Source organism: Phodopus roborovskii, unplaced genomic scaffold (assembly GCF_943737965.1).
Source record: "Phodopus roborovskii unplaced genomic scaffold, PHOROB, whole genome shotgun sequence".
Lineage (NCBI taxonomy): Eukaryota > Metazoa > Chordata > Mammalia > Rodentia > Cricetidae > Phodopus > Phodopus roborovskii.
In genome coordinates this window covers 8,598,958-8,743,136 of record NW_026126433.1, presented here as the reverse complement: position 1 = coordinate 8,743,136, position 144,179 = coordinate 8,598,958, and the positions used below count along the sequence as shown (strand labels likewise).

Genomic DNA, 144,179 nt, shown 5'->3' with positions numbered 1-144,179 from the left:
AAATCCTCAGAATCAGCTGGCTTGAGCTAGTGAAAGATCACTGACTCAGGTCTGACAAATGGGGAACCTGCATAAGACCAAACTAGACTCCCTTAATATAGGTGACAATGGTGTGACTGGGACAATATATGAGGCCACTCACTGGCAGTGAGTCCAAGATCTAACTCTAAGGCACAACCTGACTTAGTGGAGCCCATTCTATATGGAGAGATACCTTGCTCAGCCTAGACACAGGGATGTGGGGGGTAAAGAGGTGCCTTGGTAAACTTAGTAGACTTCCTAGGAGAGGCCTTACCCTCTCTGAGGAACAGATGGGGAGGTGGGGTGAGCAGGAGAAGAGGAAGGAGGGGGAACTGGGATTAGAATGTAAAAAATAAATTTTAAAAAAGAATGCTGCTACTCTTTCTTTAAAAATGTTTGAGTCAGCCAGGCGGTGATGCACACCTTTAATCCCAACACTTGGGAGGCAAAGGCAGACGATCTCTGTGAGTTCCAGGCCAGCCTGGTCTACAGGGCAAGTTCCAGGATAGGCTCCAAAGCTGCACAAAGAAACCCTATCTCAAAACAAACAAACAAAAAGTTTATGTGTCAACCTGACCCCACGATGCAACCCTTTGTAGTCATTTCTTTCATATTCACCCCTCAACCTGTTCCCTCATGTTCCCATCCCTCCCTCCCCCAGTCCACCCCTTCCCAGAGAGAGCCATGCAATCCCCTCCTTGGCCCCTGTTACCTAGCCTTTCTGAATCTGTGGATTGTAGCATGGTAATCCTTTACTTAACAGCTAATGCCCCCTTATGAGTCAGTACATGCCATGTTTGTCTTTGTAGGTCTGGGTTACCTCTCTCAGGATGTTCTGTACATTTACCTTCAAATCTTCTGATGTCACTGTTGTTGACAGATGAGTAATACTCTATTATGTAAATGTACCACATTTTCTTTATCCATTCTTCAGTTGAGGGGCATCTAGGTGGTTTCCAAATGCTGACTTGCAAATAAAGCTGCTATGAACATAGTTGAGCAAGTGTCCTGTGGTATGAGTGGGTTAGGGGGAGGGGAAGAGGTTGGGGGAGAGAATGGGAGGAGGAAGAAAAAACTGCAGTTGGGATGTAAAATAAGTTAAAGAATTCAAAAACTATATGTGTGAGTTCTCATGTATGTATGTATGTGTGTATGTATGTATGTATGTATGTATGTATGTAGTTCCTGGGGTTGCCAGAACACTGGGAACTGGAGTTACAATTGGTTGTGAGATGCTATGGATATGGAGGTGCTGGGACTTGAAGCCAGGTCCTCTGTAAGAGTAGCAAGTGTTCTGAAGAGATGCACAGTCATCTCTCCAGCCCCCATGAATACTTGCTGTTCTTGCAATAGACCAGAGTTCAGTTGTCAGCACACACATTGGTTGGCTAAAACATCTTGTATTCTAGTTCCAGAAGTTCTAACCCACCTTCCCTCTGATACCTGCACTCTTCTCCCTCCCTCCCTCCCTCCCTCTCCCCCTCCCTCCCTCTCTCTCTCTCTCTCCCACACACACAATCTTTTTAAAAGAGGTAGTGTATCTCAATGGATAGTGCCTACTTATTTTGCCTTTAAAGACACAGACTAAAAATTTTAAGGATGACTAAGGGAGTTAGTTGCTCAATAGTAGACAGAGCATGTGTATAGCATGGCAACCTGGTTCAGTCCATAAGGCACATATGAACGGATATGTACACAAGGAAAGAGATAAATGGGGGAAGGAAAACAAAATTCCATGCATCCGAAAACCAAAATGCAAAAACAATCTTTTCTGATCACAATTTTGTAAAACTAGAATCAGTAACTGGAGGAATTTCAAAAATTTCCCAGTTTGTAGAAACTAAATATAGTTCCTAAAATAAAAACTAAACAAACAAGATTCCAGTGAGTCAAAAAAAAAATTTAAAAATTTGAGACAGAAGAAAACAGAAACATAATGCCAAGACTCATAGCATGTATGCAGCCAAAGTGATGCTAAGAAGGGAAGTTTATGGTGACACAGTCCAACATTTTTTTTTTAAATGGTTCCTAAGGTTCAGGCAGCAGGAGGCCCAACAGGTATGAAGAGCACTTGTCTGGAGCCTGACAGCCCCAGCTGGATCCTCAGAACCCAGAAAAAAAAAACAGGGAAGGAGAGAACCAGCAAACTTCAAACAAGCATCATGACATGCACACACACATGATAATAAGTGTTTTTAATCTTAAAGATCCCAAACAACCTAACATTTGTAGATATTTGATATCTACAAAGAGAGGCTAAGAGAAGCCTGAAGTTTGTAGAAAAAAAAACAAGGCAATACAGAGAAGGAAGGATTAAAACAGAGACCAGAAAAGCAACAGAAGTTTTGGATATCCTCAAGGCTGAAGAAATGGCTCAGAGGTTTGGAGTGTAGGCTGTTCTTCCAGAGGACCAAGGTTCAATTCCCAGCACCTACATGGCAGCTCACAACTGTCTATAACTCCAGTTCCAAAGGGTCCAGCACCCTTACACAGACATATATGCAGGCAAAACATAAATGCATATGAAATAAAAATAAATAAATATTTTAAAAAAAGATTTGGTACCCTCAAAAGTAATTCCTTGTTAAAGGAGGAAAAAAAAAATCAGTGAAACTTAAGATAGATTGAGAAAAATAGGAAGAAACAAAATGAAAAATACATTCATTGCAGTCAATACAATAAAAAACAAAGGGCTAAGTACAAGCATTCCATGGTAATAAATTAGACAGCCAAGAGAAAATTTATGTATTTTTGGACACACTTATTCACCAAGATGAAATCATGAATAGAAAAGTTTGAACAGACCAGTGACAAGAAGACTCAATCATTAAAGTCTGTCATCATCAAGAATGATCAAGGGCTGGGTGGTAGTGGTGCATGCCTTTAATCCCAGCACTTGGGAGACAGAGGCAGGTGGATCTCAGTGAGTTTGAGGCCAGACTGTTCTACAAATTGAGTTCTAGGACAACCAGGACTTGTTACACAGAGAAACCCTGTCTCAAAAAAACCTTCCCCCCCAAAAAAAAAAGAATGATCAAGGACCTCAGACAGACAGACACACACACACAATACATACACCACACACACCACACATACACACACCACAGACAGTACACACTCACACACTACATACTCATACACCACACATACACAGAGAAAGAGAGAGAGAAAGCTAATAAATCCACTCAGCAAACTATCAGGCTACAAAATAAACATATTAAAACTTAGTTGCATTCCTATGCCCTAAAAAGAATGGAATCCTACATGGAAATTAATTTATTCTATGCAGCAAAAAGAATTGTTTAGGGATAACTTTAACCAAGAAAGAGAATGATTTGCAGTCTGAAAACTATAACAAAGCTGGATGAAATTAAAGACCTAAGTGGAAAGACATCTTAAGTTCACAATCCCTAGATTAGTGCAATCCTATTAAAATCGCAATCATTATGAAACCAATATGAACCCAAAGCACATCAAATTATCAAATCAGCAAGAATGAAGAAATCTGGGACCAGGCATTGTGGCACATATCTTAGCACTGGAGAGGCTGGGGTAGGTGGATCTCTGTGAGTTCCAGGCCAGTCTGGTCTACACAGTGAGTTCCAGGCCAGCCAGGCCATACGGTGAAACCATCAGGAAAAGAAAGGAAAAGAAATTTAGGAGACTCACAAGTCTGACTTCAAAGCTCCATGTCAGAACAGGTTATTTCTGGTGTGAGGACAGATACAACAGAGCCCAGAAATACACTTTCATGATATGGTTAAGTGATTTTTCAAATAAGGGTACCAAGACTATCTGATAGGAAAAGAGGTTGGATTTTGTGGTTTGTTTTTTGTTTGTTGTTTTCAACAACATGGCTAGGAAAACTGGCTATCTACATGTAAAGAGGGAGAGGAGGAGAAAGGAGGTATTTTTGCATCATGTACAAAAGTTAAGTGAAAATTGATCCAAGACCAAGACTCATGACACTGAATTTAAGGACAATTATTATGACACCAAAAACACAAGTAACAAAAGAGAAAACAAACTGGGCTATTAAGTTTCAAAATTTACTCATCGAAGGTATGATGATTCATTGGGTCACTCTAAGACATAGGATGACCCTGGAGACAAGTATCTGGACTTGTCTATGATGGTATTTCCAGAGAGGATTAATTGAAGAGGACAGACCCTGAATACAGGCAGCACCAGCCCAAGGGCTGAAGCCTCAGACTAAATGCAAAGGAGCAAGCAAGCTGAGCCACAGTATTCACCTATTTCCAGATGGCAGACACAACGTAACTAGCGGCCTCAAGTTCCTGCCACCACTCAGCTGATGGACTGTATCCCCTATAAGTGTAAAATCAGCCTTAAGTGGCTTTTGTCTGGCATTTTGTCATGGCACTGAGAAAGGAAAGACTACAAAGTAAAAGACAAATCAGAATGGTAGAAAATATATGGAAGTCACATTCTGACAACTAATCAAGATAAAGAAAGAATAATGTATGCACGGTGTGCAAGAGGCCTTGGGTTCAGCCTTCAGCACAGGAAAGAAACCTCAACTGAGACAAAGGACTCATACAATTCAACACACAACAAACAGAAGCCAATTTTTAAAAATTAATCAAGGGCTTGTGGGCTTGATGTTGTCTCCAAAAATATACAAGTGGCTAATAAGTACATGAAAGGGGGCTCAGCATCATTATCCACTATAGGAAGGCAGGTCAAACCACGATGAAACCACATTTCTTATGCCTGTGGGTAACTATTGATAAAATGAAAAGTTTTATTTTTCAATCTCAAAAGGATGTAGAGAAGCCGGCAGGGTTACACTGCCTTTCTGGACATGCAAGTTACATCTGTGGACATTTGCCAGCTCCCTGGACAGTTGTAAATTAACAGTTGAAGCACGACCTTAAGAAATACCACTTGTAAATCAATAGTCAGCATTATTTTCAAGAGCTGTAAGGAAGAAACAACCCAATTCCCATCAGCACACAATAAACATGTAAAGGAGTATTATTCAGTGATAAAAGAAGTAACACTTGCATGTGTGTGTGACATGTAGATACAGAAAGCACACCAACTGGTGTAAGCCAGACACAAAGGGCAAATGTTTTCACTCCATGTATCAGAAGCAGCAAATTAAATACAAAGGAAAGCAGAGGGAGTTGCCACTCAGTGGGACTGATAACCTGGAAATAATGACCGCACAACCCTGCAAGTGCTCTGCGGCACTGAATTACACCCTTAAAGTGGCTGGCTGTACGTCTACGTATGCCACAGAAAGTAAATTGTGCAGATTATTACAGCCACTCCACCCTGACCTCTGGTGGCTGCTCTTTTGGTATGTGTCTTTGTATAAAAACCCCTTCTGTTGAGTATGAGCTGGACTCAGTGACCTATTTTTTCTTTTTGGTTTTTCTGTGTAGGCCTGGCTGTCCTGGAACTCACTCTGTCCACCAGGATGGCCTCAAGCTTAGAGCTCCACCTGTCACTGCCTCCCTAGTACTGGGAAAAAAGAAAGCTTGTGCCACCACCACTTGACCCCATTTCTAACACACAAGGCAAGGACTTAGAATCTTGGTCACAAGGAAACAGCAGTGTTGCTTTCTTCCCAGTCATTATTTGGGTAAGTCAGATTCCACATTGCCATGCCATCAAGAGCCACAAACACATCCACGTGCCTGTCAACACCCACCTGAGCTCACTCACCTAAAGCAGGTCCTCCAGACCAGGCAAGTTCTGACGACATCACCCTTCTGGACCCCAAGTCAAAACACCCAGTCTACATACTCCTGGCTTTGACTCAGAAACTGGCAATTTGCCAAAGGTATGAAATGTGTAGTGATAATAACTAACTTGGGGGGAATGTTTAATCAAGGGTTCCAAGGGCCACAACAATCACAAAATGCTGGCATTTTCAACCCCTGGGTTATTATGTAAGTTTATCATTTATAATAAAACAAATGTTCCATTTAATCTGTACATTATGAGTAAGGACAAAGAAAAAATGGGGCTGGAATGATAGTTGGGCAGTTAGGTACACTGTTTATTTAAGATTAAAGGAAAATGTCCATCTTAGGGGGACAAGAAAGTTAGCAGTTGATATGAGACACCCTCAACCAAATCTCACTGGCATTAAAAGCTTTTATTGGGAATATCATCCACAATCTATACAAGTTATATACAAGGCATGAAAATGGAAAACAGCACAAAATACAATTGAGGTATAAGCTAAGAGCACAGTATGTTTCAATAAATATAATCCAAAATTTGTAAACTAAGTAACCAGATAGATGAATCTTATTTTTTTTTTTTTAGTAAAACCATATAAAATATTTATTTCACGTGAGGTAGAGGACAGTTTTGTGTGTCATGTAATGCAACCAACCACAGCAATTTTAATCATAAAACTATACACATTGGCAAAATTACCAGTTGAATTATGTTCAATATAGTCAATTTGCTTCAGTAGTTGCAGAAGGGACCGTTCACTTACTGCCTTCACAGGTTAGGAACTGAGGAATAATTGAAGACTATTACACTGCCTTAAAATTGCCAATATAAGTACTTCCAGCAGAAAAGCTAATGGCAACTATATTTATCACAAACTCTAACAACTCAAACAATGTCCTAGGTTTAACAATTATTTTAGGAGGGTGTTTTCATGAGAATTAAGTGTGCTGTGCTTTCTTTTATTTTCAAGTGAGGTATCTATATTGAAGAAAAAAAATCTTATAAATTTCTTTTATACTAAACTAACTTTAAACACTATTTTGTTTTCTGGGCTTAATTTTAAAATGTTTTATATTTGATCACTTCCTAATTCCAAAACAGTAACACTATATATATGACAGTTAATTCTACTTCTAAACAAGCTTCAAATTGTATTATGCATTTTTAAAAGCCATCTAAGTGGGAAGATTAAAAAAGACTGTCCTTTTAAACAAGATACAATACAAAATACCCATATATGTTTTTTTCCAATAGTGGAAATGTTTAAGTATCTTACACTAGAAAAAGAAAAAATTAAGTTCTGTTTAAATATCTCAATTACACAAGGATAATATATAATGCAGCAGTTCATATCACGTATTGCTGATTGCGTCTATGGAACTGTTAACAAGTACATCCAAGTGCGGGAGCAGATGTACAAGTGTGCACACAATTTGTCATCAGTTGTAATGCCCTGCCCTAAGAATTAAATGCACAATGGACAAATCAAAACATTCTTCCCTACCTACTCAGAGCATAACATACTGAGCACACCTTCCAGAATCAGATCAAAACCCTTCAAGGAACAGCTCTGCAGCTGTCGGTAGGGAAAGACCTCCGCACATTTCTTACTACTTGTGTTTCCTTTGCATTTTGCTTTTCTGCAGACAAGCCACAGACACACAAAGAAACGGGTTGTTCTGGTGTAACTTTCAAAGGCTACAGGAGCCTGCGAGCAAAGTGGTACTCACTGTTTCACCTACTTCAGTCTGCTTTATAATTCACTATGTACAAGTGAGTTTTTTCATTACTCCTTCCCACCCCACCCCTGTACAAAAGATTTTACATATAAACAGGTTATATATTAAATGTTATAAAATTAGCTCAAGAAGCATAAAACATCCTTATCCTCAAAAGCACAATTCAAGCAAAAGAATATATTTCAAAAATATTAAAGCCCAAGCCAAACCTAAATTGTTGGTCGAATCTTTTGGTGTTCAAAGCCTTGGTTGTGACTGGCAGGCGGTTTAAGAGTCTCCTTGACAGCAGCAGGAGCTCCCACACTTGGACCACAGAGAGACTATCACCACCAGAGCACGCATCACTCAGTATAAAAGCCAACACCATCTTTCCTCCACTTGCAAACTCTACAGTCCACTCCTAAATACACTTTTCAGTGCAAATGGTCTCATTTTTTCCTTAAAATGAAGTCTGAGGAGATATCGGCTTGCCTAGTGAACTTAGCACAACACAAGACCTAACACCAAAACAAACTTTAAGATAGCAACCAGCACACAAAAAAGCATGCATAAAATAAGTTTCATATGGAAATTTAAGCAGAGGTCACTTTGGGATTATTACAGAATTTCAATTGTTTTCAAGCTACTTGGTGCAATGTAACTTAAAGTTACTCTCAACAGTAGTAGGTATAATATTTACAGTTGATTAAAAATTATTTTAAGAAAGTTCAAACAGAAAACTATGGCACATCCTTTCATCTTCTGGAAAGCAGACTATGCTAAACTTTGTCATGAGGCAAGTTTCACTGAAAGACTAGAAAAATTTACATTTGCTATAGTAGCACAGAAGTACAAGTTTTGAGGAAGTCAGAAGAATAAACCATGTAAGTTTGCCTCCCACATAGCCAAGCTGTGCTATAACTGACAACTGACTTTACAAATGTCTGTCGTTTTTCTCTCTCCAGAACTAAATAAAATGACATATATGGCCCCTGTGCAATTTAATGTGTTTTCTCTCGAGAGGTTACAAAAAGTCGACACATTAAATTTAAAGCTAGCATGGTAAATCCACATTTAGGTCACAATAAATTTAGAAACCAAACTCCCTTTTAGAAAGCAGAAGAGTTGCTTTTAGATGTATCATAAACAAAATATGACCATAAGCAGGTACATGATAATACCACTGGGTGGGGCAATGACAGCCATAACTCTAAGTTATTCCTAAGCACAGATACCAAGTCACTTCACGTAGTGACATAAGACAGCTTGGGAAACATAAAACATGGTGATGATGCTAATGTCACTTTCAGGAAACCTCCCTAAAACACACACACACACACACACACACACACACACACACACACACACACACAGACAGCCAGGTGTGACTGGGCCCACACCTGTAAACCCAACACTTGGGAGGCAGAGACAGGAAGAACCCTGCAATTTGGAGGGTAAAGAAAACATACAATGCTCACTGAGAATTTTCTCTAGTGAATTTCAAGCCGAGCATCAACTAAGATGAAATACGCTGATAAAAATGTCAGACTTTAATGTGCAAAAACAAAATAAAAACAAAAGTGCAGAGGCTGCCCTTCCCCAAATCATGGAATTCATTTGTCATCTAAAAATTATCTAAAATTCCTGCTAGTAGCAGATACTTTAATTGTGGATTAGTAACCTATCAGATATTATTAGCTGACTGTAAATTCCTGATTTCAAGATTAAAGAGTCATAATGGTCCATTCGTGCAAGTTTTAAGATAACGTTTAAACATATAAAAGTTCAAAATAACCTTCAAGATATTTAATATTTTATAATTTAAAAGAAAAAAATCCATTATAAATTTCAGTAAGACCTTTATAAGACTACATACAAAAACTGTACAGGAGGGTTATGAATTACATAAGAACCAATGTACATCAGTGGAGTCCATTTTACTCATGAAGATTTCGCACCACTATTAACAGAAGTTCAGAAATAATTTTAACTTTCTGAAATCGTACACACATATCTAGTTATAGCCACTCTTGACTGAAAGACAAATGGCAGCTGCTTCTTGTGTGCGGCATCGGGGCACAGCAAAGTGCACTCCCCGCCACTGCATGTTGGGGTGGTGGTACCATCATTCCATTAGCAAAACACTCCACAACCTGAACAAAATAAAAACAGGTGTGTTATATAAAAATGAGAAGATTCAGCTGGGCGGTGGCGGTGCATGCCTTTAATCCCAGCACTTGGGAGGCAGAGGCAGGTGGATCTGAGTTTGAGGCCAGTTTGGTCTACAGAGTGAGTGCCAGGAAAGCCAGGGCTACACAGAGAAACCCTATTTCAAAAAACAAAAAACAAAAAAAAAACAAAAAAAAAACAAAAAAAAAAACAAGGGAGGGAGGGGAAAAAAGGAGATTTCGTAATAACATATCCTGTAATGAGAAGGACGATACAGGGTTGAGGAGCTCTGTATCATAAATATCAGCACTGTATCAAAACAGGGCCTAAAATATGCATAACAAAAATCGACACAGCAATTTTCTACCACGTACTACAGCTTTGAAAAGGATGTAACTGTTAGGCTTGCCTTAAAAATACAGATAGGTGTCTACAGGTTGAAATTACATGGGTTATCATTACCAAGCTAACTGCAGAAAGTACAAAAAAGCATCCATTTTCACTCATTTGGAAAGTGGAAATATTTATGTACTAATATGTAATCTTTTCACTTTGCTGCCCTGCAAATGAACAGAATGTCTTGTTATCTTCATGCAGATATGGCAAGATGACAGAATTCAATTTCCAAAGTAAGTGACAAACATAAATCCCTGTCAACCAAACACAGATCCATCTCTTCGGCTCCTATTCCTTGGTGGTCTTTGATGATTTCACAATCTGCAACTTTAGCTCTTTTATCATCATCTCTAACTTCTGTCTTGCCTCCCGTTCCTGTCTGAGTTCATCTTGGAGTTCTTGCCTGTCCGCCTCAGCATGGTCTAGTCTTTGCCTCAATTCTGCCAACTGTAAAATTTAAAGGCTATTAGTTTTTCATCACTTTGATTTTTCCCCCATTTAATCACCTTACCATGGTTATAAAACAAATTGCCATTTGCTTTTTACAAAATGAACTATTTTCATGCATCTCTCAGAACACCCACTATGTCTGACATGATAGTGAATTGCAGGTATAGGAGTGTCAAGAGGGATGAAGATGTATTGTAGCATCCTCTCACAAAGGTTGATAGCAGCACTGTGACTCTCTCCACAGCTGCTATGTTAACCTGCTCATCTTCTCCATATTTGTGATAATAGTAACAGAGTTACTCATGGGTGATAGCTTGGAACAAAAGCTCATCTTATTATACCAAAGTAACTAAAAACTGCATGGTGCTAGAGATTGAACCCGGGTCCTATGCATGAAGCAGGTATTTTAATACTTAACTAGATCTCTAGCCCAAAAAGATGGAAAATTTTATGCAGAGAGCACTAAACATTAGTAAATGAGATAACCAAATTACAGAATCCCAACTAAAACTGAAAATAATAAAGGTTAAAAAAAAAAAAAAAATCTTACTGAGCTGGGCAGTGGTGGTTCACTTTCCTTTAATCCCAGCACTGAGGAGACAGAGGCAGGTGGATCTCTGTGAGTTCAGGGTCAGCCTGGTTTACAGAGCTACCCAGAAAAACTCTGTCTCAAAAAACACCCAAAAGAAGAAAATCTTATTGGAGCCACCTCTCCCCAAAACCCCACCAAACAAGGGCAGGGAGGAGGAAGGACAAGGGAGAGCAAGCAAGAGAGCTGTCTTGGTAAAGCACATAGGGCTTGCTTTAAACAAGTCTGCACTCTCAGAAGCAAGTGTCCACCCATGCCATGCTCACAGCTGCCTGTGCACTCTCACCTGGGCCGCATACTCAGCCTCTTTGTCCTTCTCTAGATGTGAGTCGCAGGTGCACTTCTGCTCCATCACCTGCTCCAGCTTCTTTTCCAAGTCTCTCTGCTCCACATAGAACTCCTCCATCCTCTGAGCATGCTCGCTCTGCAGTGACTCGAGCTCTCTCTGCAGATTCTGCTGCTCCTCAGTGAGCTCCTTCATTGCCTTAGAGCTGCTCAACATCTCCACTTCCTGTAACACAGCAACAGTTCTTTATTTCCATCTCCTCAGGAAAACCTAAATCAGCAAGTATCTAAAGTTCAGCTATGGTAGCACATCTATACTGAAGAACTGCTTCTTAGTATAAACAGAACCACCCTGAGTCTGTCTGTGCCATCTCATTCTGACTTTCTTATCATGAAAAGCTATCACAACAATGACTATTTCTTAAGGCAATTTACCATCTGAAGCTGTTGCTTCTTCTGCAGAATTGAATTCAGCTTCTCCTGCTGTTTTACATAAGTTCTCATCACTTCTTCCATAATCCTTCCCTTATCATCCTCACATGTAACATCTCTGACCAGAAATGGAGAGGAAGCTTCAGCATCATGCTTGCTTATGTCTCTCACCAAGTTGCCAACAGTAGACTCAGATTTCTTTTTAGTCATAGAATTATTTGAGATCAATGGATCTTGGGGAAGAAATAGAAGGGGAAAAAAAGTATTAATACCACTGGCAAAAAGTTACTGAAACAATACACAAGTGAAATTAAGAAAACAATTCAATCAATAATTCAACTATAAAAACAATAAAATACCTTTTTGAGACTACAGACTTAATCTACTCAGTGTAATCCACATAAAAACCCCAGCTCCTATTTTCACAGCAACTAACCAGCTAATTCTAAGACTCACATCGAAACGTGAGAAATTCAAAATTGCTGTTACTATTGTTCAAAGACAATTCAATCAAGAAAAGAAAAATCTTTTCAACAAATGAGAAGCAATTCTAATATGTAAACAAACAACAAAAAAGAAGTAGGACTCCCCACAGTGTATAAATATTAACTCAAGGCCAGGCAGCAGTGAAGCACACCTTTAATCCCAGCACTTGGGAGGCAAAGGCAGGGCAGATCTCTGTGAGTTTGAGGCCAGCTAGATCTACAGAGTTCCAAAACAGCCAGGGCTACAGAGAAACCCTGTCTCAAAACCCATCCCCCAAAATGGTATATTAATTCTAAACCATGAAAATATGAGATCAAAGAATTAATAATTAATAAGAGCTGAAATCATTTAGTACAAACCTTCCTGGCCTTGGACTAGGCAATGCTTTCTTAGGTACGACACTTGAGGTAAGAAAGCAAACTGAACTGCATAAAAATTGCAACCTCATATGCTTTAAGTATCACTAATTAGATAGTAAAAGGGAATTGTCAAAATGGCAAATCATTATGTCTAATAAGACCAAAATGTAAAATGAGCTCCTGGAACTCAATTTAAAGACAACCCAATTTAAAAACAAGCAAAATTAATGAATTAACTTTTTTTTTTCAAATAAAATAGCCAATGTCCAGAAAATCATAAAAAGATAATGATTAATCATTAGGAAATTACAAACCAAAACCACATAAGACACTATTACCATAACCACTGCAATGACTGAATTCAGAACAGATAGTAACAAGTGTTGACACAGATGTAAAGGCACTGAAACTTTCAAAAACTACTGAGAAATCCAGCATAGTGCAGCTACTATGGAAAGATCTAATAGTACTTGCATGTAAGTTGTCAGTATTCTTCATAATAACTACAGAGACACAATGGAAAACATCCACCAACTCATGAGGGGATAAACAAAACATGGCATATCCATAGTAAAATACTAAAACACTGCTCCTACCAACAACACAAGATGAGAACATATCTAATAAAACATGCAGACCTCAAAACTGCACATTGCCCTTCTTTTTGTCTAAAATGTCCATAATAAGCACATCCACAAGACAAAACACAGACAATGAGCTAAAAGAAAGGAGAATAAAGGTGACCACCAACAGGTGCCAGGGACTCTTACAGAAGTCATGAAAATGCTCTGGCATCAAACAGATGGGAAAAAAAGAAGCTACCTGACTTGGTTTTTTTGGATTTAGTTCTTATATGCATGAGTGTTTTGCCTGCATGTATATATGTATATCATGTGTTTATATGTATGGTGTCTGCAGCACAGATTAAATCTCCTGGAACTAAAGTTACAGGTAAGATATGAGCCACCACATGGGTGATAAGAATCAAACAAACCCAGGGCCTCACAAAGATCAACAGGTGCTCTTAATCTCTGAGACATCTAATTAATTGGGCAGCCAAACAATGCAAATATAATGATACATGAATTATTACCATCACAGTTCAATTCAGAGGAAATTGAGTCACAGCGGTAACAGCTCAAATCCAGGAAGCTGTCAATCTTTATGAAGGTAGTATAACAGCAAGACTGCCTGACAACCCAAAGATGCTAAATGACTTCAAACGCAGGACACTGAGCAAAGCCGCAATACTCAACAGACCCAGGCAGCATCAACATGTACACCTCTCCTGTGGTCCATGGCATTTTTAAAGTTATAGGAAACACAAAGATTTTCTTTGCAATACTGGTCAGCATGTTCATCAACACCATCTGTCTGCCCCAATCTTTCTTTACTGTGTAATGAGCCCCAGTTGTGTACCTCCTGAACCACACAAGTTCAATGTTAAATACACTTAACAGGTAAAGCATCTCAATTCATAGAAAGAAATCAGAAAAGACAAAGAACTGTGAAGAATTCTACCAACAAGAGGAAGGAAGGAAGAAAGGGCAAGCGACAGAGTCATGTGCACTGAAGCTATGCACCTTCCCCTCTCATCAGCCTCCATAGGCTGCCACCATTCTAGAAAACTCACAACTGAGGTGCAAAGAAATCACCCTGAGTTTTCAAAGTCAGAACTGTTCTAAAGTAAAAGTTGTGATTATATGGGGGGGGGGTACCTTAAATAGAAAAGACTTTTAAAATACTGAGTAAAAGAGTTCTTAACTAGCTGATTTTTAAAATATAACTTCTAAATACTTACCTAAACGACTGTATAATTCTCTACTTGTTTTTAAATCCATTTTCTCCTGTTCCTCAAGTGAGACGTCTGGGTAAGACACTGTTTTTTGATGTTTACTACTACCGTGAGGCTTTTCTGACTGTTTGGAGATGAACTTACTTGTCTCTGTCTTGGTGACCTCTTTAGACTGGGATACAGCAGATGTGAGTGACACATTCGGTGCAACCACTTTATCACACATGTACAAATAGTAGCTGAAAACAGACAGGCAAAACAAAACACACATTACATATCATGCGTAATATAAATTAAGATGTGGTATCTTTCTATAAACTCCATTTTCTAGTTAGTACTAGAACAACCAATGTAAAAATACAAAGAAAAAGTCAGAACTTAAGGACAGCAAAACTCCGAGGGATTTTTGTTATTTTGAGAGCAATTTCAAAACAACTAAAGTGATACTGAAGAGAAAAGGTGAGTCTCTGCTTTGTCCCTCAAAAGCCCCTGAGAACTAGAACCATGAAATACCATGTATGGTACCTCACATTTATAATCCCAAGACCTGGAAGCCAAAATAGGAGGACTGCCATGAGTTACTTAGTCTAGACCTGCTTCCCTGGGCTGTACAGAGAGAGCCTTCCTCAAGACACAAGTAACTGTAGCAAGAGCTTCTTCTCATTCAGGGACGCTTGCTGCAGGGAGAGAACAGGATTGTCAGCTGCTGGGGCGGGGCGGGGGGCTATTTTCCTTCCCACAGGTAAGCAGTGTTGGAAAGTGAGACTGAGTCAAAGAGGTGCTCCCAGGGACCTGCCTGTTTGTCTCAAGAGAGAGAACATATTCTTAGAATATTGCCCAGCTACCAGGCAATGCTTCCATCAAAATCTATTGCTGAGATGAAACACCATGAACAAAAATCAAGTTGGGGAAGGAACTTGGCTTACTTTTCCACATCACAGACCATCACCAAAGGACGTCAGGACAAAAGCTCAAGAGGGCAGGAACTGGGAGGCAAGAGCTGATAGAGGCCATGATGGAGGAGTGCTGCTTACCAGCTTGCCCCCCATGGCTCACTCAGCCTGCTTTCCTATAGAACCCAGTACCACAAGGCCACGGAGGGCTCCACCACCATGAACTGGGCCCTCTCCTGTTGATCACTAATTGAGAAAACACCTTGCAGCTGGATCTCATGGAGGCAGAGGCATTTGCTCAACTGAGACTCCTTCCTTTATGATGACTCTAGCTGTGTCAAGATGACAAAAAAACAACCAGCACAAAACCCATACAGCAATCTCTTAAAATTCTTAATGCAGCAGCAGCAGGAAACAATACAAAATTAAAACTGAAAGAACAATTACTGACTTTTCTCAAAACATGAAAATGCTCAGTAGGTTATCTGAAAGGCTTACATCACACATTTGAGATACCTAACACTGAAAAGATATGGCCCTACACTTTAATTTCCTTTTACATCTCTCTTTGTGCAGGATACCTATGTTACTACTCTTTTTCTCTGGTTCTGAATACTGGGCATTCTGCTTTAAAATTAAGCAAACAGACCCTTTCATGGGTTTAACAGTGCCCTGGAGACTTATTTGGAAACTGTATGATGGTGACCATGTGCATGTTGTGAACCATAAAGCTAAGACTGACAACTGGGATGTACTTTTATTGAAATATAAACACTGGATTGTAAAGGATATGGTTATTATAAGATCTCCAAGTTTCAAAAAACATTTGTTTTAAAAATTATCAAAGTAAGGAGGGGTGCAGGGGTGCACACTCTAATCTCAGCACTAATGAGGCAGAGGTAGGTAGATTTCCCTGAGTTCAAGTCCAAGCTGGACTACATATGGAGGCCAGCCATGGCTATCTAGTAAGAACCTGTCTCAAAAAAACAACAATAACAACAAAACAAAAAAGCAAAGTAACACACTCTTGAATAGTCAGTTCACCTCTTAAAGGTAAATAAAAGAAACTGATTCCTTCAATTTCTATTTCAAATTAGAAATTTTTTATTTCTAGAAAAACAAACATCTAATAAAGGTTACTGCAAATATTAAATAAATTTGCAGTCCACTTCTCTTTAGAATCTTTGACTTTTTTCTAATAAAATAGCTAAACAACTTCCCTATAATAAAAACAAGCAAAAAAAAGTGTGTTCAATCCTAATGTACTTGCCTAAAACAATTCTGAATCTTCAGAGAAACAAGGAAAACCTAAAGGGAAGGTAACTTATATTTTAATTCCTGGAATTGTCCCTAACAGATAGCTGCTGGTAAAAGAATCACAAACAAGCAAACAAACAAATGAAAACTCACTTACCTGGGGTGTAAAAATGAATGCGTTTGAGAAACATGTTCCCCTTCCTGTTTTATAACAGGATACCAGGATGGCAATTCCATTCCTGATGGTGCATCTGTCTGTAAGAGTATGAGGAAAGAAAGTTACTGAGGGAAAGATGACTTCTCTTTGATTCAGTGAGTGTGCTTTAAGGGATAGAACCCAGAAATTAAACCCAGGGCCCTGGCCATGGTATGAAAGCAATCTGACCACTAGGCTCACAGCCATTCCCTAAAGCTAATCTTATGCCCACTTGACAGGGCTGCAGAACAAGTGTCACAATTTTAAGACTCATCTTAAACTAAGTGCTCTCCCACAGTGCTATCTTTCTCTCATTCCTTAAAACTTAGTGACTGCTCCTATCTGGTCCCAAGTTAAAAAAAAAAAAAAAATGGATATTCAAATGACTCAGCCCAACAAAAACAATTTCATACTTTAGGAATCAATTTCAAAGAAGTTAACAGGATCCTGAAAGCACATAGCATTGAGAACCTCTGATTCTCACTCTTGCTCACAATCAATCAACCCGTCCGCCACAGCACTTCCTACAATTTTAACTAGATGATATTCTACTACAGCAGTAAGTACTCTCTGGCCAATTAAATCTAAAACTGCTTGCTAATAAGAATCAGTACACTATATTCCTTGTAACTATTTAAAGCTTCCATGTATTTCTGCATGCCAGAAGAGGGCACCAAATCTCATTATAAATGATTGTGAGCCACCATGTGGTTGCTGGGAATTGAACTCAGGACCTCTGAAAGAGCAGTCAGGGCTCTTAACCTCTGAGCCATCTCTCCAGTCCATATTTAAAGCTTTTTTTTTTTTTTAAGCACACAGGAACTTGAAGCAGAAACTGAAACAGACACCACAGAAGGTGGCTGTTTAGTGTCTTGCTCCATGACCTCAGCTCAGCAAGCTTTGTTGTATCGAAAGAGACCTCCTGCCTATGGCTGATGCTGCCTACAGTGGGGTGAGCCCTTTTACATCAATTAGCCATCAAGAAAATGCCCCACAGATAAGTCCCACACAGGCCAATCTGATCTGGGCAATGACCCAACTGAGGTCCTCTCAGATAACCGTGGACAGTGTCAAGCAGACAATGGAAGCTAACTAGAACACTCCCTTCAATGATTATCTAGTATTGTCCCTAGCCAATGTCTAAATTCCCAATACAACTCTAGAAAGTGGCCATCCAGACTCTGAACAGTAACTTAAAGTCCAAGGATAGTTTTGCTTTTGTATTTTCAGTACCTAGCACCATGCCTACCATGCAGTATTTATTGAGTGATTTTGAATGATGGGGTAGCTCAGTAATTCCAGGGTAGCATTTTAAGGTTATTGTGGCAAGGGTTCCATGGCAGAGTGTCTGCCTAGGATATGTGAGGCAGTGAATTTAATCTCCAGCACCAACAAAGAGGAGAGGACCACAAGACAAAGGAGGAAGCAATGGTACAAAGTTACTGGCCATCATGAAACGCAAAAGACATTTGGCATCTTTCTCCTCCATGAAGCACAAGGGAAGTTGAACATATTTGGCTGCATTTTCTCATATGCACAAATTAAATAACACAAATCCTAAGAAAATGTGCAATGCCAACAGTGATAAAGTTGTACAAGTTAATTCTGAATGCTGTGGTAAGCCACAAACACATTTAACAAATTATCCTAACTACATGTTAAAAACAATTAAGCACATATTACAAAATGGAACATTCACAGACACGCCAGATTTTCTCTCCTAAGCTAACATTTGTGTCAACATACAAATTAGGTTTTCAGAAAAAAGAATATAATTAAACAGAACAGCAGTAATATTCCTGATCAGAAATACAAATTAGTTATCAGAATGGGAGCCTTTTATCTTAACACTCAATGTGGGACAATTTACTCCTTTCTGTACCTAAACATTAAAACAATATGCATCCTATCACTTGGCAGATGCAGATAGAGAAACACATCATTTAGTAGTTTAAGGCAGCCTTCCTATTTTAAAATGCTTCTACTGTTCGACTGTCCCATCATCTACCTCAAAAAGAACAGCTAGCACCTCACAAACACACACACACACACACACACACACGCACGCACGCACGCACGCACACACACACACACGCAAAGTTTCAGATACATTATTTTCAATCCAAAGCTTCATTCTCTACTAGACACCAAAGTAACACCTATAAAAGCAAATTCTAAGGGATCCCAAAATATACATTAAGTTCATTTTTAATAAATAAGGCTTAGGAAAGAATTTCAAAGTCTCCCTAGCATATTAACTGACACTTCATATACACAGCCCATGCATAATCAGATAGCCTAACAAATGATGCATGCTTATTAGTTTCACAATGACACATTTTGGGAAAAACTAACTTTGTTTTTTACAAGTAATTTTTGGTGCCACTTTTAATACAAAGCACGTGCACCTGCTCAAAACCCTAAGGTCCTTGAATCCTAGACTTACATTCAAGAATAAACGTCTTCTAAGAGGTATACTCAGTTTTAATTATAACACTGATTTTTAAAAAATGGGTCAATGCTTTAAAATGCTTGTGAAACTTCCAAAATCCCAATAAAAACTAAGACACTTTTAAAGTTTTTAATGTTTTTTCATTTAGAGTGTGAGAATATGTGTTTGTATGAGTTGAATGTGAGTGTGTGTATGTGTATGTGTGTTTTCAAAAGATAATTTTCATGAGACAGTGCTCTCCTCCTAATATGTTTAACCTGGGGACTGAACTCAGGTCATCAGGTATGATGGCAAATGCCCTTACCCACTGTCATTTTGTTGGTACCCCCCAAAAAAAAATCTTTGAAAAGCAGAATTTTTAAAAATGCTACAAATATGGCAGGCATCATTGGTGGTACATGCCTTTAATCCCAGCACTGGGGAGGGAGGGAAGCAAATCTCTGAGTTCAAAGCCAGCTGGGTATACAGAACTAGTTCCAGGACATCCAAGGCTGCTGTTACACAGTGAAACCCTGCCTCCAAAAACCAAAAACCAAACAAACAAAAAGCTACAAATGGGGCTGGAAAGATGGCTCAGTGGTTAAGAGAACCCAGGCTCAATTTCCAGCACCCACATGGTAATCCACAAGTATCTGTAACAATCTCAAGGGTCTGACACCTTCTACTGATCTCTCCATAGGCATAGGCATGCAAGTGATGTAGACAAACATTCAAACAACACACACACACACACACACACACACAAAATATACAGGCTAAAGATGCTACAAGTAATAATCATTTTTTAAATTCTTATGTTCAAAGACAGCATACCAACTGGTAAGTTTAGTAGATTTTTGGTTTTTTTTTTTTTGGGGGGGGGGATTGGTTTTTTTGAGATAGGCTTTCTCTGTGCAACAGTCCTGGCTGTCCTGGAACTAGTTCTGTAGACCAGGCTGGTCTTGAACTCACAGAGATTCACCCGCCTCTAATTCCTGAGTGCTGGGATTAAATGTGTGTGCCACCACTGGACAGTTTAACAGTCTTAAGACAAACACTTATATAAAAAAATACACTACAATGCACATTAAATGCATATTGTTATATAATATGTTCAACATAAACTGTCGGCAACCTTGCCAAGGACATTACTAGATAGCCTAGACACTATTGCTTAAGAAATACCTCCTCTGGTATGAAGTAATACCCCTGGCCCTGGGTCTTTATATCATATATAACAAAGACATTCAAGTGGTTAATACATGATTTCAGAAGTATACAAAGCACCTTTTACCAGATAGCTGCCAACAACTTTTACTAAAAGAAACCCAATCCCTCAGATGGTATCCAGTTTCCTCAGTGTGCCGAGCATTTGAATGAGCATGTCAACAACTGAAATAAAACTGTTAGGAGGTAGCAAACAGCTACTTTGGAGCTTTTCAGGCTTAGATTTATGCCTCACTTGACTGAGAATTAACCTAATGCAAAACTGAAACACTAGGATCTAAGCACCTGTATTAACTTATCAAGGGCTGATCCCATGGATCACTGGGAGTCACATCAGTGCCTGTTGCTCACAATGAAAGATCAAACTCCCCACACACCTGACAAAGCCCAGGTGGAAAGCAAAGGTTCTTATAATAAATACGTAGTCATCTTAAACTTCATGTGAGTTGGTAGCACAGCTCTCCCATTGCAACTTGAACTGATAAAACTCTTGTCAAGGAAATAACAAAAATACTAAGAAAATAAAATGTTATGCTGTAATTATTGCATAATTATTGCTCTTAACTTTGTATATTAAACTATAAACATCAATATGCTGCACCCCCATGGCCCCCTCCCCCCCAGGTGCTTGGGATCACCAGTCAAGCATCCCGCCATTGAGCCACATCCTCAGGTAGTTAAGCAGGGTTCTAGTTTGTTTTTAGTCACTGTGACAAACACTGACCAAAAGCAACTTGCAGATAAAAAAAAAAAGGGTTTATATAACTCTCACTTCTAAGTCAGTCCATCACTGAGGAAAGTCAGGACAGCAACTCAGGCAGGAATCAAATGAAGCAGGAAAGCTGGCTTGCTCAGCTTTCTTGCTTCTACAAGCCAGGTATACCTGCCCAGGGGTTGGCCATCCCACAAAAGACCAATCTGATTGAGGTAGCATCCCAATTCAGACTCCTTCAGGTAACCCTGGCAGCTGGAAGCAACTGGGAAAAGCATCCTCAATGCTATAGCCATATTCTCACTGGAGCATGTCAAAATGTTTAATATGTATAAACCTAAGGCTTTCTGCATGTATGGATGGGTACCAGATGGGCAAAAGGGTAAGGATTCCTCTGGAATTGGCTATAAATCACCATCTGTGGGAAATCACACCTAAATCCTCTGCAAGAACAGTAAATGGTCTAACCACTGAGCCAGCTCTCCAGAACCAATTTTTTTTAAGATTTCAGAGGTGTCATCTTTTTCATGCTCCAACTTAATTTTAACTTCAATGATTCTATATCTGAAATGTCTTTTTTATTATTATTTTGTGTACATTGGTATTTTGCCTGCAGGTATGTCTGTGTGAGGGTATTCAGTCCTCTGGAACTAGAGTTACAGACAGTTGTGAGCTGCCATGTGGGTGCTGGGAAATTGAACCCCGGGTCCTCTGAAAGAGCAGCCAGTGCTCTTAACTGCTGAGCCATCTCTTCAGCCCCTGAAATGGTTTTCTTTCAGGCAGCACATAATTATGCTATTTTTAGGTAATCTAGTCAATCTGGCCATTAACTGGAGGTGTTTAGATCATTTACATTTGCTGCTATTATTAATATCATTGAATTCCATCTATTTTCTTTTTATTAGTATTCCATTTGTCCCCCAAAGTCTTTTATAATTAAAAATAAATGTACAGCTTTATTTTCCTTAGTTGGAAACACATATGGTCTGATTTTGGCTTTCAAATAATGTTCACTATAAAAAAAAAATTGGCTTTACTGTGTATATCGTCAATTTTCTATTTTATTTTCTATTTTATTGTTTTGTGTTGGCTTTTTATATGCTAATGACCTACTAAAATGATTTCATACTCCTTCCTTCTGACCTTCTTGACCTGGTTATGTAGAGTTAAAAAAAAAAGCCAAGACACTCACTGTATGTGGTAAACTAACCCTTTCCAGCACACTGGAATGGTACACTCTGCACATCTCTTGGGAGAATTGACAAAACTGTCTCCCTAGACATTTTCTGTGGGGCTTGCTTCTCTCATGGAGCCCCACATGAGAAAAAAGTACACAGACGAAAAGCTGTTGTAAAAGGGAACTTAGGACAAAAAAAAATCAATATCTAACATTTTTTAAAGTCATGTCTTTTAAAAACAGCACTAACAATCCATTGTATTAAAAAAATTTAATACATCCTATATTTATTAAAACATGGGAATACTATTCCCAAAGCATTCTAAAACTTTACAATAAAATCAGGGAACTCCTATACTATTAAAAGACTAGGGCCACAGGGAGGGGAAGTGGGTAAAAAAACTCTGAAAACTCAATCACTATAAACTCTTTATCAAGACTCACTAAAGAAAATGGTGAACAGAACAAACTTTGACCCAATCCAAACAAGTCTGTGATGGGCTCCATTATCCAAAAGGTGATCTCAACCAGACTTTGAATGGGCACCATTTCCAATGGAACCAATTCACATACCTATTTGAGTTGCAGTCTCCTAGTATAATTTTTAAATATTTGTTTCTTATGACAGACCTGTTTCACATGTTCAATAAATGAAGATGTTTGGGAGGAATTCCCATGTACATATTAATATTTCAGTTATCATTCAATACCATCTGATATTTCTAAACAAAAGGCTTTCAACTTCCAAAATGCTTTCACATTTGATAAGTTATACTAAGTTGTATGTATAAACTATATACATTTTAAAAGATCAAGCCATTATTTAAAAAACTATCCTGCTGGGTGGTGGTGCACACCCTTAATCCCAGCACTCTGGGGACAGAGGCAGGCAGATCTGAGTTCGAGGTCAGCCTGGTCTACAGAGGGAGTTCCAAGACAGCCAGGACTACCTAGAGAAACCCTGTCTTGGGGGGAATCCATGGGCCAGGGAAGTTTCCTACCTCAGTAGTAGAACACATGCCTAGCAAGGGGAAAGCCTTGGGTCTGACCTCAGAACTAGAAAAATTTTAATACCAAATATTAAAAAATTTACTTGCTTACATCATTAGGGTTATAACAAGAAGCATGTTTCCTAAAATATCCAGCATCCTGGAAGAGAGGAAAAATATGTTCCAGATCACTGCAGAAACAAAAATGCAAAACTAAAGGGAGTGGAAGGATTAATGCTTTCTTCAGGAAGGAATGAACTGAAGCTCAACCCAGGGCTAACACAAGCTAAGCGCTTTCTCTACCAACGAGGAAAAAAATATTTTTAAGTTGTTTATCTTTAGGACATCTGTCTGCATCACAGATAACCTAAAAACCAATATACTCCCTTAGCTACAGAAAGTAAAAACTACACTATCATACTAGAGTAAACCAGTTTGACTTTGAAATCTTAGTTGTAATAAACTTTAAGGGCATATACCATATCACCCTTTTTAAAAGAATTTGTATGTGTCGTGTGTGAATGTTTGTTTGAATATATTTATATGCCTGTTGCTTTCAAAGGCCAGAAGAGGGCTTCAGATCCCCCTGGGACTGGAGTTACATATGGTTGTGTGCTGGGACCAAAGCTGTTTCCTCAGCAAGAGCCTCCAGTGCTCTTCTCTCAGAGATGCTCAGTCTGGTGCTGGGTGAAGAATCACCTACAGCTCTGTTACCAGCTAACTAAAACTGACCTCTTCCTAGCTACTTGAAAATAATCTTAAGCAACACCCTTCAGGTTTATCTGTGAATGATAAACTTGCTTAAGCCTTGTTCTAAAAGCAGAAACTCAATGAGTCTGATTCTTATCTATCTGAATACCAACTTAAGACATGAAAAAAAAATTAGGAGAAAATAGCATTTTTGCATATTAGTTGTACAGTCTAAAACCCAAAAACCTTTTATAATAAAAAGCACACCAAAAACCTACCATCAGAATCTGGAAATACCCATTCTACAGCACCACCCAAGCATTATCTAAAATTATATGCACATTTTTGAGACAAGATCTCATCATGTAGCCCTCAATCTCCCTATGTAGCCAAGGATGACCCTCCTACTTGCACTTCCCAAATACAGAAATGCAGGTACACCACCCCCCAGGCTTACATAGTGCTAGGGATCAAACCCATAGCTTTGTGCAGGTCAGGCAAGCTCTCTACCAACTGAACTATGTACCCAGACCCATCATGCATTTTTCTGATAGAATCCAAAATAGTTTAGTTTCTACAAAGAATAAACAGTTCTCCTCTAAGAAGTTAACCTTACCCCACTTACTCCTAGAATCTAAATAGACTTAACTATGCAAATTAAACATTAGTTATGCAAATAAGCAGCTTCTTGGACATTACTAATATAATTTCTGTTCCTTAAAATTAGTCACAACATTTCTAACAAGTCCCTACATTTTCAGGTTTCTTTTTATTTTAATCCAAAACCAGTATTTTGACTACATAAACCTTATCAAATTACAATGGTCTCAGTAAATATAATTTCCTTCACATAGCAGGTTAAGGTGCTCACCAGTCTTCAGGGTAAACAAAAGACTGATTTGATTTTGGGGGTGGGGTTCTGTGTAGCTTTGTAGACCAGGCTGGCCTCAAACTGACAGAGATGTACCTGCCTCTGCCTCCTGAGTGCTGGGATCAAAGGCGTACACCACTACCAATGCCCGACCCGATTTGATTTTTTTTAAATGGAGTTTCCTCATTAATTTGGTTTGTCTGACAATCAACAACTAAAATCCCTGGACTAGCAGAATACTTTCCTGTGTAAGTATTTAGTTTTGTGCAGTAGAAAATTGAAGAGCCTGTGCTAAACGAAGCTCTAATACCTCAAATGCAGCTTCGGCTGCTTCAGGGAAATCTACTTTCAACTCCTTCTACAGCATCCAGGTACATACCTGACACACCTGACAGGAAGAAACAGTCCAAGTCACTTCCCTCACAGATCCTTAAAAACTACCTTTCCATGTTTAAAGGAGGAAATTTTAAAACATGCAGTTAGCGGCATTCTAAAAACTGCTTAAGCATGTGTTAAATATAGACCCATTTTTTTCCTAAAACCTTTGATGAGATTTTCTTAAATTCCCCTAATGTCCTTCAATTCACCCAAAACTGGAAACAACGTGGCAGCAAACTGAGAAAAACAGAAAAGAACTAAAATAAGGAGAGGGGCTCTTAGATCCTCCCCCAAAAATATATCTGTATTACTGTATTCCAAATGAAGGACAGATTCAATTGTTTCAGTAAATTTATCTTTTCAAAACAAACTCAGCCATATTTCCCAGATGGGTTTTCATCCAAGCACAGAACAGGTGGTTCTAAGATTGCTTGTCAAGAGGAGTGACGAGCAAAGCAAAGGTCCGTCAATAATGCAGCCTTGGCCAGACATGCAGGGTAGTGGCCCTAATTAGCTAAGGCTAGACAGAGCATCAAAAGAATCATTCTGCATTTTCAAATCTAGATCCCGAGCAGGAACTCCAACACCACACAAGCAGAGCTATAGGCAAGTTTCACACTTTGAAGTAATGGCATCAAGCCAATCCTGCTTTAAACCAGTTAACACTGCACCTGAAGAATAAAACTTATCTAGTGGCCACTGCTGAGGAGTTTCAGTGATAACTGGAAAAGTCTGAACTGAATTCTCTCCATGTTGAGCTTCAGAAGCAAACCACTACCTTAGAGGACACTGATGTTCCTTCAAAGGCTGAAGCACAGAACACCCAATATTAAACTATAATTTATACCTAACTCTGCTGTGAACAACCTTGAGTAACTTAATAAACTTTCTTCCAATTAACAGAAAGAAAGTGGTATTTCAAAGGGAAAAAAACTAAATAATGGAAAACTTTAAAGTTGATAAAATGTGGCCAATCTTCTGTCAAGAATTAATTAAATAAAATACATGAAAAATAGCTCCAGACTAATGCTTAATACATTTTAAACTGTGCTAGGTATATTACATGCTAATTTTAAAAAGTAGAAAAAAATATAAAAAATAACCACATCAAGGTTTAACACTTCACACCTGTCTTTCACCCATGCATTCAGATCTTAATTGGTTATCTTAAACTACCAAATAATGCAGTGGAAAGAGTGATGCTAAAATCTCTTTTGCTGATAGCTCAATCAGTAATATTTTGTTAATTTGAAATAGCCTTTATTCTGCTTCTGTCATTATTTTTTAAAAGCATTCCTTTCTTTTGTATTAAAAACAAAATCCTGAGCCAGACAATGGTGGCACACGCCTTTGATCCCAACACTCAGAAAACAGAGGCAGGCAGATCTCTGTGAGTTCAAAACCAGCCTGGTATACAGAGTGAGTTCCAGAATAGCCAGGACTACACAGAGAAACCTTGTCTTCAAAGCCAAAACCCAAAATCCTGGTTACTAGTACAAATTACTAGTACAAAGGGTCTCCATCTGACTTGTGTACAGCTCAATCCTCTATCCCCAAGAACAGAAACATCAAAAACCACTGATGTAGCTCTGAAAAGCAGTTGTGAGCCACCACCAAACCTGTATCATTTGCAAATGGAGATAACAACACCAAAGTGCAAACTATCTTGACTCCTAGGCAACAGATTTAGTCAAGAACCAGGATGTGTGAAAGATTGACCAAGAGAAGACTGAGGCTCATTCTCTTACCTGAAAAATGGGAATGACCCTGCTTCTCTCAGGTGGGGATAGACAGGAAAAAAAAAAAAAAAAAAAAAACACATTACGGGCAAATTTGAAAACAGGACATTGATGGTTTTTTGTTGTTACATGAGTAAGCTGAGCTTTATAAGACAAAGCTATAGACACAGAATTAAGAAACCATTACCACTATTCAAAACCACTACTTAAAACAGCAAACTTGCCTTTGACTGGGTTCTCTTTCCATTTCTCATGCTAAACTTCTCTTTCATTTCTTCTAAAATTATCTTCAGTTTCTTTTCTTCAGGTGTTCCTAGGTATTTTTGGTTCACATGAAGGTAACAGTGCCACTTGGCTGATTCAAAGCCCCAGTGGCAAGTTCTTTTGTCAGGTGATCTGTGAGAATGCATGACAAATGTCTGGGGTGCAAACATTCCACAACACTCCAGACACTGGATACAAGGAGCATCAGGCTGAACATAAAACTGAGGTGCAAAGAGACCCTGACATTTGCCCAAGCATTCATGTTCTACTTCAAAGGCACTGCCAGTTTCCTTTAACTGGGCCAATGAGTTCTTAGCAGGAAGTATGCTACCATTTTGAGGAAAAGTCCGAGGCCGCAGTAGAGCATTACAGAGTCTCTGGGCATCAGTCAATGTGATCAACCCACAGGATGGAGCATTAAACGGAAGTATTCCTAGGACCTTTAAGATATGAAGCTGGTCTGAAGTACACCTTGAACAATATATGTATAGCTCATCACACACTGTGTTTATTTGCTGGAGTGAAAATTCTCGGAGAACAGAATTTAAGACTTGGGGCAAACAGAGTCTCTTTTCTCCTCCAACTTGAAAACAAGAAATAGACTCCCCTTCCAAAACAGTCTGCGTGAGCTCTGTGGAGCTATCAGAAGGAATGAGAAGAGGGCCGGGAAGAACCTGAGGAGATGGAAGAGGCAAGAATACAGTCGGTGACATGCTTTCTTGGGAGTATCGGGCAGAAAATGCTGCTGGCCCACCCAAAGAACTCTGGCTACTTAAATGGAATTGTGCCAGTGTGTGTTTCAGGCTGGGGTTTAAATTTAAAGTTTCAGGGATGGAAGTACAGTTTCGCTTAGCATGCTCTCCATCTGACTCCACTGATGCATCTCCATAGTCGTCCAAATGTTCCTTCTTCACCTTGGTCAGCGTTTTTCCATTGGCATGAATGTCTGTCATCATTTTCTTCAAAGGAGGGCTGCCATCATCCTCCATTCCATTCAGTTTTTTATTTGAACCCTGAACTAAGGAAAAACTTGACTGTAGGTTTTCCATGGCTACACTGGTGTTTTAAATAATTAAATCTGCAATGGGCATGTTGTACTCAGTTGCTAATTTGAAGAGAAAGGGGTAATGTATACAAATATGGCCCCCTTAGAAAATCTTAGTTTGCAAAGATGAATTTTCTTAATAGATTTGTGCAAATTTTTTTTTTTTTAGTTATACCTTAGGGTATAACCGAAAATACTACAAAACTTCTCATTTTGCTTCTAATAATAAAGAATATAATCAGAAGCAGACTTCTGAGGAAAATCTTGTTTTCTTGACTTCTTCAGATATTTGTATTAAAAAGAAAAAAAAAAGGCTAATTTCTCAATTCAAGATGTCCAAGGTTTGGTGTAATGGTTGAGTTTGGTGGTTTTGCCTTTTAAGCAAAGCATTGGCAACTACACCCAAACATGAGTTACAATGATGCAACAGATTTAATCTTTGCCAAGGAAACCAAAGGGGGTAGAGTATCGTCACTGAAAATGGTGGTCTGCCTCTGTGTCCACAAACTGAAGACTTGAGACTTGTCTAAACCACCACCAGTAACAGCCTGACTCCACCTGAACTTCTGTTAAAAAAAAAAAAAAAACTAAAAAAACTGCTCAGTTATCTTCAAGGGTTACAGTTCATTCTTCTTTCAAATGACCTGGAAGGAGAAAGGGGTGGGGAAGAGTTACAACTGAATTTGCTCCAGAGGCCAAAGGGTCACTTTAAAACCAGTTTCTTAATCGTAAACTCAGTTCACTTTACCAAAGGTAACACTTCAGTGATCTCCTTCAATCAAACATGAGAGTTATCTAAAAGAAGCAACCCAGAAGGTGGATATCAGGAACATTAAATATCCCTCCCAACGAGGAAGAGCACAAATTTAGAATACAAATAAATAACTACCAGAGGCTTTCTCAACTATGCCATCTTAAATAAAAAATTATCTTCTTTTATCTCATAAACCCTGTAGTTTCAGCTCTCCAAAAGGCCCAGATACATGTTAATACACCTACCATATGTAACAAGTTAGTTTCAAGTGGATTAATTCATCTAGTCAATATAAACTATCTTTCTGAAATTAAGGAGAAAAATTAAACTTTCCCTTTAAAAGGTTAGCGAATTCGCTTAATAGTAGTCAAAAGCTGTAAGACTCCATGCCTGGAAATCTCCATCCTTGAGCAAGACTAATCCGGGACAAAAAAGCACAAGGCAGACAGACCTCACAAAGAATGCAAATGGAGGCAGAGTGGAGGGGGGAGAATCTTTTTCCACTCCCCTCCGGGGAGAAAACCCAATGAAAGCGGATAAATAAAAACCTTTGCTTTCTAAACTCCCTGCGACTTAACATTATCACAAAACCCAAAGGATGACCGCCGAAAACCATCTAGCCGCCGTACTGACTTTCGCCACTTCAGGGACACCTCAGCCAAGGCGATCGAAGGAAAAGGGCAGGAGGCATGACCTAGCCCAGGGGCGCCCCACAGACCTGCGCCCACGCAGACACCCACCCACCTTCAACCGACGGAGGTAGGACAGGAAAGCAGGGGACTCCGGACGTCTGGCGAGGTGAGAGGGGGCAGAAGGAAGTAGAGGGAGGAGTCCTCCCAACCCCCACCCGAGACTGGGATCACCCCAAGTGCCCTCCCCACATCGCCCCACTGCGGGGGCCGCCGATGGAAATCCCCACGCAGCCGGCCCGCGGGAAGTTCTCTGCGGTTACCTCGGCACCCCAGGGCTGCGCCACCCCCCTTCACCTACCCCGAGCCGTGGCACCCAGAGGGGCGCGGGCAGGCTGGGCGCCAAGCCCGGAAGCCCGCAAGCCCGCGTCGCCGGACACTCAGACCAGGGACCAGCCCGGGGCATCCCCGCCGAGCGCAGACGGCCGGGGGCTGGCGACGATGACCGGCGTCCCAGTCTCCCGGGTCCCGGCCGCTCGGGTCAAGTGCAGCGCTATCCCCCCCCCAGCCAGCCGACCAGTCCCAGGACCCGCGAGGCCTGTACACCCGTGGGACCCCCGCCGCGCGCCCCGTGCCCGCGACCCCGCCCGGGACCCCACGCATCCCGGACGCCCCACTCGGGCCCTCCGCACCCCGGGGAGCTCCATGGGGTCTGCGGCCTCCCCATCACCCCCGCTGCCGCCTCAGCGTCCCCAGAGGCCGCACGCCCCTCTCGTCCCCTCGCGACCTGCGGCCGCACCTGTGCCCGCCGTGGCCGTCGCCGCCGCCGCCGCTCGCCCGCCGCCTTCGCTGTGCCTTCGCAGTGCCGGCGCCGCTCCGAACCCCACACACATCGCTACACACAGCCTCTGACGTCACCCGGCCCTCGGCCCGCCCACGTCACTGCGGAGACACGGCTTCCCGCAGACGCCGCCGCCGTCTCCGGCCGCCCGGGGGGACAGCGAGGGCGGCGGGCGGAGGAGGGGAGGGAACGAAGCCAGCGGCGCCGCGCGGCCCCGCGCCAGCCAGCCCGTCGGGCGCGCGCGCCGTCTGGCCTATTGTGGCTGCTCGCGGGCTGCGCGCTCGCGTCCCTCCAGCCCCACCGGGGGGCGCGCGCCTGGCGCCTCAGCCGCGCACGCGCGTGCGCCTGTCCTCCTCCCCTCCCCCCCCTGCCGCGCGCGTGCCCCGCGCTGCTGCTGGCCCGGCGCGCCGTCTGGGCGGCTGGCGCACGGCGCTGTCTGCGGTGCCCGGCGCAGACAGGATGTTCCCTCGGCCCCACCCCCGCCGCCCTCCTTCCTTCCTCGAGTCGCCCAGCCGGCTGTCTGGGGCCGCCCCCGCCACGCCCGCTGCCGTGTGGAGACGGGCCAGACCCGGGGGCGCCCCGGCCGCTGTGCCGCCGCGCGGCGGGGGAGGAGCGGGGGGGAGAACGAAGGGGGAAGGGGCAGGGCGCGGCGGGATGCACTGAGCGCGACCCCGGCAGCTGGCCGCGCCCGGGGTCAGGCTCGGCCACCCCCCCCCCACCCCGCGGCCGCAGCTGGCCGCCCGGCCCCGCCCCGGAGGTCGCCTGCGGGCGGCTCCCCGCCGCGACCCCTGGGGTGAGCCCGCCGCGCAGACGCCCCCGCCCGGAGGCGGCGGCCCCCCTTCCCCCCCAGCCGGCGTGCAGACGTCGCGGGGCCCCTCGCCCCTGTGGGGCCTCCCGCCGCCACCACCGCCGCCGCCCTGCCAGCTGCCGGCTCTGAGCCCCGCCTGGCCGCGCTGGGGTGGCCTCGCCCGGCCGCCATCGTGAGGGAGGCCGCGGTTTCCACCCCGCCGGGACAGACCTGGCCGCCCCAGCTGCTCTCGCCCTCCATAAGTGACCCGTTCTAATTCACTGAGCGCTTTCGTTTGGGGTTTTCGGGTTTTTCTTTTCTTTTCCTCCAGAGACGAGAGGAGGTGGAGAAAGATAACCACTTTAGAGCTGTCGGCTGCCACCTCGGGCGGGCGGCAGGGGGTGGGTGGGGGGGAGTTCCTGGCCAACGTACCCAGGAGAGTCAGTTCGAATATTCAGCTCTGTGGAGCTGATCCGTCACATTTCGAAACACCAAGAAATCCCCTGCTCTCCACCCCACCGCAGGATCAGGAACTGAAATAGCGCAGCGAGTAACACTGCGCAGACTTAGGGAACTTAAGCTTCGGGCGGCCGTGCAACCCCCTCCACCACCACCCCGGCCCCCCCCCCGCCCTTTTTCTTTTCGCCCAGTTACTCATTTTACCGCTTCGGGGTTACTCATGTTTGGGTCCACAATTGCAGCTGTCCAATTGGGAGTACTTTTGTGCTCGAAGGTTTTTCTCTCTTTTCCTCCACAATAGGTCTAACAAACCTCCTCACCGCCCCCCACCCAGCTCCTGTCGGCCCCCATCTCCGTGCTCCCAGGTCATGCCCCTCTCCCACCTCCTACCCTCCACTCCTTGACTGCTTGCCTGTGTGAACATGAATAATTCCACAGCACTTCCCATCTGTTATTGCCATAGAGACAGAAGCTCAGCAAAGATAATGATGTTCTGTGCAGAGCCAGTGGGGGGAGAGCAGCATCTGCGAGTCTGGGGGAATAGATGTTCTAACCGCCAGAACATTCAGAGGCCTGCCTGGAAAGCGGAGGTGAAAGCCAGGACAGTCCTGAGACTAAGCACCTGGTCACCTTGCACCTGGCTCTGAATGTAGCCAGAAGAAACAAATTTAGAAAACAAGATAACACTCTGTGTATGTGTGTGTGTTCTGTGTGTGTGTGTGTATGTGTGTGTGTGTGTTTAAGCGGTTCTGAAACTTTAATTAGTGCTAAATATTTAGTAGTCCTCTTAACACCCATAAAAGTAATTACTTGTTAGCATGGCCAAAGGCCTAAGAAACAAAATTGGACAATAGACAGACTTTTTAGAAAAATCAAATACATTTTCCTTCTGTACTTTTGTTCCCTCCAGGAATCTGTATTTGAGGGAAGGATCTTTTGTGTCTGTGATGGCACTTGAAAACATAATCACAGCCATGTGGCTAGAACCAAGCTTTGGGGGCATTTTCAGCATTATTCTCAATTACAAAGTAAAATGCTTGTTGCCCTTGAATTCCCAAGTTCTCGGCCTAAAGATACAGCTTGGAATAAAAGGGATCCTAAGCAGAGCCACCTGCAGAGCTTTGCTGCTCTAATCCACATCTTTGAAGACTACTTCAGGGTTTTCAGTATTATCAGTAAAATGTATAAATGTAAAATTGGGGCTACGGCTGCAGCCTAGTTGAGAGTGCTTGCTGGCACACGTGTCTTGGATTGACCATAGTACTGCATAAACAGGTAATCCTAGCATTCAGGAGGTAGAGGCAAGAGGATCAGAAGGTTACAGCCATCGTCAGCTAAATAGTAAGAGGCTAGCCTGCACTACAAATCTATCTCAAGGGGAAAAAAAAATTTTTTTTCAATTAAAGACACTGAAAGCAAATGATGGATCATGATTCCAGAAACAGATCTGAGCAGAGAAAATACAGGCCTTAGAAAAAATTGTGGGAGTTGGGCTTAGTTCATCTGCCAAGTATCTACTATACAAGCATGAAACCTACCTAACATCCAGACACAGGAATGCTCATCTGTAACCCCAGCTAAGGGGAAACAGATTCATGGAGCTCAACCACCACCCTAACTGCATCCATAAGCTCCAGGCTCAGTAAGAAATCCTGTTTCCAAAAGTAAGGTGGAGGGGCTTGGAGAGATGACTCATCAGCGCCATCTTGTTCTTTTAAAGTACCCACACAGTGGCTCACAATGGTGTGTAAGTCCAAGGCATATGGATGTACTCTTCTGACCTCCTGGAGCACCTAGCATGCATACATACATACATACATACATACATACATACACATGCCAAACTCTCCTAAAGTGAAATAATGTGGAAAATAATCAAGGAAGATGTCTTAGTCACTGTTTGCTGTGAAGAGACATCATGACCAAGGCAACTGTTAAGAAAGTAATTGTGGGCTTGCTTATAGTTTCAGGGGCTGAGTCCATTATCATCATGGCAGGAAGGAAGCATGGCCAGGCATGGCAGGTAGGCGGGGTGCTGGGGAAGTAGTTGAGAACTACATCCTGATCCATAGACAGAATGAAAAAAAAAAAAAAAAAAAACTGGGCCTGGCTTGGGTTTTTAAAACATTAAAGCCCACCTCCCAGTGACATACTTCCTCTAACAAGATCACACTTCCTAATCCTTCTAATCATTTCCAACAGTTCTGGTCCCTCGTGACTAAGCATTCAAATATATGAGCCTATGAGGGCCATTCCTATTTAAACCACCATGGAGGAATACACCCATGTGCAGGTGTGCACGGGCAATGCACCTGTACACAAGGGAACATGTCCACACACAAAAGAAGAAAATAAGTACCATGAGGTAGCAAGCATTATGGTTACATTTATCGGTAGTCTTTTATCAGTGCTGAAAAGTTAAGTACTGGTCAGTAAATAACCATTAGATAGATTACACTTACCTTCCTGGCTGCCAGCTGGAGCTGAGCAAGACCACTGTGACAGCATGCAGTGTTTTTCTAAGAATTCCAAACGGTGGAGTGGGCCCTTGCCTGGAGATTGGTTCTCTCCCATTAGATAGTAAATAGAAGCAAGTACAGAAAAGACCCAAAAGGTCTGGGACTAGATACCTTAGAGCCCTTCAATAGTAGTCGTAGCTGTCTGGTAATAGTGCAAACCAAGAATCTAGAAGCTACAACTGTAAAAGCAAATTCTGTCCTGTTGTATGGCAAAAAAGAACAGTTTAGGGTTAAAAGGTGAGATTGCACCCCTGAAAACAGAAACTCTCCTTCACAGTTGAGGACAGCCCTTCTCCCTGCTTCAATAAGACCTAATACTTTGGGACAAATGCTTACCCTTTGTCTTAATCTACTGATTATTGCTTTTCTTGGCCTTTTATTAAAGATCAAGTGTGCTGATCTACCAATGCTATAGATGAGGCTCTAAATCCACAGGGGCTTCCAAGATCTGGTGTCCAAGAACAAAAAGAGTGGATCAGTGACACACCTGGGTATAGATATAAATAGAAACATTTCTATTAAGTAAGGGAAAAATATCTCTCCAAAATGGAAGTGGGCCAGAGAGGATGGAAGGGTCTTTCTAGATCGTTTACATAGCACCAGCCTTCTCCAGATCCCAAAGGCTCTTGAATACCCTGTTATATGTAGCCAGAGACCTGTGGTTGACACTCCTACTCTGTCGTTCTCACATAAGAATCTTGATGCCTCTCCCCCTCCCCCACTCTCTCACCCTTGTGATAATGACCTAGTAATATTAGTTACAAGGAATATGAAGGTAAGAAAGGATAGGGAAAAGTGTGACATAAGTCATTTTTATTTTTATAATGGTGGGGGAAGAGAAGTCAAACATTAAAAACAGTGATGAGTGATTTGGCTTTTAAAAATGTGTTTTCTAGTGCTGGGTAGTGGTGGTGCACAGCTTTGATCCCAATAATCAGGAGGCAGAGACAAGCAAATCTCTGTCAATTCAAGGCCAGCCAGGTCTACAGAGAGAGTCCTACACAGAGAAACCTGTCTAGAAAAAAAAAAACTCTCTCTCTCTCTCTCTCTCTCTCTCTCTCTCTCTGTGTGTGTGTGTGTGTGTGTGTGTGTGTGTGTGTGTGTGTGTGTGTGTGTATGTGTGTGTGTTCTGCTCTTTTCTGAAGAGAAGTCATCTGTAGCCTGGAATCCTTCTTCCTCTTTTTGATTGCTCCCCCAAAGACAGCAAAATTTATTGCAAAGACTGGTTTGCAGCAGCGCCAGTGCTGGGAGGTCCTCCACCATCTTCTCTTCCATCTGGTTCATTTTTCCTATAGCTTTTCACTTACCGATTTGTTAAGATGGTTTGTGAGAACGATGCACTTCGCCTTCCTCTCAGCATTCCCTCCACTTCCCATCTTTCTCCTTGAACAATCTTCTCTTTCATATTTGTCCAGTGCTGCAGTCCTCAGCAGTGAGATTCCTTCCTATCCCTGCCAGGCTCTCTTCCCTGCACGGCCTCTTCCTCCTATCTGCCAAGTCAGTACTGGATTAACAAGGCGCCAGTTCTTAACTGTCATGCCTTAAAAACAAACAAATGATGAAAAAGTTAGCCTCTTCTCCCTGAATACTGCACAATATGCTTTTTATTTTTTCTAAACACTATAAAAACTAGAATGGAAGGAGGAAACAGACAAGGAGTAGCTAAAAAGAGAAAGTATTGCTAGATGTTAGGCTTTTCAATTTTTAAAAATTTTATTATTTTATGTGTATGAGTGTTTTGCCTACATGTGTATCTGTGCATCAGCGTGTAAGCCTGGTGCCTGAGGAGGCCAGAAGAGTGCCTCAGTCCCCTGGAACTAGATTTACAGATGGCTGTAAGCAGCCTGTAGGGCTGGGAATCAAACCTAGGTTCTCTTAGAAAGAACAGCTGGTGCTCCTGACATTTCTCAAGCCTCCAACTCTCAATTTTTAAATTGAAAAAAATTATAAAATCAGTGTAATAGTCACATTAAATGTATGTTATTGTTAATCCAGGGATTGTATAACAAAGTGTGTGTGTGTGTGTGTGTGTGTGTGTGTGTGTGCACGCACAAGTGTTCATGAGTGTGCATAGAAACCTGAAAACCTCAAGTGTCCTTCATCAGATGCCATTCACCTTGTTTTGTTTTTGCTTTTTTTATTTGTATTTTTTGGTTTTTGAGACAGGATTTCTCTGTATTGCTTTGGAGCCTGTCCTGGAACTAGCTCTGTAGATCAGGCTGGCCTGGAACTCACAGAGATCGGTCTGCCTCTGCCTCCAATGTGCTGGGATTACAGGCATGCGCCACCAATGCCCAGCTCACCTTGTTTTTTGAAACAGGATTACTTCATTGTCCTTTGGCTCACTGCTTAGATGAGGCTACCCCAGGGACCCTGTGACCTAGACCTTCCAGGTGTTAGGATCACAAGCACACATCACCGTACCAGTGTTTGGGGGGGGGTTGTTGTTATTTGTTTTTAGATGGGTTGTGGAGATCAAACTCAGGTCTTCATGTTTGTAAGGATAGTATTTTACCAACCTATCTCCCCACCAGAGGGGGAATCATAATCGGCCCTATTATCTATTACCACATTATCTATGCCACATTAGAGAGATGCTTTCTTTTTTTTCTTTCTTTTCTTTTTCTTCCTTCCTTTCTTTCTTTTTTAACATATATCTTTTTTTTTTTTTTTTCTTTTTCTTTTTCCAAGATAAGGTTTCTCTGTTACCCTGGCTGTCCTGGAACTTGTTCCATAGACAAGGCTGGCCTCAAACTCACAGAAATCCACCTGCTTCTGCCTACCAAGTGCTGAGATTAAAGGCAGAGAGATACTTTCTAATTAATGGAGCTGGACTCAATAAGTAGCTCAAAACACTTCTCATATTTTTCTAAGAAACGTACTGGAAGTTTACTCCTTAAACCGAAAGGAAGTTGAGGGACAATTTAGGTTGTCTCCTGAAACTCATCACTCATTGGTGGCAAAACAGGAGTTAGAACCATATGCACTTGACCAACACCAGGGCAAGTTCTGGTTTTCATTCCTTCTCTTATTGATGAGAATGCAAATAAGTGATCAGGGCTGATTCATGTTAGGAAAAAAGACAAATACTGACACTCAGGGGTTGGACACATGTTTCATACCTGTCTTAGTAGGTTTTCTGTTGCTGTGAAGAGACACCATGACCACAGCAACTCTTATAAAGAAAAACATTAAGTTAGGGCTGACTTATAGTTCAGAGGTTTACTCCATTATTGTCATGGCAGGTATCATTGCAGCATGCAGGCAGACATGGTGCTGGAGGAGCCGAGAGTGCTACATCTTGATCCATAGGCAGCAGAAGCAACTGTGTGCCACACTAAGTGTCGCTTGAGCATATGAGACCTCAAGCCCCACCCCCACAATGACACACTTCCTCCAACAAAGCCGCACCCCCTGATGGTGCACTCACTCCCTATGAGGGCCATTTTCTTTCAAACCACCACAATAGCCTACAGCGATATGCACCCTTATTATGTACAATGCAATTGTTTGTGTTTCTTTCTGCATTTTTTCTCACTATAAAGATGTTCACTAGGATGTATAGGTCTTGGGTTAGAGTGAATGTTTGTTTGAAGGGCTAAGTGTGATGTTTATTTGAAAGTTTTTTTTTTTACACTGAAGTGATTTTTATTAAAAATTATAATGGGGGTTCTGAGGTTAAGAGTACTGGCTGCTCTTCCAGAGGACCCGGGTTCAATTCCCAGTACCCACATGGCAGCTCACAACTGTCCATAACTCCAATTCCAAAGGATCCAACATCCTCACATAGGCATGCCTGTAGGAAAAACATTAATGCACATAAAACAAAAGTAAATAAATCAATTTTTAAAAATTTTAAGGTTGAAATGAAAGACATTGTCTGACTGTTGTACACCAGCTGAAAGACACCTTGCTATGTAGACCAGGTTGGCCTAGAGTTTGCAATAATCTTCCTGTCTCTGACTCCCAAGAACTGGAGTTACAAGTGTAAACCGTCATGCCTGACTTGTTAAAAGCTTTGTGGGGTTTGTTTTTGGTTTTGTTTTATTTTGGTTGCTTTTCATTCTGCATGTGCACATCTCTATTCACTAATGAAGTTTAAGAGGCCACAGTTTAAAAAATAATATTAGTGGTTAACACTTATGTGGTGTTTCCTTCTGCTAGGCTGTTCTGAGTACTTCACATATAGAAAGGAATTTAACTGCCATGACAATCCTATGAAGCTGCAGCTATTAGTTTTTTGTTTTTGTTTTTTTCTTTTTGATTTGTTTTGGTTTTTTTTACAGATCAAAAAATTGGCACAGAGCTGTACTCAAAATCATGCATTTTGATAATTTTTTAATTTAATGTATTTATTTTACATCCTGACCAAAGTTTCCCCTCCCTCCTCTCCTCCCATCCTGTCATCATTCCAGTGCCCCCTCCCCCAGCCACTCTTTCTTGGTTTCTGTTGGGAACCGGGCACCACTCCTGTAGGTATGAACAAAACATGGCATATCAAGTTACAGTAAGACTAAGCACATCCCCTTGTATTAAGGCTGGGCAAGAAAACCCAATATGAGGAATAGGGTCCAAGAACCAGCCAAAGTGTTAAGAATAGTTTCTGCTCCCACTGTTAGGAATCCCACAAATAGATCAAGCTACACAACATTGTGTGTGTGTGTGTGTGTGTGTGTGTGTGTGTGTGTGTGTGTGAGTATGTGTGTGTGTGTTTGTGTGTGTATAGGGGGAGGACCTTGGGTCAGTCCCCTGCAGGCTCCCTGGTTGTTGCTTCAGATTCTGTGAGCCCCTGTGAGCCCAGGTTAGTTGATTCTGTGGGTTTCTCATATGATGTCCTTGACTCTTCTGCCTCCTACAAGCCTTGCTCTCTTCCCCAGGACTGTCCAAGTTTGGGCTCCATGAGTCTCTGTGGGTTCTCCATGGGTCTCTGTGGTCTCTGCAATTTGATAGATTCTTACCCTTGAATATGAAAATATGAAAATATGAAAATGGTTTACCCTTGTTACCAAATATGAATTATAGGCAGGATAAATTTGGTGATGTTTTTAAAGATGATACAGGGCTAGTGAGATGACTCAGAGGATACACGCTTGCCATGCAAGCCCATTCCCTGGAACCCATGTGAAGCTTGAAGGAGGACCAGCTCCACAAGGCTGTCCTCTGACCTCTACGTGTGTGCTGAGACACACACACACACACACACACACACACACACACACACACACTACATTCACTTAATCATATATTTGAAAGGATATGGAACTCTGTTCTGTGATCTGAGGGTCACTAATTGTCTATGTCTCACTGCATTTTGACACATGACCCAGAAGCCATGTCAATGTCATTGATATACAGATTAAACTGAAAATGTGCTAATTAGAGGGAAATAAGTGTTATTGATATTGATTTTTATTACTAGTCTTTAATCCCCACTTCCAGCTAGGCCTTTTTTGTTTTTTGTTTTTGTTTTTCGAGACAGGGTTTCTTTGTGTAATAACTGTGGTTGTCCCAGAACTTGCTGTATAGACCAAGCTGGCCTCAAAAATCACAGTAATCTGCCTCCCTTTGCCTCCCAAGTACTGGGATTAAAGGTGCATGCCACCACCCCCGACTCAAATCGGCCATTTTATCCTTACTTGTTTAGTGAGGAAACTGATGTTCTCAGCTCCTGAGCTGAGTTCTTTGCTATAGTTTGTTGCCTCTATCAGATTAATTAGTCACCTAATGGCAGAGTCCTATTGTAATGGAATGCAAGATAAGGATGCCCCCATCAAAGGAGGCTAGAGAGACAGACACACTATACAATTCAGGGAAGAACAGGGTCACCTAGTGACAAAGCCAGTACTGTGGTCACCTCCCAAGGGGTTCTCTACCCAAGCCCCATTTCTTACCTTGTCCTTTCCCTCCCTCTTGAGCCACATAGACATAACAACAGAGCTTCATAGAGCTAACATTGACTGCTGTTGGTTGTTCTTTACTCTTTGCCTCTTTGGGGGACCGCCACTCAACTCCCAAATAATCACACATGGAGTCTTATTGCTACTTATGAATGCCCGGTCTCTGCTTGGTTTACTTCGAGCCAGCTTTCTTAATTTGAGAGCTGTGTTGCCCAAATGGAGCTGCTTAAATTTAAATGAATTAACATAAAAATGCATTATCTTCATCACACAGTTCAAGTATTCCATACCACACACACAGGGGCAAGTGAGTCTGCTGCACAGTGCAAGGACACACCATTAGAGCAAGAAGCTCTAATGGTGAATTTTCTTTTGGAGATGTCTACATTTAAGAAACATAAGGATTGGAGAGAGAGCTTGAATCTACAAGCACTTCCTGCTCTCTTAGAGGACTGAGTTAGGGTCTCGCAACTGCCTACAACTCCACAACTCCAGCTCTGATGGCCTTTTTTGGCCTCCACAGTCACTTGCATGTATGTGCACACAGATATACAAATACACACACACACACACACACACACACACACACACAACCTCTTAAAAACAAAAGAAACATGGATATCCTGAGATATTTTACAAGCTATGCCAAAGGCAAAAGAAATGGGGTGTTGTGTTTTATTTGATCTTCTTTTGGTTTTCTTTGACAAGTGGGTGTTACAGAACCCCTATGAGATAACTGTACACTAACTGACCCAGTACCCCAAACTGTGTTCCTACGTCTGACTCCATGCAGTAACCTAGAGAAATGAATGATGTGACAGTACTGGTGTGCCCTCTGAAACCCATGGTGGATTGGTAAACCCATTGGGAGGTGCTAAAAACACTGCAATGTCTATGGCAGCTTTGGGAGGGGATTATGTTTATGTTCAGCACAAGGATGAGGACTCATAAGAAGAGAGGGAGAAACCAGGGAACACAAATATATGTCCTCTTGTTTCTTCCCATCTGGTACACCTCATTGCTTGAGAGTTCTGCCATCAAGAAGTCCATCTTCTCAAGCTGGGCGGTGATGGCGCATGTCTGTAATCCCAGCACTTGGGAGGCAGAAGCAGGTGGATCTCTGTGAGTTCCAGGCCAGCCTGATCTATAGAGCGAGTTCCAGGACAGTCTCCAAAGCCACAGAGAAACCCTGTCTCAACCCCCCTCCAAGAAAAGAAACAGGTGAGAAAAGAAAAGGCTAGTTTTTCAAACAGATGTCCTTGACTAAACATGAGACAAAATAGACATATTGCCTTCCCCTGTATTTTACCTCCCCTGGCAGAGAATTTGCTATGTGGACCAGACTGGCCTCAAGAGTGCTGGGATTAGGTGTGTGCCACCACGTTCAGCTAAAACCCTTCGCTTTAGTATGTGCCCAGCCTGCAGTATTGTGTTATTAGCGGCCAAGAATGGGTTAATAGAGATGGCTTCCTAAGGATTACTAGTAAAAGAAACAAAAAGGAAAGGGGAGAAGGAACAGCCAGAAAAGTAGGGGTGGGTGGAGGGAGAGAAAGAAGGTGTGGGGTGGGGTGGTCACTTTTCTGTTTGTGGGTACGCCTGTGTGCACAGGTGTGGAGGCCAGAGGTCATCCTTGGGTGTGGTTCCTGCTTTTAGAGACAGGGTCCCAAGCGGATCTGAAACTTGCCGAGTCAGCTAGCCTGGCTGGAGGGTGGGGTGTGGGGACTAGTGATTGCCTCTCTCCCTCTCCCCAGCACTGGTGTGACAAGGAGCAAACACTGCCACACCCAGCTTTTTAACGTGTGTCCTAGGGTTCAAATGCCAGTCCTCACACTCGTGTGTGTATATATAGCAGGCACTCTCTCCAGGGCCCCGCGAAATCACTTTAAAGAAAGAAAAGTATTTTCTTCTACAGTGGAATGTAACTCATTGCTTTAACAAATTCACAAGATGAATGTAAGGCTCAGAAGGCATAAGTCAGTCTGCAAGGTCAGGAATGTTATCTCAGTCGTAGAAATTCGTGAAGCAGGCCCAGTCTCCTCAGAAAGCAAGTTACATATTTAACTTCCCTTATTTTAACTTCTTGCCCACAAAGCAGCTTTCTGATTGTAATGGGGCTTCCCAAACCACTTGTGCAAGGGGGAGATTCCACATTAATGCAAATGTTCTAGTTCCTTCGCTAACTGTAAACAAGCCTGTGACGTGAGGCTTGTGTGTTCACGGTGCTATGAGTTCGGTTAATGTGAACCTTGTCACAGACAGTCTTGTTTGCTGACAAAAGTCAGTTGTCTGAACCTACAAGGCAATAAGCCAGGTTCTAATTAACCCATATAATGCTGGCTTGGTCAGGCCCCTGGCAGATGGCCAAAGATCTCCCCACCAACTCCCTGACCAGTCTCAGGCACATACCCTCAAATCAGTGTTTCCTAATATAGCAGAAGGGGAAACTGGAGGCTCCAGAGGTATTCTGGAAGGTCCTGTAATAAGAACATAACCACAGGGAGGGACTATCAGATCCATGAGTTAACCAAAATGGATGGCACATTATGCATCCCAGCTACTTTGGAGGTTAAGGCCAGAGGTTTCCTGAGCCCAGAAATGTGTGGCCAGCTGGAATAACAGCTTTAACAAGAAGGAGAAGGAGGAAGGAGAAAGGGAAGGAACCTTCCTGGCTCAGCAACAGTGTTCTTGTCTGAAAGTGCTGGGGGAGGAGGCTCCTCAACCTTTGTAAAGAAGGTGTTTGCTGAGACCTGATCTGTTGATAGAGCTGGATAGCCCCAAGTTTTAAGTCTGTGTGTGTGTGCATATGTGGAGGCTAAAGGACAATCTCAGGAGCAGTCCACCTTGAATTTCAGAGACAGGTTTCTCACTGGCTTTGAACTTACCAAGTAGTTAGTGAGGCCCAAGGACCACCTTTGCCTCTCCCTTCGGGGCTAGGTTTCTAGGATTTCCAGTCCGTGCCACTACACCCATCTTTAGAAAAAAAGCCCCAAAAACAAAACAGCAAAAACAACAAACAAACAAACCCAACTGGAGTCTGGGGAAAGAACTCACACCCTCATGCTTGCAAGGCAAATACTCTACCGGCTGAACAAACTCACCAGGCCCATTTTAAATATTTTGAGACTCACTTGTTGCCCAGGCTGTGCACAAACTCCCAAGCTTGTCTCCCAGACCTCAGTTTCCTGAGTAGCAGAGAGAACAGGTGTGCACAGCCACACCCAGGTGAAACCCGATGTTTTTAAATAGAGTCTTTCATCTGGATGTCCTCTCACCCCACCCCACTCTACCCCCCCCAAAAAAAAACCACCTATTGAGTTTCCAATGCAGCATCTTTCTAAATGAGATTTTCCCAGAATCCTCTAAGGAACACATTAAAAATATGAATTCATAGAATGCCAGAACTTCCAGATTTGAACCTCTGAGGTCAGGATGCAGGAATCTACACGTTCTGTTTGCTCTAGGTGCTTTTCTGTCCTCTACGCTTGAGAGACCCAGCACCAAGTGAAGGGTAAAGGAAAGGCAGAAGGAGTTCTCAGCCTACAGTCAGAGGAGGCCACATGCCCACTCAGACTGGACACTGGGGCTGCCAGAACTGAAGCAGAGACACAGACTGACCTGACAGTAGGAACAGCAAGCCATTACACTTGTTCACATACTGAAAAGTTAAGTACAAAAAGTCCCTGGAATAGTCATTCTCCCCCACTACACTGGATTCCTCACTGTAGTCAAGCTGCCGTTGGAACAGAAAACCATCTAGAGATATGGCTATTTCCCCAAATAATATTGAAACTCTTTCATAAATAAGTCCATAGAAAAACAAAGAACAAATCAGGCGGTGGTGGTGCATGCTTTTAACCCCAGTACTTGGGAAGCAAAAGTAGGAGGATCTCTTGAATGCAAGGCCAGCTTGGCCTACAGAGTGAGTTCCAGGACAGCCAGGGCTACACAGAGAGACACCCTGCCTCGAAAAAACAAAACAAAACAAAAAACAAACAAACAAAAAAAAGTGTTCAACCTAAGCTAAATATAAAAAGAAAAGAATAGAACAAGGTTGTAAGGTTCAACCACATATGTAAAGTTGATAACTAAAGTGATACTTTTGGGCTGTGGTTTATTTGCCTAGCATATGTGACACCCTGGGTTTTATTCTAATATAGAAAGGAGGAGAAAGGAAAAGGTAAAACTTTATATTTCCTACATGTTTTCTCTCGTGGAAAAAAAGGAACATCATATTCATGGTGTTGTTTGGTAAGTAAAATGTGGGGCAGAAAAATATAAGGGATGGACAAATATCTCAGTGGATAAGAGTGCTCTCTGTGCACATAATAAGAATCTGAATTCCGATCTCAGCACCATCTGAAAATTCAGATGTGGTCACTCAGATCCCTGTAAATCCAGTGTTGGAGCATGGGGCAGGGGGATCAGTGGGGCTCGCTGGCCTCCTCCAGGTTCACTGAAAGGCCCTGACTCCAAGGAATGAAATGGAGAGTGATCAAGCACGATACAGAATCTTCCTCTGGCATCTATATCTACACACACAAGTGTATACACCATATGCACATATAATCAATTAATATGATAAATATAATAATAGCAAAAGTCTGGCAGGATAGGCACCAAAATTAGCATTTTCCCATACACTTTGAAAAACTCAGCAGTTGCACTTCAAGAATTCTTCCTAACAAAGTTAGTGGGGGAGCAGCCACACTGGAGTCGTTTCCCAGAGAGAAAATCAGAGATGCATTCATTTGGAACATATCACTCTCAATGCTCCAAACTCCTCCTCTAATGGAAACCACCCTGGCCACAGTCCCTTGCTGAGTGAAGAATGGCATTGAAAGGATCAAGGAAAGGGTCCTGAACCAACCTGGACTTTACCTGTCCCAGAGAGCCCAGCTAAACGGTTGGTACTGGTTTGTTCAGGCAACGAGACATTCTCTTCATGATCTACTCAGAAAAGACAGTCAGCTGGAATTGATCTCTCCTTTCTTTGTCTAGGTGGATGTGTGTTCATCTGAGTCTGTACTCTTGTGGATACACGTGTGAGCGTATGCATATAGAGGCCAGAGGTCAACTTCAACATCGTTTTTCAGGAGCTGTCCACCAGCTCTCACTGGACCCTGGCTACCCAACTAGACAGGGCTGGTGCCCAGGGAGCCCAAAGGACCCACCTGTCTCCAGCTTTCCAGTGGGAAGATTCCAAGCCCTGACATTTTTACATGGGTGCTGGGAGTTGATCTCAGTCCTCCAGCTTGTGTAACAAGCACTTTACCCACAAAGCCATCTCCGTAGCCTGAAATATACATTAAATAAATAAATAGCTTGCATATTTAATAATATACAAATAAAACAATTACCCAGGCAGTAAAATAGTTACTTGTAAATGTGCCTAATATAAGTGTAAAATTTACCGAGGAAGGTATTAACAGTACTGTGTATTTACCTATCAACCTCTCCATCTCTTATTAGCAGTGATGAGTGTTCAGCATATTTTTTTGGTGGACAGTATGGGAAATATGTGTGGGACAATGAGGCCTTCTACTCATGAAATTAACTGTCTTGAATTTTCACACTCACTCAAATTGGCCTCTGTAGGAAGTGAACATTGGTTCTGTTCTCAGATCAAATGCTCAGTTTCTAATGAATAGACTTCCTAAAATAGGTAATGTAGATTTTTTAAAGCCATGTAGGCTCATTAAAAGTTAATACAAATGTGAAATTAATACCCCAAATTTCCCTCAGCCTCTTTGTTGATTTTGAAATAAATCAGTCTGTCAAATAAAGCTCTGTATAATGTTTACCTTATGTGCTTTGGTCCCCATCTCTTGAAGACATAAGAGACAGGCATTCAGTATTCAATATTTAAATATATAACATGTTTAAAATAGATAGAATAAACACTACACTGCCATAATTTTAAAAATGTGGAAAACTTGTTAATAGATGTTAACATTTATTTAGCTGCAAACAGTTGTCTGTACTGAGACACACTCGCAGGGCCATCCATGAAATATACACAGTAGATATCACACCCAGCCAAAGTAAATAGAAGAAGTGTCCAGTCTACAACAAGCCTCAGTGACCTCACCAGCAGTGACACACCTGCTTAGTGTCCCTTGGGACCTCTTCCTTAACTCTTCAAGTTTTGCTTCCAGAAAATACCAACTACTGGAAATATGCCACTGCCATTGGTCAGCTATGTCAAACTTCTGCACTTCAGAATTTGTGTGTGTGTGTGTGTGTGTGTGTGTGTGTGTGTGTGTGTGTGTGTGTGCTTGTGACCCTCTGGATCGAGCATGCAGAGTGAGGTGGGACCAAAATCAATATCAAATATTTCCCTCAATCACTTCTCCAAGATTTGTTTGTTGTTTTTCACGTAGGTCTCATTATATAGCCCTTGCTGGGAGAATTCTCTCTGCAGACCAGGCTAGCTTCCAATGCACTGAGATCCTCTTGCCTCTGCCTCCTTGTAGAGTAAAAAGTCCAAGCCCACTCCTTGGTTTGAAAATCTACCAAAACCCACCAATCCCTGAGCACAAAATCCCACCAGTCTCCAGATTTGGCTTGAAACCTCACCAATCCCACCCTGGAAAACTCCCCCACAAGAATCCCTATGGAAGCCCACCTCCTGCTCAGTCCTCTGATGGCTTCTCCGAAGCAGAGGCAGCCACCACCCTCTTGTGTCTCTGCCAATAAATCTCTTGTGTGAGGTTGGGTATGCAGTGTGAATTTGTGGTATTCCTTGATCCCCACTGCCAGGATACATTTCCCCTCAGAGCTGTAACACATGCTTTGGAATTTTGCCCTCAGAGCTGCAACACTTACACTTCTGAGTGCTGGGATTAAAGGTGTGCACTACCATGCAGGCTTCACCTCACTACTCCCTCACCTCTCTTCCCTTTATTTCCCTCCTCCCCCCCACCCTGTTTCCCAGAGACAGGGCTTCTATGTGTAGCACTGGCTGTCCTGGAACTAGCTTTGTAAACCAGGCTGGCCTAGAACTCACAAAGTTCTGCCTGCGTCTGCCTCCGAGTGCTGGGACTAAAGGCATGTGTGCCATCACACCAGGCTCCTCCTTACTTTGAAGCAGTTTCTCACTGAACCTTGAGCTCACTGGCCAGTTTGATTGACTGACCAGCAAGCCCCAGGAATCCTGTTTCTGTCTTCCAATGTTGGTGCCCAACTTTTATACATGTGTTCCTGGGATCTGATTTGGGGGCCTCATACTTTTGTGACAGGAACTTTACCCACTGAGCCGTTTCCCCAGCCCTTGCTTGTGAGATCTTAGCATGCACATCTGTGGGGAAGCACTATTTGATTCATCAAGGATGTCCTGAAGAAAGGCGAGCCATTCCTACAGGCATATTAGTTTCCTTGCTGGAGTCTTTTCTAAGACCTTCCAAGAGAGAGCTCCTGCCCGGAGAGGGTTCTCAGTCTGGGGAGGGGCTTTCTAAGGAAAAGCTGTGTACAATTGGTTGGTTGAGAGTTCTCAGTATTCCATCATTGGGGCTTGTGGGAATGTTTTCTTTGGGTTTTCAGTTCATTTGTTTCTGTCCTACAGGTTCCCAAAAGATGAAGATTAAGCATTTTTCTGCAAAGTTCCCTCCCAGCAACAGTTAAAAGTTCTATGCAGGGGTGGTCGTATTTCCTACAAGTAAATTTTCATTGCTCATTTCATCCACAATGAGTAAAGAGGGCAACAGGGTAGAGGAGAGAAGTCCAAGGCAGAAGAAAGGCTGGGAATGCTGGTTAATGTATTATTTGTTGGTTCCTCTTGCATGTAAATGTAAGGACAATGTCCACCTTGTAAACACTAAGATGGCTTTTTGGGGTGAGAGGTGGGTATTTCTTGAGACTGTCAAAGGAAGACTTGTAGCATAAAGGTCTCAGAAACAAACAAACAAACAAACAAAACATTGTATTACTATTCCCATTCATGCTCTCCATATAATGTAATGACACAATCTGGTCAAAGTCACTTCAGGGCGGGGGATCATAAAGAGACTTGTAACTGGAACCGGAAAGTCTGCAGGCTCTCAGTGGCCTAGTGCAACCTTCTTTTCATTTTATGTGGTACTGGACCTGAACTATGTCTGTATCCCTACATTTAAGCCGTCAAAGAGACTGATGGGATCTGAGTGTAACTCGCTATATCAGACCATTGCTATGTCAGAGATCCCTAGACGTTGGGTGACTTCTTGCCTAACCTACTGGATTAACAGGGTATGGTAGGCAGGCACTTGAGTGTGGAGTTGAGAGTGTCATTCAGCAGTGGGGCTGAAACTTGCACAAAGCCCTGCTTTTGACCCCCAGCATGGCGAGGAAACTTTTTTTAAAGGAGTTTCTCTGGTGGGAATATACCGGACACATCCATTTGCTGTGAAGGAATTAGACTGAAAAAAGAATTCCTCCAGTTTAAATCATCAGGCTGCCTTGCAGGGCTAGAGACAGCTCTCAGCTCTGCTAAGCCTCAGACCGACCACAGGGCATCAAGACCCTGTGTAAAAGGAGAATGTATGTGTATTTTTAGTTGTTTTGTGTAGTTCTTCAGGCTGCTCTGCTATTAAAAAAAAAAAAATCTTTCGGAACAAATCTTCCAGAACCATGTCCTCCATGGGGCTTGGTCTGGTTCCTTTACATGGTACGCTCAATAGGATATTTGGTCTTGATAATACCAAATTTGATAGTCAGCCTCTCTGCAAATAGTTCCTCTCTGGTAAAACCACAAAACCCCTAAAACCTGAATTTGTTTGCAGTAGTTTCAACCCACATTTTGCAATTTCTCTAGGATTTTTGGAGGACTCTCAGGATTGTCATTCTGATTCTGCTTTTTTTTTTTTTTTTCCCCCAAGTGTGACAGGTAGAAGACAACTTGCTAGATAAGTTCTCTCCTTCCACTGTGTAGCTTTGAGTGATCGAATTCAGGTTGTCAGGCTTGCCAGCATGTACTTTTACCTGCCAAGCCATCTTACAGGCCCAAAATTGTCTTAAATGAAATGAAAACAATCCACTCATAGGTGTGAAGAAGCAGGGTTCCAGCCTCTTTCTTCCGTTTAGTCCTTGCCCTTTGCTCCCATTCAGAATCCGGGAAGGCCTTCTGTGACCCAGAAATCTAGATATGGTGCCCTTTGCCTGTGTCTAAGAGACGCCCTTTGGAGCCAATCAGTGTGGCCTGAGGCCATCAGTCCTGACTGCGAAGCCTGCTCTCCACCAGGAGAAATTTCCTGTGCTGGCGGACAACCTTAGTGTACAGATCCTTATCATTAAACCAACACAGTCAGGCTCCCCAAGGGACAGCTTTTTTCCTGGTAGAGCATTTCCTGCCCGTTCTTACTTTGTCACTGTGATAAGTGTACTAATTTTTTTATTCCACTTTGACTAGGCCCTGGCGTTTTCTAGTGACTATCGAAGAGATGAATGTGGCTCAACAACTGTACTTCCAAGAAAAATATGGATTTAATTCAAGTATAACTTTATGCGTAAGCATGATCATGAATTTAGCCAGAAGACATAGCCTTGGGCTGTGCTGTCTCCAACCTGTTTCTGTCTCTTTCTCTTTTCTTTTCTTCCTTTTTCTTTTTGTTTCCACCCCCTCACACTGTCCCCCAACCCCTCCTCCCATTTCCTTCTTCCTCCATTAAACCTGAATGCTTTCATATAGAGCTTGCTCTTTGATTTGCCATGGCCCCACCAATCGATCCCTGTCACTGGCCCAGGCAGACATTTTCATACCCAGCAATTAGTACCAACCACAATAGCTAGCCACCCTGGGTCTTCTTGGCTCTGCATATCTAGGCTGTGCCCCTGTTTCTGACAGATCAGAGAGGCCTGGGCACCCATGACAGCTTTTGTGACAAGAGCCCACCCTAGGGGCAACACTTGATGGAACCAGAGTGCTAGGCCACACTAGCTTCCTGTATGCTGTAACTAGATAGCAAGAGATCTCCACAAACGTGCACAGTACCCATGCTACTTTCAGTGGTTAACATGGATTCAATGATATCTTCTTGTTTCTTGTCAGTGTTCAGTTTTCTAGCTATCTCCTCAAAACTTGTTTGTGTGGTTTGTGTGTTGTTTCTTGCTAGTGTTTCTTGAGGCTCTTTATCTACTTACCTTTTTATCCTTACATTTCATTTACTGAAGGAGCTATCGTCTTGTAGAAGTTCCGACATTTTGAGTCTGAATAGTTCTGCAGGCTGCATCTTTGTGGTATCAGATACCATGTTCCAGCCCCCTCTTACTTTCCAGAATAGTGATGGCAAAAATTTAGACTTACACTTGTAAGACCCTGGGTGGTCTGTGTACAGCCTATGGATGTACACAAAGACCCTGGGTGGTCTGTGTACAGCCTATGGGTGTACATGGAGACCCTGGGGCAGGTAGGGAGAGATAAGGCCTAGTTATATATTTTCTCTCATTCTTATTTTTGATTACAGGTTTTCTAATGTATGTAAAATATATTTCCAAACATAAAATTATATATTTGGGAGGGTGTTTCCAGACTTCTAAAAGTAATACTTGGAGATACTCAAAGGCAATACTTGTCAGCTTTCTATGTGAAGTCCTTATGTGACTTTAACCTCCCATAAACACACATTCACGGAGGCGGTGTGCACCCTATCTAAGCATGTGCTTTACCAAGTGAGCTCCAGCCATCACTTCTGAAATTTAAATTACAGGAAGAGTACACTTAGAAGTATGCGTTTAAATTTAGTGTGTTCACTTTTGTTTCCATGCGTGTGTGTTTTCATGTTTCTCCATATGTGTTAGTGCATGTTGAGGCTGGAAGGCAACCTCATATGTCATCCCCAAGGAAATGTCCATCATGGGCTTGGAGACAGGATCTCTCCTTTCCTGGAGGTTATCTATGAGGTCAAACTGGTTGGCCAGCTAGCCCCAGGGATCTCCTGTCTGTCTCCCCAGAGCTGGGTTTACAGATGTAGATGACAGTGCCCTGGGGATTGAACTTGGTTTTTGAGCCTGAGTGAAAGCACTTTCCTGATGAAGCTCTCTCCCAACCCTCTTCTCATTTTGTTTCCCCTTAGCAACTATGCCTTGATCTCCCATGAAAACCAACACCAGACACACATGGCCAGCTCTTTATTTCTTTGCTAACGGAGATCCCCCCCACCCAAATTGATGACCTTGAAATATGAAATAAGAACACTGTATCTTAAACATGTACTTCCTTTAGTGCAGTCTGCTATGTTCTCTTCCTCCTTCTGGAAGCTGCTGGATTCCGTCCACTGGCCACTGTGCTGTGCCTGTTAGGTGCGCCTTTAGAGAACGGGCCAAACAAGTCTGTGCAGTCAGATACCAGGAAGCTCACCATGTCCTCTGTCTCCTGGCCTCCTAGGACAAAAAAAAAAAAGGTTAGCCCTGCAGTCCTTTGCCTTCGAATACTGCTCGCTCACCTGTGCCCTGTCTGGTTTCTCAGCACGACTTTTCTACTCTACGAAGTCCATCTGTAGTCAATTAATTAAACCCTGCATTGATTTAGCACTTCTGAAAGGGTTGTATCCCTGAAGCCTCTAATGTCAGTCAGTAGAACATTTCCCCCTTGCAAATGTGAAGCCTGGAATCCTCCCCGGTCCTCTCAGGCATCTCCATGCATATACACATATACACCCCTTGACCTAAAATGTAACTTCCTGACTTACCCTCAAGACGTTACAGCAAGAGAAGAGAATGGAGCCCTGCCGCCTTAGGTCATGTCTGTCGCTTTAACAGTGCACCGTTCATGCACCCCGGCTGTCTTGCTTGTAGATTTTCATTTTTGCATCCCGCTAAGTACCTTGAAGCAGTGTTGTTCTTCTTAATTAATCCATGTTTATAAGACAGCACTCTGATCACAGTGCTGTGTCAGGGCTAAATGTGAGCAAGTGGGAATCCTCGAACTGTCCTTCATCTGCATGGATACAACACAAATCCTGAGAGATTCAGATTTGGAGGAAGGCCAGCATTCCCCCACTGGGCTGCTGACACACATGTCCTTGAGGATGAAGAGCAGAGTTAGTGTGGTTTTCTAAGCCAGGTGAGGCAGGGCATCCTCTGGGAAGGGAGCTGTGTCCTTACCCTTCTTGAGACACAGCAAATAATATCTAGCTGAGCTTCCTGTTGTGGATTGTGTTTCTGTATGGTGAGTACAGTGTAGCTACATTCACAGCGTGTCTGAGAAGGAAAAAAAAAGATTCATTTTAATTATAGTATGTTCGATTAGATGTTGAATAGTGCTTTCCCAAGAAACATTTTAAATACCAGTTTCATTTGCTTCTGCTAGCAAAAAAAAATTTATTAAATTTTCCAATGTGTGAAGAATTGTGTTACACATCCTTATTGAGATATCTAAGTTCATAGCTTAGATGTAGTCATTAAACATGGCTTTTTTTTTTTTTAAAGAAGGCTTTTTGTTCTTTCTTATTTTCATTATTTTAATAAACTTTGGAAACTATGTTGACACAGTAATGAAGCAGAGGACCTGAAAATTTTATTTTACTTACCAATGAGGATTTATAGAAAATGTGAATATTTCCTTTTTAAAAATATATTAAATTTAAGCTAAAAAGCCATTCGATATTTCCTGTCAAATTCACAAAATGACTATTACCTACAAATAATTTACAATGATGTCAATGTTATTTTGACCGATTCATATCTCATTCTAAGACTATAGCAAATTATACTTTGTCTTCTAACTTCTTTTAGTGTAAGAAAATCCTCAGTTTATTTTGATAACCAAGACTGCTGAATGTTCCAGCAGGATCCTCAGTCAATGTAAATTTACATAATTCATCTTCCACTTGCTTTTCTATAATTAGTGCAGCTGTCACCAGGGAGCCACAGTCTTGTGGGCAGGTAGCTATGGGTACAGCAGGCAAGCGTTAGTCAAACATTTCCTTTTAAACCATTCTATCAGCTTTACCTTTCATTTCAAATGAGTCAGGCCTTGTGAAGAAGCTTTCTCTTGTCAAATTGATGCTCCTTGCCAACTTACAATTTCTTATCCAGGTCCCATTTTCTAGATGACATTAATAAGGCTCTGAAGGATTTCTTCATCGGATCAATGTTTATGATGTATTATGACATGTCTCCTTACAGCATGGTGAGCCACACCTTTAATCCCAGCACTTGGGAAGCAGAGGCAGGCAGATCTCTGTGAGTTCAAGGCCATCCTGGTCTACAGAACTAGTTCCAGGACAGCCAGAGCTACATAGAGAAACCCTGATTTGAACAACAACAATAAAAAGTGTTCACGTTTTAAGCCAGTCAGGTTATCATTATAGTTAGTTAAGGGCCGCAGGATGTGGCTCAGTGGATAGAGTACTTGCCTAGGGTTCCATCCCTACCACCACATAAGCTGGGTATGATGACAAACACCTATAATCCCAGCATTTAGGAAGTAGAAGCCAAAAGCTCACAAATTCGAGGTCACCTTCAGCTATGACACAAGGATTTAAGGCCACTCTGGGTTACATGAGACCCTATCTCAGAAGATGAACAACAACAAAGTATTTGCTAAAAATACAGCAAAGCAATAAATACAGTAACAAGGGCTGGGATACAGCTTAGTAATAGAGTGTTTATCTAGCCTTTGTAAGGCCCTGGGATCCATATCCTGCAGTGAGGGATCTTCAGAATAGGAGAGTAAACATCTAGCTTTCTCTTTTTCTTCTATACCTAGTGCTTAAATTGTCTTAAAGCATTTGATATCACATTTAAAAGAAGAAAAACCAAGGTAGACTTGATGGTGCAAGCCTTTGATACCAGCATTCAGGAGGCAGAGGCAGGAGGATCTCTGAGTTCACTCTGGTTTACGTAGTGAGGTCCAGGACAGCCAGGGTAAACAGTGAGACCCTATTTCAAAATAAATGAATAAATTAAAGGAAAGGAAAAGGAGAAAAAGAAACATTTTTTCCCCATACTCTTACACACAGGTAATACGGTACTCAACACAGTTCACTCCTCTTTGGGCACCAAGTGTGGACCTTGCCAGTAAGTAACAGTCAGTTCTTCACACACCCGCTGGGTTCCTTACAGTTTATTTCAATCTTGAGAGGATCTGTGTGGGATTAGGGCTCAGTCCCACAGGATTAAAGCTCAGTCTCACAAGTCTGGTTCCATTTCAAATACCAGTAACAAACTCCAATTTGTGAACCAGGCTTCTGATAGACTGGATATAAACTGACTGTTCTGTTCCCATTAGTTTGCTAGGATCAGCCTGATGTTACTATTCAAAGCCCAGGCTAACACTGGTGCTTCCTTATTTATCAGAAGGGACGTTATAGGTGCACATACAAAGCTTTGCGTTCCAACCCAGCACTGCACACAACCCAGAGAAGTGGGACAGAAATCTAGACACTCCAGAAGTAGGAAACGAAGTTCAGAGTTCTTTTTGGCTACATACAAGCTTATATGAAATCCTGTCTCAAATCGATAAATATATAGAAAAATAAATAAGAACGGCTATCACAAGAAATACAGGTAAATAGCCAGGACAGAGTGGTACATGGGGTAAGGCCTCTCTTGTGAGCTGGGGAGTATGGGAAAGTAGGGTGTGTTGCTGATGATGTCCTAGATACCTTCCAGCACTCAGCTCCTTAGAAACCCTCTGAACCATCAGGTTTTCTTGGAGCCTCCATTATCCTCAGCGGGATTGGTTTCCTCCTTGGACATTGGTGACCAACTCAAGGCTGAGGGCTAGGCTGAAAATCCAGCCTTCTGACATGCTACAGGAGTCTATGCCATGACATATCATAGCAGGGGTAGTTTACAATGAACAGAAACTTGTTCCATGCAGTTCATTTCCCAAAGTCCAGACTTCCAAGATCTCAGGTGGACTCAGGTAAAGTGGCCTTGTTGCATCATTCTGTCAAGGAAGGGTGAAGAGAGGCCAAGAGGGCTATATGTGTCCCGTGAAAAGGAACTTGATGTAGTTCTCCCTCTATAATGTCAAGAATTCAGTCCCTATTGCACTGGACCAACGCCTGCCCTTTGGGTGGATGCATTCAAACCATATAGCACACATCTTGGTCTTTTTGTCAGCCAGCCCCAAATCTCTGTCATGTCATTAGCATCTGTTAAGTTTCAGAACTGAAATGACTGGCAAAGGCCATGTGTTGAAAACTTGGTCACCAGCCTGTATTACTACTGCAGGTACTGGATGGTGCCTGTCAGAAGTGGGGTCTAATGGAAGGAAGGACTTTGGGGGAGTGCCTTTGAAGAGAATACTGGGACTCTGTCCCCAATGTCTCCTTCCCAGGTGGCCAGACCTCCTCTTCATAGCCACCACATGATATTTTGTTTTGCCACAGACCCAAAGGCAGAAGAGCTCTCTGTGTGGGGAGTAAGACCTGTAATTATAAACCAAATAAATCTCTCCTTCTTAAATTGATTATCTGAGGCATTTCATCATCAAGAGGGCCTGGGAAGATGGCTCAGGGGTGAAATGCTTGCCAAGCAACTGTGAGAACTCGAGTTTGGATCCCCAGATGCCTCAAAATACCAGGTGGGCATAGAGACCTGTCTCTAGCTTAAGAAGTCATGGATGGGAGATCCCCAGAGTAAGGTGGGTAGCCAGACTAGCCAGTCATAGCTGGAAGGTCTGGGTTTACTGGAGAGGCCCTGCCTCAGTGAACACCGTAGCGGGTCAACAAAAACTGATTACTGACACCAACTTCAGGCTGCCATTTGCATGCACACATGTCACCCTTCATTTATGCTGCCACACACACAAGCATGGGTGCACTCTCTCTCTCTCTCTCTCTCTCTCTCTCTCTCTCAATCTCTCTCTCTCAGTCTCTCTCTCTCTCTCTCTCTCTCTCTCTCTCTCTTACACACACACACACACACACACACACACACAAATTGATTGGGGAGAAAAGAAGGCTCATGGATGTAGCTCAATGGTAGACAGCTTGCCCAGCATTCACATGCCCTGAGTTCAATCCTCAGCATTCTAAAACTTAAATTAAAAAAAAAAATTAAAGGCAAATCAAATGCCAGGTAGAAAGAAGGTCAGATGGAGGTGTGGAAACAGATAATATTCTAGGGGAGTGTCTAAAGAGGCACATCCTGGGTATGGACAGCAGGGTAAGAGCCCAGACTCTGAGAGTTGCAGTCAGAAGTCAGGCGTGTGAGCCAAGAGTCAAGGAGGCCGGTGGTGGCTGAATCAGAGGCCTGGAGATGTTTGGTGAGGTAAGGCCATGCTCAATATCCTGGCAAAGGAAGGGGCTGAAGAAAGAAGTCACAGGGACCTGAAGTGTGGTGCTGGTGGCCCTCTGGGTTGTGACACCACTGCCCTTCCCTGGTCAGTGCAGGGTTCTCCCTGACTCTGCTCAGTTGGGTGACTCTGCTAGGGTGTGCTGCAGCTACAGGACACCAAATCTATGTGCCTTTCCCTCCAGGGCACAGACCTAGCTGACACTCTTTGGTCTCGCTGGCTTAGGAGAAGCCAAAACCTAGGTGAAGCCAGTTAGTTCCAGGCCCAGACTTTAAAGCCTTCTTTGGGTGTGCGTTCCAGCCTTTCCACTTCCCGGAACCCATAAGCCAAGAGCCACTACCCTGGACTGTGAGGCTAGGAAGAAGCAAGCCTCCATCCCTTACAGGTCTACGTGTCAGCCTGAGAGTACTGCCACCCACCCCAGGTCACTCTCAGAGTGCCTACAGGCTTTCCAGGGCTACAAGAGGGTTGCCATACAGAAAAAAATGCCTTCATGGACACACAGAGGCTGTTTCTATGGTAATATTGTTGGTCTTTTTTGTTTCTGTGTGGTTTTGGAGGCTGTCCTGGAACTTGCTCGTGTAGACCAACTCACAGAGATTTGCCTGCTTCTGCCTCCCGAGTGCTAGGTTTAAAGGAGTGTGCCACCGCTAGGCCTTGTCTTTTATTTATTAAATGTCATTATTGTACAGGGAGGGAGGATGATGCACAGTTGCCATGATGCAAATATGCAGGCCAGAGATGAACAGGACGGAGTCGGTTCTCTTCGTCTACCGTATAGGTCCAGGATCTGCTCAAGGCTGGAGTGACAGAAAACTTTTACTCATTAGTCTGGCTGGCCTATTGTTTGTCATTTGTTTGGAACATTCGGAAGACCCTTGCCGTTGCAGATGGGGTTTGAAATGGCAGTGGCCTCCACACTCCTGGTTCTCTGCCACAGACAGCAGCTCAACGCTGCCTCCTGTGCCTGTGTGCACCCCTGCTCCTTATAAGGACATAAAGAAAACAGGGAAGTGGGAAGGGACAATCAGGAGTGACTTCTGTCAAGTCACAAATAACACAGGGCATTTTGTAATATTTCTCCATGCTTAAAAGGACGCAACAGGTCCTTTAAGTCCCAGAGCCCATGAACCAAAGTGTGGAGAATTTAAATGGTAAATACAGCCATGGGGTGACCTAGCATAGGATGTTAGTTCCAATGATGCACGGTGGTTTTTAAAGGAATTCAGGGGTGACAAAATTAAAAGAAAATCCACAAATAAACCTAAGGCAATTCCATCCCCCCCCCAACCTGACAGTTTATCCTGCCTGTCATGGCAGCAGAGGTGTGGGTTGTGGGAGATTGGACAAGTTTGTAATGCCAGAACTCTAGGAGACTGAGGGTTGGGAGCGGAATAAAATACTAGGGGGATCCTGAAAAGGGGGTAGGTAGGGAAAGAACAGTAAAGGCAAACAATGAGAAGGGAGGCAGGGTGTGTGTGTGGGGGGGCGTTCTGGGTTGGATGGTCTAGGCTATATTAGATGGCACCCATGTGAGAACTCCTAAGACCTGGAATGAAACCTATTGTTCACTTTGCTTATAGAAACAAGGACACTGAACCAAGCTACAAAGCCGCCATTTCCAACCCTATGACCAGCCCTGGAGTAGGTGAGTACTTTTCTGGCTGTGTGAACGTTGGTCTGGAAGAACTGTACCCTCCCTACCATCCTCCTGTGGAGACGTGTCCAGTGGGCGGACAGTAGAGGCAAAGGCACTGCTTTTGAGAATAGCTGTTGGAGGAAACAATGTCTTCTGGGTCAGCATCTCTTCTTCTCTGAGCAGAAACGAAGTATGTTGTGTCTTGTGTGCCTCTGGAACTTCTCAAGAAGTCACTGGAGGGTGGAGGCAGACAGATGGCTCAGTGGTTAGGAGCACTGGCTGCTCTTCTAGAGGACCCAGGTTCAATCCTGGCACCTACATGGCAGCTCACCCTTGTCTGTAACTTTAGTTCTAGAGATCTGACACCTTCTTCTGCCCTCTACGGGCTCCGTACAACGATTGTGCTCAGAAAGACTTGCAGGCAAAATGCCATGCCAAAATAAAATGAGAATTAAAAAATGAAGATTTATTTTCAAAAGAAGGCACACAGATGGGAATGCCTGGAAGGAGGGGGACTCAAATGCAGATCCCAAGAGCCAGCACTCCCCAGATGTGCTATCCACACCAGGTCCCAGTCTAAGACCCTGAGCCAGTATTCCACAGATGTTCTACCCATATCAGGTCCTAGTACAAAACGCTGAGCCAGCACTCCCCAGATGTGCTATCCACACCAGGTCCCAGCATTTCTGAGAACCGTATCTCATGCTGATGTAGGAAACATCTGCCATTGAGGGGTTTCAAGTGCATTGATCTGGTTGATGCAGCAAAGGCAATCTACATCCTGACATAGCTCTGCTCCAAGACTCAAAAACAAAACAAAACTAACAGCTCTTAAGGTCACAGCACAAGGCAAAAGAAAACACTAATAAGGAGTGAAAATCGGGCTATAGTTTTTCAGGCATCCCCTTTCCCTTGATTTCTATGAGTTCACCTGCACCCTTGGCTGAAATATACATTTGCTTCAGTACTGGGGAATGCCACAGAAACCCACAATGACTCATTTTCCTGGCAGAGGCAGGTCTAGCCTAGGTCAGCATTTCATGTGTGGGTGAAGCCCTTTCCTTTGTGTGTTATGTGTGTGTTTTCCCCAAGCATTATCAAAATATCCAAGCCATCTGGGTGGTCTGCAGAAACTGCTGCTTCCTCAGCCACAGCCCTGCTGGAGCAGTGGAAAGTTCCCTGCCTCTCTCTGTTCATGGTGGCAGCATGAGACAGTAGGATCTCTTTCCAAACCCAGCAAAGATATTTATCATTCACTCATTTGTTTATTCATGTATAGGTATTTCTGGAGTGTCTCTGTGCCAAACATTATTCTAGGTTCTGTATCTGTAAGAGCAAATAAAATAGATGGAGACCATGAGATGGTTCAGCAGGTAAAGATATCTGCAGCCAAGCTGGATGGCTTGAGTTTGATCCCTGGAATCCCACATGGTGGAAGGAAAAAGCCAGCCCCTCACAACTGTCCTGCAACCACAAGCACGCGTGCGCGTACACACACACACACACACACACACACACACACACACACACACACACTAAATAAATAAGATAGAAAAGAAAGTTTTAAGTACACAAGTAAAGAAGAGGACATAACTGCTGTTCTGTGGTGACAGTGACAGTTAAGACAATACAGAATTACACACCAAGAGATGCTGTGAAGAAAAGATATGTTGACCATACAATGACAGAAAATGGTGGAGGACTGGGGCTGGAGAGATGGCTCAGTGGTTAAGAGCACTGGCTGCTCTTCTGCAGGTCCTGAGTTCAATTCCCAGCAACTGCATGGTGGCTTACAACCATCTGTCAAGAAAGAAAGGAAGAAAGATGGAGGGAACTCTAAGGAATATGGCCAGGTAGGTTTCCCGGGGATGTGACTCACCTGAAGGCTAGAAGTTATGTTCCTGAGGAAGGGTAAAAAGGGCACTGTGCCTAGCATGGTGATGGTGTTAGGGTACTTCAGTGTAAATGAATGCAGCTAGAGGGGATGCAGTTTGGTGTTCGGATGTTTTGTGTCCATCCTGTTTAGTCACTGAAGTTGTCAGGGGTGATAGGCCTTAGGGAAGAGCAGTGTGAGTTATGTATCAAATCTTCCTCAAATGAGATGAAACAGACAAGAGTCAGGTGTAGGAAAGGGCAGAACCATGTAGTAGGTGACTTGAAGGATGTTTCCACACAGGTGTGCGTGGGGGTAACAAACAGTGTGCTGGGGGGAAGCATGTGAACACTAGGAAACATCCTGAAGAGAAACAGCCTCTCTGAGACACTCAGGGACCAAAAAAAGGGCAATGGAAAGGTTGGGGATGCAGGCCCCAATTTTCCCCAAAGAGGGGCCTATTGGCTATAGGAGAAATGCTAGAAGAGTAGGAAGTTAAGCTTGGGAAGGCCTGGGCAGAAAAGAGAGGCTGCAGGCAGTCTGGGCTACTGAGGGTACAACTAGGATGGACTGATGGACAACACAGATAATCTGAAGGTGGGCATGACTTCTCCAAGCACTCACCCACAGGGCACCCTAGTTTCACAGAGGCCAGTAGCTGTCTCAGTTCCTCTAGCCAAGGGAGTCTGGGTCAGGTGGACACAGAGGGCAGCAGGACTGTTTCCTTGGATACGCTCATGCCTGGTGTGGGACAAGAAAACGGGGCTGTCCAAGAGGTATTTTGTGGGAATAGACACAGGAGGCTCACACTACCTCCAGATCCAGCGTGGGACAAGACTTGTAGGACTGAGGCAATTCAGCTCCAGAGAAGGGTTGCTGTCTGAACAGACCCACAGGAATGGACATCGAGGAGTAAACAACGACAAAACTGTGGTCCAGTTGTCCCATTGTGTGTGTGTACATGTGAAGAGAAAGACATAAGCTTAGAGGAAATTTGAGATGCTCTTTTGAGAGTTAATGGGCATAACTGGCACCATATTGACCATGAGTCAGTTACAACTTCATGCTTCTCCATGTGTACAAGGAGGACAACAATATATATTAATGCCCGAGATACTACACCTAGTACTCACTCTAAGGCTCAGTATTCTGGGGCCAATGTTACTTGTCAGGGTCTTAGGGATTAAATGAGACGTGTGCAGAATGTTTGAGAAGTCATCCGGCACTGCAATTGCACCTGGGCTAGCCCGCTCCCTGGTTAGTACTTGGATGGGAGGAAGAATTACAAGGAATGGAATGAAATGCAAGTTGCAGTGTCTGTAATGATGAGGGCAAAATAATTCTACTAGAACCAGACTTCTTGATGAGGTATAGTAAAGTCCTTCTGAAGGGCATTTCACATGGCATCTTGATCTGAAATATTCATTTTTAACATATCTCAGCATCCTGGTCATTATTGTAGCTCACAAAGCTCATAGATCTCCCTGCCCCAGTAAGCTGCAAAACACCGTTCAATACCTGGAGAGTTGGCCAGCAGAGAGGACGTTTCCTGGTCAGTCCCAACTTGATCTCCTTATGTCCTGTGACCAAAGTGTGTGGTGTTCAGCAGTGGGATCTTGCCTTTACTGTCGAGTTTAGTGCACAGCCAATACCAGTGGCAACAGTGTGTATTGTTTGGGGGTCTCCAGGACACCTTTAACTAACAACTCAAGGAGGAGTATAGCCACACCTTTTCATTTGGCAACCATGACTTCTGGGAGGGGCATAATCCTGTGTGGGGTAATTCCATGTTAACTCTCTTGTATGAATAGGTCCTTAGTGTTAGTTAGCACCCCTAACCCCTCTTCTGCCTACCTGTCATCACTCTTATGTGAACCTGAGTGTACAATCTTCAGATCTGTGTCTTTAACTTTAAGTAGTTGTAGAATGCAGAATCCTAGAGAGGGACCCTGAGGGGAGGAGAGGAAAGATCATGGGGGGGGGGGCACTAAAACACAGGTGACATAAGGGGGACAGAGGACAATGGGGAAGGAGGTTTAGGCGGTATTAAATTCTCATTATAGTGGGTTACACAGGCCATTTTTTCTGTGCCTGGCTCACACTGGTTTTGAACGGTTCTATAGATTGTTTACAAATGTTTAACATGTGCCAGGCCTGGGTCAACTGTAATCATCTGTAGTAACATTTATTTCTACTTGGGTGGTCCTAATGTATGTCCTTTGGGAAAGTCATGTATCTGTAGCAGCTCTGAAAGTCAAATGTAAGTCAAAAAACAGCAGGCCTGGTTAATAAAATACAAGTGCTGCTCTCCCCCTTTTTAAATTTTATTATTTTTTTGAGACAGGGTTTCTCTGTGTAGCTTTGTAGATCAGGCTGGCTTTGAACTCAGAGAGATCCACTTGCCTCTGCCTCTGCCTCTGCCTCCTGAGTGCTGGGATTAAAGGCATGTACCACCACTGCCCTCTATTTTAAGAGAGAAAATCTTTAATACTTCAAGAATCCTCATAAGTGTAAGTAGTTCATATTTCACACTCATTCTTTTCACAAAGTGCAGATCATAGTGGTGTCAACAACACAACAAACCTAAACATTTGTTGATGGAAAACCTGTGAAGGAGAAGTTGGGAAGATGTTTAAAGCAATCTATGGTACATTTTACAGTTATTTGAAGTAAATAACCACTTTGAATTGAGGAGTGGCGAGACTGTCAACAGGGTTAGAAAGGAAAATACCATTTCTTGGCAGCTGGATTAAACTATTTACTTCCACCCACCACACAAGCATCTCACATTTACAAACTATTAACATGGGGGGGGCAGCATGGTAGCCCAATCAGTAAGGCACCAGCATTCAAAAACCCGGGCAACACTTCTGCAATCATGTGGGGCTTTTGAAGGCTTTTTGTTTTGTTTTTATGTGTATGGGTGTTTTGCTTGCATATACATATGTTCACCCCATGAGTGCCTGGTGCAGAAGTGAGAAGAAATCAGACCCCTTGGAATTGTAAATGGTTGTGAGCCACCAGGTGGGTGCTGGAAACTGAACCCAGGTCCTTGACTGTAGGAGCAGTGAGTGCTTTTAATACTGTGTCCTTTCTCCAGTTCAAATCGCATTGTTTATTGTTTGGTTGGGTTTTTTTTTTTTTTCCTGCTAGGCCCAGGGATTAAAACTAGGGTTTCATGCAATCTATAGCCCCAGCTAAAATCATGTTTATAACTGACAATCTGAGTGTCTGAATTCATGGGTTAAATCTGTAAGGGACACCACTTTAATGTCATGTAACATTTGATACAGAAACTTCACAATACAGTTCCTTGGATTGTTTTAAAGTGAATTACTGTGTACATCAATAATCAAAGTCAGCTCTACTTTTATATTTATTTAGTTAGTTAGTTAGTTACTTGAGACAGGCTCTCATGTGACCCAGGCAGGCATTAAAGGTAAGCTGCCATGGCTGCCTTAGACCTCCCCAGTTTTATTATCAATTAGAAGTATTCTTCATAGGAGAAACATGGCATAATTAAACCCTCATATATTTCCTCATTGCCTGACACAGAAGACGTTTCAGTTCAGTGAATTATGATAATACAGAAATGACAATACCTAGATCAAAGAAGGCAAAGAATCCTATTAAAGCCGAACTCCCAAATAACATAGATTTCACTCTGAAGAGTAATTTGACTAGTATGTTGACTTTCAGTAAGATCAAGACACAGATAAACACTAATAAATCCTGAACTTCTTGGTCACTGGCCTGCCTTTGGGTTATGAAGCTCTTCGCAGGGTAAATTCAGACCATCATTAGGCAAAAGACTGACCCCTAGTGGTGGTATGCTGCTCCCATTTTCTATCTCCCGCAGGCCCCAAACCTAGGGGGAAAAAAAAATTAATCCAGGAAATATCTCCTACATAAACACATGAGTATGCTTTAAAAAAAAAAAAGCTTTAAGCCAACTTTTTTTTTCAGCACAATTGTTCATAATATCAAACAAACAAACAAACAAACAAACAAACAAAAATCCCTTCAGATTGCACTTTTCCTATCCCGTAGAACAAGTATGGTGCCTCCAATCAGACCTGCAGGACCACGGTGGAGTGCCAGGTCGGAGGGAACTGCCAGATAAGGATTTAGACACCCGTCCTCCCACACACACCAGAACCCCAGGAAACCTGCGGCTGCAGAGGAAAACACGTCACTCAGCAGCACCACGAGGTACCTGCTAGACAGAGCCTTGGGATCCGAGAGACCTCACCTTTCCACTCAGAGCAGCGGCGCCGGTAATTCTTTCCATAAATTTATCCTGCTCTCCACCTTGACTGGGAGCCTTCTTTGCAGGGGCATCAGCTAATGTGAGCTCAAAATCCGGAGTGCTAAGACTAGATGATAGGTGGCTCAGCCACAAAAACTTGACATGGTTATCAATACCACGATTTCTACCCCAAAGCTCAGCAAGCACCTTAGAAGAGGAGATGGAAAGAATGTCAAGGCCGGAGGATGGGGAGGAGGAGAATATACAGCCACATGCAGATGGGAAGTACTAAAATGGGTTAGGAAGGAGAAGGAAGGCGAGCAGGAAGCGGTGCCTGCTGGGTGCCTGTTGCGGGGAGGGGTCTAGGTGGAGGTACAATGGCGAGTGCAGGACAGATGATCGAAATGCATTATACATGTGCATGAAATTCTCTAACAATATCTTAAAAACCTCCCAACCGATGCATAGGTTATATTTTAAGCTTAAAGTAAGGGAAGTTTGGAAAAACATGAAAGCTGACATAATGACCCCCAACTTGAGTACTGTTTCTCAGCACTTGCCTAGTATGTATGAAGCTGTGGGTCAAGCCTTAACAATATAAACAAAATTCAAAACAGTAAAACTGAGTCAAATTACTTACAAATACATATCCTTCTGTACACTGAAACATCTGCTTTAAGTTAAACTCCAGTGACAAGAAAACATTTTGCTTAAGATTTCTCCAGGAGAGGATACAGCTCAGAGTTAAGAGTGCTTGCCTGAAGAAAAGGGTCAACAAGACATACCAGCTCCCTACAGAATAGGAAAAGATCTTCACCAACCCCACATCTGACAGAGGGCTGGTTTCCAAAATATACAAAGAACTCAAGAAACTAGACATCAAACTACCAAATAATCCAATTAAAAAATGGGGGTACAGATCTAAATAGAGAATTCTCAACAGAATAATCTCAAATGGCAGAAAGACACTTAAGGAAATGCTCAACATCCTTAATCATCAGGGGAATGCAAATGAAAACCACTGAAATTCCATCCTACACGGGCCAGGATCAAAAAGACTAATGACAGCTTATGCTGGAGAGGATGTGGAGAAAGGGAAACACTCCTCCATTGCGGGTGGGAGTGCAAACTTGTATAGCCACTGAGGAAATCAGTATGGTGATTTCTCGGAAAATTAGGGATCAACCTACCTCAAGACCCTGCAATACAACTTTTGGGCATATACCCGAAGGAGGCACATTCATACCACAAGGACATTTGCTCAACTATGTTCCGAGCAACATTGTAATAGTCAGATCTTGGAAACAGCCTAGATGTCCTTCAACCAAAGAATGGATAAAGGAAATGTGGTACACAATGGAGTACTACTCTGTGGTAAGAAACAATGACATCCTAAAATTCACAGGCAAATGAACAGAACTAGGGAAAAAAAAAATCCTAAGTGAGGTAACCCAAAACCAGAAAGAAAATATAGTATGTACTCACTCATAAGTAGATATTAGACATAAAATAAAAGATACCCAGCCTACACTCCATAACCCCAGAGAAGCTAGAATCCTCTTCCAGAAACAGAAGCAGATGTAGAAATCCACAACTAACTGTAAGGAGTAAGGTTTTTCCTCCCACCACTGGTCTTGTCCCGCCGCCGCGCCAGCCCCAAATAACACACAGAGACTCTGTATTTGATATAATGCTGTTGGCCAGGTACTAGTTTCTTATCGGCTAACTCTGTCTTAAGTATTAACTCATTTCTGTTAATCTACATATTTCCCCGTGCTTTCATTTTACTGGGGAATGGGCTGGCGTTGTGCTCTCCCTGGTCTCTCCATCTTGACTCCTCTTTACTACTTCCTCTTTCCTCCTTGTCCCCAGAGAAGATAGAGCCCTCTTCCAGAAACAGAAGCAGATGTAGAAATCCACAACTAACCAATGGACCAAGCTCCTGGAGTACAATCAAAGAGAGGGAAGAGTGATAATATGAACAAAGGAGTCAAGACCATGATGGGGAAACCCACAGAATCAGCTGGCCTGAGCTAGTGAGATCACTGACTCAGGTCTGACAAATGGGTAACCTGCATAAGACCAAACTAGACTCCCTTAATATAGGTGACAATGGTGTGACTGGGACAATATATGAAGCCACTAGCAGTGGGTTTAAGATCTAATACTAATGCATAGACTGACTTAGTGGAGCCCATTCTATATGGATACCTTGCCCAGCCTAGACACAGGGGTGTGGGAGTGGAGAGGTGCCTTGGTCCTGCCTCAACTAGATGATGGGACAGATTTAGTAGACTTCCTAGGGGAGATCTTACCCTGTCCAAGGAGCAGATGGGAAGAGGGGGAAGTGGGGGAGTGGAGGAGTGGGAGTAAAGGAGAGAGGGGGAACTGGGATTGGGATGAATGAATGAATAAATAAAAGAGTGCTTGCCTAACATTATCAAAGCCCTGGGTTTGAGCCCCAGACAACCCCCCCATCTACGAATTTATTAAAATGTGAAGCTGGGGAGGTTAGGTTAGGGATCTGGGGAAGGTAGCCATAGTGATTGCCTTACAAACAGGAGTACTTGAGTCTGATGCCCTGAACCACATAAAAAGATGAGAGAGGGTGCTAGAGCAATGACTCATGGTTAAGAGCACTGGCTGCTCTTCCAGAGGCTGGGTTCAATTCCCAGCACCTACATGGCAGCTCACAAATGTCTGTAACTCTAGTTCCAGGGGATCCAACAGCTTCACAACAATGCACACAAAATAAATTATTTTTAAATGCAAGAGGAGGTATATGTTTGTAATCCCAACACAGGGACACAGGAGGATCCATGGGGCTCACTGGCCAGCTACACTAGCCTACTTGGTCAAACTCTAGGCCAGTGAGAAACTCTAGCTTAAAAACAAAAAACAACAAAGAAATAGATCTGAGGCACACTTGAGGCTGTCTATGTATATTTCTGTAACATCCATTTTATTCCTAGCCAATAAAGTTATACAACTACTCATGAACACAAAGTTCCTATAAGATTTTCAAATTTGGAGGCTGGAGAGATGGCTCAGCGGTTAAGAGCATTGACTGCTCTTCCAGAGGACCTGGGTTCAATTCCCAGCACCCAAAGGCAGCTCACAGCTCCAGTTCCAATGCACATGAAATAAAATAAATTAAAAAAAAAAGATTTTCAAATTTGTATTGATCAGGAGAGGACAATGATGCACAGTACTTGTATGGAGGTCAAATGACAACTTTCAGGAATAGGTTCCTGCTTCCACCACACGGATCCCAGGGAACCAATTTCTGTTGTCAGGCTTGTTGACAAAGGCCTGAACCATCTCACCTCCAGTGGTTTTTCAAAACAAGGTCTTCTAGAACTCTCAATATAGTCAAGAAGGATGCTCTTGCTTCCAACTCCTGAACGATGAGATTACAGGTGTTAGCCACCATGCCCAGCTGGTGTTAACGTTTTAAATCTAGCCATGTGGTTCTAATTCTAGAAACCCATCACTTTCCTTTTTTATTTTAAACTATGTTATAGAAAACACTGCAAATAAAAATACATTATACCCTGAGATTAACCAGACTCAGACCCCGTAACTCCAATGAACTTCTATATTTAGAACAGCCATCTGGAACAGGAATAGTGGTGCTTCAAAGTTGGATTTTGTTCACTATCGAGTATATTTTTATGCACTTATCCACCACCAAAAATGAAAAATCCATGACAAGATGAAGAATTAGAAAGCCAGATTTATATCCACACATAACTTGTTTTCACTCCCTCCAGTCCTTTACCCCCTAATATTTAGCCTCTCTTGTTCTCTTCATATACGCTACACTCTACCCAAACATATGCTTGCTTGCAAAAATATATGTCATACTGGCTAGATTCCACCCCTGAAAGAAAAGATTGTTTTTTTTTTCCCCCTGAGATTGTAACTGCACTAAACATTATATAGTCTATGCATTCTCCTACAAATGTTGTGACTTTATTTTTCTTTGGAGCTGAACAGAACTCACCACTACTCCCAAATTTTCATTATCCCTTCATCTGTTGACGGACAAATAGGCTGACTCCAGTTCTTTGTTACAGTGAAAAAGGCAGAAATGAACATAGGAATGCAAGTATCTCTATGGTAGGGTTTGGTGTTCTCTGAGTATATACCCAAGAGTGAAATAGTGGGGTCATATGGTAATTCTATTTTTAATTACTTGAGGCACTTGGGAGGCTGAGGCAGGTGGATCTCTGTGAGTTCGAGACCAGCCTGGTCTACAAGAGCTGGTTCCTTCAAAACCACAGAGAAACCTTGTCTCAAAAAAACAAAACAAAACAAAACAAAAACAAAAAACAAAAAAAACTAGTGTCAGCAGAGCTTGAATTGCCATGTGAAGGTGTCACATTTCACATCCTTCACATCCCCAAATCTCTCATTCTGAACTGAAAGAAAACAAATGATTCAATCAGAAGCACCTGGCAGCTTGCCTTCCCTCCCATCTCATTGGTGAAAGCCAACTGCCATTTGTTAGCACGGAGTGCAAAACCAATCGTAAAGTGCAAAACCAATCTTAGTGTGGAAGAGAGCACCCACAACCTGAGTCTGAGTGTCTTTTTTTTCCGTGATACCCAAAACACAGGAAAGCTCTGTGGAGACTAGTCTAAGTCTAAAAAGTGTCTGCCTTAGAGCAGTAAGAAATAAAGTCAACTCATGAGCTTTGTTACGTTGTGTGATCGCAAAGGTGGCACCATGGGTATTCACTACATTCCTTGGTCTTTCTCACTGGGCTAGAAGCCAACACTGCACGTTTGTATGTCTCCTATCTGTGTTAATGACAGAGGTTCAGCTCTATTAACCTCACTTAGCTATGTACTGCAGTAGGCTGTGGTTCTGCCTACTGAGACTACATAGTCTCATGTCTCTGATTCCATTCTTTCTAGAACAAGTCTAGGAAAGATCCCACCTTTACCATGTGCCACACCTGCTTGTTGTTCAGAAACAAGCTGTCAAAGTTTGAAGGGCTTAAAAACCTGTTTTACCTCTCAGGGGAAAGCTAACTGTCCTAGTGACTCAACATCTCATGCAAAATTCCCCTAAAACTCCCAGGTGCTAGTTGGACTGCCTGGAAATCTCATGGACTCAGTGTTAGTGATGAGGTGATACAGGGAAATGCCTGGTGCCACATCCCTAGTACTGCCTCTAACTCTATTCTAAATAAGGATGAACACAAGGGAAGGGGTTTTGGTAGAGTTACTCAATTTCTACCAATAAAGGCATTGAAGATGTAATTCCACATGAGAATGGAGAGTTATAGTGAGGACTGCACTCATGGGACAACAGCTGTTACTCAGAGAGAGGAAGTTGCAGCCTTTTGAAACACAACAGGTCAGCATGAACGTGAAGTCTAAAACAGGAATGGCCTGCTCTGAATGTTTGCATAAGCTTCAGTTCTGTGTTCAGTTGACTTCTCATTTTTTCACATAAAAAGACCTACTGAGGAACGGGATTAAAATGTACTAGAATCTTCTAATCACCACGGCCAGAAGGCTGTCTGAATTATAGAAATTCTGGAACTAATGTTGATAGTCTAGTTCTGGAACATTTTTTTTTTTTTTTTAAAATGTGGCACTTATTAAAAATGATCCACTCCTCATAGGTATTAAACATTTTATTTAAAGATTTTAATGTAATGTAAAAAATTATACAAATACAGATTACATTATAGTGAACAAGGAAGATATTCTACATGACAAAAATTAAGACAAATTTCTAAACTAAATGTACCAGCACTGAGGACGTATGGAACTAGACAACCAGTTCAGCCGCATGTGATAAAATGATCTGACCACAGCTTATGCAAAATAAATGATTTCTAAGACACCAGATGCCAATCACTCCACCCACCCACACCGATATTCCCCTGATGAGTATTCTTTTTCTTTTTGGTTTTTCAACACAGGGTTTTTTTGTGTAACACCTCTGGCTGTACTAGAACTCCCCCTGTAGACCAGACTGGCCTTGAACTCACAGAGATCCCTCTGCCTCTGCCACCCAAGTGCTGGGATTAGAGGTGTGTTGCCACCACTGCCCAGCCCTAGATGAGTATTTGAGAGAACTTTTACATAACATACAAAGAATTGGCGTGACACTTAAGGACTGAAAACTAGAACTCAATTAAAAACATTTGCAATAATTCTGTATAAAATACACATAGTAAATCTTATTAAAAAAGATTTAAAAACAAAAAACACCATTAATAATGGCTAGAAGCTCCTCATAGAAAACTGCTCATCATTTGTACAGTATTGGCAGAAAACAGATTTTACTGAGGGTGCAGGTAGAGATGATATGTAACTTGAATTTATTCATTTAAGTTTGTTGGCAAATGCACACAATTCACTCATTACCTCTTCTTAAACTGTTTCACCACAAAAAGCAGACTCAGCCTCCAATAAGAAATATGGTCACACACACAAAAAGAAATGAAATACAATATCCCCAAAGAGCCCTAAGGTAGCCCAATGACATGCATTTTTAAACAAATTCTCAGTGATTACTCTATATTCCAAAATGCCCCAATGGAAACAGCACCACTTAAAAGGTCATAAACATACTGACACTTCAGAATTCTCTACAAGTTTATCAAGCGAACACTGTCTTTTGACTTTAAAAAAAAAAAGTTGTATTTTGGGAAATATATTCCTTAAACATGAAAATGTAATAAACAATTGCTTTCTGATGTGCATTTTTTGGCTGATACCCAACACATACATTTATTTCAGGGAGGGTGTGTGTGTGTGTGTGCCATGGTGTACTAACTTGTGGGAGCTGGTTCTTTCCTTTCACCAAGTGGGTTTCAGCATCAAATCCAGGTCACCAGGCTTGGCCTCGAGTGCCTTTACCTGCTGAGCCACCTGGCTGGTCCCTTATTTGGTTCTGATCAATGGAGGTTTTATTGCTCTCAGCCTAAAGTTATTTGAAGAAAAGAAAATACATGACACAAACCTGGGGAAACTTACACTTCCAATGAAATGTAGCATCCCTCAAAAGATACTTTTTAAAATCATTGTAAGCTCAGCACTAGATAGCATCCCTAAAATTAAATTTTACTGATTTGACAACTGTAGTTTATTTAGATGCTTATTTTAAAGTTCTTTATATAAAAATATTTAAAATAAACAGCGAAATAAGGCTACAATGGTACTTCTTTAAATAAATGTTGCTAAATATTAATAAAAATATTGCAGAGAACTGAAATGCATTCTCTTATGTATTACATCTGTTACCTAAGACACGGACACTTAGTAGGAGCTAGAACTGCGATGTGAGCACACATGTGATATGTAGTTACTCATGTATGTTTTCTGTTGTTCTTCAACTTCACTGTAGACTGTATTAACAGGTCTCAAAAATACAAAAAAAAAAAAATGCACTTGGGGGAAGGAATCAAAAGTAGTTAGGATATTCTACTTAGAAGATAAATTATTTTTCTGTATACTAAATAATAAAATATATATATGTACATTCTGCTTCCCCTGGATGAATGGAATGCTTTAAGTTCAGTAAGGAGTAGAGGACCTCCTCACTATTCAACTGTAGGATTCTTTCCTAGTAAGAAAACATGACCACTGTTCTTTCTGCTGCTACTTTAAACTTCTACTTTTCCCTTTATATGTACTGAAACTGTCCATTCATGTGCATTCTGGGCCTTTGAACTACATGTATTAGCATGCTGGTTTTCACTGAAAAGGCAAGCTCAGATGCTAACCCCTTATTCTAAAAAAAACAAAAATTTAAAAACAAAACAAATCACTGTGCCAGTTTTTCAAACACAGGTACTAATTTAGACTCCAGTTCTTAATAAAAGGAGTCAATTGTCTATCAATTTGGTAACTGAAAATTTATAGGATTCTTAAACTCAGGAACTCTGAAACTTGTAATAGAAGATGCACTGTGAATTACACTCCGCTACATGACTGAGCCTTCAATTGACTCAACACAAAATGACAACAACTGTGGGAGACAGATGATGTAATCCCACCGTGTGTCACAAGGTAACAGAGGCTCTCTCTGAGAAGCTGTGTTATTTCCTTTAACACAAAAGACAACTTCCTTACTCATTACTAGGCCTCTGGAGAGCAAGCATAACTAAAGTTTGACATGATTGTCAGGAAGCTAGTTTTAATTTCTTAGCTCTACTTAGCTATATGATTCCTATCATCTATAACAGGATACTGAGAGATTCCTGTAGGTGACAACACCAAACGTTAACTATGACCAGGCTAGCAGGTATCCATGCACTAAATGACAGTAAGCAATGCATAGCTGGAAAGTGAGGGTCAGACACATTCTTCTGCGGACATCAAAAGAGGGTTGATATACTCAAAGCCTTCAAATTCAGACTGGTCAATCTTCCTCACGATGTCACTGTTGAAAGAAAAATCAATGTTTTCATTATAATCAAGATTCTTTCAGCCTTTAAACAGTGAAATACAACTAAAAAAAAAATAGGGCTAAATGATATAATTATGAAGGGAAAACAAATTCTTAGATAAATCATAAAGTGAGTTCTAGAAGAACGGGGAGAGGGGAGGAGGGAGGGGCAACCAGGAAAACTAATAACCCCACAAGCAGCCTTAGAGCCAAGAGGGCTCAGAATCAGACTGAGGATTTTTAAAAATACAGAAAATAAACAATCCCAGTCATTTTTAACTTTTACCCTAAACAGTACTCTTAATTAAGGTAACAGCCAGATCTAAATGAACATCCAGTTCAGCAATCACTTCAACAGCCAGGCAGATGGTGAAGAGAAAGGGGAGGAAGTTATCTAAAGGGCAGGGCAAGAGAAACAAGTACACCAAGAGACCTGGGACAGGGGAGGGGGTGGCACCACGTCACACTGGACACCTAGCTTAATACACAGCAAGAATACCTAAAGTGACAAGACACAGTGCCAAGCACAAAGCAGAGCTCCATCCTCAAAGGAGAATCACACACTGGAAAGCCCTAAGAGAAAGCAGTATCTGCCAAATTTCATGTGTGTGCATGTGCGTGTGCGTATGTGTGTGCGCGCGCGCACATGTGCACGCTCCCATGTACATGTATCAACAGCAGGTGGCTTCCTCAGTCACCCACCTTACTTTTTTGAGCAGAGTCTCACTGATCTGGGTGGATGGGGTAACAAAATCTGGTTCCCCAGCATCTGTGCATCCTGAGTACTAGGATTACAGACATGTGCCATCACACTTGGCTCTTTATATGGGTGCTGGAGATTTCAACTCAGCTCCACCTACTTGCATGGCAAGCACTTTACCAACTGAGTCATCTTCTAAACCCCACTGTCTGCTGAATTTCCTATAGTATAATCAAAGCCCTGTTCTAACCACACCTAAAAAAGGAGGGCGACATCAAGCTGGAGAAATCAAGGCAGCCAGCGTTCATTATACAAGCACGTGGAATTGGAAAGACTGGTTGGTAGGTCTGGAGAAATGAAGAAACTATCAGGGTTGGACTCAGAATAGAAGGGTGCTAAAATGGGAGGTGTTACAGGAATGACAGTGATGCTACATTTAAGACTCTAATGATGTTTATTTACACAAAGGGATTTCACCTCCATTAATCAAAGATCTAGTGGCATTTCAGGTGTTTTTGAAAAAAGTGAGAAGATTTCAATGGTAAAATGACAGAGGAAATTAGAGACATAAGCCAGGAGAGATAGAGCAGGACACCCACTATTAGGGAGTGGTAAATGACAGACTGCTCAAAACACCTTTTGTGTTTAAGTGATATGGCTAAACGCAAAGCAGGAACTAAGGGGAGGTGAGGGTGTGGATAGCTGTGACCTGGGAGATTTCTGATTAGGGTTGAAGAACTACAACAGTCCTTTATGAAGGGCACTGAATAGCATGCACAGTAAAGGGATGAAGGCATCAACTAGTAGGCTGGTACTATACTCTTGGCATAATGTGAATGAGACTGCATCTAGGATTAAGACAACAGGATAAGAAAAGAAAGCTCAGATCTAAGTGCTAAAGGTAAACACACAAAGGCACCTCAGCAGTGGGTATTGTAGAATCTGGTGGACAGGAATAGGTGTTGGTGCAACAGGCAGACATAAGGCATGACATAAACCAAGGGACAAAACAGAAAAATGGATAAAGGTCCAGTTATCTGAGGTCAGGCGGATGTTAAACAGATGGAAATGCTCAGGAGCATCACAGAGAGGCAGCGGCATGCTCAGAAACCACCCTCACTTATTCTTCACAGGAGCCTTGTGAGGTAGACATGAGGAGGAACAGGACCAGAGAGGTTATGCAATTCTATAGAAGGCTGCACAGCTGGTGAAAATGGTGAAAATGACATGGACTTAAGGGTCTCTCTTCTGCTGAACTCCTGTTCTCTCTAACACAGTTCTGTCAGGAACGATTGGTACAGCTCTCCCCTAGTAGACAGTGAGTTTCGTGTGAAACCAGGCTATTTTGATCCTCCCTGAACGTCTAGCACTCAGCATAATGCCTTTTGCTCCATAGCCATTTGCCTACTTAGTAGTCACTTAAATAGCTCCATCCACCATACAGGACCAGCTGACATCTCCAAGGTACAGATGAATACAGCAACAGAAGGTTGCCATGCACAGAACCCCAGAGCATCCTGGTCTCAGGGGATGGGGAAAAAGATGACAGACAATTGTTTATACAGACATACTGAACTAGGATGGCACTGTTCTGAATGCCATCCCTTTCACAGATGTCAGGGAAGATGAGGACTAAACAAATAATGCCTTGAAACTTTGACATTAATAAGTCAACCTTACCTGCCAAAGTTTAAGAATCAAGTTAATCTACAAATGTCTGTGGTAAGAAAACACAAGGCAGGTAGTCACTGCTGACTACCCTGACAAGAGTCTGGTGGACACTGCCTACTCCTCTTTTACTAAGAACAATTTCTTTAAATGTCTGAAGATGAAAGGAATGAAGTGGCAAAAAAAAAAAAAAAAAAAAAAAAAAGTCGTGCCTCAAAGAAGCGCTAAGATACTGTGTAACATACTGTGCAAAAGCAAAACTAAGTGTACCTTCAGGTGGGAGAGGTTTGCAAAAATGAAGGCCGAGAAGCAATGAGATAGCTGGGAGGGGTGGCCTCCAGGTGGGGGCCTTTCCCAGCAGGAGGCAAGGAAAAGGCCCAGAGGAGTGAGGCCCAGTCCTGAGACACAAGGCCTGAGGTCACAGTCCTGAGACACAGGGCCTGAGGTCACAGTCCTGAGACACAGGGCCTGAGGTCACAGTCCTGAGACACAGGGCCTGAGGCCACAGTCCTGAGACACAGGGCCTGAGGCCACAGTCCTGAGACACAGGGCCTGAGGTCACAGTCCTGAGACACAGGGCCTGAGGTCACAGTCCTGAGACACAGGGCCTGAGGTCACAGTCCTGAGACACAGGGCCTGAGGTCACAGTCCTGAGACACAGGGCCTGAGGCCACAGAGTTGAGAAAAGAAGGTCACTTTGAAAGGCTGTTGTGAGAATTAGAACAATGCATACAAAGCAACAGTGCATATAAGCACTGTTAGAGTTTTAAACATCATAACAGACCCAAATACCGAGCAACAGAATGGTTACATATAAATTATATAATATTTTCATAAATAATTAAATAGCCTTATTCCAAAAGAAGTTTAAAAACACCTTGGTGTGTGGAATTACTTACTCATCATCTGGAGTGAGCTGGACTGGTTCATTAGTAAACTGGGAATCAAAATTATCCAAACCAAATTCTCCAGAAATGTTTGGCTTAAAGGGTGGCACCACCTGCTTTTGCTCCATCTAAAAGGACACACAAATGAAAGCTCAGAAACGCTGCGGCTCTACACTTACTTGGCTCTCCAAGTCTCACCAGGCATGCTGCTATACAATCTCAATAGCCATGGCCACATATTAATCTGAACATTGGTATCAGCCTCAATAATATTACAAAATGCTCCAGTACATTAATATTCTGTTTCTCTCTAAAGCTTTTCTTTGCTTGCTTTTTGGTTTTTCAAAACAGGGTTTCTCTGTGTATAGCCTGGCTGTCTTAGAACTCGCTCTGTAGACAGGGCTGGCCCCTCCCTCCGAAGTGATGGAATTAAAGGCATGCACCACCACACTCAGCTCTCTAAGGCTTTTTATAAGTACTATACTGTATTCAATTATTTAAACTATAAACCTTAGCTTTTCAGTAACTTATTAACATAATAAAAGTTGGCCCTTGGTTACAATAAAACCCAAGCAAGGAAAACAAAATTTACTTACCATGTCCCAGTCCACATTTCGGAAGAATGGGTGTCCTTGGATGTCAGCAAATCCAGTTTGAGGGTGACAACCCAATCGTTCCTTTGGGTCCTATGGCAGAAGCAGCATTAAGAGCTAAATGAGTGAGATTCCCATATGATGCCTTTGTTTAAGAAGTTGCAATATCTAGCTATTCTTAAAAGCCTATCACCAGACCCAAGTGAGTCATCCAGAGCTCACAAGAAGAAAGCTTTCTTCCTGGCTCATCAACATATCGTGGCAGTAAGTGGAGAACAGGGCACCAGACATGTGCTTGCCTCTAAGCCCAGCATTGGAGAGGTGGAGGCAAGAATATCAGGAGTTCAAAACCACCCTCTGTTATACAGAATGCAAGGTCAGCCTGGGCTACATGAGACCCTGCTTTTAAAAAGGTAGCACACTATCACCACTCTTTGCCAAAGAAAGAAAGTGAGGGGAAATAAGGGGAGCATTTAGCTATTTCTTTCTCATGGACCAGAATTCTGTCATTAAGAAACTTCTGAACGTTATCACACTTAGGTTTAGTTCAGTCAGTGTCATAGCCCTATGCTTGACTACAGCAACAAACCCTAATTTGTCTAAGACAATGAGAGCAATTATCTGATCACTGGACTGAGTTGGAGGCTGGACCTCATAAAGCCATGGCTTTTATTCTTACTGTGAAATAGAATGTTTCCTTTCTCATAAAGGCATTTTATTTTATAAATTAGCATCTCTCCGCTTCATTTCTTATTGTATGAAACATAAGCTTTCCAGTTTAAATCTTCCCTCACATAAAATGGCCATCCAGGGGCCAGAGAGATGGCTCAGTGATTAAGAACATACTAGCTGCTCTTCCAGAGGATTTGGGTTAGATTCCTAACACCCACATAGCAGCTCACAACCAACTCTAACTCCAGTTCCAGGAGATGTGATGCCCTCTTCTGGCTTCTTGTACACCAGTAATGCATGTGGTACACAGATATACATGCAGGCAAAACACCCGGACACATAAAATAATAGCCATCTAAACTAAGTGCCAATTTCCAATTTTATTAAAATTTATCCTTATCTGCTCATGGAGGTAAATATAACCCATTTTCCGCCTTCATTTATTTGAAATAAAATTTATGAATCATAAGTTCACAATCTTAGATCCTAAACTCTCCTGGTGTACCAACTACCACAAGCAATTAAGATGCTATTCCATTCCCTCTGAATTTTATCTAAATATGGGTTAATATGAAATGGATAGAGAATACTACTGACCACATGTTCAAAAAATTAAATGGTGGTAAATGGTTTTATGGATAAAAATACATAAAAACAGAACTGAAAATGCAGGTATAGCTGATCCTAAAGACTCCATTTTTCCTCCACTGATATATGTATCACATTAAAAGCAACAAATCCAATATCTAGCTGAGGGTAAATTATATTGGCCATGTGGCAAGGATAATCAGGTCAGGATTTGATCATGTCTCTGGTTATAAAATAAAATTCCATCCTAACTGAAAAGTTACATAATCACCAGGCCAACTTACCCAGGTAAATAAATCACACAGGATTTCACAGTTCTTACCTTGTTGAGAAAACTCTTCAGCACACTTGCTGCTTTTACAGACAGAGACCGTGGTATGCGAATTTGCTTTTCCAAAATAACTAAAAGATAAGAATGACAGTATAATTTTCAATGTTTTACGTGGCTTGAAGTTTTTTTCTCTACATTCAAAGATATTTTAGGCACTCAAGCAGAAAACACATTAGGCACATACCTGAAACACTTCATGCATTTTCCTAATCTCTTGAACCTCCTCAGATTTGGCCCCTTGCCTGAACAATGCGTTTACTATTTACAAACATGCTTTTTATTTTTCTTTTTACTACCTTCCTATGTAAATAGAAATAAAAACAATACCTGCTTCACAGGGTTCTTACAAGGTATAAAAGGTAGTAATATAAAGTGCTTTCATATGGAATTTTCACATGGAATTATACCAAGAAATTCGAAATTACTCTCCAAAGCTACTGTCAACTTCCACCCCCAGCAATAGCCCTGAAGAGTTCCCACTGCGCCACACCTTCATGAGCACTAACCAGTTATCATCAAACTAAAGTCAAATGCATAGGCATGAAACTAAAGCTCATTAACACTTAGTGAGGTTCTTCCAATTATCGGTCTGAGGGGCTTTTCATATTCTTCATGACACTGGTTTCCTATAGCATTAAATACTTCCTCGAATTCTGTGAGGGTTTTAACTACTAAATGCAAAATTTTGTGGCCACTGTCACACTTTGTGGTAGAGGTCCTTGTGCCTGGCCTCCTGCTTCTGTTCTACTTTTAGCAGTCCTCACTGTGGGCACCCCAAGTCCTTAACACCACTCTGAGCTCTCTGTTATCTTCACATTCTACTTTTCTTGAACTTAGGCACTAAACCAGGGGCTTGTGTGAAAGATCAGTCTCTCTAGGCAGTGGATTCCCTGATGCAAAATCTGTGACGGACAAGCCAAGCTGCTTTGTTATGAGTTTAAGTGTGGGAAGGAAACTGCAAATGCAACTACAGATAGAGAAGTGGGAAGGGAATATTTAAAAATTATCCAAATTATCATTAAGTCAGGATGTCCAATTTATTCTTTTCCTTACTGAGAATAGTAATTTGAAAGCCCCAATTTTTTCTCTAGGTTATTCACGGAGAATCTCAACAAAATACTGCAAATTACCTTGGAATAGATAATCTTCTGTATTCTGATCAGGATTATCGGAGCTCCCAACAATATCAAATGGAGACCTTCCTGCCATCATCTCAAACATGAGCACTCCAAGAGCCCACCAGTCAACACTGAAGCCTTTGGGAAGAAATTTCAAATAATAAATCTTCTCTGTATTCATGAACAGCCAGTAATCAGAAATTTATATTATGTGATGAAAATGTAAACATAATGAAAAAGTAAATTCTAAGCAGATTATAAATAGTATGGTAGGCACTAAGAACTGCAGAAATATTTGGTCCAACCCTAAGAGGAACATCTATATAATAATCCCTTCTCCCAAGCAGAGGATCGTTGTGGAAGACGGGGAAGACTATAAATGTAAGAGTGCTGGACCAGACACAGCAGGGCAGCTGCACAAATAAACACAGTAGCTGGGACAGCATGCACAAGCCCCATGTAAACTCAAGTCAGACCAAATGCCAGCATGGTAAGGGAGGCAAATATAAGGAGCTATGGCAAGGGACAGCTGCTGGGGGAGGAGTTTTCTCTAAGAAAGTTGCTACTTGTAAGCTGACCGTGCCCCCATGGGCAGCAAACTAGACATGATGAGTAAAAAAGAAAATGACACAAAGTTGGATGAGTAAGGAAGTTGGGAGTGCATTTGGGAGGAATGGGAAGCTGGTAGATATGATCAAAACATGTTGTATGAAATTCTCAAAGAACTAATAAAAATAAATATAAATGTACAAAAATTTAATGGAAGCTAGATGTGGTGGTGTACAATTTAATCCCAGCACTTGGGAGGTAGAGGCAGTCAGACCTCTGTGAGTTTGAGGCCAGCCTGGTCTACATGGCCAGTTCCAGGACAGCCAGAGTTATGGAGAGACCCGGACAGCCAGAGTTATGGAGAGACCCAGACTCAGGAAAAAAAGTTTTATCTGATACCCAATGAGCACCTTTAGCATCTTTTAGACTTCTAGAAGAAATATTCCAGAAGGTCTGAATAATCTTCTAGAAGTTCATGACACTGGCTTCACATAGCTGACGGTTTAAAACCTAGTGGTCACTGTGAACAAGGTATATTATTTAAAATTTTCTGTGCATCAGTTCCCTCATTTGTAAAACGAGTCAATATCACCTCAGACTTATAAGGCAGCGTAGAGTTAATTGTTTATAATAGTTCTTGCCATTGCTCAGTGTTTGTTAATAGTTAAATATTATTTAAATATATATTCCACAAAATACTGAACTCTTTTTGGCTCATGTTTCAGAATATGAGGGTCTCTATGTATGTTAACAGAACCAATAAAAGTATTAAAATGATATAGCATATTATATTATAATTGGTACCACATTAAACTACCAACACAGCAATAGCATACCACCTATTTATTTATTACCATAATCTTCTCCTCTTAAAATCTCAGGAGCAATGTAATTGGGAGTTCCACAGAAAGTGCTGGTTGTATCGCCAGGCCGTAATCCTTCCTTTCATAGGGGGAAAAAATAGAGAAGATAAGATACAAAACTATTTAAAGGTCACTTTTCCATTTCATCTACTATCTAAATTCAGCATGTATATGCAATACATCACGCCTAGACAACATCACTAGGAGCAATTCCCTTACTATGAAAATTGTGATTGCTACTAAATAGCATAAAGAAAACTCACTCTGATTAGATGTTGCTAAAGTTAGTTTAGCAAGAGGCAGGTAGATCTCTGTGAATTAGAGATCAGCCTGTTCTACAGAGTGAATTCCAGGACAGTCAGGACTATCTGAGAAGCTCTGCTTCAACAAAACAAAATACTAAAACAAAAACTTAAAAAAAAAAAAAAATATATATATATATATATATATATATATATATATATATCTGTTGGGCTGGAGAGATGGCTCAGTGGTTAAAAGCACTGGCTGTTCTTCCAGAGGTCTGGATTTCAATTCCCAGCAACCACATGGTGACTCACAACCATTTATAATGAGATATGGTGCCCTCTTCTGGCATGCAGACAGAACACTGTATATATAATAAATAAAATTTAATACAAAATCAAGAACATGACTAAAATGAACCATCTAACATGACTGTTGACATTACAAGGCTTTGTGTTGGGTCACTTTTCCTGTGGAGCATGTCTTCTGTTTTTATGAACAATTAAGGCACAATGCACAAACAAGCTACACAGAGATATAATAAATGGAACACCAATTAAGAACTGTAACAAATATAAATTTCTGTATACCTATTATTAACATTTTTAAGAAAGAATAAAAATGAACATATTAGGAAAATTTCATGGTTTTAATCATGAGATTCTAACATTCCCATATCAGAAAATATATCTTACATAGCAATAACAAATAAACAGAGAGAAGAAAAAGATAAGTAAGGTGGTTCACACGAGATCCCAGAACTTGGAAGATTGAAGCAGGAGGACTGTTAATTCAGGTAAAACCTCACCTACAGAGGTTTTAAGACCTTGTCTCAAAAAACCAAAACGGAGGCAAAACCACAAAACAAAACCCACCCAAATAACCACAAAATAAAACCAATCCAACAATCAAATATGTTACATAAACCCATATACACAGTATAAATATGGTCAAATATGTTTGGGGAAAAGGAAGGACAGAAAGTCATAGATCCCTCGCAGGGCTGGGGTGACAGCTCAGGGGTAATTCTTGCCATACAGTCCAGGCTGAACTTGAGTGCCTGACCATCTTGCTTCAGCTGTGCAGAGCTCAAACCCCAAGCCTCTGCCTCCTTGTGCTATTGGTAATTTTAACTAATATTCAAACCACAACTCAAAAAGGGAAAAAGAAACCCTGATAATTTATAGCTCTTCATATTTTATATACTCTTCAAAGCCATAAAAATCCACTATAATTATAATTGTGTGTGTGTTTTTTTTTTTTTTAAACCCTGGCTGTCCTGGAATTCAACTCTGTAGACAGGCTGGCCTTGAACTCAGAGATCTGCCTGAGTGGACTAAATAGGCTATGGCCAGCTTGTTTTTTTTTTTTTTTTTTTTTTTTTTTAAACCAGAGAGAGAAAAACACTCTAGGGAGAAGAAATGGCAGAGCAAAAAGGACACAATGAGAATAATTTAAGATATGTATATATACACATATAACATACATACATGCATACACACACACATATATATCACAGGAAAAATGGTCTTCAGTTTTATACACTGTGAAAACTTTATTTTCTAATGTAATGTGCAGGTGTAACATTAATCCTCAATACCACTTGCGTGTTTTATTAATGTAAGAATTTGGAATTCTGGTCTGATGGTACTTCCTCCAGGTGGATGAGAACACAGTGCATATACTCAAACACCCAGGGATGTTTCACTGGAGTAGGGTTAATAAGTAGAATAGTTCTCTAGAAATTTTGTGGGAAAAGATCAGACCTTTAAATAAAACATCAATAAATAGACATATTCTGAAACAAAGTATGATTTTTATCATACTTTATGTCAGAGATTTGAAATTTAAATATAAAAACAGACTTCTAAGAAAAAATTGCAAGTAGGTTCAGGGTATACTAAATAGTAAATGATTGGAAGCTGATATGCAAATACTATGTTAACATAAGGACTAGAGAGAGAGAGAGAGAGAGAGAGAGAGAGAACATAAAAGAGGCAGCCATTATAGGATTGAAGAGAAAACTGAACCTAAAGAAATGTCCAGAGACCTACAAGACTGACTCCACCTAACAATTTGAGCAATGGTGGAAAGGCTACCATAAATGCCCTTCCCTGATAATGAGATCAACGACTAACTTATCCACCATCATGAAGTACCTGGTGGAAACAGAAGCAAACACCCATAACTAAACACTGATTCGAACTGGAATCCAGATGCAGAGGAAGAGGACAAGACCAGGTTGCAGAAACACATAGAGACAGCTGACCTGAACAAGGAGGAGCTAACGGGCCCCCAGACTGATAGCTGGGAATCCAGCATGGGACTGACTCAGATTCCTGAACATGGGTATCAGCTAGAAGGCCTGAGCAGTCTAAGGGACCTCTGACATTGGAACCAGGATGTATTCCTGGTGCACAAAAGGACCTTGCGGACACATCCCCCATGGAGGGATACTGCCTTAACCTAGAGACAGGAGAGAAGTCCTAGTCCCTACTTCAAATGACTTGACAGATTTAGATGACCCCTCCTAGAGGGCATCACCCTACATGTGGAGTGGGGGGAGGGTGGTCGGGATGCATGTGAGGTGGGGAGAGAGGGAAAGAGGGAAGGAGGGAGGGGGAACTGTAATGTATTATGTATTGTATAATGTATATACAATGCATTGTATAATGTATAATGTATATAATTGTATAATTGTATAATGTATTATGACAAAAAAGAGTAATAAATTCAAAAGACAACTTAAAAAAAAACATAGTAAGGACTATAGGTAATTTTTATTCCCAAATTTTCTTCAAAAGCCTAATAGTTTTCAAAACAAAAGTTACAATCAATTAAAAGAAATTAACCCTATATAACACATGTCACAGAAGACATGGAATTCTGCAAATAGCCAGGGAGTACACTCACCTTCGGTTAGAATTCCAAAACATCCTAAACAAAGCAGTGATAATTTCCCATCTAAACATGAAGTTCCTGAACTGACAGGGCACGAGCTGCCTGGAGGTTCTCACCTTACACATGCCATAGTCAGTGAGTTTAATGTGTCCTTCTGAGTCCAGCAGTACATTGTCCAACTTCAAATCTCTATAAATGATCCCCCGTTCGTGAAGATAATTCAGTGCTAGACTGATCTCTGCTGAGTAAAACCTTGAAATGAAAAAAATGACTTTGTTATGAATAGTCACCATTTGAAAAACCCTAAATATATAATGAACACAAATAGTAGATTACAACTGATATGTGATAGGCACTCTATAATCTATTATGCAAATTAACCTAGTTCAGCCTCCTCATGACTTACAAAGAATAAACCAGCTACAAGATAACTTGATTATGTACTATTTTCAACTAGTAGACCCAAAAGGTCAGGCAGCTCTGAAGAAAAAAATCCAACTCAAACAAAAAACTTACCTGGCATGTTCTTCAGGAAGCTTTCTTTGTCGCTGCATATGAAACATTAGATCCCCTCCATTTACATACTCAATGACAAAAAATAGCCTAAAACAGAGACAAAACCACAAGTCACAGTGAGTCGCAGGGCTTTTGGCACTTATAACAGAATAGGAATCATGACAGCATAAAGGCATTCTGAATGATTCACTCCTCGACAAGAACTTAGTGGGAACAAAGGCTTAGCTACAAGGAAGCAACCCAGCAAAGCACAGCCACACCGATTCCACTCTAGGGTAGTGCTGCTTGGGGTAAGGAGCTACTTACTGGGTGAGTCATGTTTAAATGTCATGTAAGGTAAAGAAGACATGACATCATAAGATGAGAATGTGCAGAATGTTAAAAAAGAGTTGGCTATCTCCTGCTGTTTCTTAGAAGCCCCTTCTCTCTCTCTCTGTTTCTTTCCTTTTTATTTTTCTATTAGGGCGGGTATTAGATTGTAGAAGTTCTTAGTGCTCCTACAGGTAACAGATGAAGCCCAGTAATATTCTGTCACCTCTTAACCTTACCTGCTTTCTGTCTGGAAGCAAGAATGCAGCCCAACAAGAAAAGGGTGATTGGACGCCTGTTCAAAAACATGCTTCTCTGTCTGCACCCAGTCAATATCCTATTTAAAATGTCAAAACAAATCTATGTCAAATGAAATGGCCAAAACTAATGGTAAATTTGTTCTTAGCAAGTCACTCACAAATATGAACTAATTAGATTCAACATCAAAACCATTCACTGTCATAAAACAAAACTCACACAAAGAAAAAAATACCATTAACAAAATGTTCAGTATAAAGTCTTGAAAACTTAGACAGCTAAAGTACTTCCCTTGACTTTATTTCTACCTAAGGCATGCTCTTAGAAAAGTAGACCAAAAGAATAATACAGGAACACTGAAGTATTGTGCTTTTGTAATGTCTGTGTATGTGTGGTACTCTGGATTATACCAGGGCCTGCTACATGCTAGGGTTTGTCTAGAAGTAGAAAAAAACATCTCTGTGCTTACCTCATCATCATTGACGAGCTCTTTTTTCACAACTTTCATTGCATAAATGCGATCTGTTTTTTTTAATCGAACCAACAGTACTTTGGCATAACTTCCTCTCCCTATAACTCGAAGCAAATCAAAATCCTGGAGACCTAAACTTGATGATGCTTTACCGCTTTCCCTGGTGTTCGTCGCCTGTTGAGAACATTTACACCAACAAAATTTTACCTGGGAATACTTTCTCAATACTTTACATTTCTGACAAACTCTTATATCTATAAAATTTTAAAGCATTTTATTAACATAAAATATTTTAAGTTCTTAAATCTTTTCTTATATATTCTAAAACATTTAATCTTTAAGAGACGGAATAAGCTTGTGAGTTAAGAAGCAGTAAGAACAGAGCTGAAGTCTGAGGAATGTTAAAGGAGGTCTTTAAAAGGACCTGATAAATTTTAAGTACAAGTATAATGGAGACCCCAAATGACATTGATTTTCATGACTGGGAGAACAGGGACACCACTGACTAAAGAAAGTAAAATATCTAGATTAGATAACACTGTCATTCATGTGTATCTGTTTGGTGTCCCAAAGAGAATTTAAGTTAAAATAGAGTATAAAGATGCAAGTCTGCTAGGAGTCTGGTAGAAGCTAAATAAATATATTCTGAGCTATAAGAGGACACACTCTAAGGTGTGTGAGATGCTACGGGAAGGAAATGAACATGAGGCAATGCATACAGTTTACAGAAGACTTGGAATTAAAGGGATGACAAAGTAACCCTTATAATTAATTCAAAACTAGAAATTTAAACATCTGTCAATTTACAAGGATCACTGAAGATAATCTTTTATATGCTACTAGCAAAGCCACAAATAACACCTTCAGGGACCATGCCTATAGCTCAATACTGCAAAGTCATCAACATGTAATCAACAAATGTTCCACAAAATTAAAGCAGGAATTCTCTAGTGAAAAGTATCAAGGAAAGGAAAGAAAGACAGGAGGAAAATGGGGGGGGGGGGGAGGAAGGGAAGGAGGGAAGAAAAGGGAAATGGGGAGGTGAGAGAGGAAGGGGAAAGAGGAAGAAAGGAAAGCCCCAGATCTGGCCTCTACAGGCACCTGCACTCACACACACACTTACTCACACAGATACACATACAAATAATTAAAAACAAATCATTAAAAAAGAACAGTCATGGGGATGGAGAGATGGTTAAGAACACTGGCTTCTCTTCCAGAGGATCCTGGTTCTATTCCCAGTACCCATATGGCAACCCACAGCTCTCTATAACTCCAGTTCCAGAGGATGCAATGCCCTCTCTTAAACTCTGCAGGCACCAGGCACACATGGTACACAGACATGTATACAAGCAAAACACTGTACACACAACACAAATCAATATACCTAAACTCCAAGTGCTAAGTTTAATTTAAAGTGTATCCTCTTGAAAATGATCAAAGTATCAACAGCTTGTATTAAATCTTAAGGCTACAGGATATATAAACCAATATTAGAATGACAAGCTTAAAAACAAGTTTAAAAAAAAACATACATCACCACTATTACCACTCAAAGGACTGACTTAGAAGAGACGGATACACAGAGTGTAGACAAGAATGAGAAGAAACCAGAACTGTCACCAACTGTTGATGGAAGTGTAAACTCACAAACAGAAGACTGTGGCCACTGTCTCTTACAGTGGAATGTACATAGTACTCAGCCATTCTACTATTTATGCACCAACTTGTTTACTTACTTACATAATTAAATGTAGTACTGGGGAGTGGAATTTTGACTTTATTTTATGTAGTTCTAACACTAAGGACTGAATCCAGGACCTCATGTATGCTAGCTAAGTACTACATCACTCAACACTTCTCCAACCCTTTGTTTCAGTTTTTATTTTGAAACAGATCTTCACTAAGTTGCCTAAGGCTGTCTGTGTTCAGCAGCCAGGCAGCCCTTTAACTTATCCTCCTACCTCAGCCTCCTGAGTAGCTGGGATGACATACAGACTTTCATCAGCAGGGTCAGTTGCTAAATCATATTTATAAGATGGTTTCATCATAGCTTATGTCAATAATTCCAACTGAGAGGGGAAACTGAATGATAAAATATTTGAAGTACTACTCTGTGTCTGTATTACATGAAAGAAGTCAGAGACACACATATTGTGTGTCTGCTTCTACAGCTGGAACAAGAGCAAACGAAGGCAAAGCTAATCTGTGGGGCACAGACAATGGCAATTTTGGGAGGAGGTGAAAGGGGGAGAAAGGACTGCCAGAAGACAAGCCTCTGGAGTGCTGGGGTGCTGGCAGATCTTTCTTCTGAGAGGTCATCACACAGTGCTCACTGTGTTGAAAATTCGTCTAGCTGGGTGTTGGCTACACATACTTCTACCATTTAAAAGGAGTAATAACCAAAGCAGTAAGAATAATGGGGATAATGTTAAAATGCCAATGGCAGTTTCTAAAAGGAACACAAGAGCACGAAGAGCCCATGGGAGAAACATGAGCAATGCAGGGGTCCAGAATAACAGATAACTCATTCTTTAGTATTAGGGTTTTCTTCGTTTGTCTGACTCATTCAGCCTATGAACAAAACAAAAAAAGATCTGGTCACAGTGGCTGGGTGGGTTATAAATGTTAACCACCTTGGCAATGCAGAAGTAAATATGCAGCCGTAGAAAACAAAACTGAAAGAAGGAACAAGGATAGACAAAACAGCAGAGACATGGGTGCAGCTAGGCTGGGCAACCCACATCTGGGAGGGAGGGAAAGAAGACAGGAGGCGGAGTCATCCTCAGATATGCAGGGAGTTCCAGGACAGCCTGAGCTACCTGAGGACTTGACAAAAGGAAATTGACTCAATCAGAAAGTCTAAGATGTCATATTAAAAACATGGGATCAACAGATTTATTTCAAAATTCTGCTGGAGTATAGCAAGAGAGTAGATGAGATCACCCACTATGAGTTCAGAATTACTTTAACTGAGTAGTACATGGGGGCTGGGGGCTTTGCTACAATGTTCTGTTTGCCTCTTCTGTTTCAAATTTCTGTAAAAAAAAAAAAAACTGGAAAATAAACAAGAGAAGCCTAAAATAACATACTCATCAACACTAGAAAAAGAAAAGAAAAAACACAGGAACTAAACTTCCAAGTCCAGAAATACACACATTTGAAAACAGATTTAGGCACTATTCACACAACTAGAAACAGCTAAAAGGGGCTCCCTCCAAGACAACACATGGAACAAGTAAGACATGATACTCTTTTCACCAAAAGCTTTCTAAAAACTGCTTACTGTTTTAATTAATTTCTGTTTTAGAAACAAAAGTGGGCTGGTTCAGCAGTATGGTGATATTTTGCTTACAATCTAATAAAGTTTGCCTGAAGGTCAGAGCGTACACCAGTTAGCCATAGAGGCCAGGCAGGTGGCACACACTTGGGAGAGAGATCTGTTAATTCAAGGCCACCCTGAGCTACACAAAACTGATCCAGTCTAAAAGTGAAATAGTTGACACAAAGGTGATCTCAGTGCCTGGGATCCCACACCTTCAATCCCAGCAATAGAGAGGAATATAAGGTGGGAGGAGACAGGAGCTCAGTGCAGCTGAGGGTTGGTGGAGACAGAGGCAGTCTGGAGATGCAGTCTGAAGACAGGATTGCCCTTTGTTATGAGCATTGGTAGAGGTGACAACTCTCTAGGGGTTGGCTGCTTTTTTCTCTGATCTTCAGCTTTAACCTCATTATTTGACTCTGAGTTTTTATTAAGACCAACCAGAATGTATGTTAGACAGCAGTTAAGAGCACTTGTCACTCTTTCAGCAGATCCAAGTTCAGCACCTCTATAAGGCAGCTCTTGGCAGCCTGTAACTACTGCTTCAACAGACCTGACAACACCCTTCTAGCATCCATGACCACCTGCACTTATGTGGCGTTTTCTTACACAGATACACATAAAAATAAATATTCAATAAATTTTAAATATTAGAGTTTGCCACACAAACCTAGCATTCTAAGTTGGATCCCCAGAAGCCATAGACAGTTGATACAGGAGAGTATCAACTCCACAAAGTTGTCCTTTGACCGCCACATACATATGATAGCATGCCCATCCTATTCCTACGCATCACACACACACATAATAACTATAGTAGTCTTAAATGGCAATTAAGACATTTAATCATTTATACCTAAAGCAACTAGTCTACAATGGAAGTATCTGCAATGTGTTTCAAACAATATTATCAAGTACTAAATACTATTCCTATATATAATTTTTGCTCATAATTTATGCTATTTTAAAGTGAAAATTTTAAAATTATTTCACAATTAAAAATTAAATCAAAATAAAACTTTAAAATCATTAAATGTCTTCCTTGTATTTTACTATTAGAATCTAATATGTAAGCAAGTCAAAGATGTTATATTTCTAAAAGACTATGTTTTTCTAAAAAAAAAAAAAACTAATGCTGTACACAGTAGGACAAATTATCTTACCTCCTTTTCTTCACCAACTTGGTCCAAACTTTCATGACTTGAAGGATTATATGGGATTACTAAAAATTCAAAAACAAATATTAAAGAAGAAAAATAATAATCAATGATGAATTTGACTTAATTTTTTCTGATGATTTTTCATAGTTTTTACACATGAGTAATTAGTTAAAGTTTAATATTTGTCATAAATTACACTCTTCCAGAGGTCCTGAGTTGGATTCCCAGTAACTGCATGGTGGCTTAAAACCATCTATAGTGGGATCTGATGCCCTCTTGTGGCATAAAGTTATACATGCAGAAATAGCACTCATACATAAAACAAATCTTTAAAAAACAAGGTAAAGAAAGATCATTTTGAAAAACTAGAGTAGTGAAGGCAGAGAGGAGGCTCCAGTTGGCAGCCATCTCTTCCTTATGAATAATTTGTTCTCTATAGAGGACTATAATCCTACTGAAATGCTTTACTATCCCAAGGCAGAGATGGAAGGCCTAGGTATTATTTCTCATCTTTTTGCCTTAAAAATGCTTGACTATTGACGAGATCGGGGCTTCTGTTCCTCAGGGCTGCTGGGGTCTGGGGAGTTAGACTTTTTACTTTCACACCGTGAAAAAGAAACTAGGCTTGCTGAATTTAAAGGATTCACCAAAGAATTTGAAATAGGAAAGTCAATTATTAGTTTACCCAGTTGTTTCTTCAAATACGTATATTAAAATATTGTGACAAATTTTATCACAGCAAAATATGGTTAGGTAGATGACATTTTTAGACTTAAGCTTAAAAAAAATTGGCACAGTGGAAAGGAGGCTCCCGGAGGCAGAGGGCTTAACGTGAGGGAAATGCAGGAGAAGACAGGGAAGGAGCAGCAAAAGTTTCATTTGAAAATGCTATAATGAAATCTATTACTTTGTATGCTAATTCAAAAATGAAAAAAGACATAAGTCGAATATGAGAAATCAGGCTTTACAAAAGCATCCAGAGCAGTCTCCACCTGCTGCTCCCCTCCCCCTCACCTGTCTGTGCATGGTCTGGATGCATGGATGACTGGTCCATCGGTATCAGTGGTTCCTGCAAACATTTCCAAAGAAAAAGTAACTTACAAGATGCCTTTTAAATTCCCAAACCTCTATAAACCAGACATGAGAATACTTCAATGAGATGCATCATACTAAGACTTAAATGTGAAAAACTCTAAGTAACATGAATTTATTGCTATTATTATACTTAATTATGCGAAGCCATAGAATACTCCTGTGAATGACATAATACTACATTTTTACAGAAAAAAATACACAAGTGATTTCAGGTCAGCTGGAATAAAACTGAACTATCTACTGTGATCCCCTTCTACATTACGGGTATTTCACCCCTCTGAAAACTGAGAACAAATGGCACATTGGAAGGAGAGAACTATTCCCAAGTCACCCTCTGACCTCCAGATGCTGTGGCACACGTGCATAACGATGAATTAAAATAGAATAGAAAAGATAACTGGGAACTGAAGAGACTCTGAGCAGTTAAGAGTGCTTGCTACTCTTGCAAAGGGCCTGAGCTCAGCTCCTAGCACACATGTGGGCAGCTCACAACCGGGATCTGACACCCTCTTCTGGCCTCTAAGACAAGAACACACACAGCATATGCTCAAATAGACACATACACATAAATAAAAATAAATCTGAGAAAAAATGACAAAGTCATATTGTTCAGTGAGAAAAATAAGCTAGAAAAGGATGTACATCAATGACCTCAATTTTATTAAAGTATGTAAAAAAAGAAAAAAAGACAAAGTAATGAACAAATGACTAAAAAGCACTTGTTTCTCCTACAATTAAATTTTAAGGAGCAAAAACAGGTGGGAGGAAGGAGGAACCAGGGAATTTACAAAGCATGGAAGAAACCTCAATCAAGGAAAGTCTGAATCCTGATTCAGAATAAAAAATTATAACTTTTTATCAGACAACTAAAAATGTGAATAGTGCCTGGGTGGCATTTGATATTGGTCATTTCTAGACTTCTAAAGTTTACGTACCTTAAGTGAAATGCAAAGAATTCTTACACACTATGTCTTCTAAGATGTGTTTATATAATACCTTTCTGTTTTAACTCTGTTAAATGAAGCATGTTACACACATATATAACAAACAAAACCGTAAGCCTTACCGGTGGCAAAGAATGCCGCCCACACTCAACTGTGACAAGCTTGTGACACTTCTTATGAACCAACAGTTTGCAGTTGATACACTTATATCCTTGTCGTCCAAGTCCCCAGATTCTGTCTGTGCAGATGGCACAGTGAGCACGCTGCAAAGAGTAAATTCAAGAATAGTTTATCACAGCCAGGCACCAGTGGCCCATACCTTAACCCCAGCACTCAGGATGCAGAGGCAAGTGGATCGATCATTGGGACCTCCAGGCTAGCCTGGCTTACGTAGTGAGTTCTAAGATAGCCAGGGCTATGTAACCTGCCTCAAAAAACAAAGCAAAACAAAACAAAAACATTAAGTCAAAGTTAGTTCCCAATAGCTTGCTCATTATGTCTTCAATCTCAGCACTCATAAGGCAGAGAGGTATACTGATCTATAAATTCAAAGCCAGGCTGATCTACATAGTGAGTGCCAGCCCAGAAAAAGCTACATAGTGAGATTCTGTTTCAAAAAATCCAAACAGACTGGGAGGTGGTGGCAGCGACACACACCTTTTAATCCTAGCACTTAGGAGGCAGAGGCAGGCAAATCTCAGTGACTTCAAGGCTAGCCTGGTCTATCGAGTTCCAGGATAGCCAGGACTGCTATACAGAGAAAAACCTGTCTGGAAAAAACAAACAACAACAATATTCAAACAAACAAAAACCCCAAGACATTTAAAAATAAATAGACTTTCTTCTAACTGAATTTACTGTTGTCAACCTATGGCAAAATCAAACCAAGCAAAATTTTCTTACTTATGATTTTTCTTCAAAGGCTATTAAATATTAAAGATCAGTGAAAAGTAAATAGAAGACAGTGGTTTCAAAGAGACATGAATACACAGCCACGTTGCTTTCTGATGTTAAATTCAAGAAATTTTCATCTTCACAAAAGTTTTACAGTAATGAACATATGAAAAGTGGCCAATAAGCCACACAGCCTCCCAGACCATGCAGAGGGCAAACCCTGCTTTCCTGGAGACATTAGTGCCCAAAGTCTTGGTGATGTCAGGGCAACTGGCGGTAAAGGGTTAGGGGTCTCTGGCATTCATTTCTATTGACATGGAAGAATTTAGGAGATGATTTTAATTGTAGAAATGAAATCCACAAATGAATATTTATCAAAAGAAGTTAAACGAGGCACTGCCTCACTTAGACAGACAGAAGAGATTGCCACAGTTTCTTGTCTAACTTCAGTTATACCAAGTACCAGGCCAACTGTGGCAACACAGTAAGAACCTGTGTCAAAAAAGGGCTGGGGGTGTTTCTAAACAAGGCTTTATGCCAACAGACTGCTTACTCTCAAACCCTAGCTTTGCACTTACTGGCTGAAATGTCTAAGATAAGACTGAACTTATTTTTCTCATCTATAAAATGGAAATACAGTACCTATTTATTTCACAGGGCTGTTGTAAGGATTTAGTGAACCAACACAGGGGAAACACTTAGGAAATTGCCTTATACAGAGTTAAAGCTAGCCAAGTGGTTGCTACTATTACTGTTTCCTGGACAGTGAATTAAAGGGCTCTTACACAATAAACTTTGATGATTTCTGTCTGCTTTAAATTATATTTAGACACAATTTTATAACTCTAAAAACCACTTTTTTTCAGACTCATTTGGATATAAGGTACAAACATTAGAAGTTTAACCTTAACCAGGCGTTGGTGGTGCATGCCTTTACTCCCAGTACTTGGGAGGCAAAGACAGGAGGATCTCTATGAGTTTAAGACTGGTTTACAAATCGAGTTCCAGGACAACCACCAGGAGTTGACTGTTACACAGAGAAACCCTGTCTGCACACCGCCCCCCCCCCCCAAAGTTTAACCTAAAACTAATAGCATTCATTCATCTAATCAGGCCCAGAGTGAAGCAGAGTCCTGGGCAGTGAGAGGAAGAGCTATTTAAACTAGAGGCACTGCCTAAGCAACTGATATTTGAATAACAAACTACCTTTCTCTCATAGGAAGGAAAAAATAAGTAAAAATAGATGCTTCAAAGTATTAGAATCCAATGAAAAAAGCTTACCCTGTTGAAACGTTTGGCTTGAAAAGTGTGGCCATTTGCACAATAAAGCTTTCTCCACCGGCGTGCTCCTCTGCGGTAAATGGATTCTGGAGAGAGATTGTAAGGAAAAGAAAGCAAGGTTGAATAAAAGCCACCTAATTACATCTGGAAAAACTATAGGAACACACACAAAACTGAAAATGTAAAATGTGTTCACTAAAGGATTAGGTGAAAACAAACATCTGGGATACCAACTTTGAATAATTAGTATTGCTTTTCTTTTAAAGAGATTTCCCCCCCTAACATCTGAGAAAAACTGAAGTTCCTGGACAGGTTATAGGGGTAAATATTTGTATTCTTTACCTGATTTACAAGCTACTACTTACTCTTTGTTATGCCTAATATCTTCTCAACAAACAAATACAAACAAACAAACAAAAAAAGTCCTCTCTGTCCCCTCAGAATGATTTGGAAGATACAACGTGTGAATCTAATGACATTCACTTTGGTCATCCATAATCACAATATAGTTACTGCATCTTAGAAAATAAACTTAGTATCACTCAATCTAAAGCTCACATACAACGTTTCTTAATTGTTCCAAAAGTGTCTTTCAAAGCTGTCCTTTTCTAATCAGGAACAAATCACAATGCAGGCACTGCATCTGATTTCTTTCGTTGGGCTATCAGGCTGGTTGGTTTTCACCTCCAACACATTCAAAAACATTTGCTCTGCTTTATTCTCCAGGTCTTAGGCAGTGTTTTAAAGTTCCACATCCATGTTGCAGTGTCTGTCTCTTCATGATCAGAGTCAGTACTAAATCCTTGGGGCAAAAGTACTATTGAGATGCCTCTAAAGAGGAGAGGGACTAGAGGGACGTGCCTGCTGGTAGGCAACACATCTATGTCACTGCTCTGGCACCCAGTCAAAACCAGCTCACAACTGCCTGCAACTTCAGCCATGGAGTAAGCATTGGGGAGGGGTAATCAGATGCTCTCTACATCTCAGGCATCTGTACTGATGTACACAAGCATAATTAAAAATAAAATAATAAGAGAGGCTATTATGCTTTTTCTTATGGCATTCCATCAAAGAAGCACAGTGTCAGAATGTCAGTGCCCACGACTGATAACCACCCTCACAAGTAGTGACTGCTTCTCTTCTTCACTGTAAATGTACATCTTACATCATGTAAGAGATTTGTAAGTGGTATTTTATATAACACTACCATCTACAACAAACTCATCCTTTCTGGCTTGTTTTAGTACAATACTGGGCGTTAAACTCAGGACCTCACACATTACATAAGTATTCTAGCCCACTCCAAAGGTTTTATATAACTGCTATTAACCTTTTTATTTTAAAAAAAATTATTAGTGTTTTGTCTACACATATGTATACACCATGTGCATGCTTAGTATTCTGGAGGTAAGATGGAGGAGTTGGATCCCGTGGAATTGGAGTTACAGATTGTTGTGAGTTACCAAGTGGGTACAGAAACCTAACCCAGGTCCTCTAGAAGAGCAACAAGGGCTCTTAACCCCTGAGCCATGTCTCTACCTCCCACAAACACTATTTTCTGCCCCCCCAAAACAGGGTTTCTGTATGTAATAGCCCTGGCTATTCTGGAACTCGCTTTGTAGACCAGGCTGGCCTTCAATTCACAGAGATCCTCCTGCCTCTGTTTCCTGAGTGATGGGATTAAATAAAGGCTTGTGTCACCACTATTCCTAAAACAGAGAGGAAGAGGTTCCAAATATCCAAATCTAATCCATTCGTAATTCTGGCTATCCATCACTACTACATGTACTGTCTAGTAGTTACTAGACATTGTAATGTCTACTGGTGATATTTCTCAGTGGCAGTTAATAGTAAGGAACATTTCTAAACTACTTTAAAGCAGATGTAGCACTGAATTCACTATTTCAAGTTAAAGGAGGAAGTACAAGCTACAATGCTCTCAGAAGTCTTTTTTTCTGCTTGCACAGCTGGGGATAGAGACAGGTCCTTGCACCTGACACTAAACACGGATGCTTTTGCTTATGCCTACACTCTCTAGCAAGAACCAGCTCATGTTAGCTTACCAGACGCTCCTATGAACTAGCTTGCATACCCTAAATTTAAACATTTTACTGCTAAGAATTTAAAAGGCCAAAAGACTACAGTCATGGTCACCAACTTTCCTCTACACTCTAGTTTAATATTTAATTTACTGGAGAAAAGATGGTGTCAGACCTCCACCACTAAATTTTAAAACGTAAATGAGTGCCTATGTAAATAAGCCTAGAGACTGCCTTCTACCTGGAAAGCATGGCATAAACCTATAATGGACATGGAGCTCTGCACAGGTGTGCTACAATGTCAACTCTTTCAAAACTCTGGCTCTGGGCAGAGAAGATACCCACTCTCTCCAGCAGCTCTGTAAAGACAGCCAACATGGCTTTAACTCTCCTTTCACTAGCAGCCCAGGAAGATGATGCAGCTGAACACAAACCTGCATTTCACTACTGCTTGGGTATCTGCCCACTCTGTCTATTTCTCTATCTTCCTATGTAACACATTACATCCATAACTTTATAGCTTGTTGTTTTCCCCATTCACTAAAGGGCATTAAATCACAAAATTAGAAGCTTAGACTTGGAAATTTCATATAATTCAAGGAGAAACATTCATTACTTTTCCTTCTCAAGTCATGGATATGTACAGAAACCATGAATGAAAATGAGATTCTTTAACAATTCCTAATAATATGACACCTAATAGGTATCTATAAGTGTCAAATCAACTATTCTCACATTATATATAGTAAGCATAAACAAACAAATGAATCAATGTAACAAGAAGGTTATTAAATTTAGGAGTACATGTATATGTGTACACACAAGCACAGTGGTAAACAGAAAATACTAATGTTGAATCTGCATAAGTGATTCATAGGTATCCTTTTTTTTCAAAGATCTTTTGAAATTTCCACAGATTTGAAAATAACCAAAATTAAAAAACATGAAGTCACATGACTTAATTTAATTGTCCTTTTATATGCATAACAGACAATTATATAACATTTAGCCAAATGAATTCCATTTGGCAAAAGCAGAGCTTAGGCAGTTGCTAATATAGTCTAAATTAGATTGAAGAAACAGAATGAATCAAACAAATCAAAAGTTCTATTTCTTAACAAAGGCGTGGTGGCACATGCCTTTAGGAGGCAGAGGCAGAGGCAGGCAGACCTCTGCATAGAGCCAACCTGGTCTACAAAGTGAGTTCCAAGACAGACAGAAACCTTGTCTAGAAAAACAATGTCCTGTTTCTTTTCACTTTGAGTAACTCTTTTCAAGTGTACAGAATTCTAAAACACTCACTGTCTTCTCCTGGACAAGGCATTCCAGGACGTTCTGGTACACAAGGAAATACTGAAAGAAAAATTAATTAAAATTAATTAACAGCATATTTACAAAATACAAATTATACAACTGATGCAAATTTCAAAGTGACTTGAGATACCAAAGGCAGAATTTTAACACATGGCCAAAATTAGTCTACTGAAGGCTCTCACTTTTACCAAGCCTATATAAAGTAAGTTTCTGGGAAAGTAAATGTGTCTACAGGTAACACATTAGAAGCTTGAGTTACTAATCCTAGTCCCTTGTGAATAATCACTTTTTTCCCTTTCTGGTCCTTAAAGAAACTACTACTTTTTAAAATTTTTGTTGTAGAGAACTTTGTTACAACAAAGAGTTAAATGAAAAAATTAGTTTTTAAAGATGTGTACTCAATTTAGGAACGAATTAATATCAGAAACAGTACTAATGCTTTCAAAATAAAAGCTTCTATTCTGTACGTTTATGAGCATACCAAACAAAGCATCTTATAACGGGGAGCATCCTGTTAACTAACTGTATTCTGGTGAATTAGGACCACAGCTGAGTAAGAGTACCTGGAACAGGAAATGGCTTATCAAGCCCAGCACTGTGCCAGGCAAGCACCCACAGCTGAGTTCACTTTATTTTCAGATGCAGTCTCACTATGGAGCTCAGGCAGCTCTAGAACACAAGATCCTCCTGCCTCTGGTCCCAAGTTATAGGATAATAGGCAGCTGCTACCTGCCAGGATAACTGATTTTTTTCTCTAACATTTTATACTAGAAAAGGGTTGGTCTCTGTCCTGTACACACATGTGCACAAACACACAGACTTCTAAAGCTGTGTAGGAATGTCTAAGTTGTGAAATGATGGGAGATCAAATTTTAATATCATAAAAGACTACATACAGATAACACATTTCTCCTAGACTATAAAAAGCAGAATCATTTTACCTGCTCTAGCACAGGAAAAAGAAAGTGAAGGACAATTAATTATATAGGGATGAGGGCACATATAATAAATGACACCTAGATTGTCTTTAAATAGTCAACAAAACAGCTATGTTTACATTACAGCTTTGGGGGAGTCAATTGATGGCTGGCTCTCTTACCATGGATCAAGAGTTCAGAATCCTTGTTCAGCTCATAAAGCCTGAAAGCTTCTTCTAATTCCAACTGAGAAGACACTGTACACGGATCTCCTAAAAAGACAAAAAGTAAAGCTCAATCTTCACCCTTTGAGTTAGGTAACTGTAAGCAAACTCTATAAATAATAAGGGAGGGAGTGTTTACAAGGACAGATGTTTAAATATTTCCTTAGACACCCCATTCTCTGAAGTAGATAACATCACATCCATTTCTATTGCACAGAATAAAACACAGGCCCGACACCAAATTTTCTACATATAAAACCACCACTGTTCTGTATATGTGTGTGAATGCACGAGCACAGGCACACACAGGTATGGTTAACAGCCAGCCTGCCGCCTCTTCCTTGTCCTCAGTATTGTGGATGGAGCCCAGGACCGGGCCTGGTAAGCTCTCTAACACTTAGAGATACAGCCAGCCCCATTTTGTTCTGTTTGGGGATAGGGTCTAACTGGAACTTATTCTGTAGCCTGGACTGGCCTCAAACACACAATCCTCCTGCTTTAGTCTCCCATGTGCTGGGACTACAGGCCTATGCCACCAGGTCTGGTACTAGTTTGTTTGTTTGTTTTCTTTTCCGAGTCAGGGTTTCTCTGTGTAACAGTCCTAGCTGTCCTGGCACTCACCCTGTAGCCCAGGCTGGCCTCAAACTCACAAAGACCTGCCTGCCTCTGCTTCCTGAGTACTGGGATTAAAGGCACATGCCAGCACTGCCTGGCCCTGATTTCTTTAAGAGGAAAGCAGCTCTACCACCATACTATAAATGGTTGGGATCTATCTTCATGGAGTGACTTTGTCACAGAATTTCTTTCACAGAAAAGAAACCACTAAAGCACTCTGGATTTGTTTGATAAGTATTTTGCTTGCATATATGCACGCACACCACATGCATGCCTATGGCAGTCAGAAGAAGGCATCAGATTCCCCCTGGAACTGGAGTTCCAAATAGTTGCACACCACCTTGTGGGTGCTGGGACTTGACCTGTATCTTCTGCAAGAGCAGCAAGTGCACTGGACTGCTGAACCATCTACCCAGCTCCTACTTTTCCTTCCTTCCTTCCTTTCTAAATAATACATCTTTTGTTCTTTGACAATTGCACACATATAAACAATGCATCCTGATCATGTGCACTCCGAACTCCACTTCCCCTTCTCCCAAGGAGCCTCCCACTCCTCCCTCCATTCCTCCCAGACACTCCAAAATATCCCTCTCCTCCTTCATGTCTTCTTTTTTGGTTAATAACCTACTGAGTACTCTCTGTTGGAATGATGACTGATCTCACTGACTCGCTCTTGTGTGTGAGTTCATGGGTACAAAGGCCATGTCACATCCCAAAGACAGCACTCTACTCCATCCTGCATCTCTTACATTCTTTGCACCCCTATTCTGAGGTGTCCCTTCTCTGACATGTTCCCTGAGCCTTTGGTGGGAAGGATGTTACAAATGTCTTACTTAAGGCTGGACATCAGCTTGAGCTACTCAAATGTAAGTGCTGAGTTTCATTAATACACACACACACACACACACACACACAGAGATGACAAGGAGGAAACACCTCTCTTGACTAACCAGCCAAAGCGCTGAGTCATTCCTGGAAGTCAAGAGGTGGCACATATACATGATACTGACATTCCTCAATGAACAAGTCACTTAGAGCAAGGCTGGGGCCTGAACTGGATCACCCCCTGCTATTCTAGTGCTCATTCCTGTGGTTATACGAAACTTTCCTCCATGCTAGATGCCACTGATTCTGTCTAATCTTCAGTCACACTCTGCAGAGAACTCAGTTAAGTCATTTCCTTTCTAAGCTATCTCAAAGAAAACAATGTCTCTATTCTTTTCTCCAGTTCAGCTGCTGAAGCCTTACTCCCTTTTGTCAACTCTGGACATTTATAACAGGAAAAGTAAGTTTTCAACTGACTAAATTGTAAGGCAGTGTTAGTGTTACACAGAAATAGATAACCAAACCAGAAACTGGTACAAAAGGAAGAAAATTACATGACCTTCTCCACCTAATGATAGGCAGAGATGGCAGCCATGGACTGTTTGTAAAGGCCAGAAAACAGAGAAAATGACTTGGAAAATGGACAAAATGAGTTAACAAAGTGTGGCAAAAGTGTCATTGAAGGCAATATAGAAAATATACCCAAAGAAGCAGTGGTTACAAAGAAAAGTATCATAATGACTAGGTAGGAGGTTCAAAGTACCAAATGGTTTTCTTCTTTCTCTTTTTGAATTTATTTATTTTTAATTTATGTGCAATGGTGTTTTGCCTGCATGTATGTCTGTGTGAGGGTGTCAGATGCCCTGGAATTGGCATTACAGGCATATGTGAGCTGGCATGTGGGTGTTGGGAATTGAACCTCAGTCCTCTGTAAGGGTAGTCAGGTCCCCTCAACTGCTAAGCCATCCTCCCAAAAATGGTTTCTTTCAACAGACTATGTAGATATGGGTGCAGAGAAATGTCAAGAATGAAATCATTTTTGGTGAAACTTGGTTTCCACAAAGTAAAAGAAAAACATTTCCCTGCCAAGCTTTGCTTGGTTTAAAGATAAAACTGCCCTCTCTCCCATTTCTACCTATAAGTCACAAAATAAGAAACACACTAAGGGCAAAGAGTAGATGCATGGAGCTTCTAATAAACACCAAGATTTCTTAATAAATTATGTATATGGGGGGCTAGGTATGTGCATTTGCAGTGCAGTTACCTGCAGAGGCTGTTGGATCCCCTAGGGCTGGAGTTATAGGCAGTTGCAAATTGCCCCCTATGAGTGCTGCAGAAGCAATATGTACTTTTAAATGCTTAGCCAGCTAGCTCTACATCAGGATACTAGGTAAGCATAAGAACTCTCAAACCTCAAAAGAGTGTAGATGGGATCCTGTCCAGAAGAGATTTATATGGATGGGTAAGGAATCACCTAATGCAACAGGCATAACTCGATACTTATGTCATCTACAATGTTTAAAATGAAGGACATGTGACTTCCAACTCTGCAGGAGAAAGTCTAAGCAAGTTGCTGAAGTACAAATGCCATTACCTAGGAAAAGAGAAGAAGGACTCAGAAGCAATGTTAGAGTCATGGAAACCCACTTCCAGAAGGCAGCAAAGAGCCTTCCTGAGAACGGTAGTATATGCTATTACAGTTCAAAATCTCCCTTCTTTGTGACTAGGAGTAGCTACTGTACTTCTCCTGTTTAGTTTATTATTCAGTCCGTATCTCACAGGTCTTTAGAACTAGCAACGAACCTAAACCATAGGTGGACAACACAAAGAACGAGCAGGGCATGTTTGGACTATGAACCTAATGTTGTTATGATTAGGCTCTGGGTGGCTTGGAGAATGTAGTAGCACTTCTGTATAACCATAAGGAAACAGGGAAGTCAGTCAATCACAGTTACTACATACATTTAATCTGTTTTGTCTTTTTCCTTGAACTGAGTGCCTTCGTGTCACGTGTACTCTTTTTTGACCACTATGTCTGATGCATAAAGCATTCTATATATGTCATCATGAAACAGATGACCAGGAAAGCTAGTTTTCAAAGCTAACTCTATCATCTAAATTTACAGACTGAAACACAAATAATTCTCTGAGTATTTGCTCACTACAGCTGATTTTGATTTTGAGGGAATTAAAGGATTGATAAATCCAGATATTAATTATTAGGCTGTTCTTGTTTTCAATGCACCTACTTTTTTCCCCCATCTACAAAAAGAAGCCCCCCCCAAAAACAAACAAACAAACAAACAAACAAAAAAAAACCACAAAAACCCACTAGGTCCTAAAAACAATTGTTAAATATCCAATTATTCCTGGCCCATTGGTTCATAGCCGTATCATAATAAAAAAATGTATTAGTTCAACTTCAAAGGCCCCCATAGTCTAACATGCTCAACATTGTTTAAAAGTCCAAAGTTCAAAGTCTCTTCTAAGACTTAAGGCAATCTAAGTGTAACCATCTGGAAAACAAAATAACAAATGTATTTCTAACATGAATGGCACCATTCAACAAGGGATGATTGGGGCATAGGCAGGAAATACTGGACCAAAACAACAGCAGAGCAAACTGTGACCCTTAAATGGCTCCACCTTTCCAGCTTTTTTGCCTTTGATGATACACCTCTCTCTTGGACTGGTTCCACGCCCTGTGTGCAGATCCCCTTGCAGAGAACCCATGGTCTAGTACTTCTAACATCATGGGGTCTCCAACACAATACATGCTTCAGTTTCACAACTTCACACAATGGCATCTCATGGCTTTCATGCAGGGACTCCCTTTGCCACATGCCAGGCCTCAGTGACTCTCCTTAACCGTAAAGGAAGAAACCACAAACCTTTACTCTTGTATTTTTCATGCCTCTAAAGCAGAACCATAAGGACAACAGTACCAAGTTCATCTGTTCACTTGGGAGCCTGGCCCTCTCCTTGAGTCACATCTGCAGAAACTTTCCTTACAGCTTCTTAAGACCAAAAAATTCAGCCTGGCTGTGGTGGCCAGGACAGCCAGGGCTGTTACACAGAGAAAACCCTCTCAAACAAACAAACAAACAAAAAAGAGCAGAAAATTCCTCAAGTTGGAAAGTTGGAAGCTTAGCTGGGAAGGGTTTGCTCTGGTCCCCTTGTCCCATGCAGACCAGGCCTCTCCTTAATCCCCTTAGCTCTCAGCACATTCAATTCCCCTCCTCCCCTTTTCCTCTTCATACTGTAGGTGTATTTCTTTTTGTCCCACTTGCTATCCGTCACTGTAGACCTGAATAAGAGTAATTACTGATAATCACATAACAGAGTCAATATTAGGCTGTCCTGAAATCTCCTCTAAGAAATTTTCTTTTCAATTTAGTCTCAAGCAAATTCTTAGGACTACAGCAGGGAATATTCCTTCACACTGTGTGTATATGTCACTGTGGTTGGTTTAATAAAGAAGCTGACTGGCCAATAGCTGGACAGGATAAGGTTAGGGGGGAAAGCCAAACAGAGAATGCTGGGAAGAAGAAGTGCAGAGTGAGGGGAGTCATGAGAGAGAGACACAGGTAGTATGGGATAAACATGCTGTGCTGAATGATGGTACCACCACGTGGCAGATGGTAGATAAGAAATATGGGTTAATTTAAAATGTAAGAGTTAGTCAGTAATAAGCCTGAGCTATTGGCCGAGCATTTATAATTAATATTAAGTCTCCCTGTCAGTTATTTGGGAACTGGAGAATGGGAAAGAAACTTCTGCATACACTACAGCAGAAGAAGTCACATTCTTTGCCAAAATATCACAAGAATGGTTTCTAGCCCAGTTTTTTTGCTTGTTTGTTTTTGTTTTTCAAGACAGGGTTTCTCTGTGTAGTTTTGGAGCCTGTCCTGGCACTCGCTCTGTAGACCACTCACAGAGATCCACCTGCCTCTACCTCCTAAGTGCTAGGATTAAAGGCATGTGCCACCACTGCCCACTTCTAACCCAATTTTTAATATTGTTTCTCTGAATGCTGGTCCTATATAATCCATACTGCTCTCAGCAATACTTTCTTCCAAATTCTTACCAGGAGGCCTATTTAACCCTGCTCACAACATTCAAATGTACCTTTTCTAGTCCCAAATACCAATATCTTCAAAAAATTAAACAGGTGAGGTCTGTCACAGCAACAACCCCATTCTTAGAGGACCTGAGTAGTCTCAGTAACCACACACTGGCTAACAGCTGTCTGTAAGTCCAATTCCATGGGACCCAACACCCTCTTCTGGCCTGTTCAGACATTGTATGCACATGGTGCATAGAGATACATGTAAGCAAACCATCTATACACATTAAACACATACACAAAAAATAAGCATACTACTACAGCTCATAATTATATATACTGTCAGTTAAAAACAAAAAATTTAAAACTAGGCAGAGAACTAAAATAAAGTAAAATAAAAATCAATATCTATCATTCTCTGCCATTCCCTGTTATCCCCTGGCAGTGATGGTGTTAATTACTATTCACCTAAAATGTTTTGCTACTGAGGCCTGGTAGCTCACAAAAGGAGACCAAAGAAGGGGGTCACTCTAAGTTACAAGTCAGCCAGGGCCACAAAACAAGACCTGTCTTTACTTAGAAAACAAACAAACTGCCAGTCTGGGGGCTGGAGAGGTGGCTCAGCAGTTGAAAGCACTTGTCCTTGCAGAGGGTTATTTCCCAGCACCCATGTGACAGACCACAGCCTTCCCTAACCAGCTCTTTCATGGCATCTGACACCTCTTAGGGTCTTCTTAGGCACCAGGTAGTGAAAGCCTTAATCCATGTCTTTGAGCTGCAAAGCTTTCCATTCTATCAGCCCTGATCCTTCAGAGCAACCTGACTAACCCTCATGCCAAACTGTGAGGAGCCCTGTGATGAGTCTGAGGACAGGCAAAATCTATCTTCAGACAAGTCATAACACCAGAGTGCAAGTCACTCTGAAGTAAATGATCACAATCACTGATTCTGCTACAACATTTTCTTTAAGGCATATTCAGTTAAGAACAGGTAAATGATTATATTATAATATAAGACATTTATATTCCAAATTAAGTTAAAATGTCATACTAACAAAATATTTGCCTTCATTTTGAAGAGAAAGGCAAAGATTGTGTACTTTGATTAAATCATTTTATCTTAATCTAAGTACTCAAACATGGCATTAAATTTCTACTTTATCTTTCCCCCTTGAATTTCTTATTTTATCTTAAAGCATATGCTCACACAGGCAGCACCCCTCCCCCAATCACTCACCTTCCTCATCTATCCATTTCATGGTGAATGGCTGTTCACTGTCAAAAGAACACATATCTCGAACTTCACTGCAAAGCCCCTCAAAGGAGATGGAAGGTTCAAAGTGTGTGATCATAATGTCCCTGAAAAAGAAAGAGTTTTATGCTTTAAATTTAAAACCATATTGATCTACATGCAACTGAGTATCTGATGACAGACTAGTTATTCTGTGTGTGGATGAAATTAAAACATTAATGAAATAAAATTACAATATGAAAAACAATGGATTTATGAAAAGTCTTAGAGCTCAGTGTCCTGTCACTGAGACAAGCCACCCTCACAGCTCTACCCTTTAGGAAGGCCTTCCAACTCTATAACCACAATGTTTCAAATCCCATCCCCAGATTTTCCTACCCCAGAAAGTCTGCCATTCATCCAAGAGATTGTCCTCCTGTTACCCTGGCTCCCTTAGCCTTAACTTACACAAATAACCCAGTGTAAATCTGTCAATCCATGCTTTGTATAGCGTGATTTCTACATCTCTTATCTCATTTTCAGCTTTTCCCCAAAGAACTTGTTTTCCAAAAATAGCTTTAATTTCCTCCTCAATCACAGGAATATAATTTTATTAATGAAAGCATTAACAAATAATATAAAATAGTAAATAACATATTAATGCATTAATATGCTATTAACACTAGATGAACAATTTAAATCCAATAAGCAGCTATTCACAGTAACTTTACAGTTGTTAAGCGTTTTTCTAGTAGAGGCCTGGTGTGCCCTTAGGCAACCCTGGAGAGGCTTTCAACCATCTAACCTATACACAGTAAGTAGCCTTTTACACAGGACTCTGTGCTGAGCTAGCTTAAGGTTTTTCTAAAATTGACACAGTCTGTGCTCTTTCTGCTGCAAATTCAAGTGCTTCTTCTATCACAGAATCAAAGTTAATGTCCCTAGACAGGTGGAACAGTTAGCTTTACTGTGAATGTGATGCAATCTAGAATCACCTCGGCAGAGTGGCAAGACCAATCTAGTTTAGGGAGTTTCTTGACAGAATCAACTGGGATGGGATGGACTGTAACGTGAGCAATGAGCTGGAATAAGCCCTTTCTCCCCTAGGTTGCTTTACTGGGGTATTTCACCACAGCAACTGGAGAGAAGACTTGGACATCAGGGTCTACAGGCCCCACATGAGCCGTCCCAGGCCACCTCCCTGACCTAGTTCTCCAACGGGCAAGATATGTTTCTAGAGTCTACCCTCTGTCCCAACCAGATTACAATTAAACTTGTAATTGTAATTACATTAAATTAAATGCAGAGACATTTTCATTATATTCCCTGACGGCAATGCAGTTCCTAGGACAGGATGAATACTTAACTGTCAAAACATAGCTCTGACCTCAAAATAGGGAAGAGAGACAATTCTGGAAACAATTATAAACACACAATGACTAGGGGACACAGATTCGAGTTACCTCAAATTCTACATTCTAACATGGGAACATTTGCATGACACTCTCAGTGACAGAACAAAGAAACTCTTAAATCAAAGACACTTTTCAAGTACACTGGTAGAGCATCAGAGAGGTGGCTTCCAGCAAAGTGGGACCATCTCTGCTGTCCGCCTCAGATGCTAGCTGATGACATTCTTAGCTTTCTAGATAATGAACATTAGTGGTCAGTCAATACATTCCAAACCCTTTCATTTGTTAGACAGACACAATGATGTTAGGTCAGGGCAAGGAGCAGCTATTTAGGGAGATAACCAACCCAAAATAAACTGTTCTTAGGTTCTGGACCTGCAACATCATGACCTCTCCAGTCTCTGAAGTTCTCCTGATGTTGCAAACAAAAAAATTAGTTTTCTCCAGGGAGTCTCACTGGGAAACCACAGAGCCCACACCCAACAGTAGATGGCGAGTACAAAACTAAGGCAAGGGCACTATGGAGGTTTTAAGTCAGCAGCTTTCTTTAAACTTACAGGTCCTTTGTGTATACGATGGCTTCTGGTTTGGGGTTTTTATGAGATTTCTGTGTCTGCCAACATATGTGTCTGTATCTGTGCATTTCTTGTGCTTTTTCTTTGGCTCTTTTTCATATTTGTTTTGTCTTTTTTGATTGCTTATCAATATCTTATTACTCTTTAGATATCATTTTTTACTTTCTTTCTTTTTTCTTTTTTTTTTTTTTTTTTTTTTTTTTTGTTTTTTGTTTTGTTTTGTTTTTCAAGACAGGGTTTCTCTGTGTAGCTTCAGTCTGTTCTGGAACTCATTCTATAGACCACACTGGCCCATAGCTCTGAGAGCCACCTGCCTCTGCCTCCCTGAGTGCTGGGATTAAAGGCATGTGCCACCACCACCCAGCTAGATGCCTATTTTCTAAGGAGAGACAGAAAGGGTATGAATCTGGATGGCAGCTAGGGAGGAACTGGGAGGTGTGGGGGTAGGAGAAACCGTAATTAAAATATACTGTATGGAAAAATCTATTTTCAATCAGAAAAAAGTAAATAATTTTTCATGTACATTCTGACCAAATTTCCTCTCCCCTAAGGCCTCCCAAATCCTCCCAACCTAACTTTGTTTTCTCTCTCTCCAAAACAACAAAATAATATACCCAAAATCAAAACAAAAAGTCTACAAAAACAAATCATGTAGTCCATCTTGTTTGGCCAGCTACTCCTGGGCACAGGACCTGCCCTGGAGTGTGGAAGATATACTGGCGATACTCCATTGCAAAAAACTAGTTTTCCTTTCCCAAAAGTTATCAACTACAAATAGCTTCTTAGTTAGGGGTGGGGCTTTGTGTCCACTTCCCCTTCTAGGTGCTAAGATTCTATGTGTCTCTGTCAGTCCTGTTATATCTGGAAGACACCGTTTCCTTAGATTCATTCACTACCTCTTGAAGGTGAGGATGTAATAATATCATTAAACCCAAGATAAATGATACATGGGTGTTTATTGGGGAACAATTACACAGAAAAATACAAAGAACCGCAGAAGCATTTCCCTGCCCTTCTTGCCAGATCTGCTGACCGACCAGCAAGCACCTGCAAAAGCAACATCACATCTTAACTTCCCTCTTCCCGCTTCCATCCTCCTGTTGGGTGTGGCTACCATTATAGGCTCATAGCAGAAACCTACAATCTCTGGCTCTTTGAACCTCTCTGCCTTCTTCCACATAGACCACCCACTCCTGAGCCTTGAAGGAAGGGATTTGATAAAGACAGAATGTTTGGCAAATGAGTGTTCCAAAGTATCTCCCGTCTGCATTTTGACACAAGACATTCTCAATATTCCTCTGGCCTCTTCCTTCTCCCTTCCTCCCACACCTTTGAAACTTAGTTCACACTCTATGCTTTACTTACCTCTACATACACATATTCTGTGGTTACAACTGTGATTTTAAGACTCTAGATCTTGTTCTAACTTCTTTTTTCAACTTGACCATACCGCCCCAATACACATAACTACTACAGACACTTGTTTACTCACAACACTACATACCTCAGATCTTGATTACACAGTCTAATCCTAACAATACTTCAATTTAAGGCTCAGTTTACATAGAAAGAGAAGCACTATCAAAAATCACACTCTATTTAATTTGCCAATCATACAATGTCTTATAATTGTAAATGTTTTACATTCTTGGGGTGGGGGGAGCTTTGAGATAGGGTTTCTCTGTATTGCTTTGGAGCCTGTCCCTGGAACTTGCTCTATAGATCAGGCTGACTTCTGACCTCGAACTCACAGAGATCCATCTTTATATGCCTCCCCAGTGTTGGGATTAAAGGCATGTGCCACCAACGCCCAGCCCTGCCTTACATTCTTTTTACTTAATTTCTATATTGATAACACATCTACAACTAAGTAATAAATAACTAAAAATTAATCTTCACAAATTTGTAAATATATTCATTTGGATTTTTTGTTTGTTTTTGGAGACAGGTTTCTCTGTGTAACAGTCCTGAACCAGAACCAGGCTGGCCTCGAACTCAGAGAGACCCACCTGTCTCTGCCTCCTGAGTGCTGGGATTAAAGGCATGTGCCACTGCCACCATCCTGCTTCATACTATATTAATACAACAGGGGCTTAAGTATCTCGTACTGTAGGAATGTAGAAAATGAAAACAATTTCTATAGAAAATCATTTTCCATCAAATACACTTTTGACAAAGGAATATACATTTTTAAAATTATAAACATTCACAGAACACTTTGTCATGTTTCTTTATGATGGGGTCTCACAATGTGGTCCTGGCTGGCCTAGAACTTGCTCCATAAACTAGACTGGCCTCAAACTCACAGAGATATGTCTGCCTCTGCCTCCCAGGTACTAGGATTAAAGGTATGTGCCACCTTGTCAGGCTTTAGGACAATACACACACACATATTTAAACAGTCTCATCTTATTCAAACTTTGTAATTGTCAATCTAAACATTAGTCCCACCTGACAGATTTTAAAAGGTAAAACACAGGGACATGACAGTAGCAAAAGGACTCAGTTTTGAATCCTAATGTAAAGGATCCTATAACTGATGCTATCCTCCAAGCTGCACTCCTCAGTCACCCCCCCCCCACACACACCATCACCACCAGTAATGGAGACCTAATGATTTCTGCTGCTGCTGCCACCATTACACCACCTCTGTTATCAGCCCCTTCAAAGACCTGACTCCTTGCCTGCAGACAGACCCCCCTCCCCATTCTCCAACAACCTTATGGAATATGAAGGCCCTAGAAGTGCCAACTCAGCCAGCCTGTAAAGGTCTGGGATATCGAGTTCCCAATTTCAACCTCAGGACAGCTTGATTCCTCTCCCCTCCCCACATCTAAGCCTGTGCTCTGGCTTGACTATATGTCCTCTCCAAAACGCATGGTATAACTTTATCTCCACTGATGTGATAGTAAGAAGGGGGTCATGCTGGGTATGGTGGTACATGTCTCTAATCTCACTAAGGAAGTAGAGGCAGTTCAAGGCCAGCTGGTCTACACAGTGAGTTCCAAGCAAGAGCTACATAGTGAGACCTTGTCCAAAAAAAAAAAAAAAAAAAAAAAAAAAAAGAGAGAGAGAAAAAGGGAAAGTTGGTCAGTTGGTCTCACGGGCCCTTTTCTGCATTCTACCCCTTCCATCAACATGACAGTGTTACCCTCTTTGGAGAACAAAGCCAAATGGAGCCATCCTGGATAGAGAAAGCCGACCTTTAATTAGACACCAAGTCTGTTTGTGCCATACCTTCCAGCTTCTAGACTGAGACATGACTGTTCTTTGTAGATTATGCTATCTATAATATTGTTACAGAAGCACAAATAGGTTCGCAGAGCCTCCTTCCTTCTCCCTTCTCTCCCATAACTGTTACTCCTGAATAAATCTCATCCATGCTCATACCCTGAAACTACAGCTTTCCATAGCAGATGCCAGACATTTTATGTTCTTTCAGCTTGATTTAATGAATTCCACATATGAGATAGCTCACACACAACAGGAATGAATTATGTCCATCTGTCCATCCTGGAGACAGAAGTCCAAGATGAAGGCACTGTAGGTTTACTGCCTGTTCAGTCATAACTTCTGTTTCAAAGACTTTCAACTCCTAGTCGTGTCCTCAAAACAAGGGCTAGACTAGGGGCACTTCACAAAGGTACTAATCCCATTCACCAGAGGCAATGCAACTCCCAGTAGATCTCCATCTTCTAATACACATGAATCCTGGAGGGGAGGGAGGAACACAAATACTCAGACCATTGCAGTATATTACCCTAAAAACTCCACCAAGAACTTCTACAGCTGATAAACACTTTCAGCAAAGTAGCAGGATACAAAATTAACATACACAAATCAGTAGCCTTCCTATAAACAAATGACAAACTGACCCCAAAAAAAAAAAAAGTGCAAAAATATCTGCACTCCTGTATTCACAGCAACATTATCTGTAACAACCAAGAGGTAGAAGGAACACAGAGTCTATCCACAGATTTATGGGTAAGTGTGGTATAAATATACAATAGACTATTCTTCAGACTCAAAAAAGAAATTATACATATTACATAACATGGGTAAGCCCTGCGGATATTATGTGCCGTAAAATAAGGAAGTCAAACATACACACAGTACTCTGGCAGTAGCTCAGTACAGTGCTTGCATAGTCAACAGGATGTCTAAATCCGACCCCCAGCACTGTGGAAACCAGGCTTGGGGTGCACACCTGTCATCTAAGCACTCAAGAGGCAAAGGCAGGAGGATCAGAAGTTCAAGTGGGAACCTATCTTAAAAATAATAGTATTAACTTTTGAAAGCAGAAAATAAAAACAAGTGGTTCCTTCTTCTACTGACATTAGAAGAGAGCTGCTTGCCCCAAAGCCCTGTTTCAAAGTCCCTTCCAGGTTACTAGTAAGCCATAATGGTTGGGAAAACATAATCTGGAATTAAATTAGAAGAGAAGAAAAAGCTCCTAAAGAATTTTTGTGGCAAAGAAAAACTAGTTATCGTCATTGAAAGCAAGTTATCTTTATTGAAAAAATACTATCAGCAACAAAAATATGGCCCCCTTAACTGCAGAGATGGCTCAGTGGTTAAGCACTGGCCCAGAGTTCAATTCCCAGCACCCACATGGTGGCAAACAACAGTTCATAAGCCATCTCAAGGGGATCTAACACCCTTTTCTGGTCTTTAAGGGCACTGTACACATGTTGTGCACAGACACATAAGACATGCATACAGGTAAAACACTCATACACAGAAAATAAAAATCTTTAAAACGGCTTCTTTATTAATTTACACAGGGAATTAAAGTCAATACAGACGAAAGCGCGCACACACACCAAGAGTTGTCTAAAACTTTATTTTTCATGAGTTTTTTTTTTTTTTTTTAAAGGACAGAACATTAAAAATAAAACTTAATTAAAACCCAGGCTGTCTTTGAATTCTTTATCCTCCTGCCATAGCCTCCCAAGTGAGGGGTTCTTTGAGGGATCATGGCACCTGGGGAATATTTAAAAAGCCAAAGTACATATTTCCTTAAGAGACTAAGTGAAGGGGGTGGTTTATCAACTACCATTCCTTAAGTTCCAGGACTAAAGCATTTAAGGAATGTTTGTGTAAACACTTCTCTACTCGGGAAAGCAGTATGCTTATAACACTCCACAATTACCAGAGCCAAATTATAATAAGCAAGTTAAAAATGAGCTGAGGACGATGACATGGCGTGAGAAGGTGGAGAACAAAGTGTATACACATAGTTTTTCTTGTTTTACTCTATCATTAGCATCAACTGTTACTGATGGCCAACACATCAGTGTTTTACAATATAGTCCCTAAGCGGCAATTTTAGGTAGTTTTACTTAATGTTTAAAGGAAAAGGGTGTGTGTGTGTGTGTGTGCGTGCGTGCGTGCGTGCGTGTGTGTGTGTGTGTGTCAATCATTAATTTTGTTAGTGGGCTTGGGAAGACAACTCTTTGAGAATTTAATGATCTTATTTTCTGAAATATAAAATCTAAAGCTTCCTCAGGTTGATTTTAAAAGTAAAGCCAAGTAGAAGCAATACTGAGTTCTGCTATTTTAAACAAACTTTCTTCTGAAATGTACAGATTATTTAGAAAATGCTTTCTTTGAACTTACTTAACTTATAATATAGCCTGGCAGTTACCCACAGATGGCAGAATTACTGAACAAAGGGTTTAGAGGCAGAGAAGAGTCATGTAATCTCAGTAATTACTCAAAAAGCCATCAATGCCTTCTAAGTTAACAGAAAGCCATCAATGCCTTCTAAGTTAACAGACTAGAGGAGATTACTCACATAAATTGCAAGTTCAAATCCCCAGACCCACCTAATACAGGTCATGGTAACATGCATCTTTAATCTCAGTGCTCCTACAGCAGAATGAGAGGGGAGATGGGAGATGCCTTGGAAGCTGGCAGGATCCAAGGTACACAGGAGTGATCAAGAGACCTTGTCTCTCTAGGCATGGTGGTGCTCGCCTTTAATACCAGCACTTGGGAAGCAGAGGCAGCTGGATATTGTTGAGTTCTGCTCTTGCAAAAGACCCAAACTCAGTTCCTAGCACACATATGGAAGCTTACGGCTGACCATAACTTTAGCTCCAGAGCATTTTTGATCATGCCCTCTTCTGACCTCCATGGGTATAAGGCACACATCTGGTGCACTTCAGAATACATGCTGGCAAAACACTCATATGCAAAAAATAAAAATAAATCAATCTTTAAAACAAAAAAAAAAAAGGTCAAAAGCTACCTCCATATACCTAGTTTAGAAGAAATCAGTAGAAAAAAGAAACTTGTAGTGATGGAAGAAGCTCCTCAAACGTTCAAAAAGGAGTGATGGAATAGGAGAAAATTATGGAGAACGGTGCCACTCTAGGAGAGAGGAAACAGAAGCCTCATCCAGAAAACACTGTTTGCCCACCCACAAACCTCAAATCCAGTGCAGGTTTTGTTGAAATAGGTGTATGTGCCTGTGGTAGACAAGTCAGCCGTGGATAGAAAACCTACTTCCCCACTCTACAATGCAGTCTATATGATTTAGAGGGCAGAGGGAGATGCTACCTCACAGAGAATTTGCTGATTAATGCTGAATTACCCTGGGGACATAAACCACAGAACTGGAAACAACCACAATCCAAGATGCTGGCTTTAACCCGATACAACCCCAGGACTCCACTGTGGAGAGCAGGAAGGTGGGGTGCTGACTGGCCAACAAGTGCAGGCAGCTAAAGGCACAGCTCCACTCTGAATGCAGATTTCCCGAAGTGAGACTGACTCTAGAGTTTGACAGAGGTCAGCAGGTGTAGAAAAGACTCCCACAGACCGAGCCAAAGACCTAACAAGCAAATGAAAAGTTGAAAGCAAGTAGGTGCAACTATTCTGATACCAGATAAAGTGGACTTCAAAGCAAAATGAAAGATAAAAAAGGCCACCACACTATTAACAAAGGGATATTATCAAAAGGATAAAGCAATGTTGGGTACGTAGTTGAGTTGGTATAATGTTTGATAAGCATGCACAAAGCCTTGACTGGAGAGATGGCCCTGCCCTAGGAGGACCAGAGTTCAGTTCCCAGTACCCACATCAGTGGTTCACAGATCCAGAGGATCTGACATCACCCTCTTCTGCTTCCCTTGGACAACAGGCACACATGTGGTGTATAAACACATACAAAGCAGGCAGGACACTCACACACATAAAACTTAAAAACACAGTTTTTAAAGCCCTGGATTTGGTCTCCAATACCACACAAAGCAAGGCATGGTGTGCAAGCCTGTAACCCTAGTGCTGGGGAGGTAGAGGCAGGAGGATCATAGGTTTCCGGATCATCCTGGAATATCTGAAACCCTGTCAAAATAACTAAATGAATAAGTAAGAATATGTAAAAATTCTAAGTACATATGCACTAAATACCAGGGCTCCCAATTTCAAAAACAAAAACAAAAAGAACCCTATCGGGCATGAAAGGTCCCAGAAGTCCTGATAAAATAATAGAGGGCGATTTTAGTGCCCCAATGTCATCTTTAGAGAGGTCATTCAAATTAAAAATCTTCAATAAACTTCAGTTAAGCTAGACTCTACAACAACAGGCTTTGCAGATATTCAGACTAGCCCATCTAGTGGGAAAGAACACATTCTCAGCAGTATGTACCTCCCACAAATGGACCACAGACTAGACCACAGCAAGTCATATTATAATGGAAGAAACAAACCAGTAGCAAGAGAAGCTACAAAAACTACTCAATTACTTGAAGACTGAACAATATACTCTTGTATGACTAGTGAGATACTGAGGAAATCTAGGCGATGTTTAAGAATTCCTAAAATCAAACAAAAATGAAAGCACAATTTACCAGAACCTTCAGGAAAAACCTAAGACAGTACGTAGCCATGAATGCATTAAAAATCAGAACAATGTGGTCATACACATACAGTATGATCTGTGCTGATACCCAAGGTGCCAGTTACTATTGAGGATCGGGTAGGAGCTCCAGGTGTGGGCCCCCACCTGGGGCTGTGTTGGTATCTGAGGGCCACCCTGCAGCCACCCAAGGTCATGGTGGCATGCAGACTGGCAGTTGTACCATGGACTCCAATGACCCCGGTAGGGGAAAGCTGGTCCTGCCCCTCATAAAAGAGCTGCTGATCCCACAACCCTGACCCTCACACTTGGGAAAGCTGACCTTAACTGTAATAGAAGAGTTGGCCCCCCACACTTGGGAAAGATGGTCCCACATCTCTACCACGGGTGTGTGAGAGCTGGCCCCAGCCCTCATGAGTGGGGTGCTCCCAGCAGCCTGGACTGATCAACTCAGCAGCCACCCAAGTATATATCCAGGGCTTTGAGCAGGCACACCCCAACGTATACCATGGCCATCTATGACCTGCTGGAGTATTGGAAGGGTCTGGGCTTGCAGAGCCATGCCTGTCAGGATGTCTGAGAGATTCTGTGGGGGTCCAGTGTTGATGGTATGCCTGAGGCCAGAGGCCAGAGACACAGGCCTTGAACCTGACCAACAACACATTACAATGAACATTTGCAAGAAAAGCTGTTTGGACAGAAGGGTGTACAGCATGATGCATAGCATCCCAGTGCCACTAAGGCAAATGAAAACTGGATGGACAGGCAAAGACAGAGGAGCAAAGTGTTTGGATCTTTTATTTTATTTTTTTGTTGGTCTGTTTGTTTTTTTTTTAATTGAAGTTGATAGTCTTATATTTTCTGTTTGTTTTAATTTTATTTTTTTAAGTCTATCTTTTTTTTTATTTCTTTTTAGTTTTCCTGTGGGGGGGGGACTACAAGGGTGAAGGGTGGATGTGGAGGGATTGGGGGATGGGTGAGATTGGCATGCATGATATAAAATTCCCAAAGAACCAATTTTTAAAAATTATGTTTAAAAAAAAATCAGAATAATCTGAAATATATAACCTAACAATGCACTCAGGGTTTTAGAAAGAAAAAAGAGAATATAACAAACATAAAACAGAAGGCAAACAGCAACAAAAGATAAAGATTAGGACATATTGAGACTCAAAAATAATATATATAGAATCAACAGAACAAAAAGTTGACTCTTGGAAAAAATACTGACAACCTTTAGCCACACTAACCAAAAGAAGACTTAAATAATAAAGCTGAAATAGAGGGGGCAGTGTAAAAAGACTCCAGTGGACATCTATGGGATAATTAGAGAATACTTTGAAACATACACTGAAAAAAGTGGGAAGACCTAGAAGAAATGACTAACTAGACACAACTGACCTAACTAAATTAAATCAAGAAGACATAAACAACTTAAGCCAGCAGACTGGAGCAGTACTAACAGTCCTCCCACAAAGAAGAGCTCAGAACTGCCCTCACTGCCTAAGTGTATCAAACCTCTAAGAAAGGGAGGGCTACCCTCCACACTCTCAAACCCCTCCACAGAAAGGAAAAGGAAGGCACACTACCAAACTCATCCTTGGAAGCCAGTACTATTCTGATAACCACACCAGATAAGGACACAACAAAGGAAGACTACAGAAGCACTTCCCCAAAAATAAACACAGGGCTGGAAAGATGGCTTGCTTAGTGGTTAAAAGCACTAGCTGTTCTTCCAAGGGACCCAGGTTCAATTGTCAGCAGCCACATGGCAGCTCACAACTGTCTGTAACTCCCGTGTCAGGGGATCTAACACCCTCATACAGAGGTACATACAGGCAAAACACCAATGCTAATGAAAAATAAATAAGTAAATATTAAAAGAAAAAAAAAAAAAGAAAACAAAAGCTGTGCAGTGGTGGCAACCACCTTTAATCCCAGCACTAGGAAGGAAGAGGCAGGTGAATCTGAGTTCGAGGCCAGCCTGGTCTACAGAGTGAATCCAGGACAGCCAGCACTACACAGAGAAACTGTCTTGAGAAGAAAAAACAAAAAGTGGCAACAAGCACCTGTAAATCCAGCATTGTGGAGAAGAGGAAGACACACAGCAGGATCCAAATGTTCACTGATAAACCAGTCTAGCCAAAATGGCAAGGCCAGGTTCAGTAAGACCCTGTCTCAAAAATGAGGTGGGGGAACAATCAAGGAAGATAATTGACATCATCAGCTCCACATGAACATGTACGAGCAAGTACACCCTCACACACATACACTCAAACACACCCTCACACACATACACTCAAACTCACCCTCACACACATACACTCAAATACACACCATACACATATACTCAAACACACCCTCACACACATACACTCAAACACACCCTCACACACATACACTCAAACACACACCATACACATACACTCAAACACACCCTCACACACATACACTCAAACACACCCTCACACACATACACTCAAACACACCCTCACACACACACTCAAACACACCCTCACACACATACACTCAAACACACCCTCACACACACACTCAAACACACCCTCACACACACACTCAAACACACCCTCACACACATACACTCAAACACACTCCCACATACATACACTCAAATACACACCATACACAGAGAGAGACAGAGAAGCATAGAGACAGAGACATAGATAGAGACAGAGAGGCAGAAAGACAGAGACACAGAGAGAGATAGAGACAGAGAGGCAGAGAGAGAAAGGCAGAGAGACAGAGACAGAGAGAGAAGGGAAGTGCAAATGACAAATAGTATAATAGCCAATATTATACTAAGTAGGGAAAACTGAGTATTTTCTCTAAAATTAATAACGACAAATATACCCATTCTCACTGTTTCTACTCAATTGTATTCAACCTTTAAGTTACAGCCATTAAGAGACAGTGACACAATTAGGAAAGCAAAAAGGAAAAATCATATCCATTATAGTGTTTCCACAGAAAAGTAGCAGGATTAAAAAACAAAAACCAAACCAAAACAAAATCCATTTTTCTATATACCAGTGAACTTGCCCAAAAACAAGTCAGGAGGAAAAAAAACCAAACAAACCATTTACAGTAGTTTCTAAATCAATCAATCAATCAATCAATAAATAAATATAACAATAATTGTAATGAAATGGAAGACTTCTATAGCAAAAACTAAAGCATGTAGGGGGGGTGGCAAGGAGCAAGAACTAGCTGGAATGTAAAATGAAAAAAAAATGGAAAAAAAAAAGAATTACAAAATATAAACAAACGAACAAAAAAACTAAGGCACCAAAGATGACTCAAGAAGATGGAAAGACCTTCCATTTTCATGGGTTGGCAAAAATGAATGAATGAGAAAATGGCTATATTACCAAAACTAATATCCAGATTCAACAGAATTCCCATCACATTCACACAACTAGAAATAACAGTCCTGAAACTCATAAGGGTGCACAAAGCAACCCTAAGCAGAAAGAATGATGATGGAGGTATGACACCATTATCTGGTCTCTCAGGGTATACTTCAGAGCCACAGCAACAGACAGACACAGATCAGCAGACCACAATAGGGAAAACAAACACACTCACACAGCAACTGCCACCCAATTCTTGAACAAAGTGTCAAAAGCATCCATTAGAAAAAGGATAGCCTCTTTAACAAATGGTGCTGGGCCTAAGTCTCAAGGAACACAGAAGAAAAGGGGGTGGAAAGACACTCAGATCCCAAGGACCAGGAACTGCTATAAGACTGTTTCCTAGGAATGACCAGGAAGCTAAACCTGTTATACCTCAAATAATATGGCTGACCAAACAAATCCTAAAGAAGGACACCACCAACAGACAAGCTGACATGGAAAAGAGATATCTTACCTGGACCCACCCTAGACAAAGAAGTACAGGCAATTAAGGGCTGCTGAGAGAGGTGCCATTTTCTTCCCAAGGATAAGCCCCTAATGGTTATCCAAAACAAAGTGGTCAACCCTGAAACCATATATACACAAGTAACAGTAAACAGATTCAGCAGGTTCTTTTTGTATATTTATGCATTTATATATGCATATATCTTGTGCGTGCATGCATACATGCCAGTGTAACAATAACAAAGAAAACTAATTCATGGATTTGAGAAGGGGCAAGAGGTGAGGAAAACAGTAGTGGTTGGAGGGAGTAAAGAGAAGTTGGGGAAATGATGTAATTACACTTTAATTTAAAAGTAAAATTTTAAAAGTGGTGCTGGGAAAATTGGATTTCCACATATAGTATACAGTAACATATAGTATACAGTGGAAAACAAAAATGAGATCCTCATTTGTAATTCTGCATAAGAATCAATTGAAAATGGGGGCCAGGGAGATGGTTAGCAAGAAAAAGGGCTTGCTGCAAAGCCTAAGGGCCTGACTTCAATCCTCAGAACCCACATGGTAAAGAGAACCAACTTCTAAAAGTTGTCTGCTGACCTCCCACATCCGCTATTACACGTGTCACACACACACTGCACAAAAAATAAATAAATGTAAACATTTTTAAATTAATTCTGAAAATGCTACAGAAGATTTCAAAATATAGGCAAAGGCAAGGACTTTCTGAAAAAGATTCCAACAACACAGAAATAATCCCAAGAAATGATAGACAGGAATACATGAAATTAAAACCCTCCTTGAGCAAAGGAAACAATCACTACAGTAAGAAAGCCCACAGAATGGAGGTTAAAAAACTAAAACTCTGCTGTTCACTGACAACACACTGGGCAGGAGAGTAATATCTAGGATATATAAGAAACAAAAAATTAAACTTCAAGAAAATATCCCCATCAATAAATAAATGAACTGAATAGGCAGTTTTCAGAAGAAATCAAAATGACCACTAAGTACATGGAAAGTATACAACATGTTTAGCCATCAGAAAAATGAAAACTATTTTGACATCCCAGGCCCCCCAGCCAGCATGGGCACCATCGAGAAAACAAGCAACAGGGCCAGCGAGATGGAGCAGCGGCAAAGAGCACTTGATCTTGCAGAGGTCTTGGGTTTGGATCCCAGCACTCACATGGTGGTTAACAACCATCCTGTGCTCTAGTTCCAAGGGATCTGACAACCTCCATGAACCTATGCAGGCAAAACACTCACACATATAAAATAAAAATAAATCACCCAGCATTCAGCAAACAAAGGCAGGTAGATCTCTGTGAGTTCCAAGCCAGCCTGGTCTACATAGTAGTGCCAGGACAGCCAGGGCTACACGGAGAAACCTTGTTTCAAAAACCAAAAAATTAATTACTTAATTAAAAACAAAAACAAGCAGCAATAAGTGCTATAAGGGTGTGGGGAAAGACAAAGCCTTATACACTGCTGGTGGGACTGTCAACTGGTGTGCTACTGTGGATATCAACAATGAGTGTGTTCTTCAAAAACTCAAAAGTGAACTAGGGTAGGATCTAGCTCTACCATACTTAGGTATGGACCCAAGGGAGTGTAAATCAACATACCACAGAGACAGTGGCACATACATGTTCACTAATGTACCATTTACAATAGTCATGAGTCAGAAAAAGGGGAGGGAAGGAAGGAGGGAGGGAGGAAAGGAGGGATGGAAGGAGGAAAGGAATCAGCCCAGATGTCCATTGTCTTAGTCACTGTTCTATTGCTATGAAAAGACACCATGACCACAGCAACTCTTATAAAGGAAAACATTTAATTGGGCCTGGCTTACAGTTTCAGAGATTTAGTCCATTATCATCATGGCAGGGAGCATGGTACAAGAGGAGCTGAGAATTCTACATCCAGATTCACGGATAGCAGTAAGAGACACTAGGCCTGGCTTGAGCTTTGGAAACCCCAAATCCTACCTCCAATGACACACTTCCTACAACAAAGCCACACCCACTAATTCCTGTCAAGTAGCACCAATCCTAATGATGGTACATTTAAATATGTGAGCCTATAGGGGCCAGTTCTATCTGTTTAAACCACCACATCCATCAACAGACAAATGGATAAAGAAAGCATGGCACATATATATGCACAATGGAATTTTACTCAGCCATACAGAAAAAGGAAGACATAAGATCTGCAGAAAAATAGAGCTAGAAATCACTACACTGAGTGAATAAGTCAGATTCAGACAGAAATCTCATCATTTCTCTCATATGAAGATTTTGTTTTTCAGTTTATGTCTGTGGAGTGGTGTGCGTCATGAGTAGAGAGCAGAACGTGAGAAGGAAGACGGTGACTTTAATGAATGGGAGCAGCAGAAGCGGGATGGGGAGAGGAATGGCAGAGTGCACTAGGAGTGGCAAATGAGGAAGAACAAGGAATGACATATTTATATGAAAATGCTACAATGGATCAAGTCTGTTAAGTCCTCATTTTAAAAATTAAGCAAAGGACCCTGGAGAGAAGGCTTGGTGGTTAGGAGGGCTGGTTGCTCTTCCAGAGGACCAGGATTCGGTTCCTAGCACCCACATGGTGGCTCACAACCTGTAACTTCAATTCCAGGGGCTCCAACGCATTCTTCCGACTCCCACAGATGCCAGGCAAGAACATAGATACATGGATACATACATCATACACATAAAATAAACACATGTTAAATAAAAATTTAAGTACAAAGTCACAAAGCTGTTCCCATTTTTTATAATCAAGACAGAAAATTAACACAAAAGCAACAATGGTGAAATTAAAAAATGGACAAAAACGCATAAGGTCAACAAGCACATAAAAGGGAGAGGTTCTTTGAAAGTTTCACCCAACACATTATTGATATTTACTAAGCTTCAATCTTATCTATAAAATGGAAATAATGACAACCTTCCTGAGCACAGTTGTGAACATTAAAAAAAAAAAACTAAGTACAACATAACTACAATTCTTGAAATACGTAGTACACTGTAAATATGTTACATTTTTAAAGTAGTTGATGAAATTTATCATTTCACTACTAATTATTTTCATTAAGAGGAAAGCAGTGTTCTAATCCAACACTGTCCAAGCCAAACAGTTATGAACAGTAAGATGAAGAGAAGCAGTACAACTGTCAGTCAGATGGTATCATCCTATAGACTCCAGGGTAGTTAACCAAGAAATGGTAATAAATGGCTGTTCAGTTTAAACATACAAAAACTGGTAGTAGGCCAGGCATGGGAGTGCATCTCTTTAATTCCAGCACTCAGGAGGCAGAGGCAAACAGATCTTTATGAATTTGAGGTCAGCCTGGTCTACTTAGTGGGTTCCAGACCAGCTAAGCTACACGGTGAGACCCTGTCTAAAAACAAACACACACACACACACACACACACACACACACACACACAAAAGCAATAAACCAGTGACAAAAAGCTGAGCACAATAGCATGCCCTGTAATTCCAGTGGCTAGGGAAGTTGAGGCAAGAGAATTACTTAAGGCTAGGAATACTATACCAGTCAAGGCAACACAGCAAGACTCCAATTAAAATGAAAAAGGTTACAATAAGCCAATGAGAAAGATACATAAGGCTAGAGTATGCCACATCCCTCACAGGCTCACATAATGAATGTTTAGTACATAGCTGCAAGCATTATTTTACAAGGTTCTGTAAACACTAAAAGGTGAGACCTAGCCAGAAGAAGTAGGTCATAGTGAGGCCTCTGTAGTACTTTATCAGTGGTCACTTCCAGGCTTGTTCTCTGCTTCTTGGTTCATTGTGACGTCAGTAACCGTCCTATGCCTCAAGCATCTGCCCCCGTGATGTTATACGTGAGTGCATGGGGCCAAGAAATTATGAGCTGAGTCCTATGAGAGCATGAGCCTAAACAAGAAATCATGAGCTGAGAGCCCTCTGAGACCATGAACATAAACATCTTCTTCCTTAACATGTTGCCATCAGATATTCTGATCACAGCAATGCAAAATATGAGGAAATAAAAGTTTCTCATCTGTGAAAGCAAGAAATTCTTAGTAAAATGCATACTATTCAACCAAAACAAAAAGAAAGAGAAGATTAAACAAATAAGACTATCCAAACCACATTAACTATATTCTGTAATAATCAAGTTGTGGCATGTACTAAACAGAGTCCTCCCCAAATCACGGTCATCTATGTACATTATGAGAAATACAGTATGTAACACTTATTTCAAACCAGTAGTGAAAGACCACTTTCAAAAAATGCTGTAGAATTTTAAAATATATATTGTATCAGAAAACTACTGATGACTATATCCCAAAATATAACATTGTGACTGTGATTACTTAAAATCTGCACAGTACAAAGCTGTAGACTACCTGTAAATGAAAAGAACATCTACTTAAGGCAGCAAACCAAGAAGCCACATAGAAAGGGAAAAAACAGATTTAATTATACAAAACTAAAAAAAAAAAAATCTTCAGATAAACAGACTGAGAAATGCCTGGCAACTTTAATAGACAAAACTTCAGTGTCCCATCGTCAAATTAGAAGGGAAAACAGATTAGAAAAGTAAGTTGGTGTACTGGTTCCCTGGCATGCATGAGACCCTGGGTTAGAGCACCAGCACAACACAAAGCTGGGGTGTGATGGCACACACCTGTTATCCCACCTGTATATAGATGCAGACAGGAAAACCAGAAGCTCAAGGTCTTATTGCTACAGAGTAAGCTATGTGTCAGATGGCTACATGGGCTCCCATGTGAGAACAGAAAAGAGAACAGGATAATGTATTACCAAACACCTTGTAATCCCAGCATTCAGTTGTCACAGCCTGGAGGATGGAGAGTTTGAGGCCAGCCTATTACACTGAGACTATCAAGGAGGGGAGGAGCAGAGAGGGAGCAAAGCACCTCTCCCTCTGGGGGAATTTTCTAAACAGTTGCTGCCTTCTGTTTCCTCTTCAGCCCTGCAGAGGGCACATGCTTCTTGGACCTCACCAATTTCTCCAACTCTTCAGCTTCAGTCCTCGGTGCCAACAATCCATTTTTAGTGTTACCAAATTCAAGATTTCTTTGGCCAAGCTATGGGCCAACTACTCAATCGAGACAGGGTCTTACATGGTCTGAGCTATGACTATGTAGCCAAGGACAAGTTTGAGAAGTCCTAATCCTCCTGCTTCCACCTCCTAAATACCGGGGCTACAGGCAGGCACAACCACACCTGGTTAAATGTGGTGCTTGGACTGAATCCAGATCTTTGTAGAGAGAACTTCACCAGCTGAACTACATCCTCAGCTCCAACGCTGAAAAGTACACAGCTACAATAATTTTGCAATGCTCTTAAAAACAAGACCTGACAGGACTTGTTCAGTGTAAGGGGAAAAAATGCAAACACCTCTACATTCCAAATGTGCAGAGTCAATCCTGAGCTGTGGACACAGCTCAATAGCTCAGCTGCAAGAACCTGTACTGCCATAAATAGTCAATGTGAACTGAAGGGGTTCTCTGGGCTGTAACCACCATTCAACAACAATGGCTTAGAAAAACGCTTTCTACAAGCGCTCTTACAAATTCCTGTACAGGTACAATGTAAAGAAATGAGCAGCCCAGACATTACCTGGTTAAATTCTATCCCACAAGTACCTTTACATACAGATAAGCACACAATGGCAATAATCACAAACCAAAAAAACCCGTTTCTCTTCCTCCATTAGCACTCTAACTGAAAAGGGCCACTGACTGACTTCCCGTGTGTGTATGTGTGTGTGTGTGTGGGGGGGGTGGCGTACAGATCTTAGTTGGCCTCAAAGCAAATTCTCAAAAACTAGAAAAAGAAGAAAAAAAAAAAATCTCCTACTTTTAAAAACTACAAAAAAAAAAAAAAAAGGTCAAATTGCATGCCTCTTCTACCAGGAGGACCAACTTTCCCTAGAAATCAAACGTACAAGTACACTGTATACATATTTTAAAGAGGGTAAATTACTCACAGAAAACACTCCCAGATTCGACCTTTACTGGAAAATAACACTGCTAGGAGGAATAGTGCTCTTTCAAAAAAGCTAATGAAAAGAAACTTTTTCTTTGGGGGGTAGTTTTTGTTTTTGAAACAAAAATGTCACGTAACCCAGGCTGGTCCCAAATGCACTACGTAACCAAGGACAACCTCACTCTTCTGATACTCCGAAATGGTGAGTTACAGTGTCCACACTGCAGGGTTATGCAGCAGCACTGGGGTCCTACCTATGCACACTAGGCAAGAACTCCACCAACTGAGTAGTAAATCTCCAGCCCAAAAAACATTTCTCAAATGCAAACCCTCCTTTATTAGACAATATAAGGGAAGGGGAGTCTACTTTCTAATTATGCATGGGACTTATTATCCTACTTATTTATCAACTATGTTTGCCAGTGAGTCATTTTAGTCTCATCAGTGTTAATAAGCAGCTGGCTGTAATATAATCACCAGTTTAGATTATTGTTAATAAACACATAATCTTAATGGCTGACTCAGAGAACAGAAAATGGTACAGTTTAGATCACTGAGGCTGTCCTTAGAGGAGGCTTGGTGAAAAAGTGCTATTAGGACATTTCTATTGATTACAAAGCACTGAAGACTTGCAATTATATGTGTTTTTCTTTAGTAAAATCTCTTAAATTTTAAAAGGTAATATTAATTAGAATGTCTTCAAGAATTTTTAAACAGACAAATCACATATCCGTTTTCTTTTTAAAATAATTGGAGCAAAAAATAAAGAAAAGCGCTACAGAATACCTGTGTTTCTAGAGTTCAACACACTGACTTCTTTCCAAAGAAATTTTGGAAATCATGTATATAATGTGTCTATTAACACACTGTCAAATTAATAAAAATATGGAGAAAATGAAAAAGCATTAATTCCTTGGTCTTTTACCGAGTCACTGGAGGCTAAGTATAGTAAGTAAAATACTAAAAACAAGAGCTAAACAACCAAAATCTGAGAGACAAAGGAGACAAAAGGTATATAGTATAGAAAATTATATAGATTATAATTTTCATCTTTTGTGTAAGTAATCAATAAATACTATCTAAAGATACATAATTACAACTTTTTTGAGATGTATTTCTGTTTATGTACATGTGTGTGTATCACATGCATGGTGTGCCACAGTGGCCAGAAGAGGCTACTGGGTCCCACGGAACTAGAGTTACACAAAGTTGTGAACCACCTGATGCAGGTACTTCAAACCCAATTTGGGTCCTCTAGAAGAACAGCAAGTGCTCTTAGTGGCTGATAAATAAATGCAACTTTTAGAACAATAAATACAGCCTTCAGAAGAACCACAAGTTAACCATCAACGGTACAGCCTGTGGAGACTGGAGAGTGAAAAGACACTTCATTTTATATCTGTACACATGTACTTTCCTAGTAAGACAAACTCTAGTTTGTCAATCTATCAATAATCAGTTTCTTTAAAATCTGCCATACTTCATCCTCTGCACCTAAGAGCCATGGCCTGTCGCCTTTGAAAATGAAACACACTTTAAAGCAGTGGTTCTCACCTGCTTTAAGGAGAGGTCAAACAACCCTTTCACAGAAGCCATCTAAGACCATTGATCAGGAAACACAGATATTTACATTATAACTCTTAACAATAGCAAAATTACAGTTATGAAGTATCAATAAAAATAATTTTGTGGTTGGGGGGGTCACCACAACATGTGGAGCTGTATTAAAGGATCACAGCAATAGGAGGGTTGAGAACCAGCGTTCTAAAGTAAAATATCTCTCAAATCATCTCAAAATTGTGTGATTTGTCCTGGAAGGGGGGGTCTGTGGCTCTTTCAACCTTACAGTTTGTTCAAGTCAGACCATGAAACAAAATGGGTAAAGCAGTTATGACAACTACCAACTTTTTTAAAAACTCAAAGAAAAAAATAACACAAATGTGTTTGGGGAACTGTTTTAAAGTCAAAACCTATCTTGTCCATGTTTTAAGTAACAACAACAGTGTCTACTGTAAGTCCTACAAATTAGTCCTGAAATCAGTCGATGTCACAGAGGCTGGCCTTTAAGAGTCTAAGGCCTTTCGTGTGAAAGCATTAAGACATGTGGAGCATTAAGACAGGGAGCTCTAGTTCTCTTTGAAATGAAAACAAGAAAGCAATTTGAAGGTCTGCTATCTTCACTGATCCCCTCAGGAATGTAAAAGCACGCACAGCACTTTTAACCTTCTGGTACTCCAAGTTTTTAAAAGCAATTTATTTCTGCCTAGACAAGCAGCTGGGTTTTTTGTTAATCCCTACTCTCCAGTCTCTATGCTCATGCTAGCCTTTCACCTCACTAGTGCTCCTAAATGATCTCAAGCCACAAACCGAATTTAAAGGAAGGGAACTTTGCGGTAAGGCATGATAGAGAATTATTTGACGAAATTATCTCAGAACTGGTTTACTTTCGGCAGCCACATTAGTTTAAACGTCTGGTGACTGAGTGGGTGAAGATCACAGGAGTTAAAGCTGTCTTCTCACTTTTCCATATCCCGCCCTAACTAAGGGCTTCCGAAGTGTGGATCAGCACATTTGCCACTTAATTCTGACCGTACCTAAGGAGCCAGTGCACATCCTTAAAAAACAAAAACAAAAATAAAACAAAAAAACACCATCTACTTTAGTATTAAGTTTAACTGCTATACTGGCTATATGACCCTAGTCCAGACTCACTTCAAGAACTCTCCCACGGAGAAGGGCAGATACAAATCAGACTTAGAAAATCGGAGGCTTCAGGCCTGTCGGTAAAAGAGCTAGCTAACAGGAGCAGTCCAGGCTTCCGAAGCCACAGAAGCACCCTCAAAATCCTCGATCCACCCAGTTCGAAACAGTTGCAAATCTCAGTCATCTGATTTGTTCTCCCCTCCCGGTGCACCTACTCTTCTCCACCGACTCCTTGGCGACCTACACTCATTCGTCCCGGGTGTCACCAACCGCGACCCTCGCCGCCCCCACGATGGCTCGGGCTCCGCCACCAAGACCCTAGCCCGCCAACTCGGGCCGAGCCCGCCCACGCCCCGCGCGGTCACTCACCCGCGGTAGTAGGCTTTCACCCGGACCTGGTGGGAATGGTCCCCGCCGCTGCCGCCCGCGACCGTGTGGGACATAGTGCTGCTGTCCCTCTGGGTCGGCATCTCCTCCCTCCCCCGCCTCGCTGCCGGAGGCCGGGGGCGCCGGGGCAGTGCCGGGCGCCGCGAGGGACTTGGCCGCCCGAGTGTGTCGGGAAGCCGTGGCCGCCTGCCTCGCCGACCTGCCCGCCTTGCCCGCGGCGCTGAGCGAAGGGTCGCCTCGCCGCCACAGCCCGAACCCCGACGCTCCTCCCGCCGCGCTGCACAACACGCCTCCCGCCGCGGCTCCTCCCACCACGCTGGCTCCCAAAGCCGCACACCGCGGCAGGGCGGGCGCAGGAGCTGCGGAGCCCCGGCGTCCTCATTCTCACCGAGGAGGATAGGGTGGCAGAGGGAACGGGATCTGCCGGTCTACCACCAGACTCTCTGAAATTTGGGAAATCTTGGAAATTTACATTTAAAATTCTAAAATTCAGCTTTTAAACGGAAATTTTCCGAAGAAAAATCTGTAAGGCACACACATCCTTAAAGTTGATCCCCCTATTCTTGTACTTGGTCGCGTCCAAGACTAGCCTGCTATGCTTCCTGGATGGATTTGCTGCGCGGGTTTCTGGGATTTGGAGTCCCGGTGGGATTCTGGGACCTGCTTCTTAAGTATGGGGAGCTGCGTTTTTTCTGCCTCTATCTCGTGCTTCCTGGGATTCTAGGCATGGACGTCCTGAAAACAGCTCGAGTATCTGAGGGCACTGGAAACTTGGCTTCCTCGCGATTTAGATTCTGTTTTCAGGTAAATTCTCCATGCCAATTTCATGGATCACTGAAATTAAACAGTGCTATTTGGGGGAACAAGATTTGATTTTTTTCTTTTTACCCCCGAAACGGTGTCTCTGTATATCCCTGGCAGTTCTAGAACTCGCTCTGTAGACCAGGCTGCCTTCGAACTCACAGAGATCCACCTGCCTCTGCCTCCCAAATAGAGAGATTAAAGGCATGTAATATAGGTAGCAAAAGCATTAATGAATGTAACGAAAGAAGACACTGAACTGGGATATATCATAAAAGAGATTTCTTCAGGGCCCCCATACCCAGGCCCCCTGCATACTGCCATTCTATGGAACCAAGTGCCCAGTGAATACTCAACTAGTTTCTCAGTTCATTAGCTTTTGTTACTGACACTAGCTAACAGAACTAAAAATAATTACTTTCAGACTTCTTCATATATTGACTGTGTCACTTAACTTACACTTAAGATAGCTTGAATCCAGCTACCCACTCAGCCCAGATAGCAACATATGCAGAGTTGACATAATCAAAGATGTGGCTCTTTTTATAGTCACAAATTACACTTGGGTGCTTAACTCATCAGAGCTACTATATGTGACACTTAACTTGGATTGTCATCAGCCAACAGTCACAAATTTGGAGCATATGAAAGTTCCTACTAAATAGCATAGCTTTTGACAATTAGAGAGACCTGCATCATCATATTAAATATGAACCGATTGCTATCCACTATAAATTATAGCTAGAACAAGATGGTCAATTTTAAAATTATTTTTTTATGTGTGTGCACATGTGTGCCTGGTTCCTGCAGAGACCAGAAGAGGGTGTCAGATCCCCTGGAACTGGAGCTACAGATGGTGACCTGTGTTGGGCGCTGGGAATTCAACCCATGTGCCTAGGAAGATAGTCAGTGCCTATAACTACAGAGCTATCTCTTCAGCCCACGATGGTCAAATTTTAATTGGATTACTGAAAATTTTTTTATGCTTTGTGATAAATTTGGAATTATATAATGCTCTAGAAAAGTTTACTGTGACATATAAGGAGTAAATATAAAGAAATAGGTAATTCACAGAATTTTTTTTAAATCCTTAGTCCTTAGAACTTTTGAAAAATCTGTCATTGATGGCCTCATAACATGGTTTTAGGTGGCCGTTGTTAGCTGGGTGGTGGTAGTGCATGCCTTTAATCCCAGCACTCGAGAGGCAGAGGCAAGCTGATTTCTGTGAATTCAAGGTCAGCCTGATCTACAGAGCAAGTTCCAGGACAGCCAGAGCTATTAAACAGAGAAAACTTATCTTGGGAGGGTGAGGAGAAAGTGACCATTGATACCCAAGCACTTTTAGTACTTACTGTGTTAGCTATATGAATCAGCAACTATAATTCATATAAGTACCATCATACACACAAAAAAATCCCTTTTTAAAAGATGATAACTTAAAAAACAATTGATGGAGATGTAATTCTATAAATATATTTCTCTTACGGTTAATGAATAAAGTACTATTGGCAAGATAGGTGGGACTGGGAGACAAAAAGGATTCTGTGAGATGTAGTAGGGAGGAGAGTCAAGATGTAGGGACTTGAGAGGAAGAGGTCTAGACTCTCTCTCTGGTAAGATAAGACCACATGGAAATACTTAGATTGATAGAAATGGGTTAATATTTATGACAGAGATAGCCAATAAGAAATGCTAGTAACAGGCCAACAGCTTTATATCTAATACAGAGTCTCTGTGTGTTATTTGGGACTGACGCGGCAGTGGGACCAAGCTGGCGGGAAAACAGCTCATAACAAACAATCATTACAGAGGTTCAAGAAAAGGCTCAGTGGTTAAGAGTATTCACTGCTCTTCTAGAGGACCTGAGGTTTGAATCCCAGAACTCATTTGGCAGCTATGGTCTTATAACTCCAGTTCCAAGGGATCTGATGCCTTTCGGTCTTTGTGGATACTAAGAACAAACATGGTGCACAAACATGCATGCAGACAAAACAGATACATACATAAAATAAAATTAAACTTTAAGAAATTATTAAGTTGGTTTTATTGGGCACATGTGCAGATCATAGGACAGCTTTTAGAGGAGCTGGCTCTCTCTTCCCATCATATGTGTCTTGGGGATTAAACTTGGGTTGCCAACCTCAACAGCAGTTGTCCATGCCAGTTTAGCTATCTTGCCTGCCTAATAGAACAAGTGCCTTATGCCTGGGGACCTAGCTACTGCAGAGGATGAGATAGAAAGATTATTTGAAACCACAAGTTCAAGACCAACTTAAAGAACATGGAGATGAGGGAAAAAGAGGTGGAGACTAGGAGGAGCATGGGTGGTGGGGGGATGGATGCTTCTGTGGTGATGATCACGCACAGTAACATTCAAATTTTGAAATTTTACTGAGCTATACTTTACACACCTTACAAATAAATCAAGGTCAAAATAAAAGTTCAAGATGACAAAGTCCCATTTGTGGTAAGTCCTGGTGTCATGTGGATGATAACCAGCCACCAGATATGGAACCAGGCAATAGATAGATCCAATCTGTTAACATTCCTCCATCTCTAAGCCATTCTTAAAGAAAACCTTAAGTAGGCTATCCTCACAGTAGTCCAGGAGGGCAACCATGCTATCTGGATTCGTGTTTTCACCAATTCAAAAACCAAAGGATAGTTACTGGAATCATAAGGATAGTTTACTGTGCAGCCCCTTTGATCTCCTGTAACCTTGGTTGTACTTTCTGTAGCCTCCTTAGTGTAACTAGTCTCTCTTAAGTGATAGTTCACAGTATTAACATACTGTGCTTTCGGTTCTATGCCCTCCACTTCAACAGAAGTGTTTCCACCAATGAGTGAGTCATCGACATTACCCTCTGTTCAACTGGCCTTTCCCCCCCCACCACCACCACCAGGCACAGCCTGTCCGTGATTTCCCAGATCTTGTAGATGACACAGTATAGCTCATCACGACTGATGAGGCCCCGGTACATGATAATGGTGGTGGCTGGGGACAGGGGGCTAATCTTTGCTCCTCAACCTCATATCTGAACTGTAGTAACTTTAAAAACAAGGAAACCAAGCTGGATATGCTGGCACATACCTGTAATCCTAGCACCTGTGAGTAGGAACCACATAAACAATAATAAGGCATCCTCAGCCACACAGTGAGCTCCAGGCCAGCCTACGGCACATATGGAGGCCATGTGACAGAGCTTGGGTGGAGGTTTTTTTGTTTTTGTTTTTGTTTTTGTTTTTGTAAACTGGGGGAAAGTGAATGGGAAAAGGGGGGAAGAGAGAGGAGAGACTGGACTCTGGAGCTCGGAATGGCAGAAGAGAAGAGAGAGGCAGAGAGAGAGACAGAGACATAGAGAGACAGAGAGAGAGGAAGGAACAGACGGATATAGAGAAAGAGAAACTGGGAGGTGGGCAGGACTCTTTTAAAAGGGAATATAGTGAATGTGCACAGGTGGTGCTCTTAGTGGCTGTAGCTAAGAGTATACCCTATCAGAACCCCAAGAGCAAGCCAGTAATGGGCCATATAGTATGTATGTAGGGACCATGGACCCTAGTATGTACTCCCACCATAGCTGGAACCACAGATACTAACATGTCCTCTGGGAACAAGATTGACCATGGACATCTTTGGAGGATGCCCAATTCAGAAAATGAACAATTCTCCGTCTTAGGCATCCTGTCATTGCTCAGAGCCCGGGTTGTGGGGAAACAGGGCTAGCCAAAGAACCTGAGCAGAGACAAGGAAACACACTTTGTCCCTGTAACCAGAACCAAAGAAATGCACCCTGACCCTGAAAGAATGGCTGCCAGGGTGGCAGAGAACAGCCAGAGGCTGAACAGGCACAGGGTTTACATAGGACTTCTTAGGGGCGGAGTTTTTCCAGGGAGGTTTCCAGGGTGGGGATTGGTCAGATTTCAATCCCTGATGACTAGATCTCCTGCTCAGGGATTGGTTAGTTTTCTGCACAGGTTTAGGGTCAGATTTGGCTCAGGTTGCAGGGCCAAAGTGTGTTTCTTTGTCTGCTCAGAGTGTGTTTCTTTGGCTGGTCCTTTTTCCCTACAGACAAGGTTTTAGGGGGAAAAGCACACGTGAGCTGGAGGTTGCTGCACACCCTGAGGGCCCTACTTGGCAACGTGCTCCCGGTCTTCGTCAGTCTTCTCCCACATTCTGCATCTCTAGTGCCTCCTCTTCCCACCACGCACGTGCCACTCCATTCCTCCCACCTCTCCATCGCATAATAGTTGCTTGTCGAAGTGACATTGCAAACTTCAGTGTGTCACACTATATATGTGTGTGTGTGTGTGTGTGTGTGTGTGTGTGTGTGTGTGTGTGCGTGCTATAAATAACTTTACATGCAAATATTCATTGCACCGAGTCATTGGTCTAGTTCAAGGTTTCTGGTTTCTGAATACCATCAATGACCATCACCGAGACCCATCTTGGGTATAATGCTGTTGCCCGAGTCAGGACAATCTTGGCTAGGCAGGACGACAGAAGCAGGAATCTTACGAGCTCCAGACTCAAACACCTTCCTGTCCTTGGTACTGGATGCCCTGAGGCTCACGGGGCACCACCACTGTATTGTGCTTGCAGCTTGCAGGCCACTACGAGGCGGTGTGCCATACCCTTCGCTCCAATGCCTCCAGTTTTGCCATTCTGCACCAAGTACTCGGCGCTGCTCCGTCATCTTTCCTTCCAATTTTATTAGTGCACTTTATAAAAGCATCCTCCCATAAGATCTGCCCTTTCCGGTTGTTGCAGCAATGCTTCAGGCTCTGCAGACTACTCCTCTGTGGCAGCAGCCCCTTTTGGAGCCTCGGGTCTCTTAGGCCTTCAGGACTGCTCCTCAGTACCTCAGTGGTTGCTGCAGACATCTTGGATCTGTCCTCGGTTTAACATAGAAGTTTAAGTTCATGACTTGAGATTGCTCTTGAGTTTCCTAATATAAATGCTCATAGCAAAGGAAATATTCTGAACGCTTCAGCTGTACCCATACATTTTGGTATATTTTCATTTTTATCCATCTCACAGTATTTCCTTGTTTTCTTCTCTTTAGGGGAATGTTTAACCTTCACTTTTGTGACCATGCCAAAGTTCCTTCTGATGCTGGTGTCTAATTGCATCCTACTGTGGTCAAAGGACATGCTTTTAGTTACTTCAACCCTTTCAGCTTTATTGCAGCTTGTTTTATAGGCAGCATGAGGTCTATCTGGGGGGATTATTCCCTGTACTTGACAAGAATGTGTATTCAGCTGTTGAGTGGTGGACTTTTCTACACGCCCAACCTACTGAAGTGTTTTTTGTTAATGCCCTGGGACAAAAATTGTTCTACACAATTATTTATGATTTCCCCCTTCCCTCCTCTCCCCTCCCCTCCCCTCCTCTCTCCTCCCCTCTCCTTCCCTCTCCTCCTGTTTTCTTCCAGGGCTTTGCTATGTGGCCCACGTTGACCTTCACACTTAGCTTTCCAAGGGTGTGTAATACAACCATGAAACACCAGGATTACTTTTCATTTGTTTATACTTTTCTCTGTGGTTGTGGGGAGAATGTCCATAGGGTTTCCTTCACAAGGTTCTAAGTAGATAATGTAATGTACAAACAGATAAATGGAACACAGTAATATAATTTTCAGTAACAAACTACTAGAAAATATTGAAAATACTGAGGCAACTCTTTTGTTGTTGTTGCCAACCTCTTTAATTAAAGAAAATAAGAGTCAGTAGAAGAGAGTTTTATGTTCCTTGGTTGTTTGGTTTTGAGACACTGTCTCACTATGTAATCTCAGCTGACCTGAAACTTACTATGTAGACCAGGCTGGCCTCAAATTCACAGAGATTCACCTGCCTCTGCCTCCCAAGTATAGGCATTAAAGGCATGGACCACTGGGCCCAGCAGTAGAAGAGTTAAAAGGACCTGGTCTAACCTGAATCATATCTTAAGGTTATGATTAGCTTATCCTTATTAAGGATAAAGATTATAAGGATAATCGTATCTTAAGAAACCTTCCTTTTTTTTTTTTTTTTTTTTTTTTTTTTTTTTTTTTTAACACAGAGTTACTTTCAAGAAGATTACTCATCCCCGATGGACTTTTGTATTTAGTCTGAATTAGCCCTACCAGTGAGCCCTTCAGCTGGGATCAAATATGGAAGTGTGTTTGTTTGCCCTTCATATAGTCAGGAAAATTTGCCACTTAATCTTCAATGTCTGTTTCTCATTTTTCTGTTGCCTAAATTTATAATGATCTTTAGTAATATCCCCAGCTAGAGACACAGTGCAGTGGCAGGGTCCTTGGCTGGCTGTGTGAGGCCGTACATTCATTTCCGTGCACTGAAGGAAGAAATCAATACCCTCGATGTTGCACAAGCCTGCCACTCTCTGTGGTTTCATTGAACCTGTGACAACACCATTAAAAGAAGAAAAAACTATTCCGACTGGAAATCCTGGTCATTTGAGGGCTTTGTTGCCTTTTAGAGACAAGCATTGGTTGTTGGGCTCAGTTATACTTTCCTCTGGCTGAGTGTAATACCTGTAATAAGAGAAAATCAAATTCGTGCTAAAAATCCGTAGACTTAAGAGACTTAAAAATATTATTTGCAAATGTTCTCTCATTTTATAGTCATCAGATTGCTTGTCCCATTGGGGAGTGAGGAAATAGTCTGCTTGGAGACTGGTGAATGAGAGATACACAGATTCTATGTGGTTGTGCTTTAACATCACATTGTGTTACTTAAGCTTTGCATATGGTGGTTGGGTGTGTGTGAATAACTGTATATGCATGTTTGTCAAGTGTATGTAGACTGCAGAAGCCAACCGTGGGTGTCTTTGCTCACTCAGGAACTATGCACTTGGTTTTTTGAGACAAGATCTCTCATTGGAACTTGGGCTAAACTGTTTGGTCAGTAAGCCCAAAGAGCTACCTCTATCTCCAACTTCCCAGCCCTGGGATTCTAAGTGTAAGCCACCACACCTGGATTCTAGAGGCTGATCGAAGGTTCTTATGCCTGTCAGTAAGCACCATGTGAGCTAAGGGCTGAATTCAGGAGAGAAGACTGCTCAGACATGGGTTAAGCCAATAGAAAGTCTTTATTAGTCAGCCAGTAACTACACTCACTAGGTATATGGGATACCAGTGTGGTACTGAATAGAACTTTTTTTTTTCCAAGACAGGATTCTCTGTGTAGCCTTGGCTGTTCTGTAACTCAGTCTATAGACAAGTCTGGCCTCAGACTCACAGAGATCCATCTGCTTCTGCCTCCCAAGTGTTGGGATCAAAGACTGCTACTACCAGGCTCAGATTTTAAGCACACAAACACATACAAACAAAAAAACATGTCCTGGATGACATACTTCGCTTAACAAGAACAGTTAATTAGCCAGAAGCAGAATTACAGAAGCAAAGATAGTACATTTTGAGACTTTTCCAGAACTATGGACCTTGTTGGATTAGGCCTTTGATTTAGTTTTGGCAGGTGGTGCTGTCTATGTACTGAGTTTTACAGCCTGAATGGCACTTCCATCATGGAGTCAGTGGTGCTAAGACCTGTGGCTCTGTAACACTAACTTTAAAAGAAAAAGTCATACTTGGGAAGCAGAGGCAGGAAGATCTCTGTGAGTTTGAGACCAGCCTAGTCACATAGGAAGTTGTAGGACAGCCAGGGCCACATAGAGAGACCCTGTCTCAAAACAAGCAAACAAGCAAAAGTCATGAGCAAAACTGACCAAGACTCTTTACTGGAGTCTGATAATTAGGCTAAGGCATTTAATTTTTATTCTGTTGATTAATCTTTTCAAATTAGTATAGATCGCTAACAAGGTCACTTCAACTTTCTTGTCTCTTTTTTTTGATTCTCCAATACCCTGAGACCCCTTCCCTACTCTACTGACATTACCAACTTCATCTCAGGTTATTTCTGGGTTATCCCTTCATGCCAGCCACACAGACTAATTTACAAATGGTTTTCCAATCTCCTGGCCCCCACACACTAATTATTATATAGCATTCAAGCTATTTTTTGAAATAGAATTACTTTATTTTTATGTAATATTAAAAATAGTTTATTTCTTGATAGTCATAAAAATAAAGTTAATTTATCCATACCAAAACACACATGCATGGACAAACATATATATACACACACATAAAATAAACATAATATCTAGTAAAAAATCATAATGAATAGCTAATGAAGACTACCAAATACTCAATGTGGTCTAAGAAAGCCTGACTAATTACCTTTTGTAGGCACTAATGCACTCTCTTCTTTGTCAAGCAAATTATAGTCCAGAGGTGCAATCAGGACACCAGCTAATCAAAAGAAAAATGCAAAGTAGTACCCATTACTAACAATAAGCAAGAACAATACTTATAGTGGCATTTATCTTCTTTGAGAACCAAATAGCACATTGTTTCCAGTTAGACTAAATGAACAGAGTTGACTCTACAAATGACATGTTGGATCTGGAGAAACTGTTCAGTAGTTAGGAGTATTTGTTGCTCCTACAGAGGTCCCAAATTCAATTCCCAGTATCCGCCTTTGTTAAGTCACAACATCCAGCTTCCAGGGATCTGACACTCTCTTGTAGACTTGGAGACACGGTATGTATGCACTTATACTCACACCCAAACACAACTCACACAGTTAAAAATAAGAAATGTAGATAACATTATTAAAGAGCTTCTGTCAAAGTACAGAAATTTCTTCGAAAGTTCTTTCTTTTCATTTGAATTGGAGTACTGGAAACTGAACTTGGGGCCTTTCACATTTTAAACCAACACTGAACAGATAAACTACAATGTCAGAGCCCATAGATGTCTCAGTGCTTAATATTGTTTAATGATATCTACACAAGTATGCTGGGACTAACAGTTAACCTTAAAATATAAATTACTTCCAATTTAGAGAAGCAGAGCCTTTAAAAATGGCAAATTGCACTGAAAATGTAAACACATTGTAATAATGTCTGTGAACTGACAGCATCTGCCCAGCCCACCGTGGCCTCCTCAGGGAACCAGTTCTCTCCCTGACAAAACTCTGAAGCCACCTTGACTTGCTTTTTTGGACCCCAGCACTTTCCTATTGATTTTCTTCTGATCTTGAGTAGAACTAAACCATACCCTATTTGGGGCCACAAATAAGTCAGGGGAAGATGGAGCAGCCGGTCTGGAATGATCGCTGTCTGTCTGTCACATCTGCATTGCCCGTGGAAGAGCACTGGTAGAAAAAGCCACCAAGTTCATCAGCATACTCTTCTGTTCACCCCATGACTCAATCATGTGACTGCTACTGAATGGCTTTCTACTCCAGAAAATAACCGTCTAGGAGCAAGCCTATAATTAAAGCAACCCAGAGCTCCATACTCAGCCTTTTGAAGCAAACTGCCATTTTCTTTAGGCGCCTCATAGACAGGAATGCCACTTTGTAAAGTCCTGTTCACACTTACAAAAGTACTGGCCCTTCCCATTTGTGGTTGCGTCTAGTCAGCTCCTGGATCCCCCACCCCCACCCCCGTGAGTTAAAAACTGCTTTGCATGTGGAGTGTAACATGAAAAGTAAAAGTCTCAGAGCTGATATTTGGGTTCAGGCTTCAAGCTGAAGATCAGAAAAGCAAAGCAGCTGGCCACTAACTCTTACTTTTATCTCAGACTGAAATGTGATCCCGGCTCCACCAAACCTCTGACTACTGCCTCTTAGCTGGAGAATGGCTGAGAGAATCCTGAGACTTCAGGTCTTCCTATCCTCAGTGTGGCTGGAGAATGAATGCCTGATACTCAAGACCCTGCTCCTATCTTTTGAGTCCTGGGATAAAAGGCATGTAGTCTCAAATGCTGAGACTATCTTTGTGTGAGCTGTTTCTCTTTAGGATTAAATATATTTCTTGTAGCTCAATGTGGCCTTGAACTAACAGAGATCTGTCTACCTTTACCTCCCAAATGGTGGGATTAAAGATCTTGCTTCTTTAGCTTGTGGCTGACTTTGCTTTCTGAATCCTCAGGCAAGCTTTAATCAGTCATAAATCATAAATAACATATAACCACAAAATCAATCTATTTTGAATTGCACTATGAATACTGTGGATGGATACCATTTGGACTACTAAAAGAGAATAAAGTATAGCAGGATCATGAACTTTCAAAGAAAAGAGAAGGCTAACGTCTCCCATAACCAATGTCCATGCTGGACTGGGGACGTAGCTCATTGGTGTTGCTTGCCTAATATACACGAAGTCCTGGGTTGGATCCTCTTTGAGTTTCTTTTTTGGGTTCTTGTGATAAAATACTCTGACAAAATCAATTTAGGAGAGAAAGGGTTTATTCTGGCCCACGGTTTCATTTGGGGGGTGGTTAAGAAAAACCCTAGCAGACAGATAATTCCCCATTGGAACTCCCACCTGCCAAGTTGACAATGGAAACTATCCTTTACAGATCCCCAAGTGTGGCAAGGAAGGCCTGAAATCTCAGCACTTGGGAGGTAGAGGCAAGAGGATCAGAAGTTAAGGTCATCCTTGGCTACATAGGAAATCTGAGGCCATTCTGACTACACAGAACTCAATTTCAAAAGCAAAATGGGATGGGTGGGCAGGAGAGATGGCTCAGTGATTGACAGAACTAGCTGCTCTTGTAGAGGACCCAGGTTTGGTTCTCAGCACTCCCAGCACCCACACCAGGCAGCTCATGACTGCTTGTAATCAAGTGACAACTGTCTATAATCCAGTTCCAGGGCATCCAATGCTTGTGGGCACCTGAATGTACTGGTGTACATACATACATACATGAATCCAGGCACACATACTTACACATAAAATGAAATATTTAAATCCTTATTGAAAAGTGTCATGCTGAAAAATGTAAATAAGACTATAAAGATACACAGAGAGGAAAAATTGAAACACCAAACATGAGTGATGAGACGCTACATACTTGTGAACATGCATGCACACACTCACATGCAGATTCAAACAAGAAAGAGAAGGCATGGGTGAGAATGGTTACTAAAATATGCTTTGTTGGAGATACCTTTATTAGAAACCCCGCTACATATGAAAGATTTATTAGAGGGAATGCACTTGCTTTTCCAGAAGGCCCATGGGATACAGCCTCAACTGAAAGCATCATTTATCCTGCCAGTTCTTGGCATGAAAAATCATTCCATAGCTTCATTGTACAGAACTTGGGGTATCATTTGTGAAGGCACAGTTACTGGAGTGAATAAGCTGGGCCTGTGATATAGGAGGTAAGGCCACTTGGGGGAAGTACATTCAGGTTACCAATTATCCTGCATATGACGATGGATACATACATATGTGTTTACTGATCTGATGGTGGGTTCGCCTAAGTAATTCCTGTTGGTAACGGAAAACCAAAAGTCAAGTGGGAAAACGTTTTCCCATCATTGCTGTGATCTTTTTGAGTACTACTAAACAGCACTGGGTATGTGCAGTTGTCAAGAGAACTATTTAGGACTGATGAGATGACTGAGTGGGTTAAGGCACATGTTGTCAAGCCTGACAACCCAAATTCAGTCTCTGTGACCCACGTGGAAGGAGAGGACTGACGACCACAGGCTGCTTTCTGACACCACATGAAGGCACCCACACACAGACACAGATAAATAAGATAAAAGTGGTTTTAAATTTCACAAGTAGAACCATTTATTATATCATAAAAATTAAAATGGAAACTCAAAATTGTTTGTATTTAACAAATGGTAAAGTAAACCCTTTTTTATGTCCACTTCAACACTAAACTTAATCCCAGCAGGACAGGAAGGAAGGTGGTAACATGGAATAAAGCAAGTCTTTTTTTTTTTTTTTTCTTACTGTTAATCCCACCGGTTGAGAATAAAGACCACCACCACAGTTTAAAGCCAAATTAGAAGCAAGCTTTAATTAAATACTGGTCCAAGAAATGCCCCTGAGTCACCTTTTGCAGGGACTTAAAAAGCAAAACCTGCAATTCGCCACATTTCCCACGAGATCCAGTCAGGGGCAAGCATGCATCCTGATGTACTTCCTACCTGCATGCCTCCTGTCTACAGCCAATCAGAGACAAGCATACATCCTGACATATTTCCTGTTCATTTACCTCCCACCCACATGTGATCAAGCACATCTGGGGCAGATGTGTCAAACAAGCTTGTTTAGGGAGTGAAAACATGTGACTGCTATCTCCCATAAACAATAGTCTCCAGTATTTCAGGAACTTTCTGTCCTTGGTCAAGGGGCTGCAGATCAGTGGCATTTTTGTTTCATGGACCTCTTAGGCATAGTAATTAAAACTTAAAATGTAACTTGGGCCCTCACACTATAATTTTAAAAATTTCCTTTATTCTATTTTTATTGTATGTGTTTGTGTGCATGCAGAGGTCAGAGGGCAGGTTATAGGAGTCATTCTCTCTCACCTCGAGGATGCTAGAACTCCAACTCAGGTGGTCAGGCTTGGCTGTGACCTTTTACCAGAACTTTCTGGCTAATTTAAAATGCTGACAAGCAGAGATAGTTGACAGTCCTTATCCTCCAGGCAAATCCCAGTGTGAGGGGAGAGTTTTACTTAATTCACTTTACCTCATTTAGAATCTTCACAACATGTGTGTGAGAGGGTCTCCTGTGCACAAAGATAAGATGATAGCCTCCAGAGCTATCCTCAGAGTTAATGGCCACCTTTTCTTCTGGGAGATGGGTTTCTCACCCATCTAGACTAGCTAGGCTACTGGCTAGGCTAGCTGTCCAATAAATGCCAGGGATCTGATGTCTTTGTCTTTCTAGAACTGGGATTACAAGTGTGTACCACCATGCCTGGCTTTTTTTTTTTTTTTTTTTTTTTTTTTTTTTTTTTTTTTTCTTATGAGTTCTAGGTCTCAAGCCCAGTTCCTCATGTTTGCAAGACAATGACTTCATTGTCTGAGCTATCTCCCAGGCTGTTGTTTGGAATCTTTCAAACAGGATCATGGGATGGTAAATTACTAGCTGGGAGTCATTCTGTGTTATCTATGTCATGTCTCCAATTTGAACATGCAGCTTAGATGGGCGTGGTTTAGAAGCTTAGTACCTCCATTTCAAACCATTTCACATCGTGTTAATTTTGCCCTTCTACAAATTACAGTTTGAGGGATTAAAAGAGACCTAAATTGTGTCTGGAGAGATGGCTCAGTGGTTTAGAGCACTGGCTGCTATTCCAGAGGACCCAGGTTCAATTCCCAGCATCCACATGGCAGCTCACAACTCTCTGTAACTCCAGTTCCAGATGATCTGACACCCTCACACAGACGTACATACAGACAAAACATCAAAGCACATAAAGTAAAATAAGAAACTTTTAAAAATCTAAGTTAACCCCCTCATTTAATATAGTCCAGAATAGTAAAATGACTGATTTTACAGAGCAGGGTTTATCACTGTTTGATACAACTTAAAAATAGTTAGGTATGTAACTTATCTACATGTCTACATGGTTTTAATCCAAGATTCTAAATAATTAAAAGAAGTAAAAGTGAAGCAGGGCATGGCAGCATACACCTTTAGGTCTAGCACTCAGGAAGCAGAAGCAGGCAGATCTCTGAGTTCGAGGCCAGCTTGGTCTACAAAGTGAGTTCCAGGACAGCCAGGACTACACAGAGCAATCCTGTCTTGAAAGGACAAATAAAGTAAAAATACCATAAATTTGAAATTGAAACTTTCTGGTAAATGAAGAAAAAGCCCTATAATTTCCTGAAATTCTTAGTTTTACTTTTTGCATTTTATTTACATGCTCATGGAAAAACCACATGCTAACACTATATGATGAATTACTATTAAAGGATCATTTTAGCCCATAATAACATGATCTTTTCACAATGAGTAGGTTCACCATATGTATGAAAGTGTATGTATTGAGTGTCATTTCTTGATATACCTTTTTTTCTTATTCAGTCAGCTTTTATTTAATCTTTTCAAAAATTTATTAGGAGGGGTTGGCTGGGTGCTTTGGCAGTTAAGCTAAATGCTTGCATCAGCTAAGAGCAGTTAATCACTTGAGAGCACTGCCTGCTCTTCCAGAGGAGCCAGCTTAAATTCCCAGCACCCACATAAGGGCTCACAACCATCTGTTCCAGGGGAGTTGATGAATTCTGACCTGTAAAGGCACTGGGCAGGAACATGATGGGCAGGCATACATGCAGGATTAACACCCGTACACATAAAATAAAATAAAAATCTTTTAAATGTTTTATGCTTTTTGTGTTGTTTGTTTTTGAGACAGGGCCTCATTTGTCTCCAGCTGACCTCAGACTCCCTGTGTAGCTAAAGATTACTTTGAACTGCTGAACTTCCTGCCTCTACCTCCTGAGCAATGGGCTTACAAGCATGTAATCACCATATATGCAGTGTTGGGGATCCTACCAAGGGCTTCCTGTGTGCTGGACAAGCACTCTACCAAACTGAGCTAAGTCTTCAGCATTATTTAGACTGGATTTTATATTTTAACCCAGTTAAACAGCTCCAAAAACTATGTTCAGGCTAAATTATTCCATCTCCTTCTGGCATATCACTAAGAAGCAAGCTTGAACTAAAAGGAGGAACAGATACATTTTCCTTCATTCTTAATAATTTAAGACTGTCATTCAAACTTCTCTGAACAGTACATTTTCTGACTTTTAGAGGGAATTCTATGTTTTTATCTGTTTATAGATTCTCTAAAAATGTTTAATAATAATATTAAGAAATACTTTACACATATTCTTTGTGGTGATATTTTGTTTATGAGCTAATGAAGCTTACCTGAAGATCAGAATGCTAAGCTAGACATAGCCATAGAGGCCAGGCAGTGGTGGCACACACCTTTAATCCCAGCACTCAGGAGACAGAGGCATATGGATCTCTGAGTTCAAGGCCACCCTGGGCTACATGAGAGTGAATCATTCTAAAAGAGAAACAGAACTCACACCTTTAATCCTAGCACTAAGGAGGTGGAGGCTGGAGTGATATGGCTGGGTGGAGAGAGGAATATAAGGCAGGAGAGGTTCAGGGCAGTCTGAGTGAAATCTGAGGAGCAGTGAAGTCTGGAGAAGTCTGAGGTTCAGTGGCCCACCTCTTCGGTCTGAGCATTTGTAGTGGTGAGGACTCTAGTGACAGGCTGCTTTGCTTTTCTATCTTCAGCTTGAACCCCAATATCTGTCTCTGGGTCTTACTATTAGTCCTACAATTCTTTATTAGACTGTTAGTTATTCTGTTGCTTCTTGGAAAGCAATAGTGAATGAAGTGCTAGCAAGTTTCCAAATGAAAGCCTCTGCCCTCTCCAGCCTCTTACTTAAAGCAACCAATGGTTTCTTTTTCCAGTCCAAGTACTAAACAAGTCTGGGCCTGCTGGCCTTTGGAGAGCAGAAAACAGGCTTGTTCAAGGTAGGA

The 144,179-nt window shown here is 41.4% G+C and overlaps 2 protein-coding genes across 4 annotated transcripts; both read right to left on the bottom strand.

The window, feature by feature from the left end:
* Positions 1–8,993: 8,993 nt before the first annotated feature.
* Positions 8,994–28,799, bottom strand: Skil (SKI like proto-oncogene). 2 transcript variants are annotated; one of them, XM_051185875.1, is made up of 6 exons: positions 27,199–28,799; positions 16,726–16,819; positions 14,425–14,657; positions 11,782–12,011; positions 11,348–11,572; positions 8,994–10,469 (listed from the first exon to the last, which is right to left on the bottom strand). In XM_051185875.1, the coding sequence occupies exons 1-6, from the start codon at positions 28,289–28,291 to the stop codon at positions 10,311–10,313; spliced, it is 2,034 nt and encodes a 677-aa protein (XP_051041832.1). In that variant the 5' UTR covers positions 28,292–28,799; the 3' UTR covers positions 8,994–10,310. The 2 variants fall into 2 exon arrangements, with proteins under 2 accessions (XP_051041832.1, XP_051041833.1); XM_051185876.1 differs by having other exon boundaries at positions 14,563–14,657.
* Positions 28,800–69,788: 40,989 nt separating this feature from the next.
* On the bottom strand, positions 69,789–128,298 carry Prkci (protein kinase C iota). 2 transcript variants are annotated; one of them, XM_051185868.1, is made up of 18 exons: positions 127,976–128,298; positions 105,172–105,293; positions 98,388–98,477; positions 97,277–97,327; positions 93,936–94,021; positions 91,883–92,023; positions 90,736–90,790; positions 89,725–89,783; positions 85,237–85,413; positions 84,749–84,846; positions 84,201–84,287; positions 83,801–83,936; positions 80,529–80,616; positions 79,138–79,263; positions 77,999–78,078; positions 76,420–76,509; positions 75,836–75,951; positions 69,789–72,562 (listed from the first exon to the last, which is right to left on the bottom strand). In XM_051185868.1, the coding sequence occupies exons 1-18, from the start codon at positions 128,074–128,076 to the stop codon at positions 72,475–72,477; spliced, it is 1,791 nt and encodes a 596-aa protein (XP_051041825.1). In that variant the 5' UTR covers positions 128,077–128,298; the 3' UTR covers positions 69,789–72,474. The 2 variants fall into 2 exon arrangements, with proteins under 2 accessions (XP_051041825.1, XP_051041826.1); XM_051185869.1 differs by lacking the exon at positions 127,976–128,298 and adding an exon at positions 106,456–106,542.
* Between the last annotated feature and the right edge of the window lie 15,881 nt (positions 128,299–144,179).

What these genes read in the sequence shown, in the direction of transcription:
- Skil (XM_051185875.1), bottom strand. Translation starts at nt 28,291, where the DNA reads ATGGAAAACCTACAGTCAAGTTTTTCCTTAGTTCAGGGTTCAAATAAA. An exon ending in AGAATTATACAGTCGTTTAG is followed by an intron (nt 12,012 to 14,424) that starts GTAAGTATTTAG and finishes TTCTTCCCCAAG; the next exon opens with ATCCATTGATCTCAAATAAT. An exon ending in AGAAGCAACAGCTTCAGATG is followed by an intron (nt 11,573 to 11,781) that starts GTAAATTGCCTT and finishes GCTGTGTTACAG; the next exon opens with GAAGTGGAGATGTTGAGCAG.
- Prkci (XM_051185868.1), bottom strand. Translation starts at nt 128,076, where the DNA reads ATGCCGACCCAGAGGGACAGCAGCACTATGTCCCACACGGTCGCGGGC. An exon ending in GTGAAAGCCTACTACCGCGG is followed by an intron (nt 105,294 to 127,975) that starts GTGAGTGACCGC and finishes TTTCTTTTTCAG; the next exon opens with GGACATTATGATCACACACT. An exon ending in TGCTTCCAGACAGAAAGCAG is followed by an intron (nt 84,288 to 84,748) that starts GTAAGGTTAAGA and finishes TCTCTGTTTTAG; the next exon opens with GCTATTTTTTGTCATTGAGT.